General features: G+C 43.9%; 2 protein-coding genes across 2 annotated transcripts; one reads left to right on the top strand and one right to left on the bottom strand.

Annotated features, from left to right (window-relative positions):
• Positions 1-38,316: 38,316 nt before the first annotated feature.
• On the top strand, positions 38,317-122,786 carry LOC121541135 (synaptic vesicle glycoprotein 2C-like). Its single transcript, XM_041850114.2, has 13 exons — positions 38,317-38,517; positions 66,199-67,156; positions 103,945-104,125; positions 107,435-107,586; positions 115,837-115,970; positions 116,057-116,146; positions 116,408-116,518; positions 116,662-116,750; positions 117,822-117,986; positions 119,224-119,357; positions 120,976-121,179; positions 121,412-121,571; positions 121,738-122,786. Exons 2-13 carry the CDS (start codon positions 66,538-66,540, stop codon positions 121,919-121,921), a joined length of 2,223 nt encoding a protein of 740 aa, XP_041706048.1. The 5' UTR covers positions 38,317-38,517; positions 66,199-66,537; the 3' UTR covers positions 121,922-122,786.
• Positions 122,787-136,343: 13,557 nt separating this feature from the next.
• On the bottom strand, positions 136,344-138,870 carry LOC121541134 (proteinase-activated receptor 3-like). Its single transcript, XM_041850113.1, has 2 exons — positions 138,688-138,870; positions 136,344-137,995 (listed from the first exon to the last, which is right to left on the bottom strand). The coding sequence occupies exons 1-2, from the start codon at positions 138,752-138,754 to the stop codon at positions 136,902-136,904; spliced, it is 1,161 nt and encodes a 386-aa protein (XP_041706047.1). The 5' UTR covers positions 138,755-138,870; the 3' UTR covers positions 136,344-136,901.
• Positions 138,871-144,179: the final 5,309 nt, after the last annotated feature.

The raw sequence follows: 144,179 nt of genomic DNA, 5'->3' as shown, positions 1-144,179 counted from the left end.
ATGCTGTGAAGTTGTCCTGTCCCCTTAGCAGAAAAACACCACCAAAGCATAATGGTTCCACCTCCATGTTTGACGGTGGGGATGGTGTTCTTGGGGTCATAGGCAGCATTCCTCCTCCTCCAAACACGGCGAGTTGAGTTGATGCCAAAGAGTTCGATTTTGGTCTCATCTGACCACAACACTTTCACCCAGTTCTCCTCTGAATCATTCAGATGTTCATTGGCAAACTTCAGACGGCCCTGTATATGTGCTTTCTTGAGCAGGGGGACCTTGCGGCGCTGCAGGATTTCAGTCCTTCACGGCAAAGTGTGTTACCAATTGTTTTCTTGGTGACTATGGTCCCAGCTGCCTTGAGATCATTGACAAGATCCTCCCGTGTAGTTCTGGGCTGATTCCCCAGGCCGAGGGAGATTGACAGATCTTTTGTGTTTCTTCCATTTGCTAATAATCGCACCAACTGTTGTCACCTTCTCACCATGCTGCTTGGCGATGGTCTTGTAGCCCATTCCAGCCTTGTGTAGGTCTACAATCTTGTCCCTGACATCCTTGGAGAGCTCTTTGGTCTTGGCCATGGTGGAGAGTTTGGAATCTGATTGATTGATTGCTTCTGTGGACAGGTGTCTTTTATACAGGTAACAAAATGAGATTAGGAGCACTCCCTTTAATAGTGTGCTCCTAATCTCAGCTCGTTACCTGTATAAAAGACACCGGGGAGCCAGAAATCTTTCTGATTGAGAGGAGGTCAAATACTTATTTCCCTCATTAAAATGCAAATCAATTTATAACATTTTTGACATGCGTTTTTCTGGATTTTGTTGTTGTTATTCTGTCTCTCACTGTTCAAATAAACCTACCATTAAAATGATAGACTGATCATTTCTTTGTCAGTGGGCAAACGTACAAAATCAGCAGGGGATCAAATACTTTTTTCCCTCACTGTATAGGGGTATTTTTATTTTATTTTTATTTAACCTTTATTTAACCCGGTAAGCCAGTTGAGAACAAGTTCTCATTTACAACTGCGACTTTGCCAAGATAAAGCAAAGCAGTGCGATAAAAACAACAACAACACAGAGTTACACATGGGATAAACAATACATACAGTCAATAACACAATAGAACATCTACATACAGTGTGTGCAAATGTAGTAAGTTATGGAGGTAAGGCAATAAATAGGCCATAGTGCAAAATAATTACAATTTATTATTAACACTGGAGTGATAGATGTGCAGAAGATGATGTGCAAATAGAGATACTGGGGTGTGAATGAGCAAAATAAATAACAATATGGGGATGAGGTAGTTGGGTGGGCTAATTACAGATGGGCTGTGTACAGGTGCAGTGATCAGTAAGCTGCTCTGAAAACTGATGCTTAAAATTAGTGAGGGAGATAAGAGTCTCCAGCTTCAGAGATTTTTGCAGTTCATTCCAGTCATTAGCAGCAGAGAACTGGAAGGAATGGTTGCCAAAGGAGGTGTTGGCTTTGGGGATGACCAGTGAGATATACCTGCTGGAGCGCATACTATGGGTGGGTGTTACTATGGTGACCAATGAGCTAAGATAAGGCAGGGATATGCCTAACAGAGATTTATAGATGACCTGGAGCCAGTGGGTTTGGCGACGAATATGTAGTGAGGGCCAGCCAACGAGAGCGTACAGGTCACAATGGTGGGTAGTAAATGGGGCTTTGGTGACAAAACGGATGGCACTTGGATAGACTACATCCAATTTGCTGAGTAGAGTGTTGGAGGCTATTTTGTAAATGACATCGCCGATGTCAAGGATTGGTAGGATAGTCAGTTTTACGAGGGCATGTTTGGCAGCATGAGTGAAGGAGGCTTTGTTGCGAAATAGGAAGCCGATTCTAGATTTAACTTTGGATTGGAAATGCTTAATGTGAGTTTGGAAAGAGAGTTTACGGTCTAACCAGACACCTAGGTATTTGTAGTTGTCCACATATTCTAAGTCAGACCCGCCGAGAGTAGTGATTCTAGTCAGCGGGCGGGTGCAAGCAGCGTTCGATTGAAGAGCATGCATTTAGTTTTACTAGCGTTTAAGAGCAGTTGGAGGCTACGGAAGGAGTGTTGTATGGCATGGAAGCTCGTTTTGAGGTTTGTTAACACATTGTCCAATGAAGGGCCAGATGTATACAAAATTGTGTCGTCTGCGTAGAGCTGGATCTGAGAGTCACCAGCAGCAAGAGCGACATCATTGATATACACAGAGAATAGAGTTGGCCCGAGAATTGAACCCTGTGGCACCCCCATAGAGACTGCCAGAGGTCCAGACAACAGGCCCTCCGATTTGACACATTGAACTCTATCTGAGAAGTAGTTGGTGAACCAGGCAAGGCAGTCATTTGAGAAACCAAGGCTATTTAGTCTGCCAATAAGAATGCGGTGATTGACAGAGTCGAAAGCCTTGGCCAGATCGATGAAGACGGCTGCACAGTACTGTCTTTTATCGATCGCGGTTATAATATCGTTTAGGACCTTGAGCGAGGCTGACGTGCACCCATGACCAGCTCGGAAACCAGATTGCATAGTGGAGAAGGTACGGTGGGATTCGAAATGGTCGGTGATCTGTTTGTTAACTTGGCTTTCAAATACTTTCGAAAGGCAGGGCAGGATGGATATAGGTCTGTAACAGTTTGGATCTAGAGTGTCACCCCCTTTGAAGAGGGGGATGACTGTGGCAGCTTTCCAATCTCTGGGGATCTCAGATGATACCAAAGAGAAGTTGAACAGGCTAGTAATAGGATTTCTACAAATTTGGCGGCTAATTTTAGAAAGAAAGGGTCCAGATTGTCTAGCCCATCTGATTTGTAGGGGTCCAGAATTTGCAGCTCTTTCAGAACATCAGCTATCTGAATTTGGGTGAAGGAGAAGCGGGGGTGGGGGGGGGCATGGGCAAGTTGCAGCGGAGGGTGCAGAGCTGGTGGCCGGGGTAGGGGTTGCCAGGTGGAAAGCATGGCCAGCCGTAGAAAAATGCTTATTGAAATTCTTGATTATCGTAGATTTATCGGTGGTGACAGTGTTTCCTAGCCTCAGTGCAGTGGGCAGCTGGGAGGAGGTGCTCTTATTCCCCATGGACTTTACAGTGTCCCAAAACTTTTTGGAGTTGCTACAGGATGCAAATTTCTGTTTCAAAAAGATAGCTTTTGGTTTCCTAACTGATTGTGTATATTTGTTCCTGACTTCCCTGAAAAGGGGTGAACCAGGGGCTATATCTGTTCTTAGTTCAAATTTTTTTGAATGGGGCATGCTTATTTAAGATGGAGAGGAAAGCACTTTTAAAGAACAACCAGGCATCCTCTACTGATGGAATGAGGTCAATATCCATCCAGGATACCCGGGCCAGGTCAATTAGAAAGGCCTGCTTGCTGAAGTGTTTTAGGGAGCGTTTGACAGTGATGAGGGGTGGTTGTTTGACTGCGGACCCATTACGGATGCATTCAATGAGGCAGTGATCGCTGAGGTCCTGGTTGAAGACCTCAAACTGTTTGGGCACAGACCTGGATAGTATGATAGAGCTCTGCAGGTTATCTCTACAGTAGACTCCGCCCCCTTTGGCAGTTCTATCTAGACGTAATATTTAGTAGTTGGGGATGGAAATTTCAGAGTTTTTGGTGGCCTTCCTAAGCCAGGATTCAGACACTGCTAGAACATCAGGGTTGGCGGAGTGTGCTATTGCAGTGAATAACTCAAACTTAGGGAGGAGGCTTCTGATGTTAACATGCAAGAAACCAAGGCTTTTATGGTTACAGAAGTCAACAAATGATAGCGCCTGGGGGGTAGGAGTGATACTGGGGGCTACAGGGCCTGGGTTAACCTCTACATCACCAGAGGAACAGAGGAGGAGTAGAATAAGGATACGGCTAAAGGCTTTAAGAACTGATCTTCTATTGCGTTGGTTACAGAGAATAAAAGGGGCGGATTTACGTCGGCAGACCAGTCGTGATGGATCAGCAGGGCTCCGTGTCGACACTAAGAGGTCCTGTCCGGTTGACAGAGAGGTAGATAGCTGGGAGATGGGCCTGGCTCGAGGCTAGCTCAAGGCTAACTGGTGCTTGTTTCGGGGCAGTGGTGATTAGCCAACAACAACATCCATTCGGTTGCAGCTAGCTAGTTGCGATGATTTGAAGGTCCAGTGATTCAGGCAGAAAATCCGATATGTTCTGGGTTGATAGTGCGCTGTGCAGACTGGCCAATAATTGTCCAGGCTAGAGCTGGCTGGTAGGTAGTGCAGGCCACGGACAATGGTGAAAACCGCTTACTGTGGCTAATAGCAAATAGCTAGCAAGTAGCTAGTTAGCTGGCTAGCTGGCTAGTTTCAGACGGAGGTTCTTGATAAAAAGGAATAAGAAATAATATAATCTGTTCCACATTGGGTGAGGCAGGTTGCAGGAAAGTATATTGAGTTGAAGGATGAAAAGTGAGATTGAGGCATCAGGATGTATGATAAACAGAGTGGAAGCAGCGTAAATTAAGATTGTATGTGAGTGTGTGTGTGTGCACGTGTGTGTAGAGCAGTGGCAGTCGGTGCCGTTTAAGATTAGGGAGGACGATATTTTTTTTTAGGAACATGGCCTTATTTATATTACAGCATATTGGATAACTGTCATTTATATTCCATTCACCCAGCTCAATGTAACATCGATAGGTTTAGGCTACTACATCATACTCAAATTTTCCCTAAATCCATCATGAGGTTGGTTGCTACAACCTAGCCTACGAATGAAAGTTTACAACGTAGGTGCACAGGTCGAAAGAAATTTGAGTAATCAAGGTGACAGACAGTGACACATCTAGCTGATCTAGGGTATAATCAAATGTCCAGACAGTTGCAAACGAGAGTTTCTATTGGACAAATTCAGATATGTTTATCTCCGTTTCGTTCTGTTTGCTTACGTTTAAGATTTTTTTTCAACAGAATCGGTGGAATGAATACACCCCTGATCACCCGCAAACACAGTTCATTTTCATAGCTGACCTATACCAACAGGATGATCACGTTGCTCGTTGTATAATTCCTTCTCGCATCTCCTCACCTCACCTTTTCCCTTCACTTGTGGACATTACATTTTACATTTTAGTCATTTAGCAGACGCTCTTATCCAGAGCGACTTACAGGAGCAATTAGGGTTAAGTGCCTTGCTCAAGGGCACATTAACGTCATTTAGCAGACGCTCTTAGCCAGAGCGACTCACAAATTGGTGCGTTCACCCTATAGCCAGTGGGATAACCACTTTACAATTTGGGGGGTTAGAAGGATTACTTTATCCTATCCCAGGTATTCCTTAAAGAGGTGGGGTTTCAAATGTCTCCGGAAGGTGGTGAGTGACTCCGCTGTCCTGGCGTCGTGAGGGAGCTTGTTCCACCATTGGGGTGCCAGAGCAGCGAACAGTTTTGACTGGGCTGAGCGGGAGCTATGCTTCCGCAGAGGAAGGGAGCCAGCAGGCCAGAGGTGGATGAACGCAATGCCCTCGTTTGGGTGTAGGGACTGATCAGAGCCTGAAGGTACAGAGGTGCCGTTCCCCTCACTGCTCCATAGGCAAGCACCATGGTCTTGTAGCGGATGCGAGCTTCAACTGGAAGCCAGTGGAGTGTGCGGAGGAGGGGGGTGACGTGAGAGAACTTGGGAAGGTTGAACACCAGACGGGCTGCGGCATTCTGGATGAGTTGTAGGGGTTTAATGGCACAGGCAGGGAGGCCAGCCAACAGCGAGTTGCAGTAGTCCAGACGGGAGATGACAAGTGCCTGGATTAGGACCTGTGCCGCTTCCTGTGTAAGGCAGGGTCGTACTCTCCGAATGTTGTAGAGCATGAACCTGCAGGAGCGGGTCACCGCCTTGATGTTGGCGGAGAACGACAGGGTGTTGTCCAGGGTCACGCCTAGGCTCTTCGCACTCTGGGAGGAGGACACAGCGGAGTTGTCAACCGTGATGGCGAGATCATGGAACGGGCAGTCCTTCCCCGGGAGGAAGAGCAGCTCCGTCTTGCCAGGGTTCAGCTTGAGGTGGTGATCCGTCATCCATACTGATATGTCTGCCAGACATGCAGAGATGCGATTCGCCACCTGGTTATCAGAAGGGGGAAAGGAGAAGATTAGTTGTGTATCGTCAGCGTAGCAATGATAGGAAAGGCCATGTGAGGATATGACAGAGCCAAGTGACTTGGTGTATAGGGAGAAAAGGAGAGGGCCTAGAACTGAGCCCTGGGGGACACCAGTGGTGAGAGCACGTGGTGCGGAGACAGCTTCTCGCCACGCCTCTTGGTAGGAGCGACCGGTCAGGTAGGGACGCAATCCAGGAGTGAGCCGCGCCGGAGATGCCCAGCTCGGAGAGGGTGGAGAGGAGGATCTGATGGTTCACAGTATCAAAGGCAGCAGACAGGTCTAGAAGGACAAGAGCAGAGGAGAGAGAGTTAGCTTTAGCAGTGCGGAGAGTCTCCGTGACACAGAGAAGAGCAGTCTCAGTTGAATGACCAGTCCTGAAACCTGATTGGTTTGGATCAAGAAGGTCATTCTGAGAGAGATAGCAAGAGAGTTGGCTAAAGACGGCACGCTCAATAGTTTTGGAAAGAAAAGAAAGAAGGGATACTGGTCTGTAGTTGTTGACATCAGTGGGGTCGAGTGTTGGTTTTTTGAGAAGGGGAGCAACTCTCGCTCTCTTGAAGACGGAAGGGACATGGCCAGCGGTCAAGGATGAGTTGATCAGCGAGGTGAGGTAGGGGAGAAGGTCACCGGAGATGGTCTGGAGAAGGGAGGAGGGGATGGGGTCAAGCGGGCAGGTTGTTGGGCGGCCTGCAGTCACAAGTCACAGGATTTTATCTGGAAAGAGAGGGGAGAAAGAAGTCAAAGCATAGGGTAGGGCAGTGTGAGCAGGACCAGCAGTGTCATTAGACTTAACAAACGAGGATCGGATGTCGTCAACCTTCTTTTCAAAGTGGTTGACGAAGTCATCCACAGAGAGAGGAGGGGGGGGATTCAGGAGGGAGGAAAATGTGGCAAAGAGCTTCCTAGGGTTAGAGGCAGATGCTTGGAATTTAGAGTGGTAGAAGGTGGCCTTAGCAGCAGAAACAGATGAAGAAAATGTAGAGAGGAGGGAGTGAAAAGATGCCAGGTCGGCAGGGAGTTTAGTTTTCTTCCATTTCCGCTCCGCTGCCCGGAGCTCTGTTCTGTGAGCTCGCAATGAGTCATCAAGCCACGGAGCTGGAGGGGGAGGACCGAGCCGGCCGGGAGGATAGGGGACACAGAGAGTCAAAGGATGCAGAAAGGGAGGAGAGGAGGGTTGAGGAGGCAGAATCAGGAGATTGGAGGGAGAAGGATTGAGCAGAGGGAAGAGATGATAGGATGGAAGAGGAGAGAGTAGTGGGAGAGAGAGAGCGAAGGTTGCGGCGGCGCATTACCATCTGTGTAGGGGCAGAGTGAGTAGTGTGGGAGGAGAGCGAGAGAGAAAAGGAAACAAAGTAGTGGTCGGAGACATGGAGGGGAGTTGCAGTGAGATTAGTAGAGGAGCAGCATCTAGTGAAGATGAGGTCAAGCGTATTGCCTGCCTTGTGAGTAGGGGGGGACGGTGGACTTCAGTGCACAACACAACAGCTGTCTGTGACCAGGCAAAACAACTTTTCAAGCCAAACCTTAATACCATAACCACTAACCTCAACACACAGCCTAAATCGTTGTCACCATATTAGCTAATGTCACAGTCAACATAGCTACTAGAACTAACACGTTAGAGAACCCGCTACAATCATGCAGTAAGTGTACAGCAAGCAAGTTTAACAGTTACAGTTACATCAAACACTTATCTTCAAAACAGTATGTGCTTTTAAAACTCACCTCAATTTGAAGAAAGTTCACCAACAGGTTGAAACTGAGTGGAAACATGGTCATTGTGGATGTTGTTTCAAAACCTGACACGAAATGGACAGCGCTTTCTAAGGTGATGATTAATTCAAAACATTCATATGTATATTAGAGCTTATGCATAAGCATAGGCCTACAGTATATATCAGCCCAAGCCTGAGAAAAAAAAACTGAATTAAAATTATGATTGTGCCATTATACAATACGTAGCCTACCGAATTTGTATTTGATTTTGAATAGCCAAGTTAAAGGCAATTTTTTATATTTTCATAATTAATAGGCTGACATTACCTTTAGATACAGAATATCTTAGTGGATTTGGCTATTTCAGCCACACCCGTTGCTGACAGGTGTATAAAATTGAGCACACAGCCATGCAATCTCCATAGACAAACATTGGCAGTAGAATGGCCTTCCTGAAGAGCTCAGTGACTTTCAACGTGGCACCATCATAGGATGCCACCTTTCCAACAAGTCAGTTCGTCAAATTTCTGCCATGCTAGAACTGCCCCGGTCAGCTGTAAGTGTTGTTATTGTGAAGTGGAAACGTCTAGTAGCAACAACGGCTCAGCCGCGAAGTGGTAGGCCACACAAGCTGACGGAACGGGACCGCCGAGTGCTGAAGAACTGTTCATCGGGAGCTTCATGAAATAGGTTTCCATGGCCAAGCAGCCGCACACATGCCTATGATCCCCATGCGCAATGCCAAGCTTCGGCTGGAGTGGTGTAAAACTCGTCGCCATTGGACTCTGAAGCAGTGGAAACGCGTTCTCTAGAGTGATGAATCAGGCTTCACCATCTGGCAGTCTGGCGGACAAATCTGTGTTTGGCGGATGCCAAGAGAAATCTACCTGCCCCAATGCATAGTGCCAACTGTAAAGTCTGGTGGAGGAGGAATAATGGTCTGGGGCTGATTTCATGGTTCGGGCTAGGCCCCTTAGTTTCAGTGAAGGGAAATCTTAAAGCTACAGCATACAATGGCATTCTAGACGATTCTGTGCTTCCAACTTTGTGGCAACAGTTTGGGGAAGGCCCTTTCCTGTTTCAGCATGACAATGCATGACAAAGGCGATATCCATACAGAAATGGTTTGTCGAAATCGGTGTGGAAGAACTTAACTGGCCTGCACAGAGCCCTGACCTCAACCCCATCGAACACCTTTGGGATGAAATGAAACGCAGACTGCGAGCCAGGCCTAATCACCCAACATCAATGCCCGGCCTCATTAATGCTCTTGTGTCTGAATGGAACCAAGTCCCCGCATCAATGTTACAACATCTAGTGGAAAGCCTTCCCAGAAGAGTGAAGGCTGTTATAGCAGCAAAGGGTGGACCAACTCCATATTAATGCCCATGATTTTGGAATGAGATGTTCCACGAGCAGGTGTCCACATACCTTTGGTCATGTAGTGTTTGTGATAGTCATTGCTAAACAATATGAGTAGGGTAGATAAGGGATGAAGTGAAAACCTATAGGAGGATAGCTCTCCACTAGGTGGGTTGGGCATGAAATTACAGCAGGCTGTTCAATACTGAGCCATGCTGACTGACAATTGGTGTGGGTTGGTACAGGACAATTCCACAGTAACAAAATTATGCTGAGACTCAAATTTTTCACTTTAAAATGTATGTCAAACAAACCAATGATTGTGAATTGTGAAATGTAGACCTGTGTGGCTCAGTTGATAGAGCATGGGACTTGCAATGCAAAGGTTGTGGGTTCTAATCCCAAGGGGGACCAGTATGAACAAAACAAAAAAAGTATTAAAATGTATGCACTCACTACTGTAAGTTGTGCTGGATAAGTGCGTCTGATAAATGAATGTTTGGTTTGTTTCACTGTAGAATCATTGGTTTTTGTTTGACATAAATTTTAAAGTGAACTTCTGAGCGTCAGCATCAGTCTGTTATTGTGGAATTCCCCTACAGCTCAGCTCAGTCCAGTCCCACATCGTGTGTTATCACTTATTTGGCCAAATGATTATACATAGTTGCCTCTTTTGATACAGCCACAGCAGTCTTAAATGGACCATTACCTTGAATGCAACATTAAGATGTTAAAACATTTAAACTCCAATTGAAGTCTGTCTGTGACATTTCCTGACATCTTATTTTCCTCTCTCTCTCACTCAAGTTGTTCTCAGGAGACAGGTCAGTGTGTGTAGAGAGAACACATTTGATCAGGTGGGGTCAGGCTTCTACTTCATCGCCCTGGACCACTAGACCAACAAGGCAGAGGACGCCAAGTTTGGACCAGTCACCAACTCATCTTATGTCTTACACAACTGAGCACATATGTATCGCTCCACCTTCCTCAAACTCCAGTTCCCTATTTTTGTTTACCTTTTTACCAATGTCTATGGATTGTACAAGGATTTTAAATTGGGACTTCGACTCCATACTAAATCTAATTCAATCTCCTGTGTTGTTCTGCCCTCTCTATAGATTATGCTGATGCCCCACTGTAAGAACCTGAAGATCTTCACTTGTTCTGAGGGAGGTGGCGTGGCCAAAAACAGTGCCTGGGACACCTTCAAGCGCTACCGATGTCTAAAGAACAACCAGAGGGTGGTCAAGACATCTGCCACAACTTCATCTTTACTGTGTCAGCTCTGCTGCACCTGGGAGCTAAAAGTATGCCACCGCACTCCCAACAGTCATGTATGCGTAGCCCTTTCCTGCAGTCAAATGTCTTAGTGGCCTCATGGGTGGAATGTTATTCATATTTTTCATAATTCCATAATTGGTCAACTTTATAAATAAAATAAAAATGCTAAAAAACAGTGTTTCTATGTCAAACAGTTTTGTTACAATTCAGTCTTCTGTGGTGTATATAAAGTGTAATATTGGGATGCAAAGTCAAAATTGAAAACATTTCAACTCTATATCTGACATGGAATAGGTGTTTTCTTTTAAGCACATAACCATGTGGGTGAGGTGTATACTTTTGTTTCAAAGTATATATGTTTAAGACTACCAAGAAACACTTTGTGTGACCCTGATATATCCCACTGCAGTAAAAAGATAAACATACTTGTATGCTCATTTATGTATTTCTAAAAGCGCCAATCAGCAGTTAAAACAATAACAAAGCCATCTCCTGGCCCCTGTTTTGGTAAAAGGCCTCAGCTTGGGGCTGAAGAAATTAGACAGTGCTATGGATGCAACGACTGACCATCGCGCCTCCTTCTAAAACCCCATTGGAGGAGACAACCCTAGGTTCCTCGCCTCAGACCTCCTCCAATGGGTTTTGAGAAGGATGCAAGTAGAGTGTACAGTAAGTGAGGAGTTGAGCAGAGATGAATTGGGCCCAAGCTCATTTAATTGTTTTAGGTGGAATCTTGTGTTGAATGATACATTTAGTATCTGTTTGCACTTATATTGTTGTTCTCCTTGCGCTTTTTCCACAGATGGCTCTGGCTTGCTGATAACATATGAACTGATGAGATTGCCTATGATATTTGACTCCTGTATTACTGACTGTATTCAATAAAACTTCCGATGCCAAATTGTAAAGTAACGTTTGTTCAAAAATAATTCGGACAACCCTAATGCTAACGACCCTAAAGTAAATCTGGTATAGTGGTTCTCGGTAACGGCCGGACGGTCTCCGAGCATTTCGTATTACTCTGTATGTAAATCTGAGACACTCCATTTAGTATGATATGTTACGTTTCGTATGGTATGTATTAATTTGTGGATGTCCATCACCCACTTCGTATGGTATGTTACGAACTACAATTCGTATTATATGTTCCGAATTAGCAAAATGTACAATATGCTACGAATTAGCAAAACATACAAAATGCTACAAATTTGAAAAATGTACAATATATTACGAATTTGCAAAACTTATGATATGTTACGAATTCTAGCTAGGTGGCTAGGTGGCAAACGTTATTTAGCTTGCTAACGTTAGCTAGGCTAGGGGTTAAGGTTAGGGATTAGGGTTAAGGTTAGGGTTAAGTTTAGCAGTTAGGTTAAAGGGTTAAGGTTAGGGGACGGGGACGGGGACGGGTTGGCTAAAATGGTTAAGGTTAACTCTCTAAGGTCTGCAATGACTGTCATAACAAGAGGAAAACTGATGATGCACTACCCAATTTCGAAATTGCACCTTGTGCATTCTACTATTACAACTTTCAGGAGTAAGTTAAAAGCTGGACTGAGTTCCTTAAAAACAAATATTTCAGTATTACATTTGCAACAAATTTGCAAATATCACTAAAAACATGTAATAACTTTGTAATTGAAGTGCAACGCTGGAGAGATAGGAGTTGCAGTCTCCTGCCTATTAGAACAGAGAGGGAGAGAGACCGAAGAAAATGAATCTCATTCTAGTTCTGTGAGAGAGATACAGGCTCGCATCTCTCTCTTACGGCTGAGATCCTCTTAACGTGTAAATTCGGATAGCCACGCTTGCTTCTCCATCATGTTGTTTCTAGCAAGCTAGCAAGCAGGCTAGCTAGTGCTAGGTATTAACAGCCAATCAAGTAAGGGCTGGAAACTATAATGAGCTTCGATTGGTCAATATCAAAGCAATGTTGCGGAGGATTTTGCATAAAGTTCAGCTTTCCCCAACATTGGTCCCGCCCTGTTCAGGTACCTCGCCCATGCTCGCCTCGCCCAACGGTCCCCCGCCCACTTCGCTTCCTTCATTGAAATGAATGGGCTTTCGTTGTTTCATCGCCCCCAACGTGCTATGTGGATCTCTTGTGTTACCGCAACGGCTACGCCTTAGGTCTTAAACATGGCAAACCTAAGCATGGGTGGCCCAAACCAAATCAATTCTTAGAATATCAGGCGCGGGCTATCACATTACATTTTTTTAGGGGGCAGGAGAATTAACGAAATGGAGTGTCACAGATTTACATACAGAATAATAAGAATTTCCCTGAGACCACTTGCACCTAAAGGTCCCCTGTATATAGCCTCGCTATTGTTATTTTTACTGCTGCTCTTTAATTATTTGTTATTTTTATTTCGTATTATTTTATATTGTATTTCTTGTGTGTTTTTTTTGTATTCTTTCTTAAAACTGCATTGTTGGTTAAGGGCTTTTAAGTTAGCATTTCACTGTAAGATCTACACCTGTTGTATTCGGCGCATGTGACAAATAAAAATTGATTTTATTTGATTTGAAGAGATCAAATCTGATTAAACACACAATAGTGATGATTGATGTGTCCCTCATAGTACTAGTAGCCACACCGCCCACTCCTACTGCATTGCATTACATTTCACATGACAACCCTCACTCACTCACGGCTGTATGGGACACCGGCGGAGAATCCATGTTGTGGTGCTAACTGGGAAACCCTGGGGAAAACACACACACACATACACAAACCAGTAGTTTTCTTCCTGCAGGTCATACATTAAGCTAAGTGCTTCCCGTGGTTGTTGGAGTTTGTAAAGGAAGACTGGACAGCCTGAGGTGGATTCCTTTCCTCTTCTCTTCTCCTCTCACTTCCTTTTCTTTCCTCTTTCCCCTCTTCACCACACTCCCATCCCCCTCTTTCTTCGTATACCATCTCCTCTATTAAAAATAAATGCACTGTTGGTTAAGGGCTGTAAGTAAGCATTTCACTGTAATGTCTGCACCTGTTGTATTCGGCGCATGTGGCCAATAAAATTTGATTTTATTTTATTTTATTTTATTTGACTCACTTCCTTTCATCTCGCCTCATCTCTTTTTATCCCCTCTCCTCCCTCCTTACTGGTGATGGGAGAATGGGGACATGCGGCAGAGGGAGAGAGAAGAAGAGAAGGGATGAGAGGGAGGGGGAAGACAGGAGGGAAAAAGGGGAGAAGAGAGGGAGGGGGAAGATAGGAGATAGAGAAGGGAAAGAGAGGAAGGGAGAGTTATCCCCTGGGGAGATGTTTGAGCGTCATCAGGTTTGTGTCGTAGTGGGAGATGGTCCTTTCACAGCTCACAGTATAGTCCATTACAGTCTCCCATTGGGATCGTATTAGGAAGGACAAGCACAGTATACATTAGTTGAGATACATTATACAGTGCATTCGGAAAGTATTCAGACCCCTTGACTTTTTTCACATTTTGTTACGTTTCAGCCTTATTCTAAAATTGATTAAAAAAAAAAAAATCTCCTCAATCTACACACAATACCCCATAATGACAAAGCAAAAACAGGTTTTTAGAAATGTTTGCAAATTTATTACCAATAAAAAACTGAAATATTACATTTACATAAGTATTCAGACCCTTTACTCAGTGCTTTGTTGAAGCACCTTTGGCAGCGATTACAGCCTCATGGCTTCTTGGGTATGACGCTTCAAGCTTGGCACACCTGTATTTTGGGAGTTTCTCCCATTCTTCTCTACAGATCCTCTCAAGCTCTGTCAGGTTGAATGGGGAGTGTCGCTTGCACAGCTGTTGACAGGTCTCTCCAGTGATTTTCGATCGGGTTCAAGTCCGGGCTCTGGCTGGGCCACTCAAGGACATTCAGAGACTTGTCCCAAAGCCACTTCTGCGTTGTCTTGGCTGTGTGCTTAGGGTGGTTGTCCTGTTGGAAGGTGAACCTTCGCACCAGTCTGTGGTCCAGAGTGCTCTGGAGCAGGTTTTCATCAAGGAGCTCTCTGTACTTTACTCCGTTCATCTTTCCCTTGATTCTGACTAGTCTCCCAATCCCTGCTGCTGACAAACATCCCTACAGCATGACGCTGCCACCACCATGCTTCACCGTAGGGATGGTGGCAGGTTTCCTCCAGACGTGACGCTTGGCCAAAGCGTTCAATCTTGGTTTAATCAGACCAGAGAATCCTGTTTCTCATGGTCTGAGAGTCCTTTTGGTGCCTTTTGGCAAACTCCAAGCGAGCTTTCATGTGCCTTTTACTGAGGAGTGGCTTCCGTCTATCCACTCTACCATAAAGGCCTGATTGGTGGAGTGTTGCAGAGATGGTTGTCCTTCTGGAATGTTCTCCCATCTCCACAGAGGAACTCTGGAGCTCTGTCAGAGTGACCATCGGGTTCTTGTTCACCTCCCTGTCCAAGGCCCTTCTCCCCCGATCGCTCAGTTTGGCCGGGCGGCCAGCTCTAGGAAGAGTCTTGGTGGTTCCAAACTTCTTCCTTTTAAGAATGATGGAGGCCACTGTGTTCTTGGGGACCTTAAATGCAGCAGAAATGTTTTGGTACCCTTCCCCAGATCTGTGCCTCGACACAATCCTATCTCGGAACTCTACAGACAATTCCTTCGACCTCATGACTTGGTTTTTGCTCTGATATGCACTGTCAACTGTGGGACCTTATATAGACAGGTGTGTGCCTTTCCAAATCATGTCCAATCAATTGAATTTACCACAGGTGGACTCCAATCAAGTTGTAGAAACATCTCAAGGATGATCAATGGAAACAGGATACACCTGAGCTCAGTTTCGAGTCTCATATCAAAGGGTCTGAATACTTATGTAAATAAGGTATTTCAGTTTTTTATTTGTAATATATAGGCAACAATTTCTAAAAACCTGTTTTCGCTTCGTCATTTTGAGGTATTGTGTGTAGATTGATGAGGGGAAAAAACAATTTAATCAATTTTGGAATAAGGCTGTAATGTATCAAAATGTGGAAAAGGGAAGGGTTCTGAATACTTTCCGAATTCACTGTATACTGTAGCTATAGAACAAGGATGTCTAGCCAGCCAATAAGTACTTAGCTCACTGCAGTAGTTTAGATACTATAGTTACATGTATGATTGTAGAAATATAGTACATGTGTAAAAGAGAGTATGGTTATGGACCACATGTGAGTGTAATGTGTTTTTTTCTACTTAAACCTCTTAAGGATCGGACAATTTTTTTCAATATTGGCATAAAATGACATACAGTGGGGGAAAAAAGTATTTAGTCAGCCACCAATTGTGCAAGTTCTCCCACTTAAAAAGATGAGAGAGGCCTGTAATTTTCATCATAGGTACACGTCAACTATGACAGACAAATTGAGAAAACAAATTCCAGAAAATCACATTGTAGGATTTTTTATGAATTTATTTGCAAATTATGGTGGAAAATAAGTATTTGGTCACCTACAAACAAGCAAGATTTCTGGCTCTCACAGACCTGTAACTTCTTCTTTAAGAGGCTCTTCTGTCCTCCACTCGTTACCTGATTAATGGCACCTGTTTGAACTTGTTATCAGTATAAAAGACACCTGTCCACAACCTCAAACAGTCACACTCCAAACTCCACTATGGCCAAGACCAAAGAGCTGTCAAAGGACACCAGAAACAAAATTGTGAGACCTGCACCAGGCTGGGAAGACTGAATCTGCAATAGGTAAGCAGCTTGGTTTGAAGAAATCAACTGTGGGAGCAAATATTAGGAAATGGAAGACATACAAGACCACTGATAATCTCCCTCGATCTGGGGCTCCACGCAGAAGATCTCACCCCGTGGGGTCAAAATGATCACAAGAACGGTGAGCAAAAAATCCCAGAACCACACGGGGGGACCTAGTGAATGACCTGCAGAGAGCTGGGACCAAAGTAACAATGCCTACCATCAGTAACACACTACGCCGCCAGGGACTCAAATCATGCAGTGCCAGGCGTGTCCCCTGCTTAAGCCAGTACATGTCCAGGCCCGTCTGAAGTTTGCTAGAGTGCATTTGGATGATCCAGAAGAGGATTGGGAGAATGTCATATGAAACCAAAATAGAACTTTTGGTAAAAACTCAACTCGTCGTGTTTGGAGGACAAAGAATGCTGAGTTGCATCCAAAGAACACCATACCTACTGTGAAGCATGGGGGTGGAAACATCATGCTTGGGGCTGTTTTTTCTGCAAAGGACCAGGACCGACTGATTCGTGTAAAGGAAAGAATGAATGGGGCCATGTATCGTGAGATTTTGAGTGAAAACCTCCTTCCATCAGCAAGGGCATTGAAGATGAAACGTGGCTGGGTCTTTCAGCATGACAATGATCCCAAACACACCGCCCGGGCAACGAAGGAGTGGCTTCGTAAGAAGCATTTCAAGGTCCTGGAGTGGCCTAGCCAGTCTCCAGATCTCAACCCCATAGAAAATCTTTGGAGGGAGTTGAAAGTCCGTGTTGCCCAGCGACAGCCCCAAAACATCACTGCTCTAGAGGAGATCTGCATGGAGGAATGGGCCAAAATACCAGCAACAGTGTATGAAAACCTTGTGAAGACATACAGAAAACATTTGACCTGTGTCATTGCCAACAAAGGGTATATAACAAAGTATTGAGAAACTTTTGTTATTGACCAAATACTTATTTTCCACCATAATTTGCAAATAAATTCATAAAAAATCCTACAATGTGATTTTCTGGATTTTTTTTCTCATTTTGTCTGTCATAGTTGACGTGAACCTATGATGAAATTTACAGGCCTCTCTCATCTTTTTAAGTGGGAGAACTTGCACAATTGGTGGCTGACTAAATACTTTTTTGCCCCACTGTACCAAAATCTAACTGCCTGTAGCTCAGGACCTGTAGCAAGGATATGCATATTCTTGATATCATTTTAAACACTTTGAAGTTTGTGGAAATGTGAAATTAATGTAGGAGAATATAACACATTAGATCTGGTAAAAGATAATACAAACAAAAAAAACATGCATTATTATTTTATTTTTTTCATCATCTTTGAAATGCAAGAGAAAGGCCAGACAGTGATGTAGGATTCTATATGTAATTTAGATGTTGTCCACCAGATGGCAGCAGTGTGTGTGCAAAGGTTCAGACTGATCCAGTGAAGAATTACATCACTACACAATTTTTTATTCATTTTTTTATTTCACCTTTATTTAACTAGGCAAGTCAGTGAAGAACAAATTCTTATTTACAATGACGGCCTACAGCGGCCAAACCCGGACGACGCTGGGCCAATTGTGCGCCGCCCTATGGGACTCCCAATCACGGCCGGTTGTGATACAGCCTGGAATCAAACCAGGGGGTCTGTAGCGACGCCTCAAGCACTGAGATGCAGTGCCTTAGACCGCTGCACCACTCGGGAGCCCCCAATAATTTGTATCAAGTCTGCCAGTAGTTTCCCAAATGTCCCGAATTGGTTTTCAAGTACATAACTATAGAGAACATACAAAAATGCTATGGTAATACAACATTAAAGTTTGCACACTCCCAGGAATGTCATAAATGATGGATCATTAGCTTCCCTACAGAAAATACACTAACCTTCACACATCTAGATGGCTGGGTGGGGTGGGTGTGGAGTCAGAGGTCAAACTATAGAACCTAGTTCCTACATTTGAATATAACAATTTATTTTTCAAACAAAACGACACTACATTTTATCTCTGGGACCCTCAGGATGACAAATCAGAGCAAGATTACTGAATGTAAGTTCATTATTTACCTTCAGAGGTGAATGTACCAAACCAGTTGCCGTGATAAAAGTGTTTTGTTGTTGTGTGCACTATCCTCAAACAATGGCATGGTATTTTTTAGCTGTAATAGCTACTGTAAATTGGACAGTGCAGTTAGATTAGTTGGCTGTTGTTTACAACACCATTCTAGACACATATCGCATATTGAGCAACAACCGTCCCGTATAAGGGACACCGATCCCGTAGAGGTTAAGGCAATGACGGATAATGAATGAAAGAAGATGCTCAGTTCCCTTGGTGAATAAAGGAAAAGAGGACAGCAAACAACAGCCAACATGACCTTAACTCACTGCAGATCAAACAGAAACACACACACACACAGAGAGAGAGAGAGAGACACACACACACACACACTGTTACTCAGAACTCAGACACAGAGTGAGCTCATTGTTACAAATCTAAAGATAGAAAGCACAAGATGATAACAATCCTGAGAGAGAAAGAGAGAAAGAGAAGGGAGGGGGAAATATATATATTTTTTTAAAGTTTCACTGTATGTATAAAAAAAGACTAGTAATAGGCTTTGTATCAAATAATAAAAGCTATAAACCAGACCTATAGCTACATATAGTGGACATAAGAGTAGCCAATTATTTTAAGCAACACACACATTTAGACGGGTAAAAACATCCTTCTATCTGTTGAATGTATCATTGTCTTTATTTCTGGACCAGTAGCTGCTGACGTATGGAGGTAAATCTCTGGGAGCGGCTTGACATTTTGGCATTTGCAGAGCCAGAACGCTCTTGGACAAAATAATCCTCTCTCCTCGATGTTTAGAAATGCGACAATGCTAAATATCACATAGTTCAGAGTGAATTCTTTGTTGTCATGGAACTTTCCAGAAGAGAGTCTGAATAAGCGTTTTTGTTCAAACTGCACATCAAAATCAGTATTTTATCCAGCCTCACAGCTGTTCAATGACAAGTCTGTGAGAGTGAGAGAAGACTGCATATGAAGCATCGTTATGTTTCTCTGTGTCTGTAAGTAACTCTGGGAATTAATTCATAGCATGTCCTCAAATGCAAAGGGTTAGAGTTACACACACACACGCATGCACACACACACACACACACACACTCACCTCAGAGGAGAAGAAGATCAATGATATGCATGATGTGGATACCCTTACAAAAAAAAAACATGAAAAAAAACGTGAAGAAAACTTGTCTCACTACTTAACGCCATGTATGCGTCATTCATCCTTCAGAGGCTCATTTACAGTGGCTTGCGAAAGTATTCACCCCCCTTGGCATTTTTCCTATTTTGTTGCCTTACAACCTGGAATTAAAATGGATTTGGGGGGGTGTTATCATTTGATTTACACAACATGCCTACGACTTTGAAGATGCAAAATATTTTTATTGTGAAACAAACAAGAAATAAGACAAAAACAAAAAACAGAAAACTTGAGCGTGCATAACTATATGAGAGGTGTTGGGTTTTCCTTCATGGCCAAAAAGCTACATTTTTGTCTCTTCTGACCAGACTACCTTCTTCCATATGATTGGGGAGTCTCCCACATGCCTTTTGGCGAACACCAAACGTGTTTGCTTCATTTTTTCTTTAAGCAATGGCTTTTTTCTGGCCACTCTTCCGTAAAGCCCAGCTCTGTGGAGTGTACGGCTTAAAGTGGTCCTATGGACAGATACTCCAATCTCCGCTGTGGAGCTTTGCAGCTCCTTCAAGGTTATCTTTGGTCTCTTTGTTACCTCTCTGATTAATGCCCTGCTTGCCTGGTCCGTGAGTTTTGGTGGGCGGCCCTCTCTTGGCAGGTTTGTTGTGGTGCCATATTCTTTCAATTTTTTTATAATGGATTTAATGGTGCTCCGTGGGATGTTCAAAGTTTCTGATATTTTTTTATAACCCAACCCTGATCTGTACTTCTCCACAACCTTGTCCCTGACCTGTTTGGAGAGCTCCTTGGTCTTCATGGTGCCGCTTGCTTGGTGGTGCCCCTTGCTTAGTGGTGTTGTAGACTCTGGGGCCTTTCAGAACAGGTGTATGTATACTGAGATCATGTGACAGATCATGTGACACTTAGATTGCATACAGGTGGACTTTATTTAACTAATTATGTGACTTCTGAAGGTAATTGGTTGCATCAGATCTTATTTAGGGGCTTCATAGCAAAGGGGGTGAATACATGTGCATGCACCACTTTTCCGTTATTAATTTTGTAGAATTTTTTGAAACAAGTTATTTTTTCATTTCACTTCACCAATTTGGACTATTTTTTGTAATGCAACAAAATAGGAAAAAAACCAAGGGGGATGAATACTTTTGCAAGGCACTGTATAGGCCCTGGTCTGGGAACTGTTGAATGAGGAAAGCGATGGATCAAATGCCTGCTAGAGGTGGATAGGAAATGATGGGCTGAAGGAGGATAGGAATTTATGGATCAAAACACTCATCAAGGAGCCTTGGTCTGAATGGGAATGTAGATTTGACTAGCTGTGACTCTCTCTGTAATCACTAGCAGACTATCATCAGAATCGATTAGCAAATACATGCTGTTTGTTCTTAACTTGTTCACTTTTGGTTAAGCGTACGGCTAGATTTTGGTTCAGAGTACGGTTAGATTAGATTTAGGGCTAGTGGTTAAAATCTCATTTTTGGAGAGAAGCCTCTATTGTTTTGTCCGCATGGCCAGATAGAGATGAGTGTCTGTCAGTTTAGGTAAAAAACGGCCCCCTACCCCTCATTTCAAGCCTACTCACACACACACACACAAACACACACACACACACATACACACACGGCCTGATTGGGAGGGGAGGACAGAGATGAGAGGAGTGTGTAATTATAGTGAAGAACAAAGCGATGGATGGTAAAGCAGATCTTAATAACCTCCTTTGTTTTAAGCCTCATCTGCATGGAATTATGTGCCCACTAAGCCATGTAATTAGTAATCAATTAAACTCCATATCACACATCCACCTCCATGCTGCCCTCAGGGCCTCCATCTGGAGTGCTGGGGACGACTTCGGAAATGTCAATGTTCTATTGAAGTATTGGGATTTTTTAACTACTGGAAAATAAAAGATTACTTGTTGTGAAGGAAAAGGAATAGAGTATGAAGGTATTGTGTGTTTGTGTGTGTGTGTGTGCGTGTGTGTTTGTGTGTGTGTGTGTGTTTGGGGGTGGTGCAGCGGTCATACCTCTGTGTGTCAAGGGACGGCTGTGTGAAAAGTTAGTGTTGACTGTTTTTAACGCTCCAGTCAATGTGTGCGTTTGTGTACAGTGGTGTGCTCTGCAGGTCCACTGGGCGCCAGTTCAAGTAGCCTATGTAGGCTACGTGCAGGCTACAGCACGTCTCGCATAGCCGCGGGAAGATGTGGTGCTCAATAAAAATATATATATACAGTACCAGTCAAAAGTTTGGACACACCTACTCATTCAATGTTTTATTTTTTTTTATTACTATTTTCTACATTGTAGAATAATAGTGAAGATATCAAAACTATGAAATAACACATATGGAATCATGTAGTAAACAAAAAAGTGTTAAACAAATCAAAATATATTTTAGGATCTTCAAAATATATTTTATATTTGAGATACTTCAAATAGCCACCCTTTACCTTGATAACAGCTTTGCACACTCCTGGCATTTTCTCAACCAGCTTCACCTGGAATGCTTTTCCAACAGTCTTGAAGGAGTTCCCACATATGCTTAGCACTTGTTGGATGCTTTTCCTTCACTCTGCCGTCCGACTCATCCCAAACCATCTCAATTGGGTTGAGGTCAGGGGATTGTGGAGGCCAGGTCATCTGATGCAGCACTCCATAACTCTCCTTCTTGGTAAAATTGCCCTTACACAGCCTGGAAGTTGGGATGGGATGGCGTATCTCTGCAGAATGCTGTTGTAGCCATGTCACCAGCATAGCACCCCCACACCATAACACCTCCTCCTCCATGCTTTACGGTGGGAACTACACATGCGGAGATCATCTGTTCACCCACACGTATCTCACAAAGACACGCGGTTGGAACCAAAAATCTTCCATTTGGATTCCAGACCAAAGGACAGATGTCCACCGGTCTAATGTCCATTGCTCGTGTTTCTTGGCCCAAGTAAGTCTCTTCTTATTATTGTTGTCCTTTAGTAGTGGTTCCTTTGCAGCAATTCGACCATGAAGGCCTGATTCACACAGTCTCCTCTGAACAGTTGATGTTGAGATGTGTCTGTGACTTGAACTCTGTGAACCATTTATTTGGGCTGCAATTTCTGAGGCTGGTAACTCTAATGAACTTATCCTCTGCAGCAGAGATAACTCTGGGTCTTCCATTCCTGTGGTGGTCCTCATGAGAACCAGTTTCATCAGAGCGCTTGATGGTTTTTGCGACTGCACTTTAAGAAACGTTCAAAGTTCTTGAAATGTTCCGTATTGACTGACCTTCATGTCTTAAAGTAATGATGGACTGTCGTTTCTCTGCTTATTTGAGCTGTTCTTGCCATAATATGGACTTGGTATTTTACCAAATAGGGCTATCTTCTGTATACCCCCCCTACCTTGTCACAACACAACTGATAGTCTCAAACTAATTAAGAAGGAAATAAATTCCACACATTAACTTTTAAGAAGGCACACCTGTTAATTGAAATGCATTCCAGGTGACTACCTCATGAAGCTGGTTGAGAGAATGCCAAGAGTGTGCAAACCTTTCCTCAAGTCAAAGGGTGGCTATTTGAAGAATCTCAAATATAAAATATATTTTGATTTGTTTAACACTTTTTTGGTTACTACATGATTCCATATGTGTTATTTCATAGTTTTGATGTCTTCACTATCATTCTACAATGTAGAAAATAGTAAAAATAAAGAAAAACCCTTGAATGAGTAGGTGTGTCCAAACTTTTGACTGGTACTGTATATATATTTATATTGAGAAGAAAGTAAATCTCACAAAAGTAGTGCACTGGGCCTAGTCCTGTATTAGTGGACTGATATAGCCATCTGTAGCACCAGCAAAAATATATTTTTGCACCAGAGTCGGCATGGGTTTGAATCCTGTCTACTGCCCTTTGACTCACCCTTCCCCGTCTTTCCAACACTGTTCTAACTCTTCAATAAAATATATATTTTTAAGTATGAAAAATAAATTCAATATGTTGAGATTCAGGTCAGAGATTTTGAGGTGGAAATTAAAAACTTCAGAGGACTTTTAAACCTCCAATACATTGCAAGTTCAACTTTTGACTTTTGATTCACACACTGAATGAGTGGAGGAGTTCCACCATCGGATCATTAATTTTCCATGAATTTAGATAGCCTACATTAATCCCACAAGTTAATTACATTTATTTCAATGTTTTCAAGAAGTAAGACAAATAGTCAGATAATCTACACATCAAAGAAAAGTGTCTCAGCTCAACAAACAGTTTTTTGGATAGGCTCAAATGCATAAACATCTTCACAGCTTTACAAAATGAAATATTAAAGCCACACAGTAAAGGCTTTCAATCCACAACAAGGATGACTTCAAATGGCAGCATCAAACTGAAAGTACAGTAGGCCTAATGCTACTGTAGCCGGCGAATGACAGTTTAGCAATGAAAATCTCACCTACTGTAAGGGCCATCCACACCAAAGACCATAAATATATTGACAAATTATACATAGCCTAACTAAAAGGTGGGCGAGCATCCACACTGGAGGAAAGTTCATTGTTTTACAGTAGGCCTACATCTCTCAATCAACTGATGGCCCAAGTCAGCTCAATAACTCAGCCAGGGAAACACAAACAGTAGCTTATCATTATGTGACAATGGATATAGGCTAACGGGTAGCCAACAGAATGTATTGGAATATAATAAAATAACAAGGGGCCTATTGCAACCATCGATTGCACTTGATTATCGCCAGCTGATGTCTTTGTAAACAACCAATACGCGCTAAATTAACCCGCACAGCTGATCTCAATTGCAACCATTATTGGTCACCTCATTACCGCTCCCTAAAAGATGATGTCGGTGTTACCTTAGTCTTGCTTGCAACCAAAGTTTTTCAAGATATGTTCGCCCTCTGGTTGGTATTATCATTGGAACAACTTAGTTCTTTTTTAACAGACTAAGGGTGATTTATCTACTGTATTTAACAAGCATTCCGTACAATAGAATTAAAGTATTTCCTCGTTTACCATGGCAAATCTATTGTGGTAATATACCCGAAACTAACATTGGTGTAGCTTACTGTTATTATTTTTATTTGTTTCCTTTTTCTGTTATCCATTAAATACAACTATCTTTAAAATAAAAGTGTCTGGTATGGTCATTTGTTAACAAGATCGGGGGTCAGTTGGTAGAGCATGGCGCTTGCAACGCCAGGGTTGTGGGTTCGTTTCCCACGGGGGGCCAGTATGAAAAATGTATGCACTCACTAACTGTAAGTCGCTCTGGATAAGAGCGTCTGCTAAATGACTCAAATGTAAATGTAAATGTAAAATATCCCTAGACTGTCCATATTTGAAATGTGTAACTAAGTCAAGTCAATCAGGGGGATAGAGTTATGGTTGTCGACATGGTAGGCTCTGAAGGCAGCGGCTCTAGCTAGACCACCCCAGGCCACGATTGAACAACATTTTGACAGTTGATTTTTTAATTTAGGGTCCCCAGAAACCTTAAGATGTCCTCCTTTACAATAATACATACCGTAGATTTTAAAAAAGAGTCGCTCTCTTTCATGCACCTTTGCGCTCTATTCCGTAGGCCATCTCACTAGTCTCCATTTAATCTTGTCTTTAAATCTGATATTATAGACCTATGTGTGCAAAATATAAACGCAAACAGCGTTGTTCCCATGTTTCATGAGCTGAAATAAAAGATCCCAGACATTTTCAAATCAAATCAAATTGGATTTGTCACATGCGCCGAATACAACAGGTGTAGACCTTACTGTGAAATGCTTACTTACACGCCCTTAACCAACAATGCAGTTTAAAGAGAATAGAATTAAGAAAATATTTACAGATTAAATAATAACACACAAAAAAAAGTTACACAATAAAATAACAATAATGAGGCTACATATACAGGGTGTACCGGTACAAAGTCAATATGCTGGGGTTCAGGTTAGTTGAGATAATTTGTACATGTAGGTAGGGGTAAAGTGACTATGCATAGATAATAAACAGTGAGTAGCAGCAGTGTAAAAACAAAGGTGGGGGGGTGTCAATGCAAATAGTCCGGGTGGCCATTTGATTCATTGTTCAGCAGTCTTATGGCTTGGGGTAGAAGCTGTTAAGGAGCCTTTTGGACCTAGACTTGGCGCTCCGGTACCGCTTCCCGTGTGGTAGCAGAGAGAACAGTCTATGACATGGGTGACTGGAGTCTTTGACAATTATTTGAGCCTTCCTCTGACACCGCCTAGTATATAGGTCCTGGATGGCAGGAAGCTTGGCCCCAGTGATGTACTGGGCCGTACGCACTACCCTCTGTAGTGCCTTACGGTCGGATCCCGAGCAGTTGCCATATCAGGCGGTGATGCAATCGGTCAGGATGCTCTCGATGGTGCAGCTGTAGAACTTTTTAAGGATCTGGGGACCCAAGCCAAATCTTTTCAGTCTCCTGAGGGGGAAAAGGCGTTGTCGTGCCCTCTTCACGACTTTCTTGGTGTGTTTGGACCATGAGAGTTCGTTGGTGATGTGGACACCAAGGAACTTGAAACTCTCGACCCGCTCCACTACAACCCCGTCGATGTGAATGAAGGCGTGTTCGGCCCTCCTTTTCCTGTAGTCCACGATCAGCTCCTTTGTCTTGCTCAAGTTGAGGGAGAGGTTGTTGTTCTGGCACAACACTGCCAGGTCTCTGACCTCCTCCCTATAGGCTGTCTCATCGTTGTCGGTGATCAGGCCTACCATCATTATGTCGTCAGCAAACGTAATGATGGTGTTGGAGTCGTGCTTGGCCACGCAGTCGTGGGTGAACAGGGAGTACAGGAGGGGACTAAGCACGCACCCCTGAGGGGCCCCCGTGTTGAGGATCAGCGTGGCAGATGTGTTGTTGCCTACCCTTACCACCTGGGGGTGGCCCGTCAGGAAGTCCAGGATCCAGTTGCAGAGGGAGGTGTTTAGTCCCAGGATCCTTAGCTTAGTGATGAGCTTTGTGGGCACTATGGTGTTGAAGGCTGAGCTGTAGTCAATGAACAGCATTTTCACATAGGTGTTCCTTTAGTCCAGGTGGGAAAGGACAGTGTGGAGTGCGATTGAGATTGCATCATCTGTGGATCTGTTGGGGTGGTATGCAAATTGGAGTGGGTCTAGTGTTTCCGGGATGATGGTGTTGATGTGAGCCATGACCAGCCTTTCAAAAAAATGTGTCTACATCCCTGTTAGTGAGCATTTCTCCTTTGCCAAGATAATCCATTCACCTGACAGGTGTGGCATATCAAGAAGCTGATTAAACAGCATGATCATTATACAGGTGCACCTTGTGCTGGGGACAATAAAAGACCACTCTAAAATGTGCAGTTTTGTCACACAACACAATGCCACAGATGTCTCAAGTGAGGGAGCGTGCAATTGACATGCTGACTGCAGGATTGTCCACCAGAGCTGTTGCCAAACAATTGAATGTACAGTTTTCTACCATAAGCCGCCTCCAATGTCGTTTTAGAAAATGTGGCAGTACATCCAACCAGCCTCACAATCACAGATCATGTGTAACCACGCCAGCCCAGGACCTCCACATCCGGCTTCTTCACCTGCGGGATCAACTGATGAAACTGTGGGTTCGCACAACTGAAGAATTTCTGCACAAACTGTCAGAAACAATCTCAGGGAAGCTCATCTGCGTGCTCGTCGTCCTCACCAGGGTCTTGACCTGACTGCAGTTCGGCGTCGTAACCGACTTCAGTGGGCAAATGCTCACCTTCGATGGCCACTGGCGAAGTGTGCTCTTCACGGATTAATCCTGGTTTGAACTGTAGATGGCAGATAGCGTGTATGGCGTCGTATGGGTGAGCGATTTAGTGATGTCAAAGCTGTGAACAGAGTTCCCCATGGTGGCGTGGGGTTATGTTATGGGCAGACATAAGCTACGGACAACGAACACAATTGCATTTTATCAATGGCAATTTGAATGCACAGAGAAACCATGACGAGATCCTGAGGCCCATTGTCGTGCCATTCATCCGCCGCCATCACCTCATGTTTCAGCATGATAATGCACAGTCCCATGTCTCAAGGATCTGTACACAATTCCTGGAAGCTGAAAATGTCCCAGTTCTTCCATGGCCTGCATACTCACCAGACATGTCACCCGTTGAGCATGTTTGGGATACTCTGGATCGACGTGTATGACAGCCTGTTCCAGTTCCCGCCAATATCCAGCAACTTTGCACAGCCATTGAAGAGGAGAAGGACAACATTCCACAGGCCACAATCAACAGCCTGATCAGCTCTATGCGAAGGAGATGTGTCACGCTGCATGCTGCAAATGGTGGTCACACCAGATACTGACTGATTTTCTAATCCACACCCCTACCTTTTTAAAAAAAAAAGTTATCTGTGACCAACTGATGCATATCTGTATTCCCAGTCATGTGAAATCCATAGATTAGGTCCCAATGAATTTATTTTAATTGACTGATTTCCTTATATGAACTGTAACTCAGTAAAATCTTTGAAAATGTTGCATGTTGCCTTTTATATTTTTGTTTATGTAGTTTTGTTAGTCTACAGTAGGCTATAGTTTAGGTGCATTTCAGATACACTTGACACTTGTATGTCGTGGAAACCAATATTGGTCTTGTGTTATTAAGATATATAAAACGACTGTTGTTGATGTGTATGGAAGCATTTTAAACACATTTTTGTACATTTGAATGTTGCGGTAATAGGCCTACATTAGCATTTGAGCGAGCGAGAGGGAGGATGATTTTGATAGCTGGCACTGGTCCGAATGAATTGACTGCCCCCGCATGTAGAGAAAGAGAACTGCGGGTTTTCAGTGAACATATCTAAATCGCATCGCTCATTTGAATTTCCTGATGCCCAGGGGAGAAAAATGCAACAAAAGAGTGAGCAAATCAAAAGGAGCAGGTTATCTAATAAAGATGCTGTGAAACACAGCAGATGCCCAGAGCATGACTTCTAACATGGACACGTTACACAGCTCATATTATTTAAATAATTATTTAAATAGTGGCAGCGGAGCCAGGAGTGTGTGTTTGTGTGTGTGTTTGTGCATGGTGCGTGTGTGTGTGTGTGTGTGTGTGTGTGTGTGTGTCTGAGAGAGAGAGAGAGAGAGATTGTGAGTGTATGTGTGTACGCGCATCTGTGCATGTGAGTGTGTAGATGAAACAGCAGCTGGTGGATATAAATGCTCATTTATTTGCATTTTCATTTGAGTTGGGGAAAAAAGGGAGGACCTTCCAGGCTTCCTTCCTCTCTACTTGAGATTTCTCTCTCTAATGGTTATTTTTAGAGAGTAGAAGAGGCTGGAAAAGGAGCGGGAGGACATTAGAAAAGAGGAGATGAAAGGAGAGGACAGGACAGAAGAGGAGAGGAGGATTCATTCACCAGAGTTGTTAATGGCTGTTGTCCAGCCAAGCAGAATAGATGGCGCTTTTTGGGAAGATGGGATTTTCTACCCACAAGTCTCTGGGGACCTCTTCAGACCCTAAACAATCAACACACACACGCACACACATGCACACACAGATTGTCTGTTGGTTCTCATTTGACCCATGATGAAGGATAAACCTATTAAGCATGTGTCATTAAGAGTACAATTATACTTGTTACGTTTCCCTATTTGGAAAGTGAATGACACATGTAAAAACCCTACCAGGCCTGCTTGGATGATAAATCATTGTTGAATTCACTGAATAAGTCAGGTGTCTATCTCTTGCTTAGGGTTGTCCTCAGGATTCCAGGAAACAGTGAGTCATAATGTGACAGAAGGACGTGTCAATGCAAGGGTGATGTGGGTTAGTCTATCTATGAACAATAGTTAAACAGTGTTAGCTAGCCTACTGACCAGTAGTATTTCGGGATTATAGGGTCAGCTCAAACACACTCTCACTATATTCAAATCAAATCAAATTGTATTTGTCACATGCTTTGTGAACAACAGATGTATTCTAACAGTGAAATGCTTACTTATGGGCACTTCCCAACAATGCAGAGAGAAAAAATATATAAATAATCTAAAAATAGAAAAATAACAACACGAGGAATAAATATACAATGAGTAACGATAACTTTGCTACATACACGGGGTACCAGTACCGAGTCGCTGTGCAGGGATACGAGGTAATTGAGGTAGATATGTACATATACTGTAGGTAGGGATAAAGTCACTAGGCAACAGGATAGATAATAAACAGTAACAGCAGCGTATGTGATGAGTCAAAAGAGTTAGTGCAAAATGGGTCAATGCAGATAGTCTGGGTAGCTATTGGTTAACTATTTAACAAACGATTTAGCAGTCTTTTTGGCTTGGGGGTAGAATCTGTTCAGGGTCCTGTTGGTTCCAGACTTGGCCTTCCTCTGACATTGCCTGGTATAGAGGTCCTGGATGGCAGGTAGCTCAGTCCCAGTGATTTATTCTGTAGCACCTTGGGGTCGGATGCCAAGCAGTTGCCATACCAAGATGCTCTCAATGGTGCAGCTGTAGAACTTTCGGAGGATCTGAGGGCCCATGCCGAATCTTTTCTGCCTCCTGAAGGGAAAGAGACATTGTCGTGTCCTCTTCACGACTGTGTTGGTGTGTGTGGACCATGATCATTCCTTAGTGATGTGGACACCGAGGAACTTGTAGCTCTCGACCTGCTCCACTACAGCCCAGTCGATGTGGATGGGGGCGTGCTCGGCCCTCCATTTCCTGTAGTCTACAATCAGCTCCTTTGTCTTGATGACGTTGAGGAAGAGGTTGTTGTCCTGGCACCACACTGCCAAATCTCTGACCTCCTCCCTGTAGGCTGTCTGATCGTCGTCGGTGATCAGGCCTACAGCCGTTGTGTCGTCTGCAAACTTAATGATGGTGTTTGAGTTGTGTGCGGCCATGCAGTCGTGGGTGAAAAGGGAGTACAGGAGGGGACTAAGCACACATCCCTGAGGGGCCCCCGTGTTGAGGGTCAGCGTGGGGAATGTGTTGTTGCCTACCCACACCACCTTGGGGCGGCCCGTCAGGAAGTCCAGGATCCAGTTGCAGAGGGAGGTGTTTAATCCCAGAGTCCTTAGCTTAGTGATGAGCTTGGAGGGTAATATGGTGTTGGACGCTGAGCTGTAGTCAACTAACAGCATTCTCACATAGGTGCTCCTTTTGTCCAGGTGGGAAAGGACAGTGTGGAGTGCGATTGAGATTGCATCATCTGTGGATCTGTTGGGGCGGTATGCGAATTGGAGTGGGTCGAGGGTGTCTGGGATGATGATGTGAGCCATGACCAGCCTTTCAAAGCATTTCATGGCTACAGATGTTAGCGCTACAGGGCGATAGTCATTTAGCACAGGAGGTTTGTGGCACATTAATTGGGGAGGACGGGTTCGTGGTAATGGCTGGAGTGGAATAGGTGGAATGGTATCAAATACATCAAACACATGGTTTGATGCCATTCCATTCGCTCTGTTCTCCCCTCAGCAGCCTTCACTGTCATTTAGACAGGTTACCTTCTACATGGGGTCTCATTGACACACTATACAGGGGCGCAACCTTCACTGGGGATGGGGGGGACGGGGGGGACGAGGGTCATGTCCCCCCCACATTCTGAAATTGCATTTTTACATATATGGAAAATACTGAAAAACCTTAAAATGAGTAGGTGTGTCCAAACTTTTGACTGGTACTGTAGTTTGAAGAGAGCAGAGTTGGAGAGACTTGCACTTTCTCTTGAGCTATTTTTATAGCTTACCTTTTAGGAGTGGGAAGAATTTCAGACAGAGAAATATTGTGTGGTCAGTATTTAGGCCTATTTCTAGGCAATGTAGTAAACTATAGCCTAATCATAGGCCTATTTAGGAAGTACATTTCCTTGGAAAGATAACTGTCCTGTGCTTCTCTGCCCATGTATACATACTCTATTTAATTGAGACCACACGCGCACCTGATCTCGCAGGTATGGCTACTGAACTGGAGGCAGCAAGAATGATGACAGCAACACTTGCTAGGTTTTACATAGGCCTATAGGATATAGCCTACCTTTTAGGAGGACGATTTGCAGGCAGAGACAAATAAATGGGTAATCCATACTTATTGAAAATGAAAAGGCGCAACGCTCGCTCACCATAGTAGCCTAACCTATGTGCGCGTTGTGCCTTTTCCTTTTCAATGATGATTACATTTTTTGATTGCACTTCGACTCACGTTGGTTGAGCACCCTCCACTTCTTTCCATTATCAATATTTATGTACAGACACTGTAGTAAACTACAGTCTAATCATATTTAAGTTAATTTCATATTGAAGTTAACTGCCACGTGATTCTCCGCCCATGTAGGCAGCCTAATCTATTTCAATGAGACCACACATACTAGGCGCACTTGAACTCTCACGCCCAACTAGGAGAAGTAGGCTACTGAAGTTGAAGCAGCGAATTCTGAGTGTATGAATAATGCGAAAAATATGTGCTTTTAATACAATAGGTAGGCTAACGCATACAAAGCAGAAAGAGGACCGTTTCCAAATAATCTGTGGGACAACAAAAATATTTTTATCCCAAAGTCGTCTGTCTGACCGACCGCTCCCGCCCGCAGCATGAAAAATCCAGTGCAGTCAGTATACAACAGGGTTACACAGCCAGGGAAGCCCAGTCTACGGAGCTCAGATGAATTTTGCAGTATATTAACAATATCAGTGGATGATACAAAGTTCCATCTTTAATTGATGGGGAGACTTACAGTAGCTACAGGACAGCAGCTTAACCCTCCTGTTGTCCTAGGGTCAAAATGACCCGCCACTGTGTTGAACCAACTTTATTTAATTTTTAAATTTTTTGGATCATACAGTGGGGAAAAAAAGTATTTAGTCAGACACCAATTGTGCAAGTTCTCCCACTTAAAAAGATGAGAGAGGCCTGTAATTTTCATCATAGGTACACGTCAACTATGACAGACAAAATGAGAATTCTTTTTCCAGAAAATCACATTGTAGGATTTTTAATGAATTTATTTGCAAATTATGGTGGAAAATAAGTATTTGGTCAATAACAAAAGTTTCTTAATACTTTGTTATATACCCTTTGTTGGCAATGACACAGGTCAAACGTTTTCTGTAAGTCTTCACAAGGTTTTCACACACTGTTGCTGGTATTTTGGCCCATTCCTCCATGCAGATCTCCTCTAGAGCAGTGATGTTTTGGGGCTGTCGCTGGGCAACACGGACTTTCAACTCCCTCCAAAGACTTTCTATGGGGTTGAGATCTGGAGACTAGCTAGGCCACTCCAGGACCTTGAAATGCTTCTTACGAAGCCACTCCTTCGTTGCCCGGGCGGTGTGTTTGGGATCATTGTCATGTTGAAAGCCCCAGCCACGTTTCATCTTCAATGCCCTTGCTGATGGAAGGAGGTTTTCACTCAAAATCTCACGATACATGGCCCCATTCATTCTTTCCTTTACACGGATCAGTCGTCCTGGTCCCTTTGCAGAAAAACAGCCCCAACGCATGATGTTTTCACCCCCATGCTTCACAGTAGGTATGGTGTTCTTTGGATGCAACTCAGCATTCTTTGTCCTCCAAACACGACCAGTTGAGTTTTTACCAAAAAGTTCTATTTTGGTTTCATCTGACCATATGACATTCTCCCAATCCTCTTCTGGATCATCCAAATGCACTCTAGCAAACTTCAGACGGGCCTGGACATGTACTGACTTAAGCAGGGGGACACGTCTGGCACTGCAGGATTTGAGTCCCTGGCGGCGTAGTGTGTTACTGATGGTAGGCTTTGTTACTTTGGTCCCAGCTCTCTGCAGGTCATTCACTAGGTCCCCCTGTGTGGTTCTGGGATCTTTGCTCACCGTTCTTGTGATCATTTTGACCCCACGGGGTGAGATCTTGCGTGGAGCCCCAGATCGAGGGAGATTATCAGTGGTCTTGTATGTCTTCCATTTCCTAATAATTGCTCCCACAGTTGATTTCTTCAAACCAAGCTGCTTACCTATTGCAGATTCAGTCTCCCAGCCTGGTGCAGGTCTACAATTTTGTTTCTGGTGTCCTTTGACAGCTCTTTGGTCTTGGCCATAGTGGAGTTTGGAGTGTGACTGTTTGAGGTTGTGGACAGGTGTCTTTTATACTGATAACAAGTTCAAACAGGTGCCATTAATACAGGTAACGAGTGGAGGACAGAGCAGCCTCTTAAAGAAGAAGTCACAGGTCTGTGAGAGCCAGAAATCTTGCTTGTTTGTAGGTGACCAAATACTTATTTTCCACCATAATTTGCAAATAAATTCATAAAAAATCCTACAATGTGATTTTCTGGATTTTTTTCCCTCAATTTGTCTGTCAGAGTTGACGTGTACCTATGATGAAAATTACAGGCCTCTCTCATCTTTTTAAGTGGGAGAACTTGCACAATTGGTGGCTGACTAAATACTTTTTTTCTCCACTGTATGTGAGAAGGAGGCAGTGATACTTTCTTTAAAGTCTCACTGCCTCCTTCTCACAAATGATCCCCCAATTTTTTTTTTTTTATAAAGTTGGTTCAACACAGTGGCGGGTCATTTTGACCCTAGGACAACGGGAGGGTTAAGCTTAAAGCTACAGTATGGGATCTTGGAGTAATGGTAATTCAATTATTGAACCATTGATTATATTATTGGATAAAATAATGTATAAATGTACCAAGGAAATTCTTTATCATGCCTCATTTTAGGAGGATCAGATGGTGACAGGGGTCTCAGCAGGTCAGGCAGACATGGAAGACCAGTCTGTGATGGATGTGAGGTGAATGGTTGCAGATTCAACACTTTATTCACTCGGTGCAGCAAACACTGGAAATGCAAGATGCTATTTTAAGGCAGTTTGACAAACCTCCAAAGTTGATTTCCAAACTGTATCAAGGGTTGATATAGAGACTTTTCCCGATGACACAAAACATGTAAAACAAAAATGTGAGGAAGACCTGGTAGAAGCTATTGATGATGACGAATGGATACAGATATGTTTGAATGCCCAGTCATGTTCATATCATCTCAGACATAAAGAACATCTAAGACGATCCATAGAACGTACTATATGCCAGTGAAATGGAATTACATGCACACAGAAATGTCATTCCTTTGCTGGAGGAGTAAAACACAAAAGGGGACATATTCGCAAACAGTGCCTTGCATAAGTCTTTATCTCCCTTAGCGTTTTTCCTATTTTGTTGCATTACAACCTGTAATTTAAATTGATTTTTATATGGATTTCATGTAATGGACATATACAAAATAGTCCAATTTGGTGAAGTGAAATGAAAAAAATAACTTGTTTCAAAAAATTCTACAAAATAAATAACGGCAAAGTGGTGCGTGCATATGTATTCACCCCTTTTGCTATGAAGCCCCTAAATAAGATCTGATGCAACCAATTACCTTCATAAGTCGCATAATTAGTTAAATAAAGTCCACCTGTGTGCAATCTAACTGTCACATGATCTGTCACATGATCTCATTATACATACACCTGTTCTGAAAGGCCCCAGAGTCTGCAACACCACTAAGCAAGGGGCACCACCAAGCAAGCGGCACCATGAAGACTAAGGAGCTCTCCAAACAGGTCAGGGACAAAGTTGTGGAGAAGTACAGATCAGGGTTTGGTTATAAAAAAATATCTGAAACTTTGAACATCCCACGGAGCACCATTAAATCCATTATTAAAAAATTGAAAGAATATGGCACCACAACAAACCTGCCAAGAGAGGGCCGCCCACCAAAACTCACGGACCAGGCAAGGAGGGCATTAATCAGAGAGGCAACATAGAGACCAAAGATAACCCTGAAGGGGCTGCAAAGCTCCACAGCGGAGATTGGAGTATCTGTCCATAGGACCACTTTAAGCCGTACACTCCACAGAGCTGGGCTTTATGGAAGAGTGGCCAGAAAAAAGCCATTGCTTAAAGAAAACAATAAGCAAACACATTTGGTGTTCGCCAAAAGGCATGTGGGAGACACCCCAAACATATGGAAGAAGGTTCTCTGGACAGATGAGACTAAAATTGAGCTTTTTGGCCATCAAGGAAAGCGCTATGTCTGGCGCAAACCCAACACCTCTCATCACCCCGAGAACACCATCCCCACAGTGAAGCATGGTGGTGGCAGCATCATGCTGTGGGGATGTTTTTCATCGGCAGGGACTGGGAAACTGGTCAGAATTGAAGGAATGATGGATGGCGCTAAATACAGGGAAATTCTTGAGGGAAACCTGTTTCAGTCTTCCAGAGATTTGAGACTGGGGCGGAGGTTCACCTTCCAGCAGGACAATGACCCTAAGCATACTGCTAAAGCAACACTTGAGTGGTTTAAGGGGAAACATTTAAATGTCTTGGAATGGCCTAGTCAAAGCCCAGACCTCAATCCAATTGAGAATCTGTGATATGACTTAAAGATTGCTGTACACCAGCGGAACCCATCCAACTTGAAGGAGCTGGAGCAGTTTTGCCTTAAAGAATGGGCAAAAATCCCAGTGGCTAGAAGTGCCAAGCTTATAGAGACATACCCCAAGAGACTTGCAGCTGTAATTGCTGCAAAAGGTGGCTCTACAAAGTGTTGACTTTTGGGGGGTGAATAGTTATGCACGCTCAAGTTTTCTGTTTTCTTGTCTTATTTCTTGTTTGTTTCACCCCCAAAAATATTTTGCATCTTCAAAGTGGTAGGCATGTTGTGTAAATCAAATGATACAAACCCCCAAAAAATCAATTTTAATTTCAGGTTGTAAGGCAACAAAATTGGAAAGAGTATGGTATCTCAGCATGCCTACAGATTCTCCCTGTTTTAGTTTGCTTTGAATTGTTGATACTGGAGAATGTTATCTGAAGAAACTGTCTAACCAGGCATTTATAGCAGCTAAGTAATCCATTGCCATGAATTGGAAGGTTGGTTATCCTCCCACAATGTCAAGTTACATATCACTAGATTTGATTTATTACATGATTAAGGTTATACTGGGCAACTTTCATAAGGTCTGGATGCCTTATATGGAATACAGTACAACTAAAGGAGTCTGTATTGAAAACATGCCCACGTTAGGGGAGATACCTATTTAGGCAATCCCTAGCTGCTGGGCTGCTCAGTCCTGGCCCCGGGGGTCTGCTGTCCTGTGGGTTGTCACTCTGGCCTTGGCCTAACACACCCAAAACCAATAATGAATGTTTCACTAAGATCCTAAAGCTGAGTGGTGTGTGTAGGTTTGGGGCGCTGCAGGGTGGTGGACCCCTAGGGACAGGACGGGGCGACCCAGCTATATTGTGTGTAAGTAAAAAGAGCTCTACAGTACTATTAGTCCTATGAGATTAATTAAATTGAGGATTTGCTGTTTCTGTGTGTTAATGTATAATTGACGTGTATGTGTTTTTTGTTGTTTTGTTGTTTTGTTCCAAACCTTTCCCTTGGGAATTAAAAAGATGTAAGGTGTGAACTGGGAAGGAAATTGTGTTGGGAGAGAGTTGCGTTATTGACTAGACTGGTGGGGGTCGGGCATGCAAGCAGCTCGGGCTGGCTGGTCGGTCTGGCTGAAATTTTATATAGAGGATGTCTTAACTGTCAAGGGGTGCTGAAGGTGGGTGTGGTGCATGAATCAAGCGCAGGACGCAGAAGCTCAGTCCAAAAGACTTTAGTGCAATATTCACGTGGAAAATAAGCACAATAAGCCCGAAGGCGAAATCACGGCGCACACAGGCGTCAAACAAACGGCGCACTAACATGTGCGAAAAACCTCTCCAAAACACTGGAGGGAAGTACGTAGCTCCAACACGAAAACAGAAGAGCAATCACACACAAAGACAAACACAACCAACGAGAACTAAATAGGACACTAACGAGGACTAACAAGACACAGCTGTACAACATAAAGACAAAACCAAACGAACATGAAACATAGATCGGTGGCAGCTAGTACCCTGGGGACAACGACCGCCGAAGCCTGCCCGAACCAGGAGGAGGAGCAGCCTCGGCCGAAACCGTGACATTAACAAAGACAATCAAAAGTATTTGTTTTTTCAAGAGTTGTTCATTTGTTAAGCTATTGGTTAAAGGTGCAACACAATATTTATTATTGAATTACCTTTGATCTAGTTCAGTCTTATTAATCACTTAAACATATTTAATAATGATATCTTACCTAACTTGATGACTGTGGCTTTTTTTTGCTTACTTTTTGTTCTAAATAGAGACAGCATATTGAATTGTGTAAAAATGCAGGTAATGAGCTTTAGACACCCCAAAAAATTATGGGGGAGGACCCCCAGACCCCCTGCCAGGTTATGTCCCCCCCCCACTACTAAAACCCTGGCATAATAGTAGTGGCCAAGCTTCTGGAGTGATTTCTTTCAGAATATATTTCTATCATTATACATCATTCACATGACCATGTACAATGAATAAATGTCTAATAAGCCTCATTCGCAAATTTGATTCAGATTGATTCAGACTGAGTTTCAGTCAACTTGAATACTTAAACAAATTGTAAAACGGAATGCACAACAAGTCTGATTTCCTATGCAGTTGTAATAAACATGATTTATCTTTTGATCTCGAAAATTAGCTGTTAGATGTTTTTGCCTATTCCTCTGCCTCATCATATTGCTTTATTATTTTAATATCCTCTCAACGTAGCAGCCAGTGTCCCATCCAGCCCTCGACCCTCCCCGCATCAGATACTAGATAGATTGTTCCAGGGGATTGCCCAGTTCACTGGTATACTATTATTGATTTCATTCATCCTACTCCATCATAGGCTAGGATAATGGATAATGAAATAAAAAACACAATACAAATATATGTACACCTATAAATCCCTGTGCGTCTCTTGGGACTCATCAATCAATCAACACAGACTACACCCGAATTTGTAGTACTCTGTCTCTCTCTCTCTCTCTCTCTCTCTCTCGCTCTCTTTCTCTCTCTCTCTCTCGGCGTCTCTTCTCTTTATTGGAGTACGGCAGAGGCAAGGCTGCATCGTGCATCGTGTAGGAGAGGGGGAGAAAAAAGAAAAGAGAAATAACACCCCTCGCGCAGGCACCAACTACCTCAGTTTCTGTGTCGCGAGGGAAACCAGGAAATATCTGCTGGAAAACGCACACAGCTGGCTCCCTGCGATGTTTTACCGAACTGTCCATCTTCTGTAGTTTGTGAGTATAGTTTTTTCCCTCTCTTTACACTTCAAATTAACTTAAACTCTTTGACGCAAACCCCTTGTATTGTGCCTATCCCAGTGATTCCTTTTATCTTAGAAAAAAATAAAAAATAATTTTTAGCTCGGTTTACAGTTGAATAAATTTAGATTTGAAATGTGTATCAAACCGTGGTGGGTACCCCTCTGCATTAGATTATCTCATCGATAGCTCGAAATAGGCTATTTATTGTTATGTATGCTAAGACATGAATGGAATAAGACGTTCGCATATTTTGGTGAAACTTTTAAAAGGTATGTCACGTTTCTAAACTAGAAACGATGTAGTTTGCCACGGCTGTGTCCTAATTCAGCAGCTGTCGCTGTTGGAGAGGGACACTTCGATCAACACGTCTCATCCCGCTGAGATCACAACACAATTCACAACATGAATTATCACACATTTAGCTGTATTCATGTAGGCTACTCTAGGCTAAAATATGCTTAATTTATTTTAATTTAATTAATATAGTTATGCTGTTTAAACTCTAACGGAAAGGTAATTGACTAATTAACGAATTCACACACTGTGAAGGATAATGAAATAAAAAAACACAATACAAAGACATTTACACCTTATAAATCCCTGAGCATCTCTTGGGACTCATCAATCAACACACAGATTACAACGAACGTGTATTACTCTCTCTCTCTCACTGCACACACACACACACACACCCACACACACACACACACACATACACACACACATTATGCATAAAGAGAACAGATCCATCTACAGCAGAGAGAGCGAGAGAGAAATAGGTAGTTTGATGCTGATGCAAATAGCAGCCTGGACTCATAGACTAGGCGTAACATAGTAAATGTAAATCCGGGAAGCACAAATTAGTATGATATGTTATGTTTGGTATGGTTACATAAGACAGAAGGTTACTTGTTAAAGCAAAAATGAAATGGATGGGTGGGCGTATAATGCGAACGTCCACCAACCCAAAGGTTGCGTGTTCGAATCTCACCATGGACAACTTTAGTATTTTAGCTGATTTGCATTGGCATACTACTTTTCAGCTACTTGGCAACTACTTAGCATGTTAGCTAAACCTTCCCCTAACATTAACCCTTTAACTCATAGCCTAGCTAACGGTAGCCACATAGCCACTTAGCTAACGTTAGCCACAACAAATTCACATATCATAATGTACGTATTGCAAAGTTGCAACATATTGTACTAATTGCAATTCATAACATATCATACGAAATATAGGAGCACGTGCCTTGGGTTAAGTGCCTTTGCTCAAGGGCACATTGACAGATTTTTTTCGGGACAGAGATTCGAACAGGCTTAACCACTAAGCTACCTGCCACTGAGGTAGATAGGAGAGCAGTTAGAGGATAGAGGAGGATGGAGGTTTGATTCCCGCCCACAATGTCAGGACAAGCTTGAGAATCGCATTACAGAACGAGCTTGCGTCAAAAGGTGATTGATGTCCTTCCTGGCCGGGTTTACTGTGACCAAGCAGCGCAGCAGTGCAGCTCGTCACGAGCCGATGGAACCGCGGTAGTAAAGGGGGAACCCACGGTGCGTGAAACTACCAGCAGAGAGAGGGGGGAGGGTAGAACGAGAGAGAGAGAGAGAGAGAGAACTCTCAAGACAGTCTCTCTTTGCCCTGTACTACTATCTCTGCCTCCATTGTTAGTGCTGAACATACACAACATCCCATTGTCTCTCTTTCCTTTGTACTGTAACATTGGCGATGTGACAGTTTGATGGAGACCAACACTAAACAGTTGAAACAGTTAATTATGGGAGCTTGAGTAGGACTGGACGTGGGCATATTGACATTTCCCTGGCTCAGCTATACAGCGCGGGGATGTGTCCCAAATGGCACCGTTTTTTGGAATAGAGTGTATCAACTCATGAGTAGATCGTTCCATTGATTATAGTCACATTTGATGTAATTGGGTCTTTCTATAAACTAGGGTCCCAGAGAGGATTTCCTATGCTGGACAATTTGTTACAGCATAGGAAGTCATTGATAATAATATGCCAATTTGTTTCATGTAATTAAATTAAGATATAAGGGGGGAAAATAGCTATGTTCCATAAAAGTCTTGACGGATTTGTCCAAAATCTTGTGACATAAACATTACATTTCTGTCTTTGCATTTATGGCAGAGTAAATTGTCGTTATATCATATATTAACCATTAATTAGTTAAATTAGACATTGAATTTGAACCCTGTAAGAATCTTGGATCTAGCAGTCGGACAGTTTTTTGTATAGAGATCTCAGAAATGCAGTGTAACTATGTAACATTTAATGTTTTATGTTACAGGTTGAAAACAGTTTTCATGGGCACACAAATACAAATAATAAATGCGATTGCAACATTGAATGCTTCTAACCAAAAATAGTAATCTTACCTTGATAATTAAAACCTAATTCGATACTGTCATTAACGTGGTTCTTCAATAATTATGTATAATACTTGTTGGATGCACATTTGGTATTGAGCTGCAATTATGCTGTGATAATTTCACACATCATCATCTGATCCAGGAAGGAATTTTCAAGTGAGGAACAGTTGTTGTGATAGCGCATGCGACGCTACAACAGCCAAGTGCTGAAAAAAGGTGTTCACTAGGAATGTCCAGAATATTTTGGTGAAGACAGTCGTGACTGGATCCACGTTGGATCTAATATCCCTAGTGAATTGATGTTGATCATTGTTGATCATCTGCTGTCTGCTTGATTTACAGCAGGGTCTCCTTAGATTTAACAGAGAAAGCATCAAGGTAATGAGTTCATGTTTTCATATGTTTTTAGGTCTGGGATTGAACACGAGTCTACTGTGCGTAATTGTGTAGGATAGACTATTGCACAACTCCCAACACTATTCCTATTAATTATTCTGGATATAATGACAACACATTACATAGCCAAGTGGGCTTCTTCACAATATGATCTGATAATGAAATAACATGACCAATACATTTTGGTCTCCGTGTCTCACCTGCAATTTTAAAGAATACAAGGGGTTTGAACTTGAATTTGGAGCTCAGAAATTCAAGTAGGAATAGGCCTACCTTGAAATTCAGACATTTCCTCAATTTGGTTCTTGAAAAGTCCTTGTAATTATTGTAGCCAATTTGTAAGTTCTTCTGCTACCTCATAATTATCAGTGATTTCATTTTTGATCCGTTTTTGTAAGAGATGTGGCCAGTTCCGGTTGTTTCCCGCCGCTTTAATTGACGCGTTGTTGCGCTAATCTGTTGCGGTAAAACCACCTGCGGTTACTATGAGGATGACAATATATAATGCTGGCTTCGATTTGGCTTCCCATACAAATCCTCCCATTACGAAAGGAACCTGGTTTTCTCATTATAAAAACAGATGGTGAGATTAATGATACCACTATTCATGGGTTTATAATGTGTGCCAGTGTCGGCAACATAGGCTACAGAAAAATCGTCATACATGCATTCATTCAATTTATTTAGTCAGGCAAGTCAACATTATTCTCACATATTTTGGAATATAATAATAATTAGAAAATCAATGCATTGGCAAGGCCTAAAAAAGTCATTATTCTTAAAGTGGTAATGGCCTACTTTTATTTATAAATTTTTTACACTTGTTGAATGTTTTTTTTTTTTTTTTTTTTTTGGGGGGGGGGGTCTATATTAAGCCCTATATGTACATAACTCTAAATTATTACATTATAGTCATTTATCAGACTCTCTTATCCAGAGCGATTTATAGGAGCAATTAAGGTTAAGTGCCTTGGTGTGGAAGAATTTGACTGGCCTGCACAGAGCCCTGACCTCAACCCCATCGAACATCTTTGGGATGAATTGGAACGCAGACTGCGAGCTAGGCCTAATCACCCAACTATTAGTGCCCGACCTCACTAATGCTCTTGTGGCTGAATGGAAGCAAGTCCCCACAGCAATGTTCCAACATCTAGTGGAAAGCCTTCCCAGAAGAGTGGAGGCTGTTACAGAAGCAAAGGGGTGACCAACTACATATGTTCGACGAGCCGGTGTCCACATACAGAAGATAGCCCTATTTGGTAAAAGACCAAGTCCATATTATGGCAAGAACAGCTCAAATAAGCAATGAGAAATGTCAGTCCATCATTACTTTAAGACATGAAGGTCAGTCAGTACGGAAAATATCAAGAACTTTGAAAGTTTCTTCAAGTGCAGTCGCAAAAACCATCAAGAGCTATGATGAAACTGGCTCTCATGAGGACCACCACAGGAATGGAAGACCCAGAGTTACCTCTGCTGCAGAGGATAAGTTCATTAGAGTTATCAGCCTCAGAAATTGCAGCCCAAATAAATGCTTCACAGAGTTCAAGTCACAGACACATCTCAACATCAACTGTTCAGAGGGGACTGTGTGAATCAGGCCTTCATGGTCGAATTGCTGCAAAGAAACCACTACTAAAGGACACCAATAAGAAGAAGAGACCTGCTGACCGCTTGGGCCAAGAAACACGAGCATTGGACATTAGAGCGGTTGAAATTTGTCATTTGGTCTGGAGTCCAAATGTGAGATTTTTGGTTCCAACCGCCGTGTCTTTTTGAGACGAACGGATGATCTCCACATGTGTAGTTCCACTGTAAAACATGGAGGAGGAGGTGTTATGGTGTGGCTTTGCTGGTGACACTGTCTGTGATTTATTTAGAATTCAAGGCACACTTAACCAGCATCCCATCTGGTTTGGGCTTAGTGGGACTATCATTTGTTTTTCAACAGGACAATGACCAAACACACCTCCAGGCTGTGTAAGGGATATTTTACCAAGGAGAGTGATGGAGTACTGCATCAGATGACCTGGCCTCCACAATCCCCCGACCTCAACCCAGTTGAGATGGTTTGGGATGAGTCGGACAGCAGATTGAAGGAAAAGCAGCCAACAGGTGCTAAGCATATTACATTTACATTTTAGTCATTTAGCAGACGCTCTTATCCAGAGCGACTTACAGTTAGTGAGTGCATACATTTTTCATACTGGCCCCCCGTGGGAAACGAACCCACAACCCTGGCGTTGCAAGCGCCATGCTCTACCAACTGAGCTACAGGGAACCTGTAGCATATGTGGGAAGTCCTTCAATACTATTGGAAAGCATTCCAGGTGAAGCTGGTTGAGAGAATGCCAAGAGTATGCAATGCTGTCATTAAGGCAAAGGGTGGCTATTTGAAGAATCTGATTTGTTTAACACTTTTTTGGTTACTACATGATTCCATGTGTTATTTCATAGTTTTGATGTCTTCACTACTATTCTTCAGTGTAGAAAATAGTAAAAATAAAGAAAAACCCTTGAATGAGTAGGTGTGTCCAAACTTTTGAGTGGTACTGTACTGTACACACACACACACACACACACACACACACACACACACACACACACACACACACACACACACACACACACACACACACACACACACACACACACACACACACACACACACACACACACACACACACACACACAGTCCTCAGTGCCTCTATGAAACCAGTTTGATCTCCTACAGCTGTTGTCCAGTCAACCCACACAGCCATCCATCACCACATTACTGCATGCAGCCAGGCAGCTGGGTGGGTGTGTGCGTGCGCACGTGTGTCCTGAGACCATGACAGCTTTCATGCAGTGTGGGTGTCCCTCCATAAATACACAATTGCGTCCCAGTGTAATGAATGGTTGTTACACTGCCCTTTGTCTTTAGCAGTCAGTAACCAATCACCAGACAACGCTATGTGGAGTACTGTAGGGAGACACACGAAATATCGCAATGTGACGTCACTGAGACTATGACGCCATAGCCCGAAGAGAGACAGAGCAGTGACTTTACACATAACTCTTTCAGCCAGTACTTTTTCACCTCACCTCTGGACCAATCATTGAAAAAAAACAATTGTTTTCTTGTTTTTTATTTATATTTTCCAATTGATGCAGGATGATTAAGAACAAGCCTGTACTGTAACCTTTGATGCCCCTGAGAGGTGGGGTTTGGGGTTGGCTGGGATGGGATGGGATGGGATGGTTAAAGGGGGAGTGAGAGCACGGGGAAACCACTTCTGATGCTACTGCAGTATCCTGCAGCTACCTAGACAAGACGATGGTGTCGTTCCTTCTTCAAACATCCTTATAAGGAAACATCGCCACCATGCACACACACACACCACATTCACTCCCTGAGGAATACCTGGGTAGTGTTCAGAAAGCACGAAACAGGAGGAAACGTTTTTAAACGGAGAAGGTACTACATGTATCTAAACAGTTCTCTCCAATCAGAATACAGATTTTTCTTTTTAAATGTTGTCTGTTTGCTACCCTGTTTAGATATGGAAAGCTGGATTTTAGTCATTTAGCAGACACTCTTATCCATAGCGACTTAGAGGAGCAATTAGGTTTAAGTTTGTATTTTTATTAATCTTTACATTTTATCCCCCCGATCTCCAACAGAATGGGAAAAATATCCCCTCCTCTTTGATTCACTGTGTGTGTGCCTGTGCGCGTGCGTGTGCATACGTATGCATGCGTGTGTGTTCGTGCATGCACGTGTGTGTGTGTGATTAATAAAGGTGGCTGGGTGGTGTCAGCGGGCCATGACAGCCCCACTAGGAGGAAATCATTTGTCCCCCTCAGCAGGCTCCTGATTCCAGCCAGCAGGAAATGTGCTGATTGCTTAAAACACATCTTGAGGCTGCGGCGGCTATATTAACCCCAATCACTGCACTAGGCACAGCAGCTACGCAGGGAGAGAGATATGGAAAGCATTTGACTATGGATAATGTGTGTGTGTGTGTGTGTGTGTGTGTGATTTTCTGTTTGTACCTGCGTCAGTGTGTGTGTTTATACTGATGTACCATATAAATCCATAGTGTGTTATCTGTGAAGCTGAAGGTACATAGTGGTGATGTATAAATGCCAGCATTAATGACCATTAGCATATTGACTGTATGTAGGAAGGAATGGATCCACCATCATACATAATGAAATGTCAACAGACAGACAGACGAGGCCTTTAAGTCCCAGATCGCCTGTATGAAGATGACTTTGAAGAGTTGACACTGTAGAGAGAGAGAGAGAGAGAGCGAGAGAGAGGGAGGGAGAGAGGGGGAGAGGGAGAGAGGGGTAAAGAAGGACAGTGTGATAAAGAGAAGAGTCTTTCAATCTACCTTTACTAAAACACTTCACAGGCATTCCTATTCCACAGTCTACATCCCACCACTACCTTGGCTGCTTGGTTATCCCCTCCCCACCAGTATTCAGACCCCCTTTGTAAAAGTTGTGCCTAAATGAGTCAGGCAGAGTTGATCCTCCCTCATCCTTCCCCCCTGGATGCAAAACCTCAGTATCCAGTGTGGCTTTGGTCTGTTGTCCTGGTCTGACCCCCACTGAGCCGTCAGACACTGTGTTAGGGAAGCAGTATCACTGTAATTGATTTTAGGGAACTTGTCTAACATCCCAAATGATACACTATTCCCTATATAGTGCAATACTTTTCACCAGGGGCCATGTAGAGAATAGGGTGCCATTTGGGACGCAGCACCTGAGGGCTCTCCTCTCTAGATGGGCCAGATGAACAGGAAGTAGGGATATTTTTGTGTTTGTTTGTTGTCTTGGTGGTACATTATTGTTGTATGTTTGTGGTTTGTTGCATTGTGTTTGAGGTATTTTACTTGTTTTATTGGACTGGGTTGATTGGTGCAGTGAAGTAGAAAGATACAGTACACCATATAACATGGTTGTGTGAACACACGTCACATACTATACACAAACAGTACACATGCTGCATGGGCACACACACACACACACACACACACACACACACACACACACACACATACACACACACACACACACACACACACGGATAAACAAAACTACCTTCTACACTACACACACAGATATCTTCACACAAACAAACACACACACACCCCAAATCCACCCGCAAAGACAAAGTTAGTCAGAACAACACTGCTTTCCACTCCATTTGACTGCTGCAATGCAGCAAAATCTCCAGGGCTGGTTGAGGTTGTTCTAGACCCCAGCTTCAATGCTCCTGGTAGCATGACAGATGCATCCTCATGTCTTATCTCAGCCGTGGGACCAGAGGTTAGCACAAACACCATACATCATCCTGTCATCTGCCTATACAGGGGCCTCAACCCACACTGACCCCTCTCTGCATATGAAGGCTACTCCGCTCCACTCTACACTTTTTCTGTGTACGCACAGTATACAGATAGATACTAGTTAAAACAAGTTTTGGTTATTTATCCCAGATTGATGCTGTGATTTAAAATATGTATACTTGAAATAATGTTAAGGGGATGTGCCCTATGTGGGCCCTGTTAGTGTGGGGCATAGGATGTCATTTGAGATGTGCCCCACTCTTCACAGGCTTCAGTGTGAGAGGTTGAGATGCTGTCTGTCAGCAGGCTGTGGTGTTTGGGGCAGGCAGGGTGGTGCAGGCATGCAGGGTCGACTTCCAACCCAACTTTGCTATTTAGTTAAATTTTTTGTGTTTAGCTTTACATTTTTTAAAACAGAAAGTTCATACTATTATCACATATGTGACCCAGCACCTCTTTTCAGTCTTAAGTAGCAACATTTGAAATGGTGTGTTTTACATTGGATAAAAGTACAAACTCAAAGCTACAAAATTGTATATCATAGACTGCAATTGAGGAACAATGGGAAAGTAATTCTGCTTTGAAAGTTAATAAACTTGTAACCCCACTTTTGAGAAAATGTCTCTTGAATGTTTTGGTACACCTACTTGAGAGCTCTTCTTTGTCTACACCCATTCAGCATTGTTTACACCCTCTTAAGCCTTAGCCCCAACCATCTCTTTAAGGATTCACATGTGAGGTCATGTGCTAAACAGAGTGAGTAAGGTAGTGTAGTAAACAACCAAAGATTTCAAGACGAAAAGTGATGAAAATAGTAGCCTACAATAAGGAAAAACTCCAGGTAAAAATACACTTTATCTAGTCCTTGGCAAATATCCTAATCTGACTTTGGTGCAGGTCATGTTGTTCTTCACATTACCTTCTCTGGTAAACACACACCATATCAAATAAAATCAACGTTTATTTGTCACATGCACAGGATACAGAAGGTGTAAACAGTACAGTGAAATAGTTACTTGCATATTTGCATAGTAACAATATCCAAAATAGAAAGTGTCCAGATAAAAATATTTTATAAATTATTAGATGATGCTTACCCAGACACACTTGTCTAAATTGATGGGTCATGTGAAAGAAATGCTATAACCACATCTAGCTAAGTGGATGGGTCACTATTGTCTAGACGTGTACACATGTTCATGAAATACAATAGATGGCCGTAATCATCCCCAGACACACCTGGCTAACTTGATGGGTCATGAGAAAGAGAGGCTATAACCACCCCACAGCCACATCTAGCTAAGTGGATGGGTCTCTACAGAATGTGTAAACAGTACAGTGAAATGGTTACTTGCACAGTAGCAATATCCAAAATAGAAAGTGTCAATATAAAATAAAACGAGAACAAAAAGTGTCAATGCCAGTAGAGAAATAACAAAATAATATACAGTATGTACAAGAACAATATAAATAATGATATCAGTGATACTGGTGATAGATGAGGTAGTTACAGTATATGCATACAATCAGGGGTAAAGTGGCTGAGCAGCAGGATAAAACAATCTAGAGTAGCAGCACCCGTATGGTGTGTGTGTTAGGAGAGAGTCATGTGAATGTGTATAGAAGCACTGCAGATAGTCTGGATGACTGGTAACTCGCCCCCAGTAATGAACTGGTCCATCCGCACCACACATGAACAAGGGAATCTATATTCGGAGAGCCTGTTTCTGTCCTTTGAGGCATTAGACCAATCTACTTGTATGACAGTTGGGGGAGGGTCTGGTGTGTTCTACTGATGCTGAAAGACAAATTCCAGATGCAAACATCTTTGCATTATTAGATGAGGCTTACCCAGACACACTTCTGTAAATTGATGGGTCATGTGAAAGGAAGGCTATAACCACCCTCTAGCCACATCTAGCTAAGGGGATGGGTCTCTATTGTCTAGACATGTCACATGTTCATGATATACAATATATGGCTGTAATCACCCACAGACACACCTGGCTAACTTGATGGGTCATGTAATCATCTAGCAAAGTGGAGTCTTTTGTTAGATAACATTAGGCTATAACTAGCAATGCAAATGGCTTTCTGAGATACAAATAATATTACTACACAGATCATGTAATCATCTGGCGAAATTGAGTCTTTTGTTTAGCTAGCTAAACAATGAACCGTAATCCTAACCCATACAGTACTAGCAATACAACCGATTGTCATAGCTAGCCACCATGCATGAAAATATGTAGTATGAATCTGCAGGTAGCTAAAGCTCACTAACAAGGTTCAATGTTAGCTAGCTAACTAACATTAGGCTATAACTAGCAATGCAAATGGCTTTCTGAGAGACAAATAATATTACTACACAGATCATACACATAATGTTAGCTAGCTAGCGAGCCAGCCAGCTAACATTAGCTAGCTAGCTAACAGTACACTTTAACTTTTAATGAAAACGACTTTCGGACTAAATTAGAAACATATAATATCTGAAAATGTAGCTAGACCCTTACCCATATATATGGATGAACGCTTCTCCCTCTCTGTCACGGATGCCATGGTTGCCCTTAGTTTGAAGATGTAATCCGGAGACAGGTGTTTTATACAACAGCCTTCTGCGTTCTCTTTTCGACTCCCTCCACATTTGCAATCAAACGGCAGAATTTTCTCAGTCTCCTTATCATTCTCTGCTTCCACCGGGCATTCCACTGATTTCAAAACATGGTCAACTTCTTCCGTGACAACAGCACTGTTGTTTGCCATTTCTTCCCCCATCACTGTCATCAGAAGACTCTACAATGTCTGTTTCAATGAACATGTTTTTACCTAAATCAGGAATTTCCTCATCGTCTGATTCATTTTCAGTCAGAGAGAGTCAGCATGGCACGATTGTCCTCCAGAAAGTAGTCCATCACAACCTTTCCCCACTGATCTTTGTCAATAGCACCTGCTAAATTCAGGGCAGCAATGTTGTTGAGAGCATTAGCAATACTTTTGAAGCTCTCCATGATATCTTTCAAAAAAGCAGCGGTAGCAAGGATTATCTACACATACTGAGCAGCTTACATTATAGACAGAAGCATGCTACATGGCAGACCAATCCGAACTCATCTCTCGGCATGTCCAGCCCATCCATTATCTCAGCCAATCATGGCTAGCGGGAAGGTTCCTGTCTTTTTCCATTGCTAAACCAACTAGGCTCGTAATTTAACAATTTTATTCGTATTTACAGATGGCATACACGTTTGTTATTAAGGCACATAAAAGTTCACATGTTCCAGAAAGCATTTCTGCTAAAAAACACATTTTGATAAAAATAAATGTTTAAATCCAAATGCCTCTTCTGTGAAGTAGTGACGTGCGACATATGCTTAGCTTCCTGAAATTGTTCACATATGACCGTCAATGTGACGGGTACTGAGTATTCGAAGAGGCAGGACGCAGACGCAGGAATTAACAAGGAGATGGACATGGGCGGCGTCCCAGACCTGTCCGGCCCTGTGGAACCACTCGTTGACAGCGGGCGCATCGGTCTGGCTGGGTGACCAAGGGGCCAGGGCCGGCTGGTACCCCAGGACGCACTGGAAGGGAGTGAGCCCCATGGAGGAGTGAACGAGGGAGTTCTGGGCATATTCTGCCCAGGGAAGAAACCTCGCCCACTCACCCTGCTGGTCCTGACAGTGGCAACAAAGAAACCTCCCCATAGGAGGAGGAGGAGAGGAGGAGAGGAAAGAGGGGAACAACACAGGCGCGTGCGTTAGACAAGATGACGTATTGAATAGAAAGCGGTACAAACCACCTCAAGATAAAAACATAATATTCAAAATCAGTAAGTTAGACTAAATATTAGCATTTCATATATTCGCAGTAAATAAAATTCAATCTGGATAATAACACAAAACAAATCATAAGGCTAGAGAAATATATCGACAAATATTACAACAACACGCAACACCCAAACATGGCGGAAGATAAACGAGGAGAACCAATCCCCAAGAGAAAACGCGACTCGTCGACTGATACAGATGATATATGCTTTTCACCACTGGGTCTGGTAAGTGTGGAAAGCGACCTGTTGAAGTCGATAAATGACAAATTGGGCATATTAGCATTGGTCAGTAAGGACGTAAAAGAGTTGAAAGCGAGTCTTGAAATGAGTGACGAAAAAGCTGCGATAATGGAGAAAGAAACCAAAAAATTAAAAGTGACAGTCACTAAGATGGAAACGGACATTAGGGAACTTAAAGAGGAGAACAACCTTCTGAGAGAAGCCTTACTAGACATCCAAACTAGATCGATGAGAGAAAATCTAGTTCTTACGGGTATTCAGGAAAAGGAGGGAGAAATAACCGAGAATATTATGAAGGATTTCCTGCATACAGCGCTTCAAATCCCACTCGAGGCTGTCGATAAAATCCAACTCGAACGTGTACACCGTTTTGGACAAAGAGGACAGAAATATGATCGCCCAATCATTGCCAAATTTGCATTTTTTAAGGATAAAGCAATGGTTAAAAGCCTAGGTAAAAGACTTGCTGGCACGAAAATAGGCATGAATGATCAGTTCCCGAGGGAGATTGCAGAAAGGCGCAAAGTTCTGTATCCAATCTTCAAGGTAAATAGATTAAAAGGGAAACGTGTTGCACTGGTGGTCGATAAACTATAAATTGACAACCAAATGTTCTGAGACACAAAGACTACTCCATGGCTATTCTAAAAGTTGTAATAGAGAAGTCGAATAATGGAACACCAAATACTAGCAATGATAGGGATTGTAATATTAAAGAACATTTATAGTAAGTATAGTATTTAAAAAAAGGATAAAACGATATAACAAGAAAAGATAACAAGCAGAATAATACATCTTCAAATACAACTAATTATTTTAGCGTGCGGTTGTTGTGGTTGGTCCTATGTTCTCCCTGGCGTCCTTTCCCCCTTGCGGCAGGTGAGGGATGCGGATGCGTTTGCGTGCTCAGCCCGTTTCCTCCGCAGTCAACCATGTGGTGTGCATTTTTGTGTTTGGAAGGGTGCGGCGTTAAGTGAGTGAGAGGGGAAATGGTTGCATATCCCAGAGCCAACGGGTGTCTATGAGCAGGGGTAGTGAGAGAGAGCATTCAATTATGTGTAGATGAGGGATATACCTTTTTTAATATAGTATACATCTAATCTAACTTTTTATTGTCCTATTATGATGGAAAGATCCCCAACCCTATATCCTGGACACCCCAAAGAGAAGTTCCCATCTGTTTTATAGACCTGCTGTGAGTATGCAGCCTAAACAGAGAAATAAATGCGGTCAGAGACCTACTTGAGCAGCACCGCCCCCTCAGGATTCTGAGCCTGCCTGGCAGGGTTGGTCATACAAAGCCAGAGCCCCCTGATGGGAGAGCATTATATACAAGGAAATTCTCAAAGCTGCTAATGAGTACCTTGACGACCTTGTACCTAGCCGGTGGGGATTCTGGTGGGGTACCCCCACCCAGGTAGTGGCAGTGCTGGCAACACTGGCTGCAGTAACCCATGGGGAGGGGGTCACACTCAGACAATCAGAGAGGGGGTTTATCATTGTGGCCCAGGTGGCACAAAATAATCAAAGGTCTGACTGCACGGAGATGCTTGGGGAAAATGGTTACAACGGGGGACCAGAGTGTTTGTGTCTCAGGTGAAGAGGGTGGATCTGATCTCCATCACCTAGGACTTGACATAGATTAATTAGATTAATCAAATCTCACGTTGTTGTCAATTTCTGCTCAATCTTGCATGCTTTCTCAATCAGCTGTAACTGTATGTGCACTCGTAAATCAGGTCCTTTCTTGAGTTGGGCTCTGGGATGTAACAACCATTGAGCATCTGATTTTATGTTTGATTGTGGAGGAAGGGGGTTGAGTGTGTTGGAGTATGTGAGTATGTGCGGGGGGGGGTATGGGATGGACCGCGGTAATTATTTGCTAGGATAATAATTGCTTGTCAATAAATTAAATGTAATATAATGGCAATCCGGGTTGTATGTTGAGATCCTGCGCATGAACTGACGACATTGTTACGCATATTAATTGATAATGATGGAAAATAAGATATGCAGGATATTTGAATAGATATATATTTTTAAATAGTTATATATATATAGAGAGAGAGAGAGGTGAAAGCATTGGAAATGCTTTTGGCGGTTAATCTGCTTCTGTTTTGTGGGTGGCACTGTGTCCTGTTGTCGATGGATGGGTCCTGGCCTCTCGGGGCCCTAGGGATCCGGAGGGACGTGGGTGGGATGCCGATCACTGGGATGACGGCTCAACTTCGGATGGGGAGGGGCTATAGCGGGGGAATTAGTGGAGAACAATTGAAGGGTTACTTAGTAGCAATGCAAATATCACGGTACAGCTATATGGACACTTAATCATTACGGTATTTTTTATTGGAAAATTTACAAACATATATAATGATAAATAGACTTCAAACTCGTATCACATTATGGTGTATGGTGAAATAAGTATAGCCAATTATAATTGTAATGGCTTAGCTGATAATAACAAAAGAAGAACAATATTTACATGGCTCAAAGAGAAGGAATATAATATCTATTGTTTACAGGAAAGTCATTCAACAATTCTAGATGAAGATGCGTGGAAAATGGAATGGGGGCGCGAAATATACTTATCCCATGGGCAAAGAAATTCAAAAGGGGTGATGATATTAATTAATAGTAATTTCGATCCGAATATGCAAATTGTTCAAATAGATACGCAAGGTAGATATGGCTAATTTACCTTTACGGACCAAATAATGATGATCCACACTTCTTTGACAATATATATAATAAATTATCAACCCTGCAAGCAATTCAAGACAATATTATTATGGTGGGGGATTATAATACTGTTTTAAATAGCTCAATGGACCGTAAAGGAAATCACACCACAAACAATCACCCACATGCTCTTAAGGAAATCGTGAATGTCATGGATACATTAGAACTAGTAGATATATGGAGGCTTAAATATCCTGATCTAGTGAGATATACATGGCGGAGACTCAATCAAGCTAGTCATCTTGACTTCTTTCTTATCTCATTCTCGTTGGCACCAAAAGTTTAAAAAGTGTTGATGGGTACAGAATGCGGTCGGACCATCATATAATTTGCATATACATTACTCTTACTGAATTTCCACGTGGGCGAGGATATTGGACATTTTATCAAAGCCTATTGGATGATAATTTATTTTTAACTAGGACAAAGGAATTTATAACTGACTTTTTCCGACATAACATAGGTACAGCAAATCCCCTTAATGTATGGGACACCTTTAAATGTGCCTTTAGAGGCCATGCAATTCAGTATTCATCTCGAAAACAAAAGCAATTTTGGTCAAAATAATTTATACTAACAAAGGAAATAGAAAGTCTAACAGAACAGATAGATGGCAATAAAAACTGTAACATAGAGGCTCAGAATAAATTAGAGGAAAAACAAAAAGAAATGGAGAAACTTATTCAATAAAGATCAAGTGTAATATATTATAAAAAATAAAGCAAACTGGATGGAATATGGGGAAAAATGCACCAAATTCTTTTTTAATCTTCAACATAGGAATGCTACGAAAAATAATTGAATGAAACTGGTTACAATTGACGGAGTAACCCATGATTCCCCAATTGATATTTTGAAGGAGGAAACAAAGTACTTTAAGCATATGTTTTCGTTTCAGTCGCCTCCATCTCCTCTAAATGAAGCTAATTGTAGAGATGTTTTTCTATTGATAATGTAAAATTAACAGCCATACAGAAAGACTCATGTGAAGGTGAAATTACAGAGGAGGAACTTCTGGATGCAATTAAAGACTTTAAGTCCGGGAAAACTCCAGGGTTGGATGGCATACCAGTCGAGGTATACCAAACCTTTTTTTGATATACGAAGAGGACCGTTATTAGCATGTTTTAACCACTCCTATGTAAATGGTAGATTATCTGACACTCAAGAAGAAGGTCTGATCTCATTATTACTGAAACAGGATACAAGTGGAAAATATAAAGATCCAGTCCATTAAAAAAATTGGAAGCCCCTTACACTTCAGTGTTGTGATGCAAAAGTTATAGCAAAATGTATAGCGCATAGAATTAAAAAGGTATTGTCGGATATTATTCATTCTAATCAGACAGGTTTTTTTACATGGAAGATACATTGGAGATAATATAAGGCAAGTATTGGAAACAATAGAACACTATGGAAAATCTGGGAAACCAGACCTGCTATTCATAGCAGACTTCGAAAAGGCATTTGATAAAGTGCGACTGGGGTTTATATATAAATGCCTGGAGCATTTCAATTTTGGAGAATCTCTTATAAAATGGGTCAAAATCATGTACAGTGGGGGAAAAAAGTATTTAGTCAGCCACCAATTGTGCAAGTTCTCCCACTTAAAAAGATGAGAGAGGCCTGTAATTTTCATCATAGGTACACGTCAACTATGACAGACAAATTGAGATTTTTTTTCTCCAGAAAATCACATTGTAAGATTTTCAATGAATTTATTTGCAAATTATGGTGGAAAATAAGTATTTGGTCACCTACAAACAAGCAAGATTTCTGGCTTTCACAGAGCTGTAACTTCTTCTTTAAGAGGCTCCTCTGTCCTCCACTCGTTACCTGTATTAATGGCACCTGTTTGAACTTGTTATCAGTATAAAAGACACCTGTCCACAACCTCAAACAGTCACACTCCAAACTCCACTATGGCCAAGACCAAAGAGCTGTCAAAGGACCTGCAGAGAGCTGGGACCAAAGTAACAAAGCCTACCATCAGTAACACACTACGCCGCCAGGGACTCAAATCCTGCAGTGCCAGACGTGTCCCCCTGTTTAAGCCAGTACATGTCCAGGCCCGTCTGAAGTTTGCTAGAGTGCATTTGGATGATCCAGAAGAGGATTGGGAGAATGTCATATGGTCAGATGAAACCAAAATATAACTTTTTGGTAAAAACTCAACTCGTCGTGTTTGGAGGACAAAGAATGTTGAGTTTCATCCAAAGAACATCATACCTACTGTGAAGCATGGGGGTGGAAACATCATGCTTTGGGGCTGTTTTTCTGCAAAGGGACCAGGACGACTGATCCGTGTAAAGGAAAGAATGAATGGGGCCATGTATCGTGAGATTTTGAGTGAAAACCTCCTTCCATCAGCAAGGGCATTGAAGATGAAACGTGGCTGGGTCTTTCAGCATGACAATGATCCCAAACACACCGCCCGGGCAACGAAGGAGTGGCTTCGTAAGAAGCATTTCAAGGTCCTGGAGTGGCCTAGCCAGTCTCCAGATCTCAACCCCATAGAAAATCTTTGGAGGGAGTTGAAAGTCCGTGTTGCCCAGCGACAGCCCCAAAACATCACTGCTCTAGAGGAGAACTGCATGGAGGAATGGGCCAAAATACCAGCAACAGTGTGTGAAAACCTTGTGAAGACTTACAGAAAACATTTGACCTGTGTCATTGCCAACAAAGGGTATATAACAAAGTATTGAGAAACTTTTGTTATTGACCAAATACTTATTTTCCAACATAATTAGCAAATTAATTCATAAAAAATCCTACAATGTGATTTTCTGGAGAAAGAAAATCTCATTTTGTCTGTCATAGTTGACGTGTACCTATGATGAAAATTACAGGCCTCTCTCATCTTTTTAATTGGGAGAACTTGCACAATTGGTGGCTGACTAAATACTTTTTTTCTCCACTGTATAGTAACCCTAGGTGTAAAATAGTAAATAATGGCTATTTCTCAGAAAGTTTTAACTGTCAAGAGGAGTGAAACAAGGTTGTCCACTACCGGCATATCTATTTATTGTGGCCATCGAGATGTTAGCTATTAAAATCAGATCCAACAATAATATCAGGGGATTAGAAATCCAGGGCTTAAAAACAAAGGTGTCATTGTACGCTGATGATTCATGTCTTCTTTTAAATCCACAACTAGAATCCCTCCACAGCCTCATAGAGGATCTAGATACCTTTTCTAACCTCTCTGGATTACAACCAAATTATGACAAATGTACTATATTACGTATTGGATCACTAAACAATTAAAAATATACATGTACCATGTAGTTTACCAATAAAAAGGTCTGATGGTGATGTGGATATACTCAGAATACATATCCCAAAGGAAATAAATGATCTCACTTCAATAAATTTAAATAGAAAGGTAGCCAAAATAGATAAGATCTTGCTACCATGGAAAGGTAAATACCTGTCAATTTGTGGAAAAATAACTCTTTAGTATTATCCCAGTTTACCTATTTGCTTATGGTCTTGCCTACGCCTAGCGAACAGTTTTTTAAATTATATGAGAAAAAAATATTCCATTTTATTTGGAACGGCAAGCCAGACAAAATTAAATGGGCCTATTTATATAATGAATATGAATTCGGAGGACAGAAATTATTAAATATTAAAGCATTAGACCTATCACTAAAAGCTTCAGTCATACAAAAGTTACACTTAAATCCGAACTGGTTCTCTAGCAAATTAGTAAGATTGTCTCACCCAATGTTCAAGAATGGTCTTTTTCCCTTTATTCAAATTACAACCACTCACTTTCAGTTATTTGAAAAGGAGATCATCTCCCAAATATCACTATTTCTAAAACAAGCCATTGAAAGTTGGTTGCAATTTCAATTGAATCCTCCAGAAATGACAGAACAAATAATGCAACAAATATTGTGATTAAACTCAAATATACTAATTGACAAAATGTTTAAAAAAGGTATAATCTTCATAAATGATATCATCGTAGGACTGGTGGAGTTATGTCGCACATGCAGCTAACAAAAACATATGGAAATGTCTGCTCTACCCAAAATTACAACCAAATAATTGCAGCCTTACCGCAAAAATGGAAGAGGAAAGCGGAAGGGGGAGAAAGTAAGGAACTTGTCTGTCGGCCTTGCATTAAAGAACATAATTGGTTAAGGAAAACTGTGATAAATAAAAAAGTATATCAGTTTCATTTAAGGACCAAAGGATTGACAACCGTCCCATATAGATTGCAAAATAGTTGGGAAGAGATTTTTGACGTACCGATCCCATGGCACAGTGTTTATGAACTGATACGCAAAACGACACCGGATTCAAAACTTAGAATCTTTCAATTTAAATTATTATATAAAATTCTTGCTACCAATAGAATGTTATTTATATGGGGGATACAATCTTCCCAGCTCTGCAGATTTTGCTGCGAAGAGACAGAATCATTAGATCATTTGTTTTGGTACTGTCCATTTGAAGCTTGTTTTTGGACACAGGTCCAGGAATGGATAAAGGATTGCAATATTTACCTGGAGCTAACCTTGCAGATAGCATTACTGGGTGATCTGAAAAGTCATAGTCAATCGATCGATAACATAATAATACTTTTATCAAAAATGTTTCTTTTCAATTCACAATCTGTAGAAACAATGAGAATAGAAAGGTTCAGAACTTTTGTAAGACATCACAGTACAGTTGAAATATATATGGAAAATAGAAATCCTATATGGATGGTGTTAAAAGATAGATGGGAGGTGTTGAATGGAATTGAAGGATGGGACTAATAACAACTAACAACAAATAATAACAAGATAACTAATAATGTAAGCATACTGTGTCCATAATAAGTATATAGGTTGTAGGTTGGGAGCTTTTGTGAAGGAGCACAGATGGAAAGATATGGCATATAGAAGCAAATCGGATGGACATCATGAAAATGATCGGAGAGGTTGAGAGTAGAGGAAGTTCAGGAGAAAAAACAAACAAAATATAATTATTGTAAAATTGACTGTGTCCATAAAATGTAGATAGTGGGTATGGGCTGGAAGTAGAGGCCTAAGCGTTGTTGTTCACTAATTTACTCCAAGTAGGGAAAGGGTGGTGGGGTTGGAAAGTAATAAAGGGGAATATACAGTGAGGGAAAAAAGTATTTGATCCCCTGCTGATTTTGTACGTTTGCCCACTGACAAAGAAATTATCAGTCTATAATTTTAATGGTAGGTTTATTTGAACAGTGAGAGACAGAATAACAACAACAAAATCCAGAAAAACGCATGTCAAAAATGTTATAAATTGATTTGCATTTTAATGAGGGAAATAAGTATTTGACCCCCTCTCAATCAGAAAGATTTCTGGCTCCCAGGTATCTTTTATACAGGTAACGAGCTGAGATTAGGAGCACACTCTTAAAGGGAGTGCTCCTAATCTCAGCTTGTTACCTGTATAAAAGTCACCTGTCCACAGAAGCAATCAATCAATCAGATTCCAAACTCTCCACCATGGCCAAGACCAAAGAGCTCTCCAAGGATGTCAGGGACAAGATTGTAGACCTACACAAGGCTGGAATGGGCTACAAGACCATCGCCAAGCAGCTTGGTGAGAAGGTGACAACAGTTGGTGCGATTATTCGCAAATGGAAGAAACACAAAATAACTGTCAGTCTCCCTCGGCCTGGGGCTCCATGCAAGATCTCACCTCATGGAGTTGCAATGATCATGAGAACGGTGAGGAATCAGCCCAGAACTACACAGGAGGATCTTGTCAATGATCTCAAGACTGATGGGACCATAGTCACCAAGAAATAAATTGGTAACACACTACGCCGTGAAGGACTGAAATCCTGCAATGCCCGCAAGGTCTCCAGCAACGCCTTCCACACTCGGGAGGTGAATTGGGGGCCACGGTCCGAGACGATGTCCTCCGGAAGTTCATAATGCCGGAAGACCTGTTGGAATAGGACATCAGTGACCTGGAGAGCAGAAGGAAGCACGATCTACGACCACCATGACTGTGGTGAAGCCGTCAGAACGTGGAAGGTCGTGACAAAGTCTATGGACAGGTGTGACCAAGGTCGCTGAGGCACTGGGAGAGGAACTAGTTTGCCTGCCGGGGCATTCCGAGGTGTCTTCATTTGGGCACATACGGAACAGGATTTGACGTAGCGGGAGACATCAGAAGCCAAGGTGGGCCAACAGTATTTTTGGGCTAGAGAATGCAGGGTGCGTGTAATACCAGAGTGCCCTGCCGTAAGGGTGGTGTGCACCCAGATCAGCAGGCGATCACGGACACTGGTGGGTACATACACGCACTCCGGAGGGGCGTTGGCAGGCACTGGGTCCTCCTGAGCTGCCAGGCGGATGTCTTCGTCCACATCCCAAACGGAGCAACGATGAGAGATGAGGGCAGGATAGGACCCCCCAGATCCTTCCTTTCTCCGGTATGGTGATGGGTATGGGATCCTGGGCGGTAGGACAGAATGAATTGGAAGCGAGTGAGAAATTGGGCCCGCCTGGCTTGACGAGAGTTCATCCGTTTCGCTGCCCGCATGTGCTCCAAATTCCGGTGGTCAGTAAGAATCCGGAATGGATGGACTGCGCCCTCCAGCAAGTGTCTCCATTCCTCCAGAGCGAGGACCACCGCCAACAGCTCCCTCTCTCCAACTCCATTGTTCCTCTCTGCGGGGCAATGTGGAATGACAGCTCCTCGTGGTGCTCCGGTAGTATGGGAATGGTGATGGTGATGGGGAGAGTGACGTGCGTAATGGTGCCTGATCCAAGGGGTTTATTGTCCAGTGAGGTGACGTGTAGCGGAGATGGCAGTGGCACGGTGGGCAACCCCCATTCAGAGACCAGCTCCCTATCTATAAGGTTCCCCGCTGATCCGGAATCTATAATTGCGGTAGAAATGGAAGAGAAGGAATAACCAGTCACCATTATGGGAACTAAAAACAATGGTTTTGTGATAGGAGCTGACGTAACACTCACGGAGCGGCGACGGGAGTCATACCGCCTAGATAGGGAGCCGCCAGGAGATCTAGGGTCCGTGGTGGTGTAGGGGGTGCTGCCCACCTCCATGGGTGAGGACTCGGAAGCAAGGCGGCTTCCATAGCTCAGATGGGGTGAGCGTCGAGGCTCCAAGAGGTGTTGGGAACGCCGTCTGTCTCTCAACATGTCGTCAAGATGGATGGACGTGGTGATGAGGGTATCAAGGTCCAGACATGCGAGTTCCGTCTTGATGTCCTCCCGTAAGCCTCTCCTGAAGGCCATGCGTAGAGCACGCTCATTCCAGCCGGAAAATGCCGCCACCGTGCGAAAGCTCAGAGTGTACTCGGACGCGGGCCCCTCTCTCTGTTGTAGATGGAGGAGACACTCAACCCTGTCCTTTCCCTCCGTGGGATGATCAAACCGCCCTGAACTTAGCGAGGAAGGTGGTGTAGGGAAGCACCACTGCCTCCTCTCCTTCCCAGACTGCCATGGCCCAATCCAGCGCCTTTCCTTTAAGAAGCGAAATCACCAACGCTATCCTGGCTTGGTCAGATGGATATGCCCCAGGCTGACGCGCCAGATAAAGGGGAACCTGTAGCAGGAAGCCGCTACATTTAGTAGTTTTACCGTCATGGCGCTCCGGTAGGGCGAGGGTTCCCGCAGGAGTGGGTGATAGCATGGGAACAGGTGGATTGGGGGCACTCGCAGCTCCCTGAGGTGAACCGGAGCGCTGGGCAGATTATGCAGAGTTTGGAACCCTTCCTGCATGGCAGCGTTCAACTGGGCAAGCTGCTGCTGGTGCTGGTTGAGGCACTGGGAAACTCCTGCTGCATCCATTTTTGTTTGGTGTGTGATTCTGTGACGCGTACTGAGTATACGAAGAGGCAGGACGCAGACGCAGGAATTAACAAGGTCAAGGTTTACTTAACAATAAACAAGAGAAATAACAAAGATAGAGTAAACGACACGAAGCTAAACAATCACACACAACATCATCCAAAACAGGCCAGGGCTAAATAGGGGTGGTGATGATATGATGAGGTGCAGGTGCGCTGGAGGTGATTAGGGTGCGTTGGGTTTCCATTCTGGTGTTGCCGAGGTGGTGCGCTCAGACCGGTGGCTCAGTAGACCGGTGAATCAGAGCGCCGGAGGGGAGCAGCGCTTTTGGATATCAGATCGACAGTTACTAACCTCGATTTTGACTTAGAATCTGACTCATCTGTTCCCTTGTTCACACCGAACCCTATTCCTTAGTTTCATGGGCTACCAAAATGACGCAGGCGTAGACACGGTAGACGGGCTGGCGTCCTGGTGAGACTGAGACGAAGTGAAAATCGACCAGCACTCACCTCCATTTTATTGACAAATGTCCAGTCACTCAAGAATGATGGATGAGATTCGTTCGAGAGTCTCCTATCAGAGAGACTTGAAAAGCTGCAACATTATATGCCTTGCAGAAACTTCTGCTGGCTGAATCAATGACCATAGAACTCAGTGGTTTCTTCATGCAGTGTCATGATCAAACGGCAGTAGCCTCGGGCAAGTCCAAAGGGAGAGGGGTGTGCCTCTTCATAAACAACAACTGGTGCACTGTTTCCAGTGTGAAGGAAATCTCTAGCTTTTGCTCACCTAATATAGAATAAGCTGCAGAGCTTTTTCTCTACCAAGAGAGTTCTCATCCGTAATTATCACGGCTGTCAACATCCCTCCACAAGCCAACACCACTTTGGCAATCAACAAACTGTATGGTGCCATAAACAAACAAGAAACCGCACACCCAGGGGAAGCATTTCTGGTGGGCGGAGACTTTAACGCCGGCAGACTTAAAACCATTTTACCTCACTTCTACCAACATGTCTCCTCCGCCACTAGGGGCGCTATTCTACCCACAGAAACGCATACAAGGCCCTCCCTCATCTCCCCATCGGCAAATCAGACCATGACTCTATCCTCCTGCTTCCTTTTTACAAACAAAAGCTCAAACAGGAAGTACCAGTGACGCGCTCAATACGGAAGAGGTCCGATGAAGCAGACTTGAGGCTACAAGACTGTTTTGCTAGTACAGACTGGGATATGTTCCAGGATTCATCCGATAGCATTGAGGAGTTTACCACATCAGTCACGGGCTTCATCAATAAGTGCATAGACGACGTCGTCCCCACAATAACTATACGAACTAGGGATGTTAACAGTTAACCGTTAATCCGTTAGCCGACGAAAATACATTTGACCGGTCATGCTAATCAGTCTATGGGTTAATTTGCATAATATTGTGGAATTAAATTGGCACGTGTATATTTCCGTTAGTCGTCATGTATCTTATCACACGTACACAGCATACAGAGCCTAGTTTGAGGAGCGGAATGGCCTATCACCTGTCAGACAGCGCGAGAGCAGCTCCTCATAAAGCTGGTACTGGAGTGAAACATGCTTTTATAAGTCCAGTCATTGCGCAACAAATAATTCTAAATGCAATCGTGTGTTAACTGTTTTGATGGCCACAATTAATGTGTTAAAAACTGTTTTGATGGTCTCGACTGAAAATAGCTACTATTTTTATTTCTCAATCTCAACTTGTAATTAAAGCATGCTTCCCATTCGAGTGCATAGGCTGTATTCAATGGTAGGCATGATATCAGCGTGTTACCCACCACTTTACAATGTGAGTTTGAGGCAGTAAATTGGCCCCCAAAATTGCCAAAGACTTCAGCCACCCAAGTCATAGACTGTTCACTCTGCTACCGTCCGGCAAACGGTACCGGAGCATCGGTTCTCGGACCAACATGCTCCGAAACAGCTTCTACCCCCCCAGCTATAAGACTGCTAAATAGCCATACGACTGCTACATATTTAATTAAATAGTTAATTAAAACTGCATTGACCCTATCTTGCATTTACCCTATGCACACTCACAAGACTATTATACACACTACAGTGCCTTGCAAAAGTATTCATCCCCCTTGGCGTTTGTCCTATTTTGTTGCATTACAACCTGTAATTTAAATGGATTTTTATTTATTTTATTTTTATAAATGGATTTCATGTAATGAAGATACACTAAATAGTCCAAATTGGTGAAGTGAAATGAAAAAAATAACTTGTTTCGTAAAAGTAAAAGTGGTGCGTGCATATGTATTCACCCCCTTTGCTATGAAGCCCCTAAATAAGACCTGGTGCAACCAATTACCTTCAGAAGTCACATAATTAGTTAAATAAAGTCCACCTGTGTGCAATCTAAGTGTCACATGATCTGTCACATGATCTCAGTATATATACACCTGTTCTGAAAGGCCCCAGAGTCTGCAACACCACTAAGCAAGGAGCACCACCAAGCAATTGGCACCATGAAGACCAAGGAGCTCTCCAAACAGGTCAGGGACAAAGTTGTGGAGAAGTACAGATCAGGGTTTGGTTATAAAAAAATATCTGAAACTTTGAACATCCCACGGAGCACCATTAAATCCATTATTTAAAAATGGAAAGAATATGGCACCACAACAAACCTGCCAAGAGAGGACCGCCCACCAAAACTCAGGCAAGGAGGGCATTAATCAGAGAGGCAACAAAGAGACTAAAGATAACCCTGAAGGAGCTGCAAAGCTCCACCGCGGAGATTGGAGTATCTTTCCATAGGACCACTTTAAGCTGTACACTCCACAGAGCTGGGCTTTACGAAAGAGTGGCCAGAAAAAAGCCATTGCTTAAAGAAAAGAACAAGCAAACACGTTTGGTGTTCGCCAAAAGGCATGTGGGAGACTCCCCAAACATATGGAAGAAGGTACTCTGGTCAGATGAGACTAAAATTGAGCTTTTTGGCCATCAAGGGAAACACTATGTCTGGCGCAAACCCAACACCTCTCATCACCCCGAGAACACCATCCCCACAGTGAAGCATGGTGGTGGCAGCATCATGCTGTGGGGATGATTTTCATCGGCAGGGACTGGGAAACTGGTCAGAATTGAAGGAATGATGGATGGCGCTAAATACAGGGAAATTCTTGAGGGAAACCTGTTTCAGTCTTCCAGAGATTTGAGACTGGGGCGGAGGTCCACCTTCCGGCAGGACAATGACCATAAGCAAACTGCTAAAGCAACATTCGAGTGGTTTAAGGGGAAACATTTAAATGTCTTGGAATGGCCTAGTCAAAGCCCAGACCTCAATCCAATTGAGAATCTGTGGTATGACTTAAAGATTGCTGTACACCAGCGGAACCCATCCAACTTGAAGGAGCTGGAGCAGTTTTGCCTTGAAGACTGGGCAAAAATCCTGGTGGCTAGATGTGCCAAACTTATAGAGACATACCCCAAGAGACTTACAGCTGTAATTGCTGCAAAAGGTGGCTCTACAAAGTATTGACTTTGGGGGGGTGAATAGTTATGCACGCTCAAGTTTTCTGTTTTTTTGTCTTATTTCTTGTTTGTTTCACCCCAAAAAATATTTTGCCTCTTCAAAGTGGTAGGCATGTTGTGTAAACCAAATGATACAAACCCCCCAAAAATCAATTTTCATTCCAGGTTGTAAGGCAACAAAATAGGAAAAATGCCATCCCTCTGAAATACTTTTTTTGACTTTTCAGAGTCAGTTATATCTCTTTTTTTGCCCATTTTGCCTGAGGAAAAGAAGCTGCCTAATAATTATACACACCTTGATACAGGGCGTTGATCTCCTTATGCCACACCCTCCCTCATTACACAAATACACATCACCTGATATGCTTAAATCCAATAAGCATTCCAGTTTATACAGCTTGGAGTTGGGAAATATGCATACTAATGATGATATGGTCAAAATACTGACTTGCCTAATAATTGTGCACACAGTGTACGCACTCACTCACACACATTACACTGACACTCTTACAAAAAAACACACACACACACACACACATACACACTTGAACACTCATCATATGCTGCTGCTACTCTGTTCTTTATTTTACTCTTATTATTATCTATCCTGATGCCTAGTTACTTTACCCTGCCTTTATGTACATATCTACCTCAAATACGTTGTACAGTACCTCTGCACATTGATCTGGTACTTGTACTCCATGTATATAGTTTCATTCTTGTGTATTTTATTCCTCTTGTGTTACTATTTTTTTGTGTGTGTTATTTTGTAAAACTCTGCATCGTTGGGAAGGGCTCAAAAAAAAGTCTACACCCGTTGTATTCGGCGCATGTGACATATACAATGTGATTAGATCTTTGATTTGATGGTAAGGCAGGATGGAACACACATGCTCAGACAGAATATACAGACTCTAGACCAGTCTAGAGACGGAACACAGAATCTAGATGGAACGTATAGGACTAGATGGATCAGACCTAACCAGAACTCATAGACCCCCAAACAGATCACATGGGTGTCTCAGACCCATTCCAGTCACAGAGTGGATGGAATGGATCCACTTTTATTTATCCACTTCTCTCTGTCCCTTGTTTCCGCCTTTTACATTCATTTCCTTCCATTGATGTCACAGACAGATCCCCTGATAATGTTGAGGAAGAGTTATAGCTAGTACACTGAAGGCCTCAAGGCTTCCTCACTAACTCTACAGGCACAAACAGTCCACTCTGCAGAGAACCTGACTTTAGGGACTGACACTGAAATGGGACATTAACCTGAACACTGCTGGACCAGAATAAGGTGTCAAGTTAAAACAGAGCTATATGGGTTCACTGTTAACCACGTTTATGAAATTAAGCTAATTTCTTTGTGCCTTTCTCTCTCTCCACAGACAGATGAGCTGTGACCAGACCTAAAGACAGCGTGGATGGTGATCTCTCCTACTGGAACTCAGCTGTCTTCACCTCTCAACCTTGTGACTGCTCCCATCCCACTGCCATAGAGATCTGCTCTCCCTCACACCAGCAGTAGCAGCTAGCGATCCTAGCCAACACTAGCATAATTTGAACCATCTCCCAACTTACTGTGATTTGCTGCAATTGAATTGCCCTGCAGTTCTTAGGTCAGCTTTTTGGCGGTTCTTTTTGCCAATGAGCGTTGGTTCCCAACTGACCTAGCTGGTTAGATAAAGGACAAATAAAGACAGGTAGATAGAATCAGAGTCAGCAAGATGGATGAGTCGTACAACAACAGGACGTCACTGGTGAAGGGCGCCAAGGACATCGCCAAGGAGGCCAAACGCCACGCCGCTAAGAAGTTCAGCAAGGTCGTCAACCGCGCTTCGGACGAGTACTCCTCCCAACACAACTACAGCCAGTTCCAGAACGAGGATGAAGACGATGATGACGGACGCTCCGCCTACACGCAGCCCGACGGCAATGACCACTTCCCCGGTGGTCGCACCGCCAACGATGAAGACGGGGAAGACTACGCCAGTGATGCCACGGAGGGTCACGATGATGAAGATGAGATCTATGAGGGGGAGTATCAGGGGGTGCCTGCTGACGGGAAGCCTAGGGATGGGCATGATTCTCTGGGTCAACTTGTCTCAGACAGCCTGAGGGACCGTAAGGACCTGGAGCAGGAGAGGCAGGCGGACGAGGAGGAGCTGGCCCAGCAGTATGAGCTGATCATGCAGGAGTGTGGCCACGGCAGGTTCCAGTGGCAGCTGTTCTTTGTGCTGGGCATGGCGCTGATGTCTGATGGGGTGGAGGTGTTCGTGGTGGGGTTCGTCCTGCCCAGCGCTGAGATGGACATGTGTGTCCCCAACTCTGGAGCAGGGTGGCTAGGTAAGGTATGTGTGTGTGTGTGTGTGTGTGTGTGTTGGTAGAAACTAGTGATGGGGGAAAATATCGATACAGTTACATATCGGGATATTATTTTTGATGATATATTGTATCATATCGGTTTGACAATAGTGCAATATTATTTTTGCGCTAGTTGGGTATACAGTTGAAGTCGGAAGTTTACATACACTTAGGTTGGAGTCATTAAAACTCGTTTTTCAACCACTCCACAAAGTTCTTGTTAACAAACTATAGTTTTGGCAAGTCAGTTAGGACATCTACCTTGTGCATGACATAAAGTAATTAATTCCAAAAATTGTTTACAGACAGATTATTTCACTTATAATTCACTGTATCACAATTCCAGTGGGTCAGAAGTTTACATACACTAAGTTGACTGTGCCTTTAAACAGCTTGGAAAATTCCAGAAAATGATGTCATGGCTTTAGAAGCTTCTGATAGGCTAATTGACATAATTTGAGTCAATTGGAGGTGTACCTGTGGATGTATTTCAAGGCCTACCTTCAAACTCAGTGCCTCTTCGCTTGACATCATGGGAAAATCAAAAGAAATCAGCCAAGACCTCAGAAAAAATTGTAGTCTGGTTCATCCTTGGGAGCAATTTCCAAATGCCTGGAGGTACCACGTTCATCTGTACAAACAATAGTACGCAAGTATAAACACCATGGGACAACGCAGCTGTCATACCACTCAGGAAGGAGATGCGTTCTGTCTCCTAGAGATGAACGTACTTTGGTGTGAAAAGTGCAAATCAATCCCAGAACAACAGCAAAGGACCTTGTGAAGATGCTGGAGGTAACAGGTACAAAAGTATCCATATCCACAGTAAAACGAGTCTTATATCGACATAACCTGAAAGGCCGCTCAGCAATGAAGAAGCCACTGCTCCAAAACCACCATAAAAAAGCCAGACTACAGTTTGCAACTGCACATGGGGACAAAGATCGTATTTTTGGGAGAAATGTCCTCTGGTCTGATGAAACAAAAATAGAACTGTTTGGCCATAATGCCCATCGTTATGTTTGGAGGAAAAAGGGGGTACTTGCAAGCCGAAGACCACCATCCCAACCGTGAAGCACGGGGGTGGCAGCATCATGCTGTGGGGGTGCTTTGCTGCAGGAGGGACTGGTGCACTTCACAAAATAGATTGCATCATGAGGAAGGAAAATTATCTCAAGACATCAGTCAGGAAGTTAAAGCTTGGTCGCAAATGGGTGTATGTAAACTTCCGACTTCAACTGTAAGTGTTCAGACCCTTTACTCATTACTTTGTTGAGGCACCTTTGGCAGCGATTACAGCCTCGAGTCTTCTTGGGTATGATACTACAAGCTTGGCACACCTGTATTTGGGGAGTTTCTCCCATTCTTCTCTGCAGATCCTCTCAAGCTCTGTCAGGTTGAATGGGGAGCGTCGCTGCACAGCTATTTACTGGTCTCTCCAGAGATGATCGATCGGGTTCAAGTCCGGGCTCTGGCTGGGCCACTCAAGGACATTCAGAGGCTTGTCCCAAAGCCACTCCTGCGTTGTCTTGGCTGTGTGGTTAGGGTCATTGTCCAGTTTGAAGGTTAACCTTTGCCCCAGTCTGAGGTCCTGAGCGCTCTGGAGCAGGTTTTCATCAAGGATCTCTCTGTACATTCATCTTTCCCTCGATCCTGACTAGTCTCTCAGTCTCTTCCACTGAAAAACATCCCCATAGCATGTTGCTGCCACCACCATGCTTCACCGTAGGGATGGTGCCAGGTTTCCTCCAGATGTGACGCTTGGCATTCAGGTCAAAGAGTTCAATCTTGGTTTCTATAGACCAGATAATCTTATTTCTCATGGTCTGAGAGTCCTTTAGGTGCCTTTTGGCAAACTCCAAGCGGGCTGTCATGTGCCTTTTACTGAGGAATGGCTTCTGTCTGACCACTCTACCAGAAAGGCCTGATTGGTGGAGTGCTGCAGAGATGGATGTCCTTCTGGAAGGTTCTCCCATCACCACAGAGGAACTCTGGAGCTCTGTCAGAGTGACCATCCAGTTCTTGGTCACCTGCCTGACCAAGGCCCTTCTCCCCCTTCTCCCCCAATTGCTCAGTTTGGCTGGGCGGCCTGCTCTAGGAAGAGTCTTGGTGGTTCCAAACTGTTTCCATTTAAGAATGATGGAGGCCACTGTGTTCTTGGGGACCTTCAATGCTGCAGAAATTTTTTGGTACCCTTCCCCAGATCTGTGCCTCAACACAATCCTGTCTCAGAGCTCTACGGACAATTCCTTCGACGTCATGGCTTGGTTTTTGCTCTGACATGCACTGTCAACTGTGGGACTTTATATAGACAGGTGTGTGCCTTTCCAAATAATGTCCAATCAATTGAATTTACCACAGGTAGACTCCAATCAAGTTGTAGAAACATCTCAAGGATGATCAATGGAAACAGGATGCACCTGAGCTCTATTTCGAGTCTCATAGCAAAGGATCTGAATACATTTGCAAAAATGTCAAAAACCTGTTTTTGCTTTGTCATTATGGGATATTGTGTGTAGATTTATGATTTAAATTTTAGAATAAGGCTGTAACGTAACAAAATATGGAAAAGGTCAAGGGGTCTGAATACTTTCCGAATGCACTGTATAGCGAGCAACATGTTTGGAACATCGAATCGCAATTAAAACACAGTATCGAATCAAAATACATATAGAATCGTGAGAATCGCAATACATATCATCTCGGCCTATGTATCATGATAATATCGTATCGTGAGGTCCCTGGCAATTCCCATCCCTAGTAGAAACGGGCAGTGAGGACATTGGATGCCATTTATTCTCATTGCGTTAAAGCATGTTGGGTTGTCATGCCACCAGGTATTTGTATACCTGAGTAGGAGGTGTTTTCTCTCCCACCGCACTAGGGAGCAGTGTGTGTGTTGTTAGAGTCTACAGAAAAATGAATTCCAAGGCCACACAAACCCAGATGCAGTTAACATGTCATCATCATTATCCTCATCTGAGGTAATGGTGACTCACCCTAAAGAAACAGAGATACCACCCACTGCGCACACCAATTCATCACCAAGTAATTTCAACGAGGATAATTGGGTAATATTTGTTTGAAATTACAACCTATATTCACACACCAGGGCGTTTCAGAGGGCAGGTGCTCAATATGAAAAAAGGGCACTTTTTTTTTTTGCATATGCCTATTTATTTTTGCAACAACACACTCACTCATCATCACAAATTGTATCAAGCTTGTTACAGTGCCTCCTAAAGACATGATTGACATCGGGAAAAGAGGGTGGTCATTGATGTTGATGATTGATGTAAATCTGCTAATTAGCTAGCTCGATTTCTTTTACTGATTGTAATTTACCTCACTATCTTTCTGCCTCTCTCTGCTATGCCTACCAGCCAACCAGACCGAATGTTGATGATGATGTAGGCTAAATCAAGTGTTATCAAGTGTTAATCAAATGTTATGCTGCCGTGGCAGTACTGTTGATATTTAAATTAGATAGCTATCTACACACACTCGACCGGTGACCGCATCGCTCAAGCCATGCATGTTTGGATACCAGGCGTGTGCAATCTCTGTACAGGGCAGAATGGAAAAAAAGGCACAACCGTATATGGCAGATCAACAGGCTACCGAACGGACAGGGTGGGGGGTGGCGAACTTGATGACAACTTGTTGGCAGTGGTTTCCAAACATCGATGGCAAAAAATGTATACAGAAAATTTACTTTTTGGGGGAAATTATACCACCACCCAAAAGGGCACTTTGGAGACTTGAAGGGCAAAGGGGCATGTGCTCTGCACAGGTAGAGCCCTATCTGTGCACTTGCCTGTCACCCACTCAAAAAGACAGCCAAAAGTTAGTTACATTTCCAATGTGTTATCACTATGTCTTCGACCATCTAAAAGCACAACCAAATTCCAATGGAAAAACAATGTCTGATTTTTGGTTTAGTTGTCACCCAAATGTCTATCACTGTGCTTTCAACCATTTAAAAGCACAGCAACGTAGAAATGGGAATACAATGTCAGATACTTGTTTATTTAAACAACAGATTAATGTGTTATCCCTGTGCTTCATCTAATAGCAGAACCAAATGACCTGGATTGCAGTTGAAATTACATTAAAAGTACATGGTGCAAGTGATCAATGCCATTCGAGATTCTGCACAGATTATTTCAGCAATTGTGAAGATCAATTAATCAATCAATCAATCAAATGTATTTATAAAGCCCTTTTTACATCAGCAGATGTCACAAAGTGCTTATACATAAACCCAGACTAAAACACCAAACAGCAAGCAATGCAGATGTAGAAGCATGGTGGCTATGGAAAACTCTCTACAAAGGCAAGAACCTAGGAAGAAACCTAGAGAGGAACCAGGCTCTGAGGGGTGGCCAGTCCTCTTCTGGCTGTGCTGGGTGGAGATTATACGGCCAGATCGTTCTTCAAGATGTTTAAATGTTTGTGACCAGCAGGGTCAAATAATAATCACAGTGGTTGTAGAGGGTGCAACAGGTCAGCACCTCAGGAGTAAATGTCAGTTGGCTTTTCATAGCCGAGAATTCAGAGGTCGAGACAGCAGGTGTGGTAGAGAGGGAGGGAGAGAGAGAGAGAGAGAGCGCGAGAGAGAGGGAGAGGGAGAGAGAGGGTCAAAAACAGCAGGTCCAGGACAAGTTAGCATGTTCGGTGAACAAGTCAGGGTTCCATAGCCACAGGCAGAACAGTTGAAACTGGATCAGCAGCACGCTCTCCACAGACCTGCGACGACCTCTGCATGCTATCTTGAACATGCACACTTTATATGATTACATAAGAAGACATTTATAGTTACAGGATCAAGGCGGAACAACATGGTTGTGGACGGAATTGCAGAATCTCCACATGAGACCTGGACGGAGTCTGAGGACAAAGTGAGGGAAATGGAAGATGGACCACAGGAAGATTGAAGGGGAGCGTGCCCACAGGACTGGAAAAACAACCACCTGCCCAGGTGACAGGCCCAGGCCGATAGTGGTCAAGTTCCTGAGGTTCAAGTAAAAGTTAGCTGTTCTGGAAAGAGCCAAGAACTTGGGAGGAATGTACATCTTCCTCAACGAGGACTATCCTGAAGCTGTGTGCCAGAAGAGGGAAGATCTTATCCCAGCCATGAAAGCTGCCAGAGCGCGGGGGGACATTGCTTACATCCGCTATGACAGGCTCATTATCCACTCTCCCTCCCAAAAGCCTGGGCGGGATGAGAGAGCCAAGCCTATTGGTTCGTAGCTTCAACCCCACAGCACACACACACACTTACACACACCAACTGATTAATGGACTGCTGAATGTATATTTTTTTCTCTTCCTTTGTTTGCTCTTTTCCATATTATGTCTATCTCTGATAAGCTACCCAGGAAAGGGCTGAAAATAGCCCATATTAATATATGTAGCCTTAGAAATAAGGTTAATGAAATCAATAACTTGCTAATATCAGATAACATTCATACATTAGCCATTTCTGAGACTCACTTACAGTATATAGTTCATTTGATGATACAGCAGGAGCAATACAAGGATATAACATCTCTGTAGCTCAATTGGTTGAGCATGGCCCTTGTAACGCCAGGGTAGTGGGTTCGATCCCCGGGACCACCCATACGTAAAAATGTATGCACACATGACTGAAAGTCGCTTTGGATAAAAGCGTCTGCTAAATGGCACATTATTATATTATTATAGAAGAGACAGGAATGCTTATGGGGGAGGTGTTGCTGTATACAGTGGGGGAAAAAAGTATTTAGCCAGCCACCAATTGTGCAAGTTCTCCCACTTAAAAAGATGAGAGAGGCCTGTAATTTTCATCATAGGTACACGTCAACTATGACAGACAAATTGAGAATTTTTTTTCCAGAAAATCACATTGTAGGATTTGTAATGAATTTATTTGAAAATTATGGTGGAAAATAAGTATTTGGTCACCTACAAATAAGCAAGATTTCTGGCTCTCACAGAGCTGTAACTTCTTCTTTAAGAGGCTCCTCTGTCCTCCACTCGTTACCTGTATTAATGGCACCTGTTTGAACTTGTTATCAGTATTAAAGACACCTGTCCACAACCTCAAACAGTCACACTCCAAACTCCACTATGGCCAAGACCAAAGAGCTGTCAAAGGACACCAGAAACAAAATTGTAGACCTGCACCAGGCTGGGAAGACTGAATCTGCAATAGGTAAGCAGCTTGGTTTGAAGAAATCAACTGTGGGAGCAATTATTAGGAAATGGAAGACATACAAGACCACTGATAATCTCCCTCGATCTGGGGCTCCACGCAAGATCTCACCCCGTGGGGTCAAAATGATCACAAGAACGGTGAGCAAAAATCCCAGAACCACACGGGGGGACCTAGTGAATGACCTGCAGAGAGCTGGGACCAAAGTAACAAAGCCTACCATCAGTAACACACTACGCCGCCAGGGACTCAAATCCTGCAGTGCCAGACGTGTCCCCCTGCTTAAGCCAGTACATGTCCAGGCCCATCTGAAGTTTGCTAGAGTGCATTTGGATGATCCAGAAGAGGATTGGGAGAATGTCATATGGTCAGATGAAACCAAAATATAACTTTTTGGTAAAAACTCAACTCGATCGTGTTTGGAGGACAAAGAATGCTGAGTTGCATCCAAAGAACACCATACCTACTGTGAAGCATGGGGGTGGAAACATCATGCTTTGGGGCTGTTTTTTCTGCAAAGGGACCAGGACGACTGATCCGTGTAAAGGAAAGAATGAATGGGGCCATGTATCGTGAGATTTTGAGTGAAAACCTCCTTCCATCAGCAAGGGCATTGAAGATGAAACGTGGCTGGGTCTTTCAGCATGACAATGATCCCAAACACACCGCCCGGGCAACGAAGGAGTGGCTTCGTAAGAAGCATTTCAAGGTCCTGGAGTGGCCTAGCCAGTCTCCAGATCTCAACCCCATAGAAAGTCTTTGGAGGGAGTTGAAAGTCTGTGTTGCCCAGCGACAGCCCCAAAACATCACTGCTCTAGAGGAGATCTGCATGGAGGAATGGGCCAAAATACCAGCAACAGTGTGTGAAAACCTTGTGAAGACTTACAGAAAACGTTTGACCTGTGTCATTGCCAACAAAGGGTATATAACAAAGTATTGAGAAACTTTTGTTATTGACCAAATACTTATTTTCCACCATAATTTGCAAATAAATTCATTAAAAATCCTACAATGTGATTTTCTGGAAATTCTTTTCTCATTTTGTCTGTCATAGTTGACGTGTACCTATGATGAAAATTACACAATTGGTGGCTGACTAAATACTTTTTTTCCCCACTGTATATTCAGAGCCATATCCCTGTAATGCTTAGAGAAGATCTTATGTCAAGTGTTATTGAAGTGTTGTGGTTGCATGTTCACTTGGCACATATAAAACGTTTTATTTTGGGGTGTTGCTATAAGCCACTAAGTGCTAACAGTCAGTATCTAAATAATATGTGTGAAATGCTTGATAGTGTATGTACACTACCGGTCAAAAGTTTTAGAACACCTACTCATTCAAGGATTTCTCTTTTCTACATTGTAGAATAATAGTGAAGACATCAAAACTATGAAATAACACATAAGGAATCATGTAGTAACCAAAAAAGTGTTAAACAAATCAAAATATATTTTATATTTGAGATTCTTCAAAGTAGCCACCCTTGTTCTTGATGACAGCTTTGGACACTCTTGGCATTCTCTCAACCAACTACACCTGGAATGCTTTTCCAACAGTCTTGATGGAGTTTCCAACAGTCTTGATGGAGGTCGGGTGATTGTGGAGGCCAGGTCATCTGATACAGCACTCCATCACTCTCCTTCTTGGTCAAATAGCCCTTACACAGCCTGGAGGTGTGTTGGGTCATTGTCCTGTTGAAAAACAAATGATTGTCCCACTAAGCCCAAACCAGATGGGATGGCGTATCGCTGCAGAATGCAGCCATGCTGGTTAAGTGTGCCTTGAAATCTAAATAAATCACAGACAGTGTCACCAGCAAAGCACCCCCACACCATCACACCTCCTCCTCCGTGCTTCACGGTGGGAACTACACACGCGGAGATCATCCGTTCACCTACATTGCCTCTCACAAAGACACAGCGGTTGGAACCAGAAATCTCAAATTTGGACTCCGGACCAAAGGACACATTTCCACCGGTCTAATGTCCATTGTTTCTTGGCCCAAGCAAGTCTCTTCTTATTATTGGTGTCCTTTAGTAGTGGTTTCTTTGCAGCAATTCGACCATGAAGGCTTGATTCACGCAGTCTCCTCTGAACAGTTGATGTTGAGATGTGTCTGTTACTTGAACTCTGTGAAGCACTTATTTGGGGTGCAATTTCTGAGGCCATGTGATGGATGATTTCGAAAGAGTCAGGCGCAGGAGGGTAAATCACAAAATAACAGGATTTATTCCGGAACACAGAGTTACACAGTAATGTGTCAAAACACTCCAGTGCGCAAAACAGGCACACTGCAAGGCACACAGGGAAATATCCCGGCGATACAAAATACTAGGAGCTCCACCGAGCTTCACTAACCTCACAATAAACAATCACACACAAAGACAAGGGGGCAGAGGGAACACATATACAGGTAATGATGAGGGGATATGAACCAGGTGTGTGTAATAAACAAGACAAAACAAATGGAATGATGAGATGCGGAGCGGAGCGGCAGTGGCTAGAAGGCTGTGACGACGAACGCCGAAGCCTGCCCGAACAAGGAGAGGAGGCAGCTTCGGAGGAAGTCATGACAGGCTGGTAACTCTAATGAACTTCTCCTCTGCAGCAGAGGTAACTCTGGGTCTTCCTTTCCTGTGGTGGTCCTCATGAGAGCCAGTTCATCATAGCGCTTTATGGTTTTTGCGACTGCACTCGAAGAAACTTTCAAAGGTCTTCACATTTTCCGTATTGACTGACCTTCATGTCTTAAAGTAAAGATGGACTGTCATTTCTCTTTGCTTATTTGAGCTGTTCTTGCCATAATATGGACTTGGTCTTTCACCAAATAGGGCTATATTCTGTATACCCTCCCCCGCTACCTTGTCACAGCACAACTGATTGGCTCAAACACATGAAAAAGGAAAGAAATTCCACAAATTAACTTTTAACAAGGTACACCTGTTAATTGAAATGCATTCCAGGTGACTACCTCATGAATCTGGTTGAGAGAATGCCTATAGTATGCAAAGCTGTCATCAAGGCAAAGGGTGGCCTTATATTTTGAGTTGTTTAACACTTTTTTGGTTACTACAAGATTCCATATGTGTTATTTCATAGTTTTGATGTCTTCACTATTATTCTACAATGTAAAAAATAGTAAAAATAAAGAAAAATCCTGGAATGAGTAGGTGTGTCCAAACTTTTGACCGGTACTGTACGTAAACAGAGAGGTCTACTTTGACTGGTTTTCATCAACCTGTCCGCTCAAGAGGAAGCTTCTCACTGTAAACAGTACCTGTAATCTGGTTCAGGTTATTAATCAACCTACCAGAGTGTTTACAAACACTACAGGAACAAGATCATCCACATGTATTGATCACATTTGTGACTCGTTTCAGGAAACTAGGCGTATGTCGTTTGTCACTACTTCACAGGGGTGCCATTTGAACATAAGCTTTTATTTTTATCAAAATGCTCCACTTTCTGGAGGACTGAGTTGGAATCAGTGGAATTAGAGTAGGATAGCTAAGGAGATGGAGAAAATTCTGGCGTATGATTGCAAATATGCAGACGGAGTCGAAAAGAGAACACACAGAAGGCTCTGGATTACATCTTCAAACTAAGGGCAACTATGGCATCCGTGACAGAGAGGGAGAAGCGTCCATCCATGTATACGGGTAAGAGAGTCTAGCTAGCTACATTTTCAGATATTACACATTTCTAATTTTGTCAGAAAGTTGTTTTCATTTCAAGTTAAAGTGTACTGTTAGCTAGCTAGCTAACGTTAGCTGGCTGGCTAGCTAGCTAACATTACGTGTTTGATCTGTGTAGTAATATTATTCGTATCGCAGAGCCATTCACATTGCTAATTATACCCTAATGTTAGCTAGCTAACATTGAACCTGGCTGGTTAGGTACCTGCAGATTCATGCAGGGTAGTAACATTATGAGTTGGGATTATGGTTCATTGTTTAGCTAGCTAGCTACATGTCTAAACAAAAGACACCACTATGCAAGTAACTATTTCAATAGAATGTTTATGATGTCACTGCGAAAACTGACAATAGACGTAGCTGGTAAATTCGCTGACGAATTTAGGAATGCTCAACACCCATTGAATATGGCCTGTGTCAGTAAAAAAACGTTGGCAAAAAACGTGTAATTAAATTGTTGCCAGCAGCACAATTGCAGTCACCAATGCTTTGGATAACATAAAAACAGCCTAACCAGCTCTGCTAGGGCGAGTAAAATGGTCAGAATGAGCTGTCATTTGTGTCTGAAAGTAGCTCACAAGCTATCCAACATTAGCCAGTTAGCTTGACTGCTGTTGTTAGGTCAGAACGCTCAGATCAACCCTACTTTTCGGCCAGAGCGTCCAGTGTGCGCTCCAAGAACAAAACGCTCTGAATTTACGAATGGCCAATCTGACAACGCTCTGAGTTTACGAACACCCAGAGCACACTCTAGCACTCCAGATTAAGTTTACGAACACACCCGTAGTATAAACCATGCTTTAGTCTTGAAATCTTTGGTTGTTTAGTACATAGCCTCAGATGTGAATCCTTAAAGAGATGGGTGGGGCTAAAGCTTAAAAGGTTGTGAATGATGCTGAATGGATGTAGACAAAGAAGAGCTCTCCAGTAGGTACCAAAACATTCAAGGGCCATTTTCTCAAAAGTGAGGTTACAAGTTTATCAACTTTCAAAGCAGAATTACTTTCCCATTGTTCCTCAACTGTAGTGTGTGATATATCATTTTTCTAGCTCTGAGTCTCTACTTTTATCCAATGTAAAAAGCACAATTTCAAATGTTGCTACATAAGACCGAATCGAGCTGGTCGGTCACATTTTTACTAATACTGTAGAACTTTGTTCTAAAGCTACAGTGAGGAAAAAAAGTATTTAGTCAGCCACCAATTGTGCAAGTTCTCCCACTTAAAAAGATGAGAGAGGCCTGTAATTTTCATCATAGATACACGTCAACTATGACAGACAAAATGAGAAAAAAAATCCAGAAAATCACATTGTAGGATTTTTTATGAATTTATTTGCAAATTATGGTGGAAAATAAGTATTTGGTCAATAACAAAAGTTTCTCAATACTTTGTTATATACCCTTTGTTGGCAATGACACAGGTCAAACGTTTTCTGTAAGTCTTCACAAGGTTTTCACACACTGTTGCTGGTATTTTGGCCCATTCCTCCATGCAGATCTCCTCTAGAGCAGTGATGTTTTGGGGCTGTCGCTGGGCAACACGGACTTTCAACTCCCTCCAAATACTTTCTATGGGGTTGAGATCTGGAGACTGGCTAGGCCACTCCAGGACCTTGAAATGAATCTTACGAAGCCACTCCTTCGTTGCCCGGGCGGTGTGTTTGGGATCATTGTCATGCTGAAAGACCCAGCCACGTTTCATCTTCAATGCCATTGCTGATGGAAGGAGGTTTTCACTCAAAATCTCACGATACATGGCCCCATTCATTATTTCCTTTACACGGATCAGTCGTCCTGGTCCCTTTGCAGAAAAACAGCCCCAACGCATGATGTTTCCACCCCCATGCTTCACAGTAGGTATGGTGTTCTTTGGATGCAACTCAGCATTCTTTGTCCTCCAAACACGACGAGTTGAGTTTTTACCAAAAAGTTATATTTTGGTTTAATCTGACCATATGACATTCTCCCAATCCACTTAAGGATCATCCAAATGCACTCTAGCAAACTTCAGACGGGCCTGGACATGTACTGGCTTAAGTAGGGGGACACGTCTGGCACTGCAGGATTTGAGTCCCTGGAGGCGTAGTGTGTTACTGATGGTAGGCTTTGTTACTTTGGTCCCAGCTCTCTGCAGGTCATTCACTAGGTCCCCCCGTGTGGTTCTTGGATTTTTGCTCACCGTTCTTGTGATCATTTTGACCCCACGGGGTGAGATCTTGCGTGGAGCCCCAGATCGAGGGAGATTATCAGTGGTCTTGTATGTCTTCCATTTCCTAATAATTGCTCCCACAGTTGATTTCTTAAAACCAAGCTGCTTACCTATTGCAGATTCAGTCTTCCCAGCCTGGTGCAGGTCTACAATTTTGTTTCTGGTGTCCTTTGACAGCTCTTTGGTCTTGGCCATAGTGGAGTTTGGAGTGTGACTGTTTGAGGTTGTGGACAGGTGTCTTTAATACTGATAACAAGTTCAAACAGGTGCCATTAATACAGGTAACGAGTGGAGGACAGAGGAGCCTCTTAAAGAAGAAGTTACAGGTCTGTGAGAGCCAGAAATCTTGCTTGTTTGTAGGTGACCAAATACTTATTTTCCACCATAATTTGCAAATAAATTCATAAAAAATCCTACAATGTGATTTTCTGGATTTGTTTTTCTCAATTTGTCTGTCATAGTTGACGTGTACCTATGATGAAAATTACAGGCCTCTCTCATTTTTTTAAGTGGGAGAACTTGCACAATTGGTGGCTGACTAAATACTTTTTTCCCCCACTGTATATCCGTACCCATTGGATGCAGTGATCACAAAGAGTTCCAAAAGCTGGGCCTAAAATAGAATGTACAGTTGAAGTCGTAAGTTTACATACACCTTAGCCTGTCACGGATTCTGCCGAGACTGCTCCTCCTCCTGGTTCGGGCAGGCTTCGGCGTTCGCCGTCCCCGGAGTACTAGCTGCCACCGCTCTATGTTTCGTAGTGTGATTGCTTTTGTCTGTCTTTTACACCTGTGTCCATTTGTGTGTTGATTACTTGTCTTATAAGTTCCTTGTTTTGCATTAGTCTGATTGTGTGTTGTTATTTTCTGCCTGTCGTGCAGAGCTGCGTGTCTGCACTCTGTCCATGTTTGGGATTATTGTTTACGCGTGTTTGCGTAATTGCCTCGCCTCCGTCTGTTTTCGAGGTCGTGTTTTGTTTGTTGCTCTTTGGACTATTAAAGTCTTTTGGGACGTATCCTCTGTGTCCTGCGCCTGACTCCTCCACCACATCCACATCGGAACTACTGACAGAACAACACACCTAACTATGGAGTCAGCAGGAACAGCGGCGGCACCCGAATCCCTGGAAGACCGGATCAGCTACCAAGACACCATGATCCGGCAACTTGGGGCCGCCATGGACGAGGTGTCCAACACTCTGCGCCGGTTGGTGACTGGAGAGGTGCCCACGCATTCTTACACCATCCCATCACCAACGGCCAGTCCTCCTCTCTCAGCACCGGAACCCAGTGGCATTCGGCTCGCTCCCGAGGGCATATGACGGTTCTGCAGCCGGGTGTCAGGGATTCGTCCTGCAGGTGGAACTCTACCTGGCCACCATACACCCGGCGCCCTTGGGATACGAGAGCGTCTCCGCCCTCATCTCCTGTCTATCCGGCAAGGCGTTGGAGTGGGCCAACGCCGAATGGAGGGGAATAGACGCCGCTACCATCACCTACGCGGAGTTCTCCCGCCGCTTCAGGGCTGTCTTCGATCATCCACCTGAGGGGAAAGCGGCGGGAGAGCGTCTGTTCCACCTCCGACAGGGGAAGAGGAGCGCACAGGAGTTCGCACTGGAGTTCCGGACGCTAGCGGCGGATGCGGGGTGGAATGAGAGGGCCCTCATCGACCACTACCGGTGTAGCCTACGAGAGGACGTTCGTCGTGAGCTGGCCTGCAGGGACACCAACCTGTCGTTCGACCAGTTGGTGGACATCTCCATCCGTCTAGACACCCTGCTGGCTACCCGCGGACGTCCCGAGTGGGGGTCGTCCATTTCCACCCTCCAGCACCTCCGAGCCGATTCCCATGGAGCTCGGGGGTGCTGGCGCTAGAGAGAGGAGGAGAGAGAACCCGAGGGGGCCATCCCCTGCACCAACTGTGGTCGTGGAGGACACACCGCGGCCAGGTGCTGGGGAGGGTCTCCTGGGAGAGGGGACAACAGGTCACGCACTGGGGAGTCATTTCAGGTGAGTAGGCGCCCCACTTACCCAGAGCTTTCTGTTGGTCACATGAGTATTCCTGTGAGATTTCCACAGGTGGCACCTCATTCCCAGCATAAGGCGCTAGTAGATTCAGGCGCAGCTGGGAACTTTATTGATCGGGCATTTTGTTGTAGGTTAGGAATTCCCCTTCGGCCGGTAGAAGCTCCATTTCCTGTCCACGCCTTAGACAGCCGGCCGTTGGGGTCGGGCCTGATCAGGGAGGTCACAGCACCACTGACGATGACGACGCAGGGGGGGTCATGAGGAGATCATTCAGTTTTATCTGATTGACTCTCCTGCGTACCCCGTGGTGTTGGGGCTTCCCTGGTTAAGCACCCATGATCCTACCATTGCGTGGCAACAGAGGGCTCTTATGGAGTGGTCTGCCCAGTGTGTAGGGAGATGTCTAGGTGTTTCCGTGAGGGGCGACCTCGGTAGAGAGTCCGAACCAAGTGCCCGCACTGCGCATTCCCCCTGAGTATGAGGACTTAGCACTTGTGTTCAGCAAATCGAGGGCAACACGGCTACCTCCTCATAGACAGGGGGACTGTGCGATAAATCTCCAAACAGGAGCGGCTCTTCCACGGAGTCGTGTGTATCCCCTGTCTCAAGAGGAGACAGCGGCTATGGAGACTTACATAGCCGAGTCCTTGGCACAGGGATACATACGGTCCTCCACTTCCCCGGTTTCCTCGAGTTTCTTCTTTGTGAAGAAGAAGGACGGGGGATTGCGCCCGTGTATTGATTACCATAGTCTCAATCAGATCACAGTTAAGTACAGTTACCCACTTCCACTGATTGCGACTATGACGGAATCGTTACGCGGAGCGCAGTTCTTCACAAAGTTGGATCTCAGGAGCGCGTACAATCTGGTGCGCATTAGGGAGGGGGATGAATGGAAAACAGCATTTAGCACCACCTCGGGTCATTACGAGTATCTCGTCATGCCATACGGGTTAATGAATGCTCCTTCAGTCTTCCAATCCTTTGTGGACGAGATTTTCCGGGACATGCATGGGCAGGGTGTAGTAGTGTACATCGACGACATCCTAGTGTACTCTTCTACACGAGCCGAGCATGTAGCCCTGGTGCGCCGAGTGTTGAGAAGACTGTTGGAGCATGACTTGTATGTCAAGGCAGAGAAATGCCTGTTCTTCCAGGAGTCCGTCTCCTTTTTGGGTTATCGGTTGTCCGCGTCTGGTGTGGAGATAGAGGTAGACCGTGTATCGGCCGTGCGTAATTGGCAAACTCCAACCACTGTAAAAGAGGTGCAGCAGTTCTTGGGTTTTGCTAATTACTACCGGAGGTTTATTCGGGGTTTTGGACAAGTTGCAGCTCCCATTACGTCCCTGCTAAAGGGGGGTCCGGTTCGTTTGCAGTGGTCGGCTGAGGCGGACAGGGCATTTGTCAAACTGAAGAACCTGTTCACCTCGGCCCCGGTGCTGGCGCATCCGGATCCCTCTTTACCATTCCAAGTAGAGGTAGACGCGTCCGAGACCGGTATTGGGGCAGTCCCTGTCACAACGGTCCGGCACGCCACCTAAACTCCGCCCCTGTGCGTTCCACTCCAAGAAGCTCAGCTCGGCGGAGCGCAACTATGACGTTGGGGACAGGGAGCTGTTAGGCGTAGTCCAGGCCCTAAAGGTGTGGAGGCATTGGCTTGAGGGGGCTCAACACCCTTTCCTCATTCTGACTGATCACCGTAACCTGGAGTACATCCGGGCAGCTAGGAGATTGAACCCTCGTCAGGCTAGGTGGAACATGTTCCTAACCCGGTTTGTTTTTAAGATCACATACATCCCAGGGTCCCAGAATGGTAAGGCAGACGCCCTGTCCCGGCGGTATGACACAGAGGAGAGGTCCAATGAGCCTACTTCCATACTGCCGGAGTCTTGTTTGGTGGCTCTGGTGGTATGGGAGGTCGATGCGGAAATCGAGCGGGCACTGCGTACCGACCCTACTCCCCCCGAGTGTCCTGTGGGGCAGACGTACGTTCCGCTCGAGGTTCGTGATCGTCTTATTTATTGGGCTCATACATCACCCTCCTCTGGACATCCAGGTATTGGCCGGACCGTGCACTGTCTTAGCATGAAATACTGGTGGCCAACGTTAGCTAAGGATGTGAGGGTTTATGTCTCCTCCTGCTCGGTGTGTGCCCAGTGTAAGGCGCCTAGACATTTGCCCAGGGGTAAGTTACATCCCCTGCCCGTTCCACAACGACCATGGTCCCACCTATCGGTGGATATTGTAACCGACCTACCCCCTCCCAGGGGAATACCACCATTTTGGTCGTTGTGGATCGGTTTTCCAAGGCCTGTCGTCTCCTTCCAATGCCGGGTCTCCCTACTGCCCTACAAACCGCTGAGGCCCTATTTACCCATGTGTTCCGGCACTATGGGGTCCCCGAGAATATTGTGTCTGACCGAGGTCCCCAGTTCACCTCCAGAGTTTGGGGGGCGTTCATGGAACGCTTGGGGGTCTCGGTAAGCCTTACCTCGGGGTACCACCCAGAGAGCAATGGGCAGGTGGAACGTGTCAACCAGGATGTGGGTAGGTTTTTGAGGTCCTATTGCCGGGACCGGCCGGAGGAGTGGTCTAGGTTCATCCCCTGGGCAGAGATGGCCCAGAACTCTCTCCGCCACTCCTCCACCAATTTAACACCTTTCCAGTGTGTTTTAGGTTATCAGCCGGTCCTGGCACCATGGCACGAGAGCCAGATCGAGGCCCCTGCAGTGGACGAGTGGATTCGGCGCTCGGAGGAGACGCGGGACGCTGCCCATGTCCATTTGCAGCGTGCCATCCGTCAACAAAAGGCGAGCGCCGATCGCCACCGCAGTGAGGGACCGGTGTACGCACCGGGAGATCGAGTCTGGCTCTCAACTCGAAACCTGCCCCTCCGCCTGCCCTGCCGGAAGCTGGGTCGGCGGTTTGTGGGGCCCTTCAAAGTCCTGAGAAGATTGAACGAGGTGTGTTACAGGTTACAACTGCCTATAGAGTACAAAAATATTAACCCCTCGTTCCATGTGTCTCTTCTCAGGCCGGTGGTAGCTGGCCCACTCCAAGAAGATGAGATAGGAGAGACCCCTCCGCCCCCTTTGGACATCGAGGGGGCCCCGGCGTACAGGGTCCGGGCCATCTTGGACTCGAGGCGCCGGATGAGTGGTCTCCAGTATCTCGTGGAGTGGGAGGGGTACGGTCCGGAGGAACGGTGCTGGGTGCCCAGGAGGGACATCCTCGATCCATCCCTCCTGACTGAGTTCCACCGTGGGCATCCCACGCGCCCGGGTCCCCGAGGCCGTCCCCGAGGCCGGGGTCGGCGCACGGCTGGAGCCGTGCGTCAAGGGGGGGGTACTGTCACGGATTCTGCCGAGACTGCTCCTCCTCCTGGTTCGGGCAGGCTTCGGCGTTCGCCGTCCCCGGAGTACTAGCTGCCACCGCTCTATGTTTCGTAGTGTGATTGCTTTTGTCTGTCTTTTATACCTGTGTCCATTTGTGTGTTGATTACTTGTCTTATAAGTTCCTTGTTTTGCATTAGTCTGATTGTGTGTTGTTATTTTCTGCCTGTCGTGCAGAGCTGCGTGTCTGCACTCTGTCCATGTTTGGGATTATTGTTTACGCGTGTTTGCGTAATTGCCTCGCCTCCGTCTGTTTTCGAGGTCGTGTTTTGTTTGTTGCTCTTTGGACTATTAAAGTCTTTTGGACGTATCCTCTGTGTCCTGCGCCTGACTCCTCCACCACATCCACATCGGAACTACTGACATAGCCAAAGACATTTAAACTCAGTTCTTCACAATTCCTGACATTTAATCCTAGTAAAATTCCCTGTCTTAGGTCAGTTAGGATCACCACTTTATTTTAAGAATGGGAAATGTCAGAATAATAGTAGAGAGAATGATTTATTTCAGGTTTTATTTCTTTCATCACATTCCCAGTGGGTCAGAAGTTTATATACACTCAATTAGTATTTGGTAGCATTGCCTTTAAATTGTTTAATTTGGTTCAAACGTTTCGGGTAGCCTTCCACAAGCTTCCCACAATAAATTGGGTGAATTTTGGCCCATTCCTCCTGACAGAACAGGTGAAACTGAGTCAGGTTTGTAGGCCTCCTTGCTCGCACACGCTTTTTCAGTTCTGCCCACAAATGTTCTATAGGATTGAGGTCAGGGCTTTGTGATGGCCACTCCAATACCTTGACTTTGTTGTCCTTAAGCCATTTTGCCATTGTCCATTTGGAAGACCCATTTGCGACCAAGCTTTAACTTCCTGACTGATGTCTTGAGATGTTGCTTCAATATATCCACCTCCTTTTCCTTCCTCATGATGCTATCTATTTTGTGAAGTGCACCAGTCCCTCCTGCAGCAAAGCACCCCTACAGCATGATGCTGCCACCCCCGTGCTTCACGGTTGGGATGGTGTTCTTCGGCTTGCAAGCAACCCCCTTTTTCCTCCAAACATAACAATGGTCATTATGGCCAAACAGTTCTATTTTTGTTTCATCAGACCAGAGGACATTTCTCCAAAAAGTACGATCTTTGTCCCCATGTGCAGTTGCAAACCGTAGTCTGGCATTTTTATGGCGGTTTTGGAGCAGTGGCTTCTTCCTTGCTGAGCGGCCTCGTTTTACTGTGGTTATAGATACTTTTGTACCTATTTCCTCCGGCATCTTCACAAGGTCCTTTGCTGTTGTTCTGGGATTGATTTGCACTTTTCACACCAAAATACGTTCATCTCTAGGAGACAGAACGTGTCTCCTTCCTGAGCGGTATGATGGCTCTGTGGTCCCATGGTGTTTATACTTGCGTACTATTGTTTGTACAGATGAACGTGGTACCTTCAGGCGTTTGGAAATTGCTGGCAAGGATGAACAAGACTTGTGGAGGTCTAAAAAAAAAAATTCTGAGGTCTTGGCTGATTTATTTTATTTTCCCATAATGTCAAGCAAAGAGGCACTGCGTTTGAAGGTAGGCCTTGAAATACATCCACAGGTACACCTCCAATTGACTCAAATTATGTCAATTAGCCTATCAGAAGCTTCTAAAGCCATGACATCATTTTCTGGAATTTTCCAAGCTGTTTAAAGGCACAGTCAACTTAGTGTATGTAAACTTCTGAACCACTGGAATTGTGATACAGTGAATTATAAGTGAAATAATCTGTCTGTAAACAATTGTTGGAAAAATTACTTATGTCATGCACAAAGTAGATGTCCTTACCGACTTGCCAAAACTATAGTTTGTTAAGAAGAAATTTGTGGAGTGGTTGAAAAACAAGTTTAAATGACTCCAACCTAGGTGTATGTAAACTTCCGACTTCAACTGTATATCCGAATGCCGCTGGTTCTCGTTCTAATCTTCGTCTTGGCATTTATTCCCTAATTTTCCTTCTTATCTTTCTCTCTTTACTTCTTTATATATTTGTTTATACCTGGACGGCTAGTCAATATCTCAAATATTATTACTATTTCCTGTATCCACCACTGTTTAAATTCTAATCCTCCTGGTAACGTGAATTTTTCCACACTAAGTATGTCAATGATCATTCACGCACCATCTATTCTTCTCCTCCTAATGCGAGATTGGGCACGCCCTCTCCCCACCAGAGACAGAAGCTATAAGCGACCTCAAATATAGTCCCTCTCCTGATCCACTTCCTCAACACAGAAAAATTATATTATTCGCAGGATTTCTTGTTCTTTTCTGATCACCCACACAGATGAGCAGCCCTACTCTACCTAGCGTTTTCTATATTTTGCAGCCCCTGCGGCTGTATTCGCTTCTGTTCACCTACTCAGGATAACCAGCGCTACTTCCAATTATTACATAACCTACTCAGGATGATCAAAACTACTACTCCACCTAGTGGCCTTCTCTAATTATTGCATCACCTCCACAGGATGACCAGAACGCGACCTGTTCCTCTAACAGGATTTCTCATAACCCTTCACATATACAATTTATACAGCATACAATTAGGACAAACATCTTGTTTACCGTCCTATAAATAACCGGGACAAACATCTCGTTTACCGCCCCTCACACAACTAGGACAAACATCTCGTTTACCGTCCTAGCACTCCAGAGTGAACAATTACACTAACCATCGGCTTTATACTTGGAATTTGCCCTAAATCCTATCACCAAGTCAACATATATATAGTCTCACCTCGGAATTTCTAACTATCACCTAGATGGTCTGAGTCAGTTTCCAACAGGTTTATCTATTAAGAGTTTGGTAATAAATCAATATATACCACAATGTAGGCTTCATCTCTTAAATGAACAGCATACTGTGAGTGAGGCGCCACTTACGTGTCAGAATAACTCATCAATCACACAGTGCTTTGTTCAAATTACAGACTTTAGATATAACAGGCGTCTGCTTACCTTTAGGAATTAGTTGCGCAGCACAGTAGGTCGATGCTCACTCCAACGGCGGGTAGTCACTCACTCCTGGCAAGCTCGCCAAAATTTAGAGGATTCTTTGCACAGTGCTGATATTCTCTTATTCTTAAACAAACCTTAAGCTTTAGAATATGACACAGACAATGACTTCTGAGTATATGTAAAATATCTTTAGTTATGCAATTGCAGGGAGAAGTTTCCAGAGTGGCGCAGTGGTCTAAGGCACTGCATCGCAGTGCTAGCTGTGCCACTAGAGATCCTGGTTCGAATCCAGGCTCTGTCGTAGCCGGCCGCGACCGGGAGACCCATGGGGTGGCGCTCAATTGGCCCAGCGTCATCCAGGGTAGGGGAGGGAATTGCCGGCAGGGATGTAGCTCAATTGGTATAACGTGGTGTTTGCAATGCCAGGGTTGTAGATTCCCACGGGGGACCAGTATGAAAAATTTAAAAAGAATGTATGCACTCACTAACTGTAAGTCGCTCTGGATAAGAGCGTCTGCTAAATGACTAAAATGTAAATGTAGAAGTTAATACAGAGTCACACAGGATTTGGATGGCTCCTCAAAAGTTCTACAAAAGTATCTAAAGCAATCTCTGCTTTTTATACAAGTACTTTTTGAGGATCTGGGGACCCATACCAATTCTTTTCAGTCTCCTGAGGGGGAAAAGGCGTTGTCTTGCCCTCTTCACGACTTTCTTGGTGTGTTTGGAACATGATAGTTTGTTGGTCATATGGACACGAAGGAACTTGAAACTCTCAACCCGTCCACTACAGCCCCGTCGATGTGAATGGGGGCGTGTTTGGCCCTCCTTTTCCTGTAGTCCACGGTCATCTCCTTTGTCTTGCTGACGTTGAGGGAGAGGTTGTTGTCCTGGCACCACACTGCCAGGTCTCTGACCTCCTCCCTATAGGTTGTCTAATATTTGTTGGTGATCAGGCCTACCACCATTGTGTCGTCAGCAAACTTAATGATGGTGTTGGAGTCATGCTTGACCACGCAGTTGTGGGTGAACAGGGAGTACATGAGGGGACTAAGCACGCACCCCTGAGGGGCCCCCATGTTGAGGATCATCGTGGCAGACGTGTTGTTGCCTACCCTTACCACCTGGGGGCGGCCCATCAGGAAGTCCAGGATCCAGTTGCAGAGGGAGGTGTTTAGTCCCAGGGTCCTTAGCTTAGTGATGAGCTTTCTGGGCACTATGGTGTTGAAAGCTGAGCTGTAGTCAATGAACAACATTCTCACATAGGTGTTCCTTTTGTCCAGGTGGGAAAGGGCAGTGTGGAGTGCGATTGAGATTGTGTCATCTGTGGATCTGTTGGGGCGGTATGCGAATTGGAGTGGGTCTAGGGTTTCTGGGATGATGGTGTTGATGTGAGCCATGACCTTTCAAAGCACTTCATGTCTACCGACGTGAGTGCTATGGGGCGGTAGTCATTTAGGCAGGTTACCTTCGCTTTCTTGGGCACAGGGACTATGGTGATCTGCTTGAAACATGTAGGTATTACAGACTCGGTCAGGGAGAGGTTGAAAATATCAGTGAAGACACTTGCCAGTTGGTCCACACATGCTCTGAGTACACATCCTGGTAATCCATCTGGCCCCCTCGCGCATGCTCTGAGTACACATCCTGGTAATTCGACTGGCCCCGTGACCTTGTGAATGTTGACTTGTTTAAAGGTCTTGCTCACATCGGAGAGCGTGATCACACAGTCGTCCGGAACAGCTGGTGCTCTCATGCATGCTTCAGTGTTGCTTGCTTCGAAGCGAGCGTAAAAGGCATTTAGCCCGTCTGGTAGGCTCGCGTCACTGGGCAGCTTGCGGATGGGTTTCCCTTTGTAGTCCATAATAGTTTGCAAGCCCTGCCACATACGACGAGCATCAGTGCCGGTGTAGTAGGATTCAAACTTAGTCCTGTATTGACGCATTGCCTGTTTGATGGTTCGTCTGAGGGCATAGCAGGATTTCTTATAAGCGTCCGGATTAGTGTCCCGCTCCTTGAAAGCGGCAGCTCTAGCCTTTTGCTCAGTGCGGATGTTGCCTGTAATCCATGGCTTCTGGTTGGGATATGTACGTACGGTCACTGTGGGGACGACGTTGTTGATGCACTTATTGATGAAGCCGGTGACTGAGGTGGTATACTCCTCAATGCCATTGGATGAATCCCGGAACATATTCCAGCCTGTGCTAGCAAAACAGTCCTGTAGTGTAGCATCCGCGTCATCTGACCACTTCCGTATTGAGCGAGTCACTGGTATTTCCTGCTTTAGTTTTTGCTTGTAAGCAGGAATCAGAAGGATAGAATTATGGTCAGATTTGCCAAATGGAGGGCGAGGGAGAGCTTTGTACACGTCTCTGTGTGTGGAGTAAAGGTAGGTAGAAATTAGGTTAATTGGATTTAAGTTTGCCTGCATTAAGGTCCCCGGCCACTAGAAACGCCGCTTCTGGATGAGCATTTTCTTGTTTGCTTATGGCTTTATTCAGCTCGTTGAGTGTGGTCTTAGTGCCAGCGTTGGTTTGTGGTGATAAATAGACGGCTATGAAAAATATAGATGAAACCTCTCTTGGTAGATAGTGTGGTCTACAGCTTATCATGAGGTACTCTACCTCAGGCGAGCAATACCTTGAGACTACCTTAATATTAGACATCGCTCACCAGCTGTTATTGACAAATAGACACACACCCCCACCCCTCGTCTTACCGGACGTAGCTGTTCTATCCTGCCGATGCACGGAAAACCCAGCCAACTGTATATTATCCCTGTCGTCGTTCAGCCACGACTCTGTGAAACATAAGATATTACAGTTTTTAATGTCCCGTTGGTAGGATAGTCTCGAACGGAGCTCATCCAGTTTATTCTCCAGTGATTGCACATTGGCCAATAGAACGGATGGTTGAGGCGGGTTAACCACATGCCGACAAATTCTCACAAGGTACCCTGATCTGCGCCCCGGTATCTCCTTCTTTTCTTCACGAATGACGGGGATTTAGGCCTTGTCCGGGAGTAACATTATATCCTTCGCGTCAGACTCATTAAAGAAAAAATCTTCGTCCAGTTCGAGGTGAGTAATCGCTGTTCTGATACCCAGAAGCTCTTTTTGGTCATAAGAGACGGTAGCATAAATGTTATGTACAAAATAAGTTACAAACAAAGCGAAAACACACAAAATAGCACAATTGGTTAGGAGCCCGTAAAACGGCAGCCATCCCCTCCGTCACCATTCTTCTGGACAATAATCAAGATGAGATAAATCAAGTTTTAGACCTCAGCTGTATCTAATAATGAATGGTGTGGCTGTTGAACAAGTTGAGGAGACTAAATTACTTGGTGTTACCTTAGATTGCAAACTGTCATGGTCAAGACATATAGATTAAATGGTTGTAAAGATGGGGAGAAGTCTGTCAGTAATAAATAGATGCTGTGCTTTTTTGACACCACACTCCACAAAGCAAGTCCTGCAGGCTCTAGTTTTATCAAATCTTTGATTATTGTCCAGTCATATGGTAAAGTGCTGCAAAGAAAGACCTAGTTAAGCTGCAGCTGGCCCAGAACAGAGTGGCACGTCTTGTTCTTCATTGTAATCAGAGGGCTAATATTAATACTATGCATGCCAGTCTCTCTTGGCTAAGAGTTGAGGAGAGACTGACTGCGTCACTTCTTGTTTTTATAAGAAACATTCATGTGTTGGAAATTCCAAATAGTTTGCATAGTCAACTTACACACAGCACTGACACACACACATTTACCCCACCAGACATGCCACCAGGGGTCTTTTCACAGTCCTCAGGTCCAGAACAAATTCAAGAAAACGTACAGTATTATACAGAGCCATGAGTGCATGGAACTCCCTTCCATCTTAAATAGTGCAAGTGAACAGCAAACCTTGTTCCAAAAACAAATAAAGCAACACCTCACGGCACAACGCCTCTCCCCCTTGTGACCTAGTTGTTGTGTGTATGTACTGATATATATGTGTAACTGATAGATGCACACACACACACACTACATGTTAATGTTTTTAATTGTATGTAAATTGTAAAGTATTTTGTCTGTAATGTCGGACCCCGGTTAGACTAACTGTCGCCACTGGCGTCGGCTAGTGGGGATCCTAATAATAAAAAATTATAAAAAACTACAAATGTGGCCATGGATGTGTTACCCATTTTAAGTTTGTAAGATAGCCTTAACTTGAGGCTATTTGCTTCATTACATAAGTAATATTGAATTGTGTTTGGTTGACAACGCAACCAAATATCAACATTTAAAGTAGATGTATCTACTGCATGGATAGTTCCATCTGAGCCACTGACTTAATCCCATATTTGTACTTTTATTTTTGGTTGAATTGGAGACGTGAGTCCAACATATAATTAGTTAACTTGTCGACAAGTTAAGAGGCTATTTATTGTATTTCAAAAGTGATATTGAAAATGCTCATCCAACCAAGTATCAACATTTGAAGGAGATGTATCTTCTGCTTGGCTAGTTTAATTCCAGTTTGTCTACAAATTAATAATTGAAATGTTGGATTCATGTATCCATCTGAACAAAAAATCTAAGTTAAAGTTAAATCAAATCAAATCAAACTTTAAATGCACTTTAAATAAAGTTTGATTTGATTTAGTCGTAGGGTGGCAGGTAGCCTAGCAGTTAAGAGCGTTGGGCCAGTAACTGAAAGGTTGCTGGTTCAAATCCTAGAGCCGACTAGGTGAAAAATCTGCCAATGTACCCTTGAGCAAGGCACTTAATCATAATTACTCCTGTAAGTTGCTCTGGATAAGAGTGTCTGCTAAATGTAGTCCTATTCTTTAACTTAGATTTTGGGTTGAGATGGAGATGGGAATCCAACATAATACTTATTAATTTGTAGACAAACTGGAATTAAAGTCAGACACTAAATATCATACAATTTTAAATCAACCAGACCTTGAAACCCACGGCCGGCCCGCTCATTAGGCAGCAACTCCAACAACAACACATAAAACCTCACATAATTTTGCCCCAAAACAATGACAATTGCTTTCAACCAGTGGCATAAGGGCTTTTTAGGCGAGCGTTGATGCTGCCCTGTGACAAGCAGTGCTGTTGGAGAGACGCATCGCTGTGGCGCTCCACCAACATTCTGTCCAAAAAATCATCTAACATAAATCATGTAGCAAATATAGGATACTGTAGAAAGAGTATGTGGCCTTTTCTGTAGCCTACAGGCTGGAGATAATACAATGTATGACAATGTAATGAGATGGACACTTTTTACATCATGCAGGTTTCATCCGATCAAATAGCCTAACCAATCAAATAAAAAATGCGGTGTCATGTTAACAAACAACATATCTTAAAAACAGGACAGGTCAAAGTAAAATTAACAATATGGAATGGACAATCACAACTGTTGTCCAGGAGTTTTACCCCATTGTCATGATCAGTGATTTCAAGTTTGTATCTGTAAATTATTGACAAGCTGATCATAGCGAAAAAGAAAATACTTCTGCAATTTCCGCTGTGTAAACACTTTGCAAATAGGCTCACAATAACTCCTGGTAAAGTTGGGTAGCTGATATTCAGAGCTTAAATAGCCAAATTGATTAGTCACAGGAATCAGGACTAATAAAGCCAATGCAACAGCCTGTTTTACAAATGGTGGGCCAACCACATGGATGGGCATTCATAAAATTCCATTGTGGGCCAACATGGTAGGCTACACCCAAGTAAGCAAGAGCTGACGTCTTTTGGATGTCTTGTTTTGGTGTTTTATAAACGATAGGCTTACCACGTAGATGGGCATTCATAACATTAAATTTCAGGCAACACTGTAGGCTACACCTCAGTAAGCATGGGCCGACGTCGACGTCTTTTGTATGTTTATTTTGGTGCAGTTCGGACCGGCCTTGATCTGAACCAATCATAGATGTCTAGGTTTGGTTCAGATTTTCTCCGGTCTGGACCAGCCTTTATTTGGCCCAAACATAGACGTCTATAAAATACGTATTTGTCTCCCGAGTGGCGCAGTGGTCTAAGGCACTGCATCGCAGTGCTAGCTGTGCCACTAGAGATCCTGGTTCGCATCCAGGCTCTGTCGTAGCCGGCCGTGACCGTGAGACCCATGGGGCGGCGCACAATTGGCCCAGCGTTGTCCAGGGTAGGGGAGGGAATGGCTGGCAGGGATGTAGCTCAGTTGGTAGAGCATGGCGTTTGCAACGCCAGGGTTGTGGGTTCGATTCCCACGGGGGGCCAGTATGAAAAATATAATGTATGCACTCACTAACTGTAAGTCGCTCTGGATAAGAGCGTCTACTAAAATGTAAAATGTATTTTCAACTTTCATTCAGAATAAAAAATGAGCCTGATTTCAACATCCACAAAATACATATTATGAACGCCTGGAAAATACCTATTTTTAACATCCGGAAAATTTGTATTTTCAGAACTGAAAATGAACCTGATTTCAACGTCCGGAAAGTACGTATTTTCAACGTTCCGGAAAAGATACCTTTTCAACGTCCTGGAAACTATGTATTTTAAACATACGTAAAATAGGTATTTTCAACTTTCATTCAGAACCTAAATTGAACCTAACTTCAACGTCTGGAAAATACGTATTTTATACGTCTTTTCAACATCATCTTGCTTACTGGGACTATTCTAGTTTTGCAGGGGCAAATTTTTTGGTCTCACCTAGGGCTGCAGAATGGAAAGGGCCTATGTATTGTCCATTTTTTAATGAATCCTGGGTTGAATTGAAACAATACTGATTGATGACTTTGCAAATGCTATATAGGCCTAAATAGCATCATTGATGGTATGAGTGATAAAGTAAGGTCACATTTCATTTGCTTTGTTAAGCCGATCCTTTGGAATGACTTCGATAGCAACAGTGCATTTATTTAGTTTTTAAGTGGAGATCTCTCAACATTTATTCTCATGATAGCACATTGGTAATTGTCAGTGACAAGTATCATAGCTAAGAAGGGCTTGGTTAAAACCCTGGATGGGAGACCAAAAGATAGCTGTAGATAGATCAACTTAGCGTTGAAGAGCTGACGTTATTTTAAAGATACAAATTCAACATATTTTATCCAAGGTTTGTCTATGTTGAAATTTGGTTACCATGATGACATGATGTTGAAATTTCACCCTCAAAACAGCAGTTGATAATATTTTTCAAATCCAAGCTATTTTCCACTTAGATTCCACGTCACAATACATTGACAAAAATTAAGTTGAAACAATGTTGATTCAACCAGTTTCTGCTGAGATACAGAGAAACTGGTGCATTAACCAGACCTCTTCAATCACAGACCAAACTCTTTAGGTGCACTGTGTGTGTGTGTGTGTGTGTGTGTGTGGAGGCCTTGGGGCCTTGAAATAGCCCTCTGGTGCAGTGTAGGTCTTAAAGCCCTGCCTCATAATGGCTCTGTATGAAGGTCATCCACACTGTTAGTGGAGAAGGGCTCCTAATTGACTGTCTGGTTGAGGAGCGAGAGAGAGAGAGAGAGAGAGAGGGGGGTTGGAAGAGAGAGAGAAGTCAGAGAGAGAGAGAGAGAGGGAGAGAGAGAGAAAGAGAGAGAGAGAGAGAGAGAGAGAGAGAGAGAGAGAGAGAGAGAGAGAGAGAGAGAGAGAGATGGGGGTTGGAAGAGAGAGAGAAGTCAGAGAGAGAGAGAGGGAGAGAGAGAGAAAGAGAGAGAGAGAGGGAGAGAGAGAGAGAGAGAGAGAGAGAGAGAGAGAGAGAGAGAGAGAGAGAGAGAGAGAGAGAGAGAGAGAGAGAGAGAGAGAGCAAGGGAAGACAGGAAAAAAAGGATAGAAAGAGTCACACAGACTTTCGACCAGGCCCAGCCCAGGCCAGGGGTCTCACTCCAAGGGTATTGTTTACTAAGCGTTTGCTCTCTAGCATTTCCGATTCAGACACATTTTATAGTTCTGCAATAGCTGTTCAGAGACGAAGGGAGGCATGATTGACTCCAACGAGAAAACACTGCAGCTTTTCTTTTTCCTGCTTTCTTTCATTGTCTCTATCCATTCCCACCCCTCTCTCTTTCAAATCAAATCAAATCAAATTTTATTGGTCACATGCGCCGAATACAACAGGTGCAGACATTACAGTGAAATGCTTACTTACAGCCCTTAACCAACAGTGCATTTATTTTAACAAAAAAAGTAAAAATAAAACAACAACAAAAAAAGTGTTGAGAAAAAAAGAGCAGAAGTAAAATAAAATAACAGTAGGGAGGCTATATATACAGGGGGGTACCGTGCAGAGTCAATGTGCGGGGGGCACCGGCTAGTTGAGATAATTGAAGTAATATGTACATGTGGGTAGAGTTAAAGTGACTATGCATAAATAATTAACAGAGTAGCAGCAGCGTAAAAAGGATGGGGTGGGGGGCAGTGCAAATAGTCCGGGTAGCCATGATTAGCTGTTCAGGAGTCTTATGGCTTGGGGGTAAAAGCTGTTGAGAAGTCTTTTGGACCTAGACTTGGCACTCCGGTACCGCTTGCCGTGCGGTAGCAGGGAGAACAGTCTATGACTAGGGTGGCTGGAGTCTTTGACAATTTTGAGGGCCTTCCTCTGACACCGCCTGGTATAGAGGTCCTGGATGGCAGGAAGCTTGGCCCCAGTGATGTACTGGGCCGTACGCACTACCCTCTGTAGTGCCTTGCGGTCGGAGGCCAAGCAGTTGCCATACCAGGCGGTGATGCAACCAGTCAGGATGCCTCGATGGTGCAGCTGTATAATTTTTTGAGGATCTGAGGACCCATGCCAAATCTTTTCAGTCTCCCTGAGGGGGAATAGGCTTTGTCGTGACCTCTTCACGACTGTCTTGGTGTGTTTGGACCATGATAGTTCATTGGTGATGTGGACACCAAGGAACTTGAAGCTCTCAACCTGTTCCACTACAGCCCCGTCGATGAGAATGGGGGCGTGCTCAGTCCTCTTTTTTTTTCCTGTAGTCCACAATCATCTCCTTTGTCTTGGTCACGTTGAGGGAGAGGTTGTTGTCCTGGCACCACACGGCCAGGTCTCTGACCTCCTCCCCTATAGGCTGTCTCATCGTTGTCTGTGATCAGGCCTACCACTGTTGTGTCGTCTGCAAACTTAATGATGGTGTTGGAGTCGTGCCTGGCCATGCAGTCATGGGTGAACAGAGAGTACAGGAGGGGACTGAGCACGCACCCCTGAGGGGCCCCCGTGTTGAGGATCAGTGTGGCAGATGTGTTGTTACCTACCCTTACCACCTGGGGGCGGCCCGTCAGGAAGTCCAGGATCCAGTTGCAGAGGGAGGTGTTTAGTCCCAGGATCCTTAGCTTAGTGATGAGCTTAGAGGGCACTATGGGGTTGAATGCTGAGCTGTAGTCAATGAATAGCATTCTCACGTAGGTGTTCCTCTTGTCCAGGTGGGAAAGGGCAGTGTGGAGTGCAATAGAGATTGCATCATCTGTGGATCTGTTGGGGCGGTATGCAAATTGGAGTGGGTCTAGGGTTTCTGGGATAATGCTGTTGATGTGAGCCATGACCAGCCTTTCAAAGCACTTCATGGCTACAGACGTCAGTGCTACGGGTCGGTAGTCATTTAGGCAGGTTATCTTAGAGTCCTTGGGCACGGGGACTATGGTGGTCTGCTTGAAACATGTTGGTATTACAGACTCAGTCAGGGACATGTTGAAAATGTCAGTGAAGACACTTGCCAGTTGGTCAGCACATGCTCGGAGTACACGTCCTGGTAATCCGTCTGGCCCTGCGGCCTTGTGAATGTTGACCTGCTTAAAAGTCTTACTCACATCGGCTACGGAGAGCGTGATCACATAGTCATCCGGAACAGCTGGTGCTCTCATGCATGCTTCAGTGTTGCTTGCCTCGAAGCGAGCATAGAAGTGGTTTAGCTCGTCTGGTAGGCTTGTGTCACTGGGCAGCTCGCGGCAGTGCTTCCCTTTGTAGTCTGTAATAGTTTTCAAGCCCTGCCACATCCGACGAGCGTCAGAGCCAGTGTAGTACGATTCAATCTTAGCCCTGTATTGACTCTTTGCCTGTTTGATGGTTCGTCGGAGGGCATAGCAGGATTTCTTATAACCGTCCGGGTTAGAGTCCCGTTCCTTGAAGGCGGCAGCTCTACCCTTTAGCTCAGTGCGGATGTTTCCTGTAATCCATGGCTTCTGGTTGGGGTATGTACGTTACGGTCACTGTGGGGACGACATCATCGATGCACTTATTGATGAAGCCAGTGACTGATGTGGTGTACTCCTCAATGCTGTCTGAAGAATCCCGGAACATGTTCCAGTCTGTGCTAGCAAAACAGTCCTGTAGCTTAGCATCTGCGTCATCTGACCACTTTTTTATTAACCGAGTCACTGGTGCTTCCTGCTTTAGTTTTTGCTTATAAGCAGAAATCAGGAGGATAGAGTTATGGTCAGATTTGCCAAATGGAGGGCGAGGGAGAGCTTTGTATGCATCTCTGTGTGTGGAGTAAAGGTGGTCTAGAGTTTTTTTTCCTCTGGTTGCACATTTAACATGCTGGTAGAAATTAGGTAGAACGATTTAAGTTTCCCTGCATTAAAGTCCCCGGCCACTAGGAGCGCTGCATCTGGATGAGCGTTTTCCTGTTGATTTATGGCCTTGTACAACTCATTCAGTGCAATCTTAATGCCAGCATTGGTTTGTGGTGGTAAATAGACAGCTATGAAAAATATAGATGAAAACTCTCTTGGTAAATAGTGTGGTCTACAGCTTATCATAAGATACTCTACCTCAGGCGAGCAAAACCTCGAGACTTCCTTAGTATTTGATTTTGTGCACCAGCTGTTGTTTACAAATATACACAGACCGCCACCCCTTGTCTTACCGGAGTCAGCCGTTCTATTCTGCCGATGTAGCGTATAGCCCGCTAGCTGTATGTTATCATTGTCGTCGTTCAGCCACGACTTGGTGAAACATTGGATATTACAGTTTTTAATGTCCCGTTGGTAGGATAACCGTAATCTTAGGTCATCCAATTTGTTATCCAGTGATTGAAGATTGGCTAATAGGGTTGATGGAAGAGGCAGTTTACTCGCCGCCGTCGGATCTCACAAGGCACCCCGATCTACGTCCACGATATCTCCGTCTCTTCCTCACGCGAATGACGGGGATTTGGGCCTTGTCGGGTGTCTGCATGATATCCTTTGCCGCCGCCTCGTTGAAGAAAAAATATTCGTCCAATACGAGGTGAGTAATCGCTGTCCTGATATCCAGAAGCTCTTTTTGGTTATAAGAGACGATGGCAGAAACATTATGTACAAAATAAATTACAAATAACGCGGAAAAGCACACATAATAGTACAAATGGTTAGAGGGCTGTAAAACGGCAGCCATCTTCTCCGGCGCTGTTCAGACAGGGGGATGTTACCTCCCACTATGTACCCCTTTTATCTCTTACTCTTACTCTTTTTATCCCATGTCCTCTTCATTACATCCCCCTCTCTGTGTCTCACTGCTATTAAGGGATTGTGATGGTGAGATATTATTGTGAGGTAGTATAATCTCTATAGTATTCTCTCTGCAGTTTAGTCATGCTTAGCTGGCTCATTTAAACCCACTCGACTGAGGAGAACAGAGAGGAGGAGGAAGAGGATGAGGAGGAGAGAGCCGGAGACTACGGTTGAGTCTGCCTCCCTACAAAACACTCCGACACACTTCAAATCTCTCCTTCTCTCCTCCTGTCTTCACTCCATCAATCCTCCTCGCCCTCCATCTATCTTCTCTGTGTTCTGTTGAAGGTTTGACTCAGGGTTAGTGGATAGACACAGCAGGGGTCAGGAGAGCATGATTGGAGGTTTATGTGTCTGTGTGTGCGTGTGTCTGTGTGTGTATTAATCAACACAATGGGGTGATAAATTGGCTGAGCTGGATCCTGAGGTCAACTAATTAAAGCATCCAGGGACAGAGCATCAACGCTGTGTGTGTGTCTGTGTGTGTCTTTGTGTGTGTGTGAAATGTATGGGTTAAACTGAAAAAACTAACAGACACAAACCAGCTCACAGTCTGATGTAAAGTGTTCTGTCCACCCTGGCCTGCCCCCTCATGTCAGTAGACTGGTGAAGACTGCGGGCTGCAGGCAGGCAGGAGGCAGGATACTAATACAAGTGTCGCCTCCTGATAATGGACTGCTTTGTTCCCTGACAGGCCTCCTATCTCTCTCTGTGTGTGTGCGTGCGTGTGTGTGTGTGTGTGTGTGTGTGTGTGTGTGTGTGTGTGTGTGTGTGTGTGCGTGCGTGCCTGCGTTCGTGCGTGCATGTGTGTGTAAAACTGGCATTTTCTCAAATGAATCAAAATAGACTGAACCAAAATATAAATGCAAAATGTAAAGTGTTCGTCCCATGTTTCATGAGCTGAAATAAAAGATCCAAGAAATGTTCCATATGCACAGAAAGCTTATTTCGCTCAAATTTTGTGCACAAATTTGTTTACATCCCTGTTAGTGAGCATTTCTCCTTTGCCAAGATAATCCATCCACCTGACAGGTGTGGCATAACAAGAAGCCGATTAAACAGCATGATTATTACACAGGTGCACCTTGTGCTGGGGACAATAAAAGGCCACTCTAAAATGTGCAGTTTTGTCACACAACACAATACCATAGATGTATCAAGTTTTGAGGGAGAGTGCAATTGGCATGCTGACTGCAGGAATGTCCACCAGAGCTGTTGCCAGAGAATTTAATGTAATTGTTCATACCATAAGCCGCCTCCAACGTCGTTTTAGAGAATTTGGCAGTAAGTCCAACCGGCCTCACAACCGCAGACCACTTGTAACCACGCCAGCCCAGGACCCCCACATCCGGCTTCTTCACCTGCGGGATGGTCTGAGACCAGCCACCCGGACAGCTGATGAAACTATGGGTTTGCACAACTGAAGAATTTCTGCACAAACTGTCAGAAACTGTCTATGGGAAGCTCATCTGAGTGCTCGACGTCCTCACCAGGGTCTTGACCTGACTGCAGTTCGGCGTGGTAACTGTCTTCAGTGGGCAAATACTCACCTTCGGTGGCCACTGGCATGCTGGAGAAGTGTGCTCTTCACGGATGAATCCCAGTTTCAACTGTTCCGGGCAGATGGCGTCGTGTGGGCGAACGGTTTGGTGATGTCAACGTTGTGAACAGAGTGCCCCATGGTGGCGGTGGGGTTATGGTATTGGTAGGCATAAACTACGGACAACGAACATAATTCAATTTTATCGATGGCAATTTGAATGCACAGAGATACCGTGACGAGATCCTGAGGCCCATTGTCATGCCATTCATCCACTGCAATTCCCTTATGTTTTAGCATGATAATGCACGGCCCAATGTTGCAAGGATCTGTACACAATTCCTGGAAGCTGAAAATGTCCCAGTTCTTCCATGGCCTGCATACTCACCAGACTGCTCACTCATCACCCATTGAGCATGTTTGGGATGCTCTCAATTGACATGTATGACAGCGTGTTCAAGTTCCTGCCAATATCCAGCAACTTCGCACAGCCATTGAAGAGGAGTGGGACAACATTCCCCAGGCCACAATCAACAGCCTGATCAACTCTATGACAAATGGTGGTCACACCAGATACTGTCTGATTTTGTGATCCATGCCCCTACCTTTTTTTAAGGTATCTGTGACCAACAGATGCATATCTGTATTCCCCATCATGTGAAATCCATAGATTAGGGCCAAACATCAACCTCAGGGGATTCCCTGAATCTTGGGGGAATCCCCAAAGAACCCCTGGAATGTACCCAATGTTCCAGTTCCGGAATTACTCAGCTGTTTCTCTCTGCTGTCTGCCTTCTCTCCCCTTCTCCTCTCCTTCTCTCCTCTTCTCCTCTCCTCTTATCCTCTCATCCGTGCTGAGAGTGTAGTGGCGAGGAGCGTAGCGTGGACGGGGAATTATGCTTACACATAAGAGCTAATTACCATAGAGACAAACCCACCACGCCTCTCCCCGCTTGACGCTTACTGCTCTCATCTCGTCTGGTGGAGATAGCAGCAGCAGCAGCAGCTAAAGTTGAGAAGTATTCCCTCTGGGTTGGAGGCAGAGCTGCACACTGTACCGTACCGTTGGAGAGGAGAGAAAAGATAGACAGTCTGCAGAAATATCTCTCTGATTAGTTTCTATTTCAATTAGACTAAATGCAGCTTTATTTGATGAATGCTTACTACGCAGTCGTTTGTTATGGAAGTCAACTTCTTTTATACTAGTCCAAACTGTGTTTGTGTGTCTGTGTATGAATCACATTGGTTAGATGTGAGGGTAAGGGGTAAAGACTAGGGTGTCACTGAGGGAAGGTCTCAAATGACACCCTATTTTGCCCCAGGAATAAGGAATATAGTGTATAATTTGGGATGCAGTCTGAGGTTCTACTACACCCTGACCCCTGGTTGAACCCTACTATGCCCTCCCCTCTCCTCCTATCCACTCTTCCCTCCTCCCCACCCCAACCTCCCCTCTTCCCAACCATTTATGACTGATACCAGCCCAGCTGTGGGGAGTCATAAAGTCAATTAGGTGTTGTTAGCTGATACCATCTCCCTGGACTGTTTCTACATGTGTGTGTCATGTGTGTGATATATGCCTCTAGCTTTGTGTATATGCTGCCCTCTGACTCTAAATGATAGTGTTAAGAGCACAGCCCTAAAGCGATTATTATAGTGTCATTATAGACTACAGGTCGTTTGTTAGTTACTTAAGTGTATATCTCATTGAGCGTAGTATTAAGGGTATTCTTCTGACTCGGTTTAGAATTGTTTAACAACAATAACCATTTCAGAGTACAATAACAACAATAACCATTTCTCAGTCTGTAGCTACTCTTAATTTGATAGTGCTGCCAGTGTAGAGTGTATGATGTCCCATAGTTTCTGTTATAGACTACTGTCTGTTGTCACCAATAATGAAGAAGTGTCTCTCACCGTCCTGTCTGTATGTCTCGATAAGGCACTCTACCTTCAGCCTATCTGTCCCATCACCTCCACGAGACCAAGGGAACACAGAAGAGAGGAAAACAGAGAGGGGCTCTGGGCTCTGGGCTTCCCGGCAATGATGGGGCACAGCGTCTGTGAACGATCGCCTCTCCCCACAAACAAACATTAGCATTTTTATTAGCATATCTAGACGCTGGCTGAGTGAAGTGGATTATTGACTGCCCCCCCCCCCCACCCCTTGGGACTGGAAGAGAGATCACGCTTGCTTCTTGTGGAAAAACAACCTTATCTGATAGTTTATAGGTCAGTGTTGTGGTATAAAACGCTCACTTATCAAACGCTGTGGTCAGAACATAGTATCGTTGAAGTTCAGTTACTGTTGAGGCTTCCATAGTGAAGTTCAGTTATTGTTGAGGCTTCCATTGTGAGGTTCAGTTAGTGTTGAGGCTTCCATAGTGAGGTTCAGTTAGTGTTGAGGCTTCCATAGTGAGGTTCAGTTAGTGTTGAGGCTTCCATAGTGAGGTTCAGTTAGTGTTGAGGCGTCCATAGTGAGGTTCAGTTAGTGTTGAGGCTTCCATAGTGAGGTTCAGTTAGTGTTGAGGCTTCCATAGTGAGGTTCAGTTAGTGTTGAGGCTTCCATAGTGAGGTTCAGTTAGTGTTGAGGCTTCCATAGTGAGGTTCAGTTAGTGTTTAGGCTTCCATAGTGAGGTTCAGTTAGTGTTGTAACTTCATGGCTGCCTGTGTGTTCTTTATTAGGTTTGTCTGTCTGCAGGTCCCCAGGCAAATCAGATCGATTGGATCTCTGACCCTTCAGTTGTTTATCAATGACTGGGAAATGACAGGCCTGGTTAAATCACATCACTCTTTCTGCTCTGGACTCTACTAAGACAGTCAGACATGCAGCGATACTGATACAGTTACTGTGTGTGAGACACACCGGCTTCTCTGTGTGTGTGTGTGTGTGTGTGTGTGTGTGTGTCCTCCCTAGTCAGCAGTTTGCCTGAAAAGCCATTTTGGTCCAGATGGTTCAGATCATTTTCAAGTGCTGCAAAATCTGCCCTTGAGCAAGGCACTGAACCCTAATTGCTCCTGTAAGTTGCTCTGGATAAGAGCATCTAAATGACAAAAAAAGAAAAAAAAGAAGTGTCACTTAAAAAGCTAACGCTATATAAATTAATATTTTTTCTCTCTCCTTTTATCCAACCTTCTAATTCTCTCCCTCCCCCTCTTCTCTCTCCCGCTCTCTATTTCTATCTTCCATTCTCTTTTTTATTTTGATCTCGCTCCTCTCCCTCTCCCCCCTCTCTGCAGGCAGCATAGTGTACCTGGGGATGATGGTGGGGGCATTCTTCTGGGGGGGTCTGTCGGACAAGGTGGGCCGTAAACAGTGTCTGCTTATCGCTATGTCTGTCAACGGCTTCTTCTCCTTCCTCTCCTCCTTCGTCCAGGGGTACGGCATGTTTCTCTTCTGCCGCATGCTCTCCGGCTTCGGGTGAGTGTTGTCCGTTTTGTTCTGTTCTATTATATTCTATTATATTCTACTCTACTCTATTCTAAAATACTCTAACCTTCTCTTCTCTATTGTACTCTACTCTGTTGTGTTCTTTTCTATTAAATTATACTATCCTATACTACACACTTTTATTTTATTCTTTTCTTTTCTACTCTACTCTATTCTACTCTATTATAGTCCTTTGTAATATGGCTTCCCACTGTCTTGAAGAACAGTTCATTTCCCTTTGCTCTTCCAGAACACCATTAAGTTCTACAGACAGCCCTGTTCTTGAACGCTCTGCTCCACTAAAAGTCTTCCATGATGACATTGTGTTCTACTTGGTTGAGAGTTAGTGGTCTCCCACTCTCACTCTCTGTCGCTCTGTCTCTTATCTCTCTCTCTCTCTCTCTCTCTCTCTCTCTCTCTCTCTCTCTCTCTCTCTCTCTCTCTCTCTCTCTCTCTCTCTCTCTTTCTCTCTCTCTCTCTCTCTCTCTCTCTCTCTCTCTCTCTCTCTCTCTCTCTCTCTCTCTCTCTCTTTCTCTCTCTCTCTCTCTCTCTCCTATACACTCTTAGAAAAAAAGGTGCTATCTGGAACCCTTTGGAGAACCCTTTGAAGAACCCTTTTTGGTTCCAGGTATAACTATTTTGAGGTCCATGTAGAACCCTTTCCACAGAGATTTCTACATGGAACCAAAAATAGTTCTAACTGGAACCAAAAAGGGTTCTCCTATGGGGACAGCCGCAGAACCCTTTTGGAACCCTTTTTTCTAAGAGTGTAGTCCTCCAAAGTCAGAGAACAGGACAGGAGGTTATTCTAACTGTCTGGCATCAGCCCATCCCCTGAGTGGGAGAGAGAAAGAACAGAGAAAAACACAAACGTTAGCTAAACATTCGCAGCAGACTAAATCTCCTTACATTTCTGTTTTATGAATGATTAAAAGTCTGTTTGTAGGTCACAAGATGTTTCAGGCTTTGACAGTGGAAAGAAAATGTAAATTAGTAAATTAAACAAGAAAATAGGTAGAGACATTGATACTAGGTACAGACTTTTGCTAAATAAAAAAAGGTCTGCAAAAAGATGAATAACCAGATGATAAATAGAGACTTTGACAGAATAAATGCCCTTACCTCTTACCTAATACACTCTCTGCATGATTAGCTGGTGATTGTTGCAAATGATTATTCATAGCCTGACCTGGCTCTCCGGTGGGTTTACAGTAAAAGTAAATGTAATTGAATCTGAGACAGCCTGTTTTGACCTCAGGGGATTCATAAATCACTGGACTGTTTCTAAAGCAGGGTTTCACTTGGACAGAGCAACACAATAGATTTACACTCAGCTGTGGTAGTACTGTGTGTGTGTGTGTGTGTGTGTGTGTGTGTGTGTGTGTGTGTGTGTGTGTGTGTGTGTGTGTGTGTGTGTGTGTGTGTGTGCGTATGTGCATGTGTGCGTGTGTGCGTCAAATCAAATCAAATCAAATGTTATTTGCCAAACGCTCCGAATACAACAGGTGTAGACCTTACAGTGAAATGCTTACTTACAAGCCCTTAACCAACAATGCAGTTAAAAAATAAATTTGTAAAAGTGTTAAGTAAAAAATAGATAAGTAAAAAATAGAAAATAGCAAATAATTAAAGAGCAGCAGTAAAATAAAATAACAGTAGGGAGGCTATATACAGGGGGTAACGGTACAGAGTCAATGTGCGGGGGCACCGGTTAGTCGAGGTAATTGAAGTAATATGTACGTGTGTGTGTGTGAGCGTGCGTGTGTGAGTGTATGTGCGCGCGTGTGTGTGTAAGCATGTGTGTGTGGTGTGTTCGCGCGTGTTCGTGCGTGTGTATCATAGACTTCACCTTACTGCAGCTCGACTCTACCAGTCATACTTATTGCCAGCATACTCTATCTAATACAATACCTGTCTTACTTTTATTTCCATGTCGATTTAAAGACTCTTCTCTCCTTCTCTCCTCATCTCTTTAATAGCCACCAGCTGGTGGTTTCCGCTGCTTGTCAGAGGAATGATATCTACTACCATTTGCATAGAATTGCTACACTTACAGGTAGCTTATACTCACTTCCACTCTATTCTCAATAAGTAACTTTTAGGTTTCCCAGACAAGTCTCCATTTTATTCCCTTCCAAAACAAACCCATCAATAGAGACCCTAACAACAAAAGCAGCAGAAATAGATGGATAAACAGTCAGTGATGGAAAAAGTACCCAATTGTCATACTTGAGGAAAAATCTATATATACCTTAATAGAAAATGACTCAAGTAAAAGTGAAAGTCACCCAGTAAAATACTACTTGAGTAAAAGTATAAAAGTATTTGGTTTTAAATATAGTATCAAAAGTAAATGTAATTGCAAAAATATACTTAAGTATCAAAAGTCAAAGTCAAAGTATAAATCATTTCAAATTCCTTATATTAAGCAAACCAGACGGCACCGGTTTTTTCTTTCTTTCTTTTTTCGGATAGCCAGTGGCACACTCCAACACTCAGACATCATTTATAAACAAAGCATTTGTGTTTATTGAGTCCGCCAGATCAGAGGCAGTAGGGATTACCAGGGATGTTCTCTTGATAAGTGTGTGAATTGGACCATTTTCCTGCATTCAAAATGTAACGAGTACTTTTGGGTGTCAGGGAAAATGTATGGAGTAAAAAGTACATCATTTTCTTTAGGAATGTAGTGAAGTAAAAGTAAAAGTTGTCAAAAATGTAAATAGTAAAGTGTACAGATACCCCAAAAAACAACTTAAGTAGTACTTTAAAGTATGTTTACTTAAGTACTTTACACCACTGTGGATAAATAATAATATATAAATAGTTTGATGTCTGTCGTACTGTGTTGCCAATGGGACCAGATGAAAGGCTGTTTGGCTGCTGACTGCTGGTTCCTCTGGTGGCCTATTGATTTGATCATCCACCAGATCTCTCTCTCTCTCTCTCTCTGTCTCTCTCTCTCTCTCTCTCTCTCTCTCTCTCTCTCTCTCTCTCTCTCTCTCTCTCTCTCTCTCTCTCTCTCTCTCTCTCTCTCTCTCTCTCTCTCTCTCTCTCGCAACAAAAAAAACATGTATGCACTCACTAACTGTAAGTCACTCTGGACAAGAGCGTCTGCTAAATGACTAAAATGTAAAAATGTTCTGTCTTTCTGTTTCTCTCTCCAGACTTAGTCCCATTACGTTAGATGACAGCAGCCATGTTATTTCCTGAACTGCTCACACAAACTCACACAAACTCACATACAACACCAATGACCAGACATATAGTGCTGACTATATTTCCCATGTCTCCATGCAGGATTGGTGGGGCGGTGCCCATCGTGTTCCCTTACTTTGCTGAGTTCCTGGCAAGGGAGAAGAGAGGAGAGCACCTGAGCTGGCTCTGCATGTTCTGGATGATAGGAGGGATCTACGCCTCGGCCATGGCCTGGCTCATCATACCACACTACGGTGAGTGACTGACAGCCCTGTCCTTCTATCAGGTGCAGGATTATCTGAGTGACACACCTAGTTCACCAATAATAACCATTCTACGGCAAGTTACAACATTTGTCACACGTGATTGACATTAGTATCCTAGAATGGACAAGTATATTTAACAGCAACCAGAGCGAGAGAAGAGGGAAGAAAGGGAGAAAGAGAGGGGATTTGTGTCACGCCCTGGCTCTGGGGACTCTTAAATGTTGAGCCAGGGTGTGGACTTTCTATGTGTGATTTTCTATGTTTTGTTCTAGTTCGTGTTTTCTATGTTGGCCAGGGTGGTTCCTAATCAGAGGCAGCTGATTCTCGTTGTCTCTGATTGGGAACCATACTTAGGCAGCCTGTTGGCACTAGTTATTTGTGGGATCTTGTTCTGTATAGGTTTGTGTTGTTGTTTTGTTGTTGGTATAAAGTACTCATTAAAAGATGTACGCCTATCACGCTGCGCCTTGGTCCGGTTCCTATAACGATCGTGACAGAAGATCCCACCAAAATAGGACCAAGCAGCGTGTGCAGGAGCAAACGCCGGGTATGGAACAGGAGGTTACTCTGGTAGATGTCCTCCTCGGTTGGGGGAGAATCACAGAGGAGGAGGCCGTCCGCTACCGGAGGGCGATGAGGGAGGATGCCCAGGCAGGAGAGGAGAAGCGGCGCCAACCGGGTCGTCGTCGGACATGCGAGAGGCAACCCCAATAAAAAAATTTGGGGGGGCACACGGCATGGACGACGGGGATGCTGGAGGCAGCTACAGGACGTATCGGCAGATTAGGAGAGGAGGCCACCAGGTTTGGGGGGCTGGAAGGGAGGTTGGCGGAGCCTAGAGGTAGAGCAGAGCCAACTCCCCGTACTCAGGCTAGGCAGCGTGAGACTGGGCAGGTTCCGAGTTATGCGGAGCTGCGTACTGTGCCGCGAGTGGTCCGGCACAGTCCTGTACGTCCTGTGCTAGCACCACATACGTGTCGTGCTAAGGTGGGCATGCAGCCAGGACGGAGTGTGCCGGCTCAACGCTCGTGGCCTCCAGTACCCCTCCTCGGTCCCGGATATCCTGCGCCAGTGCCACATGCTGTAGTGCCAGTACGAGTGCACAGCCCTGTACGTCCTGTGCTGATGCCTCACACAGAGTGTGTAGAAATAGGCATTCAGCCAGGACGGGTTGTGTCAGCTCTTTGCTCCAGACCTCCAGTCCGTCTCCACAGTCCAGTCCGGCCTGTTCCTGCTCCCCGCACCAAGCCAGTGGTGCACGTCGTCAGCCCGGTCCGGCCCGTTCCTGCTCCCCGCACCAAGCCAGTGGTGTGCGTCGCCAGCCCGGTCCGGCCCGTTCCTGCTCCCCGCACCAAGCCTGTGGTGCGCGTCGCCAGCCCGGTCCGGCCCGTTCCTGCTCCCCGCACCAAGCCTACGGTGTGCGTCGCCAGCCCGGCCCGGCCTGTTCCTGCTCCCCGCACCAGCTGCTCCACACCGGAGCCTGAGCAATCCGCTCCACCGGTGTCCAGTCCAGCTCCGGCCAGCGGGGCCAGACCAGACCAGGGGCGCTACGGGGGGGGGTAGCGAGAGAGTGGTGGTCACGCCCGGAGCTGGATCCGCCTCCGAGGCGGAATGCCCACCCGGCCCCTCCCCTGTTGTGTTTGGTTGGCGCGGTCGCAGTCCGCGCCTTTGGGCGGGGGTACTGTCACGCCCTGGCTCTGGGGACTCTTAAATGTTGAGCCAGGGTGTGGACTTTCTATGTGTGATTTTCTATGTTTTGTTCTAGTTCGTGTTTTCTATGTTGGCCAGGGTGGTTCCCAATCAGAGGCAGCTGATTCTCGTTGTCTCTGATTGGGACCCATACTTAGGCAGCCTGTTAGCACTAGTTATTTGTGGGATCTTGTTCTGTATAGGTTTGTGTTGGTGAATCTTTAGACTTCACGTATCGTTTTGTTGTTTTGTTGTTGGTATAAAGTACTAATTAAAAGATGTACGCCTATCACGCTGCGCCTTGGTCCGGTTCCTATAACGATCGTGACAATTTGAGAAAGAAAGGACAGAATAGAGCAGAGGGCCAACAGTTAGAAGAGAGGAGAGATGGATAGGAATGATAAGAGGAAAAGGAAGGAAAGAGGAGAGAGAGAGAGAGAGAGAGAGAGAGAGAGAGAGAGAGAGAGAGAGAGAGAGAGAGAGAGAGAGAGAGAGAGAGAGAGAGAGAGAGAGAGAGAGAGAGAGAGAGAGAGAGAGAGAGAGAGAAAGGACAAAGGAGAAAGAGAGACTGGTGAAGAGAGAGAAAAGGAGAGCAAATGAAGAGGAAAGACGAAGGTGGGGGGGTTGATTGAAGAGGTGTGGTGTATGCATGGTAGTGTATGCAATGTGGTAGGTGTGGGTGTAGGCAGGTGTTGAATTATCAGTGAAGTCATTGATTTACCATAAAAGACTGTTGCGTGCAGAAGATAAAAAAGCACTCGTTATAAAACACATCTTCACACACACACACACACACACACACACACACACACACACACACACACAGCACACACCGTTAACACCTTTGTCTCTCTGTGTGGAGCAGCCGTGCATGTGTGACGCAGCCGTGTGTGTGTGAAGCAGCCATGCGTGTGTAATAGGTTCCGCCGCAGTGGACTCGTCATTGACTGCTGCTGGCCAGAGGCTGCAGGACTCCTCCTCCTGGAAAACCTCAGTGTCTGTGTGTGAATGTGTGTTTGCATGTGTGTGTTTGCATGTGTGTTTGCTGAGTTAAGTTGAGGGGCGTGGCATAACCTCACAGCTGTAATGTTTTGTGTGTGAAGTGTGTCTGTGTAGCGCTGCGCATGTCTGTGGTTACTGTATACTGTACACTCCAATTGCAAATAAAAATCTAATCAAAGTTTATTTGTCATGTACACAGATTAGCAGATGTTAAAGGAGTAGTTCACCATTTTACAACATGATGTTAGATGGTTCCTGACCCTGAAAGTAGTCTATGGGCCAGGAGAAACTGTAATTCATGGTTCAGTTTTCTCTGAACAGCCATTGCAAACTTCAGCTAACTTTAGCCAACGCTAGCTAAAATTCAATGGAAGTGATGGTGGGCATGTTATCTTAAAAAAATATATAATGTCCAAATCACCTGAAATCAACTCCATATTTGGTTTGATTATACTTAAAGGTGATTTAGCCTTTTTATTTTTTTACATGCTCACATGCGCCCATCACTTCCATAGATTTCTAGCTAGTGGTGGCTAAAGTTAGCTGAAGTTTGTAATGGCTGTTTAAAGAAAACTGAACCAGGCGCAAAAACTGAAACCCGACCCCAATATTAGAAACAGGTCAATTTGACCCCCCCAATAATATAACATGATGAGTTTGATTGGGGTCGGCTACTGGTTTTATGTGGCTTTGCACCACAGTGACTCAGTTTCTAATTTTATGAGGAGGCAGCCAGCCCGATGTATTGCTTTGGTCTGCAGTAACAGTTCAACAGCATGCACTACGCTCTCTCTCTTTCTCTTTGTGGTGTTTGCTGAGCTATATTCACGAGCGTTCCAATGTATAAATGTTTGGAGAGTTTCAAACAACTAAAAGTTCATGAACATTTCATAAATGTATTCCTATGTTATTGTGTAACTAGCGAACTATTGGTGATGAGATAATATTGTGTGAAAAATAGTTTTATACCGAGTGACGCAATGCTAAGTTGGCTATTTTATCTAGGCTAACGTTAGCTAGCTAGCTAAGCTAGCACCAAAGCACAGATAGACGAATGAGCCAGATGTTTCACTGGATGTATAAATCAGAAGCATCCAGCTGGCATTTCCACCAAATTTGGTGATGAGAGGAAGCCCAGTTGCCAGCAGTGGGAGAAGATGGAGCGAGATGGATTTTGGCTGACATTCTGCAAATTTTCTCATCAACTAAACATTTGATCTCAGTACAGTTTTCTGTTCCCAAAACTAAAATCTATTATGAACAGAGTGGCCTAAGTTTTGTAGACTTTACCCTTTGCCAAAGTTTCTAAAAATTGCATTGTTTAGAAGGAGTGCAAGGGCGAATTGAGTTATTGCCCACGCGCACATCACAGAGTAGGTGTTCCCTGACAAAAATATGTGAATACATGCTAGAATGTGGCAATATGATCTCGCTAGCTCGTGCTTGGCTCTGCCCACCTCCTTGCTTGTTCTGCCCACTATGATTAATTTGCTCCCATTAGAAATGACAGGCTGTGGTCTATCTTGGGTTAGTTGTAAAGATCTTTGACCAAAGCCAGCACAGTATCTGGATCTTCCTATTTTTCTTTTCAACTGCAGTTTCAGATGAGCAGCACGCAATGGGTCAGTGTTCACCCTAGTGAAAAAGTAGCTAGTGCCCTTAATGCCAAAGAGGAGAAAAGTGCAGGACAAAGATTTTTGGTGGGAGTGCAGAGGACTGTAAGCTAGCTAGCTAACTACACTGTACAATTCATAATAGACAGGTACTATGTAGTCAGCTTGCTAGCTATAGCTATTGCCAGACAGTAAATAATTAATTTAGCTTATAAAAGTAGAATCTAATTCATGTTAATAAGCTAACACCTTCATTGTTAAGGCCAGCCATTTTTGTCATATCATAATTGTATTTGGTCATATGATTATGGCTGGGTTCAAAGACAGGCAATAGAGTGAGTGAGAGAGAGAGCACCGCCCATGTTGAAACATGGAGATGACGAACAGGTCACCAGGTGAGAATTTGAGTTATAAAGCACTATCAGTTCAATTCCTCATCTTTGCTGACAGTAATGAAGCAGTTGTTGCCTGCATTCTGATTTCATTTGGATTTCATGGCAGGGGTCAGAGACAGTCAGTAGAGGGAGAGCACCGCCCATGTTTAGGCACAGGGAGAGGACTAGCAGGTCATCAGGTGAGAATTTGGAAATTGAGTTATAAGTCTGGTAAAGCATGTTGCACAGCAATATATGTTGCACACAGGATTGGAACTATTAGTTCAACTCCTCATCTTTGCTGACTCTTGCCCAAGTGCTATAACAAATGTTGTTGCCTGCATTCTGATTTAATTTGGTTGTCATGGAGGTTGAAGACGTGGCTGCGTTCAACAATGACATAAAGCAGATATTTTTATTATAAACTGGTTACCAACGTAATTAGAACAGTAAAACATATTTTTTTAGTCTGATATACCACGGCTTTCAGCCAATCAGCATTCAGGGCTCGAACCACCCGGTTTATAATGACTTTTATTGAATGTGTATGTTTGGTGAATGAAAATGTATTTTTGAAATCTATTGCTTGAGCATGACGCCATACACTTGATCCATATTAAAGAGTTATACACTATATATACAAAAGTATGTGGACACCCCTTCAAATTAGTGGCTATTTCAGCCACACCCGTTGCTGACAGGTGTATAAAATCAAGCACACAGCCATGCAATCTCCATAGACAAACATTGGCAGTAGAATGCCTTACGGAAGAGCTCAGTGACTTTCAATGTGGCACTGTCATAGGATGCCACCTTTCCAACAAGTCAGTTCGTCCAATTTCTGCCCTGCTAGAGCTGCCCCGGGCAACTGTAAGTGGTGTTATTGTGAAGTGGAAACGTCTAGGAGAAACAACGGCTCAGACTCGAAGTGGTAGGCCACACAAGCTCACAGAACAGGACCGCCAAGTGCTGAAGCGTGTAGCGCATAAAAATGGTCTGTCCTCGGTTGCAACACTCACTACCGAGTTCCAAACTGCCTCTGGAATGCATGGGTGTTTATGTCATGGGCAATGTTGCCGCTAAGCTGCGCGTGTGCGCGGGCGCGCAGCTCCCCTGGGACTGCAGTGCAGAAGAAATATCAGCCTGCGCAGAGAAGCACGAGATTGAACTTCACTCAACTTTCTAGAGTTTTCCCCATTAGTTAACACTATCAAAAAATAAATATACATATATATATATATATATACACTATCAACATTACCCTTTACTGTGGGAATTGTGATTGAATCAACGCAATATTAGCCACGTTCAATGCAACATACCGAAACAAAACAAACTATGCAAGAGATTTTGATGTAGGCAGAACGCATCGGAGTAGGATTCTATTGCATTGACAAGCATGACTCAGCCCGTACTCTACACAGACCAGTGCAGCATAACCAATCAGAGCTGTAGTAGGCCTATATGCAAATAGACCATTGCCATATATGGATCTGTGCCATTAATTTTGAACTGGACTGTTTTTACAGCATGAGCGGTTGTGAGTAGATGCGCTTGTTTTGAGATCAAAGCGAGAGCTACATGTAGTGACGTGTGCACATTTGTAGATTTGTTCATATCCTTTGCTAGTTAGTGAGTTGTTAGCCCAGTTATAGATCATTTGTAGTCAGCAATTGGGGAGTGATTGCTTCCTAAAAGAGCACAAAATGTGTGCATTTCTAGACATGAAAAGTGAGTCAGGTAAAGAGCTTTTTTTTGTCTTAAAAGGGCAGTGTTGTATTTTGAGACAAGCTTGAATAAGCTAAGTAGCCAATAGGCAGAGAGTAGCATAGTATGCCTGATTCTTTGTAATAATGGAATGGGAATAATTTTGCATTTTTTTATTTTGTAAAGTGGTTTCTTGCATCAAACAACACAACAATATTTTCAGTCATCTCCTTGTCTGAAGGACAAGTGGATAAACAGGTGAATGTCAAGCCCTGCATGTTAGTTTCAAATGTCACATGGAATGTAGGCCTACATTGAACACCCCACATTGACTGCTACTGTAGGCTGAACGATAGAACAGCTATTTCCATGTTAAAATGTTATGGGATGCATTTTCTCCATTGTTTTTAATGGTAGGCCACTCTGGTAGGTCTACATTATGATCAAATAGCCACAGTAGCCTACCTGAACACTTTGAAAATGAAGTTAAAACGGGTACAGCCTCAGTGTTCACAGTAAACGTGCGCTGGAAGTTGCACAGAATTTTCACAATGTTCAAGTTTGCGCTCAGCAGACCTGAAATTTGCTCAGTGACAAAACATTTTTGAGGGAACATTGGTCGTGGGCAATGCGCTGAGACCAAGGACACTGCAAGTGTGTATGTGTGTGTGGGAGTGTGGTGTGACAGACATTGTGTTATTCTGCGTAGCGTAGCTCAATAAATCTTGCTGTGTTTGTGTGTGTGTGTGTGTGTGTGTGTGTGTGTGTGTGTGTGTGTGTGTGTGTGTGTGTGTGTGTGTGTGTGTGTGTGTGTGTGTGTGTGTGTGTGAGTCAATCAGCCATACCCTCCAGTCCATTATAATTCTCCTAATTAGATTTGTACTGGTAGAGTCTAACGCAGCCCCATTGGATTCACACACACACACACACACACACACACATACACACACACCAATAACCCTCCAACAGACATGATTTGGTTTACAATACTGTGTGTGGATTTGGTTTACAATACTGTGACATTGCCATAACTCCCCCTTACATCTCTGGCATCCCACTGACATAACCATAGAAATAGAATCCATGGATTGATTATAGTTCTATCCCCCCACACACACACAGTCTGTGACATCATTACAATTTCACCCGACAGCTCTGTGGCTTTCTCCCTCCACCCCAGGGACAAGACAGAATACCACCCACACACTGACTGTAAAATCACCAACTGTCTGCTTGCTGTGTGTTTTTATTTACATTCTGTTCAGGGGATGCTGAATATGTTTTATGTAGGCCTACATTCCTTCCTGTAAGAAAGGGAAGAATAGATATAGAGAAGAAGAGACAGAAAGGAAACAAAGAAAAAGAAAGGAAGAGTGGGAGATAGAGAGGGAGAGGGAGAGGCAGAGAGAGAGAGGGGGGTAGTGTGTGCAATGGCTGCTAACTGAGGCTGCTACCTGAGCTCTTGCGTTGCTATCCTCAGAGATTGCTGTATCAATTAGTCTCACTGAATGCCTCCAATAAGAATTGAACCCAACACTTTGTCTTTCTCTCTTCTTCTCTCTCTCTCTTTCTCTCCCTCTCCCGTTCTCTTCACCATATGGTGTTCTTCAGCCTCTAGTCATTCTCATTACCATCAACACGCTGCATCTCATGTGGAAAATAGAAGTGTGTCTTTCCTCATAAAATACAATAATGAAACAGGTTGATGATTTAAGGGTACTTGGAGGTACTAAGATTTTCAGGCCGTCATACTTTTACTTTTTACAAAAACACATAATATTAGGCATGGAATTTGTATTGCTGTGCTAATTGTGCTTGTATATGATTGGTGGTTTCTGTTTGTGAGTGTGCAGGTTGGAGTTTCAGTATGGGCTCGGCTTACCAGTTCCACAGTTGGAGAGTGTTTGTGGTGGTGTGTGCTCTGCCCTGTGTGTGTGCTGTCGTAGCACTCACCTTCATACCCGAGAGCCCACGGTTTTTCCTAGAGGTAAGGAGTGTGTGTGTGTGTGTGTGTGTGTGTGTGTGTGTGTGTGTGTGTGTGTGTGTGTGTGTAACCCTACTCTCTGTGTTTAGATGGGTAAACATGACGAGGCCTGGATGGTGCTGAAACAGATCCATGACACAAACATGAGGGCCCGTGGAGAACCAGAGAAAGTCTTCACTGTGAGTATACCGTACCTCTCTCTCTCTCTCTCTCTCTCTCTCTCTCTCTCTCTCTCTCTCTCTCTCTCTCTCTCTCTCTCTCTCTCTCTCTCTCGTTTCTCACACACTCTCTCTCTCTCTCTCTCTCTCTCTCTCTCTCTGTCTGTCGGTCTCTCTTTCGCTCTCACTCCCTCTCTATCTATCTATCTATCTATCTATCTACTCTCTCTCTCTCTCTCTCACACACAAACACACACACATTGACTGTGTCTACCCCTGTAGGTGAACAGGATAAAGCTTCCCAAGCATCTGGATGAGTTGGTAGAGATGCAGTCAGACTCAACCAACCCTGTGGCCAAAGTCCTCTTCAGGATCAGGACCGAACTCAGAGGGGTAGGAGTCTGATTTAGTGATGGGTTGGCGCAAAAAACAGATGATATGAAAGCATTTTGATGAATGAATTTATCATTCTCTCTTTCCATCTCTCTCGCTCTCGCTCTCGCTCTCTCTCTCTCTCTCTCATTTACTCTTTATAGATCTGGTTAACGTTCATGAGATGTTTCAACTACCCAGTCAGAGACAACACCATCAAACTGGCCATTGTGTGGTTCACACTGTCTTTTGGGTAAGATTGTCCTCTTGACTCCACTCTGCTTAGTAAATGAAGGTGTTGAAGTGTTGCTCTTCTCTCAGCAGTACTTATCCCAGTTATCAGTCTGACCCAGCTGAGTCTGTGTGTTCATAATGAAGTGTCTGACTCTGAGGTATAGCCAGTGTCTCTCTGATATCCCTGTGATGAATGCTAACACAATAACAGGGAAAGGGATCGCCCATCTATACTGAACAAAAATATAAATGCAACATGCAACAATTTCAAAGATTTTACTGAGTTACAGTTCATAGAAGTAAAAATAAAATAATTAGGCCCTAATCTATGGATTTCACATGACTGGGCAGGGGCGCAGCCATGGGTGGGCCTGGGAGGGTATAGGCCCACCCACTGGGGAGCCAGGCCCAGCCAATCAGAATGAGTTTTTCCCCACAAAATACATAAGTACTCCTCAGCACCCCCCTCCCCCTCCTCAGACGATCCCGTAAGTGAAGAAGCCAGATGTGGTCCTGGGCTGGCGAGGTTACACGTGGTCTGCGGTTGTGAGGCCAGTTGTCTCTAAAGTGACGTTGGAGGCGGCTTATGGTAGAGAAATTCACATTCAATTCTCTGGTAACAGCTCTGTTGGACATTCCTGCAGTCAACATGCCAATTGCATGCTCCCTCAACTTGAGACATCTGTGACATTGTGTTGTGGGACAAAACTGCACATTTTAGTGTGGCGTTTTATTGTCTCCAGCACAAGGTGCACCTGTGTAATGATCATGCTGTTTAATCAGCTTCTTGATATGCCACACTTGTCAGGTGGATGGATTATCTTGGCAAAGGAGAAATGATCACTAACAGGGATGTAAACAAATTTGTGCACACAATTTGAGATAAATAAGCTTTTTGTGCATATGGAAAATGTCTGGGATTTTTTTTTTCAGCTCATGAAACATGGGACAAACACTTTACACGTTTCATTTATATTTTTGTTCAGTATAGCTAAAGAAACCACTTAGCATCAATAATACATTGTTCTACTTTTCAAATTAACAAAGTTGAAACAAAACAAGCTACAATTATGTAATTTCCTGTGTGCAGGTACTACGGCCTATCAGTTTGGTTCCCTGATGTCATCCATCACCTTCAGTCTGATGAGTACGCCTCCAGAGTGAAGACTCACAACAACGAACGCATAGAAGACTTCACCTTTAACTTCACACTGGAGAACCAGATACACACCAACGGAGTGTTCATCAACGACAGGTACTGTGTCAGCAGGCACGCACACACACATCGTTGGAGTCTTCATCAATGACAAGTATTGTAACCAACAGACTCTCTTAAAGAGACTGTCTTTAATGTGTTAAACAGGCTCTCTCAAAACCCCCAGTTTCTCCAGTGGTGATATAGTTAAAGTGGCCTATCCCATTCCAGGTTTGCAGTGTGATCCGTCATTCCCGTAAACAACACACCGTTCCCCGTAATGTTCTTCCTTTATCTACACCGCCACCAGGAAATTAAAAAACATAATCTCTCTCCCTCTCCTCCTCTCTACCGTTCCTTCTCTGTCTCTCTCTCTCCCTCCTTCTCCCCTCGCTTTCTCTCCCGCTCACTGCCGCTTCTCCTCTCACTCCTTCTTCGCCTCTCTTTCTCTCTCTCACTCCCTCTCTCTCTCTCTCTCTCTCTCTCTCTCTCTCTCTCTCTCTCTCTCTCTCTCTCTCTCTCTCTCTCTCTATGGCAAGGTTATTATTCCCTCTTTCAGAGGCCAGAGGAGACACATCAATATATATTTGTATTATGCTTCTCCTCTGTACCTTACCTAGGAATACAACACGACACAACACACATATATTAGATTAGATCAGAGACAGTATTGTAATACATGAGCTGTAGGGATGGATAAGAGACAGGCATGCTGGGATATATCAGACACACAATATCACAGGAACATGTTGACGTACTACACCCCTTACATTAGAAACCATGGTTACAGTGGAACGGAAAACAATCAATTAGAGCTGTAATACGTGAGAGATTAATTTAGTTCATCTCAACACTGTGTGTGTGTTCGTGTGTGTGTATGTGCGTGTGTGCACTTGTGTGTGTTTTTTGTGTATCAGCAATACTGGCCAGTGGATATGCGTTGCGTCTCTGTTTTGTAAAGTCTTTAATCAGTCCAGCCCAGCCCAGTCCAGTTCAACACGTTTCCTTATCTCGTGGATAGAAAGGGCTGAGTCAACGTATAGGCCAGGCTTGGCTCCTAGCTAGTGGTCTCACACCGCTGGCTGCTGGAGTGGATATCATAAATCGTTTATTTGCCTGATCACAATCTCAGCTCCTCGGCTTTGTGTGTGTAGACCATAAATAAGTGTTGAAGGTGCAATTGAGTTTTTTTCCTTTGCTGCATTCTTATTTTTTCTACTTTTCTTCTTTTTTTATTTTCTTCTCTTCTTCTCCTCACCTCTCCTCTCCTGTCCTCCTCTCATATCCGGCTCTCTAGGTTCATCAGCATGAAGTTGAGGTCCGTCACCTTCATAGACTCTACGTTTCAGAACTGTTACTTTGATGATGTGTCAACAGTAGGCTCAATATTCAAGAACTGCACCTTCGTAGAAGCCTTCTTTTATAACACAGGTGAGAGTACACACACACACTTGGTTATTTACTTGAAATGTAACTCACGTCTCTTCCTCACAGCAACTGTGTTATAGATGAGGTGTCCCCCTGCCTAGCCTCTCATAAAACTCTATTATGCTTCGGACATAACTCTCTTCCTCGCCTTTCTCTCTGCTCTCTCTGCTCTCTCTCTCTGCTCTCTCTGCTCTCTCTCTCTGCTCTCTCTGCTCTCTCTCTCTGCTCTCTTCTCTCTCTCTCTCTCTCTGCTCTGTCTCTTCTCTCTCTCTGCGTCTGTCTGTCTGTCTGTCTGTCTGTCTGTCTGTCTGCCTGTCTCTCTGTCTCTCTGTCTCTCTGTCTCTGTCTCTCTGTCTCTCTGTCTCTGTCTCTGTCTCTGTCTCTGTCTCTGTCTCTCTCTCTCTCTCTCTCTCTCTCTCTCTCTCTCTCTCTCTCTCTCTCTCTCTCTCTCTCTCTCAGACACCTCATTCTCTGTATTGTGCCAGAGACAGGTTGTAGAGGAGAGTGAAGAGTGGGGTTAGGCAGTTATAGCTTTCCTTTACACCAGTGAATTGCAGCTCAACCTCTCTTCCCCTGCTGAGTTTGCCTCTTTGCTTCCTATTCACTGTGCTGAATAAAGAAACCGAGCCGTGCGTACCACCTACAATAGTATTGCAATGATCGTTACACACACATAGGCTCCTGCAGCATTAAGTTCAATTCTATTTGATAGAGGATCACCAAATGAAATATTGTGCTCTAAAGTAAATGGGAGGGAAGGAAAGATATCCTTTCTAATTTGTCTTGACTTCACACAGACCAATGCACGTTGTAATGTCATCTCAATGTACACTTGGTTAACGCTCACAGTTCTTGGTTAACGCTATCTTATAATACTGTTTATGACATATGTTATATCATTGTTATGACTGTGTTACATAGCTCTTATGTTCAGGTGGCGTACAATTTAATTATAAGAGGACCTGACTAATGGTTGAACCAGACGACCCCTCCAGGAAAGACAGTGTTTCTGAGGGAGTAGTGAATTGGGGGGACTGTAAACAGTTGCGGTGCAGTTCAGCTGACACAGGTTTAGAAACGGTTCCCCCTCAGCCTATAGGAAACAGCTGAACATGAAAACAATCTGGGCGTGTCAGCTTGGTGCAAAAGCCACATGGGAAATGTAGTCTTACTGCCTCTAGCAGTGACACTGCTAGGGGGATGGAGGGAAAGGGGAGAGAGAAAGAGGGAGTGAGAGATGAAGAGAGAGAGGTAAAGAGAGGGCAGAGTGTTTGCTGCCTCTGTCTCTTTTATGTGTATTAATAGCTTTTCAATCAGGGGGGAGTTATCCCTGAAAGACCTGGGATGTTTTTGCAGACGGACCATATTTTTGACCCCCTTCCCACCCCCTGTTCGCCTTTCCCTTCATCAAGAGAAGTTACTGAGGCGAAGAGGCAGGGTGATACCATTTGTGAACGATAGGGGGCAAACTTTAGTTAATAAAGAGTTACAGGCCTACTGAGCAGCCTTAGATAATAGGTTCAACCACACCACAAAGTTCACCTGCCAGACAAAAAGCACAGAAAGGAGTCAAATTAGTCCACTTATTTAATTATCTTTGTCTACATGTCTTTCTCTCCAGATATTGACGATTCTAAGCTGGTGGGGTCGAGGGTGATCAACAGTTCATTCCATCACAACAAAACGGGCTGTCAGATGACCTTTGACGACGACTACAGCGCCTACTGGGTCTACTTTGTCAATTTCCTGGGGACGCTCGCCGTGTTGCCCGGCAACATAGTCTCCGCCCTCCTCATGGACAAGATAGGGCGCCTGAGCATGCTGGGTAGGACTGTTTAAATTGTACACGTTTTTTGAAATTCTACTTCATACAGAGTATGACTTTGGAACTCAGACAGAGTTTCAATTGTATGACTGCCCCACTGGAGTTTTACATTGCTATGAAAGGAAATAAAAAATTCAGCACCAGAAATAGTATGTATTTGTAATCTGTTATCAAATTATATATCTCGTGGTGTGTTGTGATCTGATGTGTAATAGCATGTTTTGTCCTCCAGGGGGCTCCATGGTGCTGTCAGGCATCAGTTGTTTCTTCCTGTGGTTTGGTACCAGTGAGTCTATGATGATCTTCATGCTGTGTCTCTATAACGGCCTCAGTATATCGGCCTGGAACTCCCTGGATGTAGTCACTGCTGAGCTCTACCCTACAGACAGGAGGTGGGTAGAACACACACACACACACACACACACACACACACACACACACACACACACACACACACACACACACACACACACACACACAGCCACACATACCCTGACTCTCTCCTCTCCTCCTCTCCTCCTCTCCTCCTCTCCTCCTCTCCTCCTCTCTTCTCTCCAGGGGTACAGGCTTTGGCTTCTGTAATGCCATGTGTAAGCTGGCAGCGGTGCTGGGGAACCTGATCTTCGGCTCTCTGGTTGGCATTACTAAGGCCATCCCCATCCTGCTGGCGTCGGCTGTACTGGTGGGAGGAGGACTGGTGGGGCTACGGCTGCCTGACACACGCGGCAATGTCCTCATGTAGAACTACACTACCCAGCAGCCTTCACTCATGTGCCGGTTAGGCTTTTGTTGAACATGCTGTCATAAGGACTACATATCTGGGCTGGTATTCAAGTATGCTATCTGGCCAGCTTCATGCTTAGCCAATTAGCTAAGCTAAACAATAGTACATGCCATAACAGTACAAAGTCAGTTGTCATAAGCTGACATGAACAGTCTTTGTTTTAAGACAGTGTTATGTAGGCCTTATGACAGCATGTTCAAATAAAGTCATAGAGAAATACCAATGGTTGCCCTACACAGGCGCCACACGGAACACACGTGTAAAAGGCTTTACCACCAATCACTCACAGACTGTACTCCGTCTTGAGTTGAGATTTTACTGTAAAATATGGGCATTCATTTATTTATTTGTTTGTTTATTTATTAATTTGTCTATCAATAATGTAATAATGTTATTTGTTGTGTCACTGCTGTGCTATCTTGTACTTCAAAACAAAATGGCAAGAAGTCCCAGTACACTTCAGAGTGGGGCATGATTTCTCCTTCCAAAATAGTCAGTTGTTCATGATGTATGTTCAAGCCTTTTGCACCCCAGCTCCAATTGCAAGAATAACATGGCCATAATAAAATATACATAGTAAGAAATAGCTATCAGTGTCTTCAAAAGTTAAAGCAAATTCAGCAGCTACATTTCTAAAGAAAACTGTGTGTGTGTGTGTTGTGGGACAGCTTAGGGCTTTGTTCCCTGTTGCTATGGGTCTCTGTCAAGAGGAATTTATTCTGTAAGAAACCTCTGAGCTGCTAGCGATAGCTTCTTCCCCTCTCTCTGTTTCTTTGTTTCTGTTTAACTCTTTCTTTGTCTTTCCCTTTCTCCCTACCTCTCTCATTCTCTCTCTCTTTCCATTTCTCTCTCGCGCATACCTTGCTCTCTCTGTTTCTTTCTGTTTGTGATTCTCTCTCTTTCTCTCCATCCCTCTATCTCTCTCTGCCATGCTGCTTACTGTAGCTTACCCTCTACAAAACTCGATGGCCTTTCTCAAATGTCGTGCCTCATTCCCTCCAACCTTTCTCTCTTACGAAACTCTGCTGGAAATCTCTGCCAGCTCGCTCTAGTGTGAAGTTCTTCTCTTCTACGCTCTAGTGTGTGTTTGTATGTGTGTGTGTGTGCAGGTGTATGTGTGTCTGTGATATATAGGCAATCTCCTGTGAGCTAGCTTGTCAGTTTCACCATCTTGGTGTGTGGCCTAATTTAAATCCATGAACAGAAAAGTAATATTTTCAACCTACATCTGCTTATGTGTGTTTAGGTTATTTGTTGCTGAATATCCAGGCATTTCGTTTGGGGAGTTGATTTAATATTAAACTATGTGTTTAAGCAGAAAGCAGGAGGATTTTAACTTGATGATATATGAATAAGCCATTGTAACAGCCTGGTCTCATTGACTAGACCTAACATAGTAAACGTAAATCCGGGAAGCTCAAATTAGTATGATATGTTACGTTTGGTATGGTTACATAAGACAGATGGTTACTTAAGGCAAAAACAAAAGTAGGGTGGTTGATCGGGGTAGATGGGTGGGCGTATAACACAAACGTTTTATTCTCATTACGGACAACTTAAGCTAATTAGCAACTTTTCACGTAATTTTTTTGCTACTTTTAAATTACTTAGCATGTTAGCAAACCCTTCCCCTAACCTTAACCCTTTAAGCTAACCCTTCCCCTAACCCTAACATTAACCCTTTAACCTAACTCCTAAACGTAACCCTAACACCCAACCCTAACCCCTAGCCTAGCTAATGTTAGCCAGCTAGCTAGAGTTCGTAACATATCATATGTTTTGCAAATTCGTAACATATTTTACATTTTACAAATTCATAACATATTGTACGTTTTGCAAATTCGTAACATATAATAGGAATTGTAATTCATAACATATCATACGAAATGGGTGATGGACATCCACAAATGAATACATACCATACGGAACGTAACATATCATACTAAATTGAGTGTCTCGGATTTACATACAGAATAATACGAAATGCTCTGAGACCAGGTTTATTGTAAAGCTATCCTGAGTTTAATCAAAGGTACATATTGCTGCTACCTTCAGTGCTACGGGTCTGACATGAATACAAGTTAGGTGATAAGATACGTTCTTTAGTCAGCCTAGGTGCCATAGTTACTATGTTAGAAAATATATATATTCTAAGGACAGAATCCGAACTGAAGAAGGGTCAATCAAGGATTCCGGCTTGTCATGTTAAAGGGATATTTCACACATTTTACTAATTTACATGGATTACTTTCTAGGTATCCATAAGATTAGCTAAATGTATAGTTTGTGGGGTGAACCATCCCTTTAACATATTCATGACTGCAGTAGTATATTGGCATTTTTGCAGTACATGCTTTTGCATTTGAATGGATAGTTTGTGTAAATGTACAGTATGTGTGTGCATGCGTGTGTGTATGATATCGGGTGTGTGCGTGTGTGTTTATTATATTGTATATATTCAAACGTTTTTAATTTTCCGACCATGGGTTGGGGTCGATGTTGATGAGTTGATTTGACTCACTGAAGTGTCTGATTGGTTTGTTAATGAGTTTCTGTGCCTGTCAGCTCGTCCAACTGCATAATTTGCAGCCATCCATCCCTCCTCACGTCACTGTGTGAAACAAACTCTAAGGCCTAGATTCAATCAGATCAAGCGTTAACTGGAGACAGCAGACACAAGCATAGGGGATGTTTTGGCAGCATCAAATCTGTGAGCAGCTGCTCTTTTGCGATCATTGTCACAAAGCGTTGGAAGTTCAGAACGAGAAAGTATAGGATATATAGAAATAATTACGCTCAAAATGAAAAATCATTAAACTAAATAATGAAGATTTCTATCATCCTAATTGAGGTGTAGATTACATCTCACATTCCACTTGTAAACAAGGCTGCATAGGATTTATGTGAATGCGACTCCATGCAGCCAATGGTAATGTCCGCTTTAGGTAAAATGCCAGGAGCCGCTTGTGGATTTGACAACTCTAACACAGTTCCACCTCCGACTCCGCCAAAACAACCACTATGCGGATCTGATTGAATAGAGCCTTAAAACTACACCTCTGTTAAAATAGAAACTGTGCATGTGTGTTACTAAAGTCTTTCTGTTGGTGTGATGTTTTTGTGTCTCTGCTTACAGGGATGTAGTGGTATTTTTTTATATATAAAGGTGGCTACACGTTGAATGCCGGTTGAGATGACAGACGTAGAGTATCGAGTAACGTAAACACTAATGCTAACCATGCTAATTGGTGTAATAGCCAGGTGTGTTAACAACATAACAAACCCATTTTTTAAAGTGTTTTTCCGCTCCACTACATCCCTGCTGCTGTTCTTCTGTGGAGGAGCTGCTATGTTAATCTGGGTCAAAGGTGAATGTATAATTCTGGTGAGGTCCTTGTTGTCAGGTTGTTCTGTGGGCAGGTGTCCGTCCCTTCTTCTGACTTCTGGGTAGTTGTGACAGGCCAGTGGTGAGATGACTGTACTATACAGTCGTGGTCAAAAGTTTTGAGAATGACACAAATATTAATTTTCACAAAGTCTGCTGCCTCAGTTTTTATGATGGCAATTTGCATATACTCCAGAATGTAATGAAGAGTGATCAGATGAATAAAGTCCCTCTTTGCCATGAAAATGAACTTAATCCCAAAAAAACATTTCAGCCCTGCCACAAAAGGACCAGCTGACATCATGTCAGTGATTCTCTCGTTAACACAGGTGAGAGTGTTGACGAGGACAAGGCTGGAGATCACTCTGTCATGCTGATTGAGTTAAAATAACAGACTGGAAGCTTTAAAAGGAGGGTGGTGCTTGAAATCATTGTTCTTCCTCTGTTAACCATGGTTACCTGCAAGGAAACACGTGCCGTCATCATTGCTTTGCACAAAAAGGGCTTCACAGGCAAGGATATTGCTGCTAGTAAGATTGCACCTAAATCAACCATTTATCGGATCCTCAAGAACTTCAAGGAGAGAGGTTCAATTGTTGTGAAGAGGGCTTCAGGGTGCCCAAGAAAGTCCAGCAAGCGCCAGGACCATCTCCTAAAGTTGATTCAGCTGCGGGATCGGGGCGCCACCAGTGCAGAGCTTGCTCAGGAATGGCAGCAGGCAGTTGTGAGTGCATCTGCACGCACAGTGAGGCGAATACTTTTGGATGGCCTGGTGTCAAGAAGGGCAGCGAGGAAGCCACTTCTCTCCAGGAAAAACATCAGGGACAGACTGATATTCTGAAAAAGGTACAGGGATTGGACTGCTGAGGACTGGGGTAAAGTCATTTTCTCTGATGAATCCCCTTTCCGATTGTTTGGGGCATCCGAAAAAAAGCTTGTCCGGAGAAGACAAGGTGAGCGCTACCATCAGTCCTGTGTCATGCCAACAGTAAAGCATCCTGAGACCATTCATGTGTGGGGTTGCTTCTCAGCCAAGGGAGTGGGCTCACTCACAATTTTGCCTAAGAACACAGCCATGAATAAAGAATGGTACCAACACATCCTCCGAGAGCAACTTCTCCCAACCATCCAAGAACAGTTTGGTGACAAACAATGCCTTTTCCAGCATGATGGAGCACCTTGCCATAAGGCAATAGTGATAACTAAGTGGCTCGGGGAACAAAACATCGACATTTTGGGTCCATGGCCAGGAAACTCCCCAGACGTTAATCCCATTGAGAACTTGTGGTCGATCCTCAAGAGGCGGGTGGACAAACAAAAACCCACAAATTCTGACAAACTCCAAGCATTGATTATGCAAGAATGGGCTGCCATCAGTCAGGATGTGGCCCAGAAGTTAATTGAAAGCATGCCAAGGCGGATTGCAGAGGTCTTGAATAAGAAGGGTCAACATTGCAAATATTGACTCTTTGCATAAACTTAATGTAATTGTCAATAAAAGCCTTATGGAATGCTTGTAATTATACTTCAGTATACCATAGTAACATCTGACAAAAATATCTAAAAACACTGAAGCAGCAAAACTTTGTGAAGACCAATACTTGTGTCATTCTCAAAACTTTTGACCACGACTGTACATAGCTACAGACATGCTATAGACCAGGACTATTCAACTCCAGGCCCTCCAGCTCCCTCCACAGTACTGCTGGTTTTCTCTTCTCCCCTTCTCTCTCTCTCTTCTCACCGATCATTCAATCATTCAAGTTTGTCTGTACTTTTTCCAAAAACATTTGTCGCAAAGTGCATTACAGTAACCCAGTCTAGACCCTGAAAGAACAAGCATGTATTTGATTGGCCAGAGAATCCACTGACCAGGTCTGAATCAGTCCCTGACCAGAGGGGAGGGATGAAAACCAGCTACAGTTAGTGGACCTTTAGGCCCAGGTTGGAATAGCCCTGCTATAGATAATACATAGATAGAGGTGTGTGTTAAACCATTTACCAAATACCTGTCCTTGATGTAATTTATCTTGATGAGGGAACGTTAACATGTGCAATGTCTAAAGTCTAAAGAGGTAGGTTCTACTGGGATCTACATGTATTCAATAAAGAGTTACATTATCTAACAACCATGGTGCTTGTATTACATACTTTACCTTGGTGTCATTTATCAAGATGGACAGAGGGTGGAGCTGTTCATTCAGTGTGTGTGTGTGTGTGTGTGTGTGTGTTATCCTTTTATATGCTGATTATATTATTTTGATGGCAGAAACTGAACAAGACTTGCAGAACATGTTATTATGTGCAGTCAATTGGTGTAAAAGATGGAGACCATTAAAGCTAGCTAGCTAGCGGGTAGCAACACTGCAGACACTGCTAGCTGGCCAACTATACCAGCTAGCAGTACTGTAACAACTAAATACATTTCAACGGAACGATTTGATTAGTGTAAAATTAGCTAGCTACATAGTTGTCTTGGTATCAAAGACAAAGGTGTAGTATAGAGAAACTATCGAGGTTAGCTAGCCAGCTACGTTTTCAAACAGTCAACACCGCAGCCACTGCTAGCTAGCCAACATTACCAGCTAGCAGTACTGTATCATTTTAGTCAATGAGAATTTTGCAATGTAAACTTCACTTTCTGAACATTCGAGATGTGTAGTCCACTTGTGTAGCTAGCATGACTGACTTTGTGCTAGCTAGCCAACGTTTAATTACTTCTGCATTATGAAAGGAACTAGACACGGACATGAATGATCCATTGGTAGTTTGTTGTAACTAAGTATTGGTGCTAAACCGTGTGTTATTGGATGCTAGCATGCTAGTTAGCTATGGCGTCATAGGATACGGTGCCCTGGGCGGTTTTCACAGAAGAATACTGTACCAAGTTAGCTAGCTGAATAAACTAAGTTAGTCTATTCCTGGAAACATTGAACTACAGCAATTATAATTTCTAAAGTGGAAGTTGGAAGAGTTGTATTTGAGTGTTTTAGTGAAAGGTTAGTGAGGGAGGCCTTGCTTCCCCAGATGTTTAGTTAATTTAATTCCGATCTCCTTTGCATTAGTGTAGCCTTTTCTGTAGCCTGTCAACTATGTGTCTGTCTATCCCTGTTCTCTCCTCTCCGCACAGGCCATACAAACACCTCACACCGCGTGGCTGCTGCCTCTCTAACCCGGTGGTCCCTGCACGCACGACCCACGTGGAGTTCCAGGTCTCCGGCAGCCTCTGGAACTGCCGTTCTGCGGCCAACAAGGCAGAGTTCATCTCAGCCTATGCTACCCTCCAGTCCCTCGACTTCTTGGCGCTGACGGAAACATGGATTATCACAGAAAACACTGCTACACCTACTGCTCTCTCCTCGTCTGACCATGTGTTCTCGCATACCCCGAGAGCATCTGGTCAGCGGGGCAGTGGCACAGGAATCCTCATCTCTCCCAAGTGGACATTCTCTCTTTCTCCCCTGACCCATCTGTCTATCTCCTCATTTGAATTCCATGCTGTCACAGTCACTAGCCCATTCAAGCTTAACATCCTTATCATTTATTGCCCTCCAGGTTCCCTTGGAGAGTTCATCAATGAGCTTGACGCCTTGATAAGTTCCTTTCCTGAGGATGTCTCACCCCTCACAGTTCTGGGTGACTTTAACCTCCCTACATCTACCTTTGACTCATTTCTCTCTGCCTCCTTCTTTCCACTCCTCTCCTCTTTTGACCTCACCCACTCACACTCTCCCCCTACTCACAAGGCAGGCAATACGCTTGACCTCAGCTTTACTAGATGCTGTTCTTCTACTAATCTCACTGCAACTACCCTCCAAGTCTCCGACCACTACTTTGTATCCTTTTCTCTCTCGATCTCCTCCAACACTACTCATTCTGCCCCTACTCAGATGGTAATGCGCGGTCGCGACCTTCGCTCTCTCTCTCCCGCTACTCTCTCCACTTCCATCCTATCATCTCTTCCCTCTGCTCAATCCTTCTCCCTCCAATCTCCTGATTCTGCCTCCTCAACCCTCCTCTCCTCCCTTTCTGCATCTTTTGACTCTCTATGTCCCCTATCCTCCCGGCCGGCTTGGTCTTCCACTCCTGCTCCGTGGCTTGATGACTCATTGCGAGCTCACAAAACAGGGCTCCGGGCAGCCGAGCGGAAATGGAGGAAAACTAGACTCCCTGCCGACCTGTCATCTTTTCACTCCCTCCTCTCTACATTTTCTTCCTCTGTTTCTGCTGCTAAAGCCACTTTCTACCACTCTAAATTTCAAGCCTCTGCCTCTAACCCTAGGAAGCTCTTTGCCACCTTCTCCTCCCTGCTGAATCCTCCTCCTCCTCCCCCTCCCTCCTCCCTCTCTCTGGATGACTTCGTCAACCATTTTGAAAAGAAGGTTGACGACATCCGATCCTCATTTATTAAGTAAAATGACACCGCTGGTCCTGCTCACACTGCCCTACCCTATGCTTTGACTTATTTCTCCCCTCTCTCTCCAGATGAAATCTTGCGACTTGTGACGGCCGGCCGCCCAACAACCTGCCCGCTTGACCCTATCCCCTCCTCTCTTCTCCAGACCATTTCCGGAGACCTTCTCCCTTACCTCACCTCGCTCATCAACTCATCCTTGACCACTGGCTATGTCCCTTCCGTCTTCAAGAGAGCGAGAGTTGCACCCCTTCTCAAAAAACCTACACTCGATCCCTCCGATGTCAACAACTACAGACCAGTATCCCTTCTTTCTTTTCTCTCCAAAACTCTTGAGCGTGCCGTCTTTAGCCAACTCTCTTGCTATCTCTCTCAGAATTACCTTCTTGATCCAAACCAGTCAGGTTTCAAGACTGGTCATTCGACTGAGACTGCTCTTCTCTGTGTCACGGAGGCTCTCCGCACTGCTAAAGCTAACTCTCTCTCCTCTGCTCTCATCCTTCTAGACCTATCTGCTGCCTTTGATACTGTGAACCATCAGATCCTCCTCTCCACCCTCTCCGAGTTGGGCATCTCCGGCGCGGCTCACTCTTGGATTGCATCGGTTCTGGCACCTTGGCAGCAGAGCCAGATCGAGGCTCCTGCGGTGGATGAGTGGGCACGGCGCTCGGAGGAGACATGGAACGCTGCACATGTCCACCTGCAGCGGGCCCTCCGACGTCATAAGGCGAGCGCCGATCTCCACCGCAGTGAGGGACCGGTGTACGCACCTGGTGATCGATTCTGGCTCTCTACCAGAAACCTGCCCCTCCGCCTGCCCTGTCGGAAACTGGGTCGGCGGTTTGTAGGGCCATTTAAAGTCCTGAGAAGGTTGAACGAGGTGTGTTACAAATTACAACTACCTGTTGAATATAAAAGTATTAACCCCTCGTTCCATGTGTCTCTTCTCAGGCCGGTGGTAGCTGGCCCACTCCAAGAAAGTGAGATCAGGGAGACTCCTCCGCCCCCATTGGACATCGAGGGGGCACCGGCGTACTCCGTGAAGTCCATCTTGGATTCGAGACGTCGGATGGGGGGTCTCCAATATCTAGTGGAGTGGGAGGGGTACGGTCCGGAGGAACGGTGCTGGGTGCCGAGGAGAGACATTTTGGACCCGTCTCTCCTGGACGGAATTCCATCGTGGGCACCCGACGCACCCTGCTCCGCGTCCTCCTGGTCGTCCCCGAGGCCGGAGTCGGCGCACGTCTGGAGCCGCGCGTCAAGGGGGGGTACTGTCACGGTTTCGGCCGAGGCTGCCTCTCTTCCTTGTTCGGGCAGGCTTCGGCGTTCGTTGTCTCCGGAATACTAGCTGCCACCGTTGTATGTTTCATGTTCGTTTGCTTTTGTCTGTTTGTTGTGACACCTGTTTCTCGTTTAGCGTAATTAGTGTCCTATAAGTTTCTCGTTGTGTTTGTCTAGTGTTGTGTGTTATTGTATTATTCGCTGTCGTTGTGTTGCTAGTTTGTTGCATTCTCGCTCGGTTGAGCTTCTCTCCACTGCGTTGGAGCATTTTTCGCACATGTTTAGTGCGCCGTTATTTTGTCGCCTTCGTGCGTAATTTAGCCTTCGGGCAAGTGAGTTTATATTTTCCTTGTTGGAAATATTACTAAAGTATTTTGGACTATACTTCGGTGTCCTGCGCTTGATTCCACCACTACACCCACCTACAGCACTCTTGACACACTCGACCTGTGTGCACCGACGTTGTAATCTGTCATTCATAGGCTAGGTTGTAGCAACCTCATGATGGGTATAGGGAAAATTCGAGTATCATGTAATAGCCTAAACATATCGCTGTTACATTGAACTGGGTGAATGAAATATGAATGACAGTCATCCAATATGCTGTAATAGAAATAAGGCCATGCTCATGAAAAAAAAATCTTCCTCCCTCATCTTAACCCTTGTGTGGTGTTCATGTTTTTGTTATTCACCCAATGTTTGTGGGTCTGATGGACCCACAACATTGTTGGGTTTTTAAAACAATACAGCCATAACAATTTACATAAAAATACTTAATACTTAGATGTTGACTTATATCAATTACAAGCAATATAGACAGCATACATGGTTAATATTAGCCTTTTACCTCTGCTGATCACATTTATCAATAAAAGCACTATTCATTTTCTTTATCATCAAATGTGATTTTTGTAAACAAAAATCTATTATAATCAAGACATGGATGGAATAAATCATGTTAATCTTGAAAAAATATAAATGAAACAAGGTTTTCATCACTATTGATGTTTATTGTTTTGAACTGAACAAATTGGAAGGACAAATTTTACATACAGTATTTTATGGAAATGATAAATGAGCCCCATTGAACACAAATTAAGGCCGGTCTACACACCACATGAGGGACAGAGTTTTACTGTGTGTGTGTTGCAAATGTATTTCTTGCACTTGATGCATGTGTACTGGTCTATGTGTCTGGTATATGGTCCTCTGTAGCTCAGCTGGTAGAGCACGGCGCTTGTAACGCAAAGGTAGTGGGTTCGATCCCCGGGACCACCCATACACAAAAAATGTATGCACGCATGACTATAAGTCGCTTTGGATAAAAGCGTCTGCTAAATGGCATATTATTATTATTATTATTATTACTGTGTCTTCCTGTCCTTCTTGAGTCCACACACATCGCAGCGCTTCTTCTTGTTGCTACCGGCTGCAATCTAGAATGATGAAAACACTTAGTTCAGGAATTTTACTAACATCTCACTCACATATATAGTTACAGCAGACCAAGGTAGGACACACACACATGCAACAACATCACTCACACTTACTTCCGGTATTGGAGTTGTTGGTTCTGTGGGTCGGGTGGATGGGGCACCAGCATCCTCCTCCTGAATCCTCCTCATGATGGCTGCAGAAGCTGGGGTCCTTGGGATATGTTGCCTCCTCTGGATTTGAGGTCTTACCAATGCCTTGCCCAGCTCCTCGAGAAAGAGCCGTCTCCTCTGGAGCTTCCCTCTGTTCCAATCTAGGTTCAACGCCATCCAGATGACAAACGCGTTGTACGCCGAGATGTCCAATATGTTGAAGAATATCACAAGTGGCCAGCGTAGGGTTCTTCTTTTGCAGCTGTAGCCAGTCACCAGCTTGTCTAAATTGTCCACCCCTCCTTTTGTGGCATTGTAATCCATTGTAATTTCTGGTTTTTAATGTTCCTGGCTACAGATTCTCCCATCCCTATGCAACGTACTCAAGAGTACCACATTTTTTCCTTTCTTTGGCACGTAGGACACTAGGGACGTGTCGGCCGTGAACACAAACTTAGAGGAATTGATAGGCCTATTCCGTGTTTTCAACAGCTGAGGTGGGAGCTCTGGCTTGTTTTTTTCGTACTGTTCACACCATCATCAGCTTCCTCTTGAGGAGCTCCTGTCCCAGCTTGTGCGAAGTAAAAAAGTTATTGCATGTGATGTTGTGGCCACGGAGTCCCTGTGTCACGTCCAGGACAACCCGCATCCCTTGGTTCTTCTCAGGGGCTCCTCCATCTGGCTTCCCCGTATACACTTGCAAGTTCCACGCATATGATGAAGTAGCATCACAGGCAGCCCAGATCTTGATTCCATATTTTTCGTGTTTAGATGGTATGTACTGCCTGAAGGGGCAGCGGCCCCTAAATGGCATAAGCTGCTCATCAACAGTAACGTTGGGCCCAGGGTTGTAAAACAGGGGAAGGCGGTCCACCCACTTGTCCCACACTGACCTGATTGCAGCTAGCTTGTCTCTCTGCCGCCGAGCTGGTCTGGTGTCTTGGTATAATGTGGAAGCTTTCCAGAGACATTGTTGCACGGGACAGTTATCTGCCATTTTCTGCATCCCACAGGGATTTTGTAGATTCCCCACTGGATCTGAAAACACCAGCAAGGATAAGAACCCCAAAGTATCCATCTCTCTCCAAAAACACACCTTCACTCCAAATTAGTGCAGTCCAGAATGATTTTCTGGATGGTGTCTGGGATGAACAGTTCAAAGGAACACTTTATGTCCTGCGCATGAGTAACGATCGTACGCGTCGGCCCTGGTTGCATCCTTATCACATTGGCAGCCATGTGGGGTGGCTCATTCCTTGGGCAAGAAGACCATTCAATTTTACCATATTTCTCCTCCTGCAGGCTGCTGATGAGCTGGTTGCTGACGGGCTGGTCCTGGGGCTGGCTGAGGGTCAATCTCATCCTCTTCTTCCAACTCACTGTCAGACTCCGAATTGACAGAGACATGATCCTCATATTCGGAAAATCCTTCATCTTCCAAAGTGGAAGACATTCCTTCCACACTAGCTTCTCTCTCTGCAAAAAAAAATTCTAAGGCCCTCTGAGCAGAGATTATTTTTGCCATATTGATTGATTGTGGTAAGGAGCCACACATGCAAAGCTATTTATTTGTTGTGTCCCTCCCCCAATTTGGGGAAGGGAGACAGACAGGTTCTTGGTGCTATGTTGAAACAGCAGGCCCAGGGAGGAGGAAGACAAAGTGAAGGCACACAGCAAACCTTTTTATTTCATTTTTATTTGTTTACACCTACACACACACTTTTCCACACTTTTATTACCCTTGGATCCAGTGGACCCGAACACCACATATGTAATATAAATGTGTAGGGGGGTGCACAGTGTGCACTCAATGAACATGTGTTATTTTACATGTGCTTCACAGAAAATGAGCCACGGCCAATGAGTCTCAGGTTGAAAAAATAATTAATTGTATCATTTTTATTTTAGTGAACATTGAAAATGGGTCCCACAGACCCGAACACCACTTAAGTGTTCATCTTAAACGGCACTAACCGCCACTAATATGGGCAGTACCAAAACAAATTATCTAATGATTCTGTCTCTTCGCAGCACAATCTGCAGAGCTGTGATGGTTGTATCCCCCGTATATACAGTATATATAACATTCTATTTTTTGCAATAATTTTGTATAATAATTTCAATTGAAAACTCTAAAGTTTTGAATCCGGCTTCGTTTTGTGTATCAGTTCATAAAGCATGTGCCATGGAATCGTTACATCAAAAATCTCTTCCCAACTATTTTGCGATCTGTATGGCACAGCTGTCAATTTTCTGGTTCTAAACTGGTATACTTTTTTTATTATTACAATTTTCTTTAACCAATTTTGGTCTTTAATGCAGGGCCGACAGACAAGTTCCTTACGTTCTCCCTCATCCACTTGCCTCTTCCATTTTTGCGGTAATGCTGCAATTAGTTGGTTGTAATTTTGGATAGAGCAGACATTTCCATGTATTTTTGTTAGCTGCATGTGTGACATAACTCCACCAGTCCTATTTATGATATAATTTATAAAGATTATGCTGTTTACATTTTCTTTTTTTAGTTTAACCATAATATTTGTTGTAATATTTGTTCTGTCTTTTCTGGTGGATTAAACTGCAATTGCAATCAACTATGGCTTGTTTTAAAAATAGCGATACATTTAAATGCATGTTGGAATATATTTTACAAAACATTTCCAAATACATTTTTAAATCTATGCCAAAATACATTATTTAATGTATTTCAGAATATACTTTGAAATACATTAAATACATTTTCCGATGCATTTCAATAATAGTGTTTAACATGATTTTTGAATGACTACCTCATCTCTGTACCCCACACATACAATTATCTGTAAGGTCCCTCAGTCAAGCAGCGAATTTCAAACACAGATTCAACCACAAAGACCAATGCTTCACAAAGAAGGGCACCTATTGGTAGATTGGTTAAAAAAAAGCAGACATTGAATATCCCTTTGAGCATGGTGAAGTTATTAATTATACTTTGGATGGTGTATCAATACAGCCAGTCACTACAAAGATACAGGCGTCTTTCCTAACTCAGTTGCCAGAGAAAAAGGAAACCGCTCAGGGATTTCACCATGAGGCCAATTGGCTGTGAGTTTAATGGCTGTGAAGGGAGAAAACTGAGGATGGATCAACAACATTGTAGTTACTCCACAATACTAACTTAATTGACATAGTGAAAAGAAGGAAGAATAAAAACATGCATCCTGTTTGCAACAAGGCACTAAAGTAATACTGCCAAAAATGTGGCAAAGCAATTCACTTTTTGTCCTGAAAATACAGTAAAATGTTATGTTTGGGGCAAATCTAATACAACACATTACTGAGTAGCACTCTCTATATTTTCAAGCATAGTGGTGGCTGCATCATGTTATGTGTATGCTTGTAATCATTGAGGACTGGGGAGTTTTCAGGACAAAAAAAGAAATGGAATGGAGCTAAGCACAAGCAAAATCCTAGAGGAAACATGGTTCACTCTTCTTCCCATCAGTCACTGGGAGATGAATTCACCTTTCAGCAGGACAATAACCTAAAACACAAGGCCAAATCTAAACTGGACTTGCTTACTAAGAAGACAGTGAATGTCCCTGAGTGGCCGAGTTACAGTTTTGACTTAAATCTGCTTGGAAATCTATAGCAAGACCTGAAAATGGTTGTCTAGCAATGATCAACAACCAATTTGACAGATCTTGAAGAATTCTGTAAAGAATAATGGGCAAATGTTGCACAATCCAGGTGTGGAAAGCTCTTAGAGACTTACCCAGAAATACTCACAGCTGTAATCGCTGCCAAGGTGATTCTAACACTTATTGACTTAGGGGGTTGAATACTTATCTAATCAAGATATATTAGTTTTATTTTTCATTAATGTTTTACAAATGTTAGATTTTTTCTTCCATATTGACATTACAGAGTATTTTGCGTAGATCTTTGACAAAAAATGGACAATTAAATCTATTTTAATCCCACTTTGTAATACAACAAAATGTGGAAAAAGTCAAGAGGTGTGAATACTTTCTGAAGGCACTGTATTTACATTTGAAATACACTCTGTAATATATGTTGGAATTCTCAGTCATAGATAGGATGCTCCGATAGTCAGTCACATGTTCACAGTTTAGATCTAGATTGAGGTCTCTGACCCAAATTTAAGCCTGATGTTGCGGTCCAAATTCTAATCTAGGTTACCTCACATTCAGGTGGGGATGCTCGTGGTCTTCCCCTTGAAGCTCATGGAATAAATGTGGATTATTTTGTTAATCTGATCCAGATTAAGATTCAGGTGGAGATGCTCAGAGGCTTCCACTTGAGGGTCATGAAGTGGAGTTTGGATCCGGCTGATTTGGACATGAGGAGGAAGAGGAATGGGTCCAGGCAGGCATGCAGACAGCACAGACACACTGCCACGTTGAAGTAGCCGTAGAAACTATCCTCTTCGCCCGCCAACAAACGCACGTAATGCAGGAAGTGGAGAGTCCCGGCGGGGCCGAAACATGCCACGAAAATCAGAAACACCAGTGAGCTAGCCTTGACATACAGCGCCCAGTCGTGGTGAGAGCAGTTGAGTTCTCTGACTATCCATGCGTAACACACAGCCGTGACCACCAGGGGGACTATAAGACCCAGGAAGGTCAGGCCCAGCTTGTAGTAGAGCAGAGGAGCATGGGAGCTGTAGTCCAGTGGAAGTACATCATGGCAGGTGATGAGGCCTAGCTGAGGGAGGTGGTAGCTCTGCCGGACCAGGAGCTCAGGTATGACAGCAGCCCCAAACACCCCCCAAACAACCACGCTGGCCCAGATGGTACAGGCCCTCTTGGGGAGGCTCTTGTAGAGAAACGGGTGCACCACGGCCAGGTAGCGGTTGACGCTAATACAGGCTAGAGTGTGGGCCGAGCAGTACAGGTTGCCATAGAAACAGGCTGTGACGATGCGGCAGGCAGTCTCGCCGAACACCCAGTGGTTGCCGTAGAGATGGTAGTGGGCCTTGAAGACGAGGGAGAGGAAGAGGAAGAGGTCAGAGACGGCCAGGCTGCAGTAGAGGATGGCCGACGACACCTTCCTGACTTCGGTGGCCACGGCGAACAAGATGGCGGCGTTGGCCGGGATCCCCACGACAATGGCCAGCATGTAAACACTGGGGATGGCCCACCTGCTTAGGGGGCCGGCGAGGTACGCCGCTGTGTCGTTGCCTAGCAACCTCAGCGCTGGAGGCATAGGAGCAGAGGCAGTGGGGAGGCCAGGAGAATGGGGTGCTTGTTGTGTCTGTGTCTGTTGGCTGGCATTAGGGAGAAAGACTTGGATGATTTTTCCTTTAAATGTTCTGGGAATTACCTCTTGAGTGATGTTCCTCCTGGATTTCCTGGCCCTTTTCCCTGGGGAAGGACATGAAGGGAGGGAGACATTAGGATTTGGTATCATAATAACTCACACTGAAACTACACTGAAGGCTATTCAAAACAGCTTTTGTTGTTTGTTTTTCACGGACGATTTCATTTATTTGGTTAGGGGTGTTCATTTACATAGGGATACATAACAAGTGACAGTAAAGAATTGAAAGAGAGAAACATGCAGGAAAAATAACAATATGCATTTGTTTTCCAATATCCTAAAGCATAAAGTCAATTTTGTAAAGTTAAGGTATTTTGACTTAGTTTAATATCTATGGCAATGAGAAGAGCTGCTGACATGGAATGGCCTCAGGTGTTAGTCAAAGGTGTGGTTTTCACTCTAACATGCTGGAGAGATAGTGAAACCTATATCTGTACAAGGAAGATTAGTCACATCCTACACAATGCTTTGATTCAGTGATTCACATAACTACTGGGTAAAGATAGGTAAGTTATTGCAAAAATATATATTTCATAGTGATAAACATTCAATCAAGTCTACAAAAAAAACGTATTATAAATCAAACTTGATAAATCCCACAGTTGGCTAAATAAAAGTGAACAAACATCTGTACTAAAAATGTCCTAAATTATTAGATTAGCATTTTAATTTCAAAGTCTTTCAAGAAGTATTACTTTTTGATCAAATGTCATCAATAATATGTGGTTGTCTTTACCTTTGGATTGAAATGACACATCCAGCAAAAGAAAAGAAACCAATAAAAATAGCAAAAGTTTCCCCATTGCCACAGTTTATCTGAATAGTCCTTTGAAATAATAAACTTTAGCTATCAACAATATAGGCAGATCTCTCTTGATATCAAAGCTAGGTCACATCTCTGTCAAGAAGTCTCTCTGTACTTCTGTTAAGGTTTTCTCAGTGAGTTAAATCAGAGAGAGGAAGGCGGAGCAATAGGCTGTAGAAAAGTATTTGGCTAAGCTATGTCATCCTGGCAGCACACAAAAACCTGCCACAACCTGTTTGAGCCTAAAGAGCTCTTTTGAAGACATTGCATCTCTAACATACTTTCATTGCAGAATTTTTTTTCAAACATAGACATACATTTGCCTGGAGTTGCGCCAACCTCTCAGTGAAGTTTTATTGATGGGAATGAAGTTTACACCTGCTAAAGGAGTAGGTCTATGACACTGAATTGAACCCCCACTCTTTTTGAATAGAGATCAGATAAAAAAAATGAGAGAACTACTCTATTGGTTTATTGATCAAGTCACATGGGCTATTTAGTCAAACAGAGGGTAACACTCTAGTAAACTTCAGTTTGATGTATGATATTTTCTTAGTAAATATGACTCCTAATACTCCTAATACTGAATCATATACAGTGAAATATATGACGTGGTAAAATAGCCTACATTTCTGTCTATATTTTCTGTTTGTCAGTGTGACCCTTCAGTGACTTTTTCAGCCAGTACAGGGGACTGCAGAGTGAGGAAGTAAATGCCTTTCTGAAGCCGATAAGAAAGTCTGAACAAAAGCCTTTCTACTCATATTTCTACATATCTTTAATCGTTATCTTCACATATCTTCTGAGGGAACTGTTGCCTACAGACTGTCACGTCTCCTCCCGTTGCTCCCCTCCGGTGCTCTGATTCGCCAGTCTACTGAGCCACCGGTCTGAGCGCACTACCTCGGCAACACCGGAATGGAAACCCAACGCACCCTAATCACCTCCAGCGCACCTGCACCTCATCATCTCATCACCACCCCTATTTAGCCCTGGAATGTTCTGGATGATGTTGTGTGTGATTGTTTAGCTTCGTGTCGTTTACTCTATCTTTGTTATTTCTCTTTGTCATTGTTAAGTAAGCCTTGACCTTGTTCATTCCTGTGTCTGTGTAGCCGGCTCGCTCTGCTCGTTGCCGACTACTGCGTTGTGTTCCGGTGCACTGAAGACAAGACACTGGCGTACTTGAAGGCACTTTATTGTGTACAACCCTCTCAATCTGTTCAACATCAAAGAGAGAAAATGTTCAAAACTCTACCCTCGACCAGAATCCGCCTCTCCCAGCCGAGTACAATGCAGACTCAATATAATCACATTCAAAAATACAAGGAATAAAATACAACATCATTGGAAAATAAACATTGCATCTGGTGTATATCTTATGTATGTGTCATATTCATGTTATCTCTGCCAAAAACTCTGAGCTTTTAGCCTTTACATTAATACTGTGCAACATGACATAAACCATCTTTCAAATAGGTAATACATACAGTAATATGCACGAAGCAACATGTAATCCTTCACATTTGAGCTTTTCAGTGCCATTAAACACTAATCAATACATGAAAACATTTTAAATGAACACATTTTTAACCTGATATAGGGAATACATACCTGTTCAACATCAAAGAGAGAAAATGTTCAAAACTCTACCCTCGACCAGAATCCGCCTAACATAAAAAGAACAACGTGAGCTTCATACAAGAGGATAGAATGATGATTGCTAACTTACAGCTAAACAGAACACGAGGTTAGCTAAGTTAGCAATTTCTCAACTCTCAAAAATGTCTAAATTCACGACACAGCTTGATTAAATGTACGTACACTCATCATATAATATACATACAAGTTACTATGTGCACTGAAACGTTTTAGTTTTAACAGGTATATCAAGTTTATGTCACGCCGAAGTGAATACATACCTCTCCCAGCCGAGTACAATGCAGACTGAGAAAAGCATGACCTCCCTCCGCATATAACCAAACCAACTCTAGAGGGCGCACTTACACAACTAACTCTCCCAATATCTGTAGACTACACGAAATGCTGAACAATACAATATTTTGGTGAAATCAACTCACAAAATAAAATAAAAAATAGAAAATGAACGGTTGCAAAAATCTGTAATTCTTTGACCTGTTACATTCACCCTCTTTAATTTCACCAAAATCCTTCACACTTCGAGGGTGGAAAATAACCAAAACATATAGAATAAAACTCTTGTCCACTTGGTCCAAGATAGCCCTGGGACTCCATTTCCCATATACAGCGTATAAAGCTACTTACAAAGTAAGTTAAAAGAAAACAGCAGTTGATCAGGCTACTGCCCCTTCTAGTGAATATGATGCCTTATACATCATATGAAATCTTGGAACACTTTCCCTCCATTATGAACATCTCATGACTCAGGTCATACTACTGGTAATAAAGAAAAATATCTTAATCTCAAAAATGTATCTAAAATAAAGAACGGAAAGACAGTGACCTTCTGACTCCTGTAACAAAACCCTTGGTGAGTGGTTTTTGCACCATGTTCTCTATCAAGCGATCGACTGCCTTAACAACCCTGCCAGTACGTGTTCTGACAACCTGACTTTCAAACCCTTGTACTTGAGGGGGTATCTGACTATCAATCAGTGTAACAGGTGAATTGACGTCCGAAGACCCTGTCTCATCTAAGTCAGGAACATCAATTGGGGCAACAGAGTCAGTGTCAGTCATGTGCAAATCAGGGGGGGTCACTGGAATCCGACAAGTCTCTCACAGGTGAGTATTCATTTTCCCCTTGGCCTCTGACCTCTTTAGACTGGGCTCTCGTGGGTGTCAGTTGAACAGACTTCCTGGACAGAGAGTGGGCGTCTCATTCTCCAACTCAGACTCATCAGCTTCTCCAATAGACTCAGAGTCAGAGGATGCGTTTAACCACGAACATGTACGGTCCTCAGAAGCATCTACTGCTAGGCCACTCAAAGCATCAACAGAAGGAGGCTGAAACTCACTGGCCACATCCGAGGCAGCTCCATTCGTCTCTTCATCGCTTAGTTCTGGCATGGGCAAGAAGCTCACGTCCAACATCAAATTCCGATGAACAACTTTTGTTTTCCCACTTTCGTCTCTGACTTTGTAAACGTGAGTCTGAGGGTTCCGGTCTATGATGGTATACATAGTGGCTTCCCACTTATCCGCTAACTTCCTCTTCCCTCTCTCTGCTTTATTAGCTAACAAAACTCGGTCGCCAACGTTCAAGTGGGTTCCACGAACTCTCTTGTTGTAGCCATCAGCTTGATGTTGCTGTCCTTTCCTCGCATGCTGCTGAGCTATGTCGGCAGCCACATGGAGGTTCGCCATCAGTTTCTCTGCATAGGTCTTATAATTCACCACGACTGGATCCCTCAAGACTTGTTTGAAGACCATGTCTACTGGGAGTCTGGGCACTCGACCATACATCAAATAGAATGGAGGATATCCAGTTGTTTCATGAGTGGTGGCATTATACGCAAAAGTCAAAGTCTGTATCTGTTGGGCCCAGTGTTGCTTAGCTGTCAGGGGTAGGGCACGCAACATACTGCCAAGTGTCCTATTGAACCTTTCGGTTTGCCCATTTCCCATGGGATGGTATGCTGTTGTGTGTGTTTTCTTAATCCCTGTGAGGCTGAGGAGTTCAGCTATGAGTTTGCTTTCAAAATTGGCCCCTTGATCAGAATGTATTCGCTCTGGGAAACCATAGATGCAGAATACGTTATCCCATAACTTCTTCGCTATTTGCTTTGCAGTTTGGTTTACGCAGGGAAAGGCATGAGCCAATTTTGTAAAGTGGTCTGTTATGACTAACACATCGACAGATCTTTGCTTAGAGTCCTCAGCACTCCAAAAATCAATGCACACCAGCTCCATGGGTGCCGAAGTGCGAATGCTCTCCAAGGGAGCTCGGGCAGCTGGTTCAGGGGTCTTTGCAAGGATACAGCGTTGGCAGCATTTCACATATTCCTTGATGTCTCTTCCCATTTGCGGCCAGAAGAAACGCTGTCGGGCGAGGTGTGCTGTCCTAGCCTGCCCTTGATGCCCAGCGAAGTCATGCACACCAGCGAGAGCTTTGGCCTTCAAGCTAGCAGGCAGCACAAACTGATACCTCTTCTCTCTGCTTAATGGGTCTTTGGTTACCCTATATAGGACTCCGTCCTGGACTTTTAGATGATGCCACTGCTTGCACAGTGTCTGGGTCGTAAGAGCTAACCTCCTCCTCCCTCGCCTAGGTGGTGGCTCACCCCTCTGAATGAGTGGCAGGACTTCCCTGATAACTGGATCTATTTCCTGGCTGTGCCTCAGCTCGCCCGATGGAGAGGGCTGGAAGTGTGTCTTGTTCTGAGGGCACCGCCTGGGGAAGAACATTGAGAAACTGTGTTGCTCTTATCTCTGCTCCCCTTTCCCACTCTACATGAGCTTCACAAGCAGATTTCACATGAGAGGGTTCTTGACTGCCAGCCAGCCTGTCTTGAGTGGGGTCCATAGTTACACAGCACCCTGCATCAAGTGCCTGGAGACACTGGGTCTTACTCCGGAAGAGATCTTGGACTTTCTCCTCTTTGGTTCCCTCCGCCTCGGCCAAAAGACTTCCATAGGGCTCACTGATCAACCTTTGGCTCACTGATTTAGCAAACGGATCTCTACTCAGGGCATCTGCCACAATGTTCTTTACCCCAGGAATGTGTTTGATACTGAAGGTGTAGGGGGAAAGCTTTGCCACCCACCTCTGTTCGCAAGCGTCAAGTTTTGGTTTGGTCATTATATAGGTCAAAGGATTATTGTCGGTCCACACTGTAAAAGTGTGGCCTTTCAACCAGTGGCTGAATTTTTCACAAACACTCCATTTGAGCGCCAAGAACTCCAGTCGGTGAGCAGGATACCTCTTTTGTGAGCCAGTGAGGGTCTTGCTGGCAAAGGCGATCGGGCGTGCCTTCGTTTCTCCTTCTGGTATCTGGGACAGAACTGCCCCAAGGCCATCAAGAGACGCATCAATGGACAAAACCAAGGGCTTAGAAAAGTCTGGATGGCTAAGGACCACACAATTCAGGAGCTTCTCCTTAAGGCCGGCGAAAGCGGAATCGCAGTCAAGGGTCCAATCCGCAGGTTTGAGCTTTCTGTAGACTCCCGCATTCTGACTGTACTTCCCGGCCTTTCCTCTCCGTTTCTGGCCAGCTGTGAGAGCAAACAGGGGTTTTGCGATGGAGGAGCAATTTGGTATGTAGTGTTGGTAATAAAATACCATCCCCAGGAACGACTTCACTCTGCGAACTGAAGGAGTGCAGCCATCATCTTCCATCAAGTCCCTCTTTGACATTTTGGTGATGACCTCGACCTTCTCTGGGTCAACAGCAACACCGTCACTGTCAACGATGTGTCCGAGAAACTTCACAGATCTCCGC

Source organism: Coregonus clupeaformis, chromosome 27, assembly GCF_020615455.1.
Source record: "Coregonus clupeaformis isolate EN_2021a chromosome 27, ASM2061545v1, whole genome shotgun sequence".
NCBI classification, from domain to species: Eukaryota; Metazoa; Chordata; class Actinopteri; order Salmoniformes; family Salmonidae; genus Coregonus; species Coregonus clupeaformis.
This window is presented reverse-complemented; position numbering and strand designations above follow the sequence as displayed.

Excerpts from the sequence above, each read along its gene's own strand:
- LOC121541135 (XM_041850114.2), top strand. The coding sequence starts at position 66,538 with ATGGATGAGTCGTACAACAACAGGACGTCACTGGTGAAGGGCGCCAAG. Across the intron at positions 116,147-116,407 it reads AACCAGAGAAAGTCTTCACT|GTGAACAGGATAAAGCTTCC; the intron begins GTGAGTATACCG and ends CTACCCCTGTAG. Across the intron at positions 116,751-117,821 it reads TGGTTCACACTGTCTTTTGG|GTACTACGGCCTATCAGTTT; the intron begins GTAAGATTGTCC and ends TCCTGTGTGCAG.
- LOC121541134 (XM_041850113.1), bottom strand. The coding sequence starts at position 138,754 with ATGGGGAAACTTTTGCTATTTTTATTGGTTTCTTTTCTTTTGCTGGAT. Across the intron at positions 137,996-138,687 it reads TGTGTCATTTCAATCCAAAG|GGAAAAGGGCCAGGAAATCC; the intron begins GTAAAGACAACC and ends GTCCTTCCCCAG.